This window comes from Seriola aureovittata, chromosome 6 (genome assembly GCF_021018895.1).
Source record: "Seriola aureovittata isolate HTS-2021-v1 ecotype China chromosome 6, ASM2101889v1, whole genome shotgun sequence".
NCBI classification, from domain to species: domain Eukaryota; kingdom Metazoa; phylum Chordata; class Actinopteri; order Carangiformes; family Carangidae; genus Seriola; species Seriola aureovittata.
The window spans coordinates 4,723,306-4,836,657 of NC_079369.1; the positions used below are offsets into that span (position 1 = coordinate 4,723,306).

The window sequence follows — 113,352 nt, forward strand, 5'->3', positions numbered from 1 at the left end:
TCAATTTACCAAAACAGTTAAGTTAGTGTGACGTAGTATACACCATAGACCAGCTTATTGGTGCCTGCTCTTTATTGGTCTAGTTTGAACCATTATGATGCAGATTATCTTGGCCTTCCAATGGCAAACCTTTTCCAACATAATTATTGAGTTTTTGTGTGTACAAATATATATTTATAAAAATACAAGTTTAATCTGGTGTAATTTGCAAAAAATAGAAATACAAGCAACAGATTCAGATATAAATAACCTGCCACCCTCAATACAACAAAGCAAATCTGTTTATCACTTAACCTCCCTATTAACACCAACCACACTAAAAGAGTTTAAAACGCGTTTATTGGAATTTCGAGTTTAGAAGCAGCAGTGAAGGCAACATTCAAGGGCATGGCACCTTCAGTTGAACTGCGCATGTGCCAAGCTTCAAGGCCGTGACGTCGTGGCCTCTCCTGCTCAAATTTTCAAACCGTGTCGTAGTGGGTGGTGAACAGCGTGCAGCAGTGATGTCAACAACATCGGTCAGTGGGTCAGCCTTCAGTAAATGAAGATAGTGTACTAATGCTTGTAACCGAGCCTCATATTGATGGACATTTATCGGCTGAAATGAATTTTTGCAGGTCTACGTGTCACCGGGCTTTCAGGGTTTAAGGTTCGGGAAGATAACGAACTACTAACGGTAGCTCCCGTTAGCTAGCGCTAGCATGCTAGCCGTGGGAAATGAGAGTGATAATCTTACAGCACAGACTGTGTCACCTGAGAAAGAGCAAATACATATGTCCGCATAGGTGTGCGTGTGTGTGTGAAAGAGGGAGAATGCGAGTGAGTGTCTTTTATTTCGGATAAAGGCTTCTTGAGAATAAATGAAACTTGTCGTCAAATGCAGACAAACTGGCGTTGCTACCGGGAGTGTTTTCTCCTGGAAGCGTAAGAAGGCTGGTCTTTAACTATTATTGAAGCTAATTTTGTTGTTTTACCCATACGGTTAATTCATTCTCTTGGTCACGTAACAGTTTCTGAATTTGTGTTGCTGTCGCGGTCATCTCTTCCCATTTCCATAGATTTTGTTCAAATGGGTAAAACAGCGCCTCTCTGGTTTGCAATAGTTCGTAAACGTAAGTCAGTTTGTGTGGATGGTGTTGCTCATTACAGCAGAGGTAATTGTAAAGTCACCGAGAGGAGCCGGGTTAAGTTAAAAGCATATCATTTAATAAAAAATATAAAAGTTGGGCATATGTGGCTTGTTGAAACCTTAATAGGGTAATTGATGGTAAAGCAAAACCAGCTGGTATATTTCTCACAATGTATGCAGGTTTTTAGATGACCTGTTTCATTTCGCTTCCTCAGCATGGTTCCACTACATGCCATTTGATGTTATCTCGTTGTCCTCTTCTAGAGGACTGTAACAGATTCACAGGCTGAAGTCTCTTTTTTGTCTCTACCTTAGAGAACATAGTGAACCATGATTACCACAGAGGCTGCAAGAGACTTCCAGGCCAAAGAGCGCAGATACAAAGAGCAGCTGAGGAGATGTTTATCATCTGCCTTGTCTGCAGACCTTAACAGGTAAGGCATGTGACAGTACGCTGCTGAACTGCAAAGGCATGTGACAAATGTCAGTTACAAAGACCCATGTCTTGGAAGTTTTCACGCTGCAGTCAAAGCAATACAGGACTGTGAAATGAAAAAAGAAAAAGACCCTTGCTGCTTCTGCAGTTTCTTTTAAAGACACTTAAATGGCCTGCCATCACCCAGTTAGTAGCCAGGTTTCCATGCAAATGAAGCGCAAAGTTTGACAGAATTTCCATAAAATCTGGAAAAGAAAATGTGAACTAATGTGTGTTTCCATTAACTGCTTAGACTGCTGGTGGTGCTAATTCTCCAGTCAGGTGCCATTAAACCACTGAAGAGGAAGAGCAGTGGAAAACATGATGGAAATGTGTTTTTTTTTAATTTTACATTTTTTTATTTGAATTCATGGATTAATAAGAATGTTACAGTTTCCTCATCGATCCACACAGATGTTATGTTTTCATCAGTTGCTATTTTTCATCTCTTCAGTTGAGCAGAGACTTCAGTCAATGTTTAGGTCACTAAGGTTCACTAAGTCAATTTTCATTGTACTTTGTCACATTTGGTACACCAACCTTCGACCTCAGCCAAGTGTTAAATCTTTGTGGTGAAAGTTCAGGTGTTTTTTAAAGATTTTTTTCATGTGCCAAATTGACAATGCGCTTAAATACATGTGGTTGGAAGCACAGTTATATATCTGAACTGTGGGTTCCCTTTTAAGCATTTAAAAGGTCATTCCTCCAATTGTACACATATTCCGTGTGTTTATCACAAGGAGTACTACTGTGAACATTTGTGAAAACAATTTTATAATGTCCCCTGTGTCTCTGAAGGGAGCTGACATTATGGGAAATATATATTTTGAGCTTTCTGCATATGAGGGACTAAAAGTCAAGGTATCTCAACTTCTAATACTTTGATTTTGACCATTCTCTTTCCTTGAGTCACCCAACTGTGTGGAAGTACAATACTAAAATCTTCAAACTGCGTCTCAAAGTCTTCCTCTTCCTTCCTCCTTTTAGTTTTAACTAACTTTAACCACTATTTACTACTTGTTATACTACCATTACTTTTATTAGCATTTTTATTACTTAAACTTAAGGTGGTTGAAGTCTCTCAACCTTCAGTTAATATGTTTTTGTCAAACTACTCTTTCCAAGGTCAGGAACGTACTTCCACTCAACGTTAACAGTTGTTTCTGTGCTAATGTGAAAAGAGTATATAGAGTATATAAAAGAGCTCCCCACACACGCTTAAACACAAAGTCAAAACTTATTTTGTTTTGTAGAATGTACAAACCTCTACAACTATAACTACAACTACATAATCATGTAGAACAGATTTACAGGAAGTTGTTACCTTTAGAAGAACGTACACATACTTTTAGCTATCAACAACCAGTATGGCCTGCCTGGCAGGTCTATTGATTACAGGTCTGATGTCACTCTGAGATTTCTTTTAGCACAGACACGAGTTAGTAGAATGGCTGAATCACTGACAATGACTTTACTGTCAGTGATGTCCTTTCTCTAGTTCACTATTATACAGAAAAGGTCCATTGTGAAAATGCAATATAGTCACATTTGACCAAAAGCAAAAAGGAAGAACAAAGTAAAATCCAGCTCTTAATCATAGATTTACTCCTAGAATTGACCAAACTTTACACATTTGTTTCATATAAAAGTATAACATTAGCCGAGGGCGAGGTTTTACCTCAGATAAAAGGATCATTGGATTTGTAAAATAAAACATAGGGCGAAGCTGCAATATATTCACTGGTGAGTGAACCTTGACAGTGAAGTAGCTCACGTGGATTTGAGCAGTTCATTGGGTTTGGGTCTCCTTGTTGCCTTCAGGCACTTCTCATCAGAGGGTTACAGAAATGGACACAGCACCAGGCAGCATTTGAACTTATACTGCCCAACTGGCCTTGGGCTTACTCATTTCTGGGTCACCCAGATCAGTCATTGAGGCAGGATGAGAGATAATGATGGGGAGGAATAAATGGACTGCCTCAGGACTGTACTTGTGTTATTGTGAAGTGGCGAAATAGGCCATAAAATTAATCTTGGAATCTTACAGGTTTGTTAAGACTGACTTTTTATATTTTCACTTTTCTATCTCGGCATTTAATATGAACATTTTGCAAACTTGGCTCCAATAAAGGTAACTGTGTATTGTATTTTCAGTAGTAATTTATTACACTGATGGTCTATATGTCCATTTCTTTCTATAATCCATTAGTAGAAAAGCATTTTTAGGGAATTGTGTCTGATAAATGATGTGTTTCCTCAGGTTGCTGCAGGAGGAGCTGGAAGCTGATGTGTCTCTGTGTGTTGCCTCAGGCTCACTGCGAGCACACAGAGCCGTACTGTTGGCCAGAGCTCCTCATGTCTTTCAGAGACAGATGCACAAAGATCCCGCCATCATCAATCTGCCTGGCTATGAGCTGTCCGGGCTGAAAGATTTCCTCAGGTAGGCAGTGGGTTCAAGTGATGATCACAGCATATATTTGCTCTTTTTATTTTTGGGATTAAACAACTTCTTTTTGCCCACTTAATAGTTTCACATGAAGCCTCTTTTATCCTTCTCTCTAAGTGTTACAGTTTCAGTGTTCCTCTGACAGGGGGCGCCAAGCGCACCATCTTGAATCTGCACTATGTTTCAAGGAGCATTGTAAATGCTGCATCCGTTGAATAATGAATAGCCCATCGCATTTTCGTTTGTTGTCAAGGCTTTACAGTTTGGTCTCTTGAAGTGCACAACTCTTTGATCCACTGATTTGTGTCTGTGTCTCATTAACAATTTATAATTAGGACTAGCAGTCAACCTATTTTTGTTACAGTGTCTGTTACACTTACAACAGTAAGTTAGAAAATGACACCACAGAGCATGAGTGACATCACAGGGAGGAGAATTTCATAAAGTTGCCAATATGTTTCCTGAGGTTTGCTACCTATACTAAAATTACTTTTTTTTCTATTACTTCATTTGTGGATTATGAACTTGACATCTTTCTTTTTTTTTAGCAGCGTGCCAAACTTCACACTGGCCTGACTTGAAGTGTCCAGAACTGTTTTGGTTCTGCTGTGATTTTTCAAGCTCGGCTTAAAGCAGTAACCAAGTGCCCATATTTACATTGAAAGCGTTTTTGCAGGTTCGTGTGGACATAAGTATGTGAACCTATCCTTTGAACCCTAGTCCACCAGGCTGCCAAATTTAATTTCAGCACAGGATTTTATAGACGCATTCTAGTTGTTATATGGTCGCCCTCTCCGGGCTGGCTCCCCTCAGAGCTGTTCTGAGCACAACTGTCTGGCAGGAGACCTAGGACTCACTGGATGGATTACATCACCCAGCTGGCCTGGCAGCATTTGGCATCTCTTGTTTCTGGAGGGAACTGCTGGGGAAAAGGGATGTCTGGGTGGCTCTGCTCAGGCTTTTGCCACTTTGACAATGATCGTGGCAACAATTCAAAAATAGGTGGATAGAAAGTGAACAACAATGCATCCTGGCAGAACGGGCCACGGTGCTGCAGCGTCTTTCAGAGGTAGTTAGGGTTTAACCAGATAACAGGCTGCCTCTGATGCAGAGTAATGTTATGAGTTTGACAGTCACTTTTTAAAATGCTTCACTGTAAAAACAGAAAATCCTGCATAGTTCAGGCTGTGGCTGGCTACTGTGTCACTGAAGTCACAGTGCATCAAGGGAGATTGTAATTTAAATAGGTGTGAAAGCCCTAGTTTTAATTAACCTTTAGAGTCTCTCCCCTGCAGGCGAGTGTACACAGCAGACCACAGCATGCGATCCGTGGAAATAATCCCAGACGTGGAGGGCTTCCTGCCAGAACCAACTCTGTCTGTCCCCGCCCCGGCGGATCTTCATAGTTCCACCGACTCAGGTAAACACATCGACATGCTTTTCTATGGAGGGTTTATTTTAGGTTATATGGCTGCCCGGCTGCCCTCCTTCTCACATTATGTTATCTCAGCCATAATCCACTTAAGAGCTAATCGGATTTGGATCCCAGTTGTTGTTACTGCTAATTGTAGCATGGGCATGCTATGGATAATTCAAAATTGAACTGCTTTAACAAACTTTTTTTCAGTATTTACAGCATTTTTAGTTACATAGTGTAGTTATAGCTGCCTCTGCTTTTTCACACACAAATACACTTATACAGTGGCAAGAAAAAGTATGGGAACCCTTTTAGAATGACCTGGTTTTCTGCATTAATTGCATTCACAAAAGATAATAACACTCGAACAATTAAAATCTTCCTTTTCTTCATTGAGCACACCCATTAAACATTAACAGTACTGGTGGAAAAAGAAGCGAACCGTTGGTCTTAAGAACTGGTCGAACCTGCTTTGGCAGCAGCAACCTCAACTAAACTCTTTCTGTCGCTGCTGATCAGATCTGTACAATGTTCAGGAAAAATTTTGTGCAGTTCTTCTGTATATATCTTCTTATAGAACTGCTTCAGTTCAGCCAAATTCTTGGGATGTCTGCTATGAGTGGCCGTCTTCAGGTCATTCCACAGCATCTCTACTGCGTTAAGGTCTGGCCTCTGATTGGGCCACTCCAGAAGGTGGATTGTGTTTGTTTGAAGTCATTCTGTGGTAGATTTACCACAGCTGTCTAACTGTGGACTGATGAATGTATAAAACTCTTTGATTACTTTGTTCAATATGGACGAGAACAATATTATGATTTGTGTGTTATTAGTTATAATAGAATGCGTTTGTTCACGATCCTAACGTAGATGAAGATCTGACTATATTTGAAGACAAATTAGTTTACTGTTTTCTTTGCCTCAGATGAATGTACACTTAAGGCTTTTGTCTTCATCACTTTCTCCCTCCTGACCTTCCTCTGGACCAGATGCTGTTGTTTTGGAGCCAGCCTCCGGCCTTGGAGCTGACTTGCTGGATCTGTACCAGAGGGGAGAGCAGTGTGACATCACCATCCAAGTAGCGGAGCAGGTCTTCTCCTGCCACAGGTAGAGCGATTTGGTGGTGGCGTCTCGGCCGTCTTTATCGATGCGTTTGGAATCCAAAAGCACAAAGCGTTTCTTTTTGGTTCTCTTAAGAGTGTCATCATAGGTGAAGACGTGGTGAGAGCGTGTTCACTTCACTGCATCACAGCCATATTTACCAGATGTAAAACACTACAGAGGTCGCACATCTGTTGTTGACTCATGGAAGTGTGGAGCAGTGGTGGGTGGTCAATCATTGATGCAGAGGTAGTAGTAGCAGCAGCTGGTTACCATGGAGACAGGTTTCTCCAAGCTCGTGCTCAGGGGAGCAGCCCGGCAGCGAAATCTCGTCGGAGAGAAGAAGCTGGGCTATTTTTCGGTTGCTCTGCAGCAGTGATCTGTATGACAGCTCAGTGTTAGCTGCTGCAGTTCTCACCCAGAGGCTGAACCAGGGCCTCTCCACCCCGACGCACCGCACCTCCACTTGACTGTGTTCATCTAGTTCAATCTCTGCAGATACATTATCTCTTTTTCAGAAGAGAACATGGCCATAAATCTCTGGTAGAAAGAATGTAGAGTAAAATGAATATTCACACACACACAAAAAAACCAAACAAACCCAAACAACATTTACATATAGAATATATAGCACAATAACACAGGACCTGACAAGAGGCATAAAGTAGAGACCTGCTCCATGTCAAGCATTCTTCATGAATTATGTTCTGAATATGGCGTGTGAATATGTTTCCAAATTGAGTTTGTCTCGTAAATTATTCCAGACATGACAGACGTGCTTTTTTTTTTTTTTTTTTTTTTTACAACGTTCAGACTCTGGTGACATTTAAAAAAAAAAAAAAAATCCATCTTGAGGATCCGTGGATTAGAGCTGAAATCTGTTAGAGAAAGCATTTCACAGAGGAAGTTTACAGAGAATGGCTTTAAAAGATTTGGACTTGTGAATTTTCATCTATATTTTCAGTGCGGTCTTTCCAGTTAATGCATATAAATTACAGTGATGGATCTGTGATCTGACACGGCCGATGCTACATAGAACGGTAGACAGGATCAAGCCTACGCAGGAGTGGAACTGATGCATACATGTACAGGAAGTCACCATAATCCAGGACAGATAAAAAAAACTGAACAAGATTTTCTTCTTGCTCCAAATGGAAGAATTTGCTGGTAGCAGGTTGTGGCTCACGACTGTGGCTAGTAGGCAATGAATTTAATATAATATTAATATTATGATATAAGATTTATTTATTTATTTATTTTTATTCAGTTAAAATAATATCAAGGCATATTTTTATTTTTAATGTTGTCTTTCTGAATTTGTGTGTTAGTGTTTTGAAGTGTTTTCAGTTTATTTGTTGGGAACTATTGTTAATCCACATTTGGATGTATACTACTCACATTTAGTGAATATTTGTGGCAGCAGGACAGTGTATGTGGGATTGGGTCAAAATAAACAGCAGTGGCGATGTTCATAGTAATGAAGGAACATGTCGTCCAGTGCAACAATGTGGGTCAGTGATATGCTTTTAATAGTTTTTTGAAAACAATGGGAGTCTGTGGCAAAGCAGAATAAGATAACAGGCTTTATACACAAACAATAGAATTGTTAATAGCATCATTTCACTGGTGGTTTTATTGACAATTAGAAAAAATAGATTATCACCCGACATTAATACAGCCTATTGAGTGCTCTGAACACCATAGTGGTATTGTATTTCCATATCAACGACAATACTATCAGGCCATGGAGAATAAAAACTCATTCTCCAGAGAGTAGAGAACATAAACATATATATTATTTTGTTCTCCCGCTTGTCACTTTAAAGCCACTTAAGTACACACTGGCTCGCCAGATGATGTGAAATATTAAAACGGTGCGTGGATCTGACATGCAACTGCCTGCTTTATTGGGTTTCTAGGGCAATCCTGTGTGCACGGTCTCAGTACTTCCGAGCCATGCTGAGTGGGAGTTGGATGGAGAGCTCCAGACAGTGCATCACTCTGCAAGGGTAAGACCAGTGCATCAGCATCACAGAGCAGCAGGTCACAGGGATCCGTAATACTCCTGGTCTAACAATTCTGCATTACAACAATACAGCAGTACAGCTGAATTACTGCATATACTGCATTAAATATTCATCGCTTGCAACAGAGGTGGCGCCGTACAGTATGAAGTTTCAGTCTCAGTACCACGCCACATACTCAGAGACACACACACACACACACACACACACACAGGCACACACTGCAAGTGGAATCCCAAAAGGTTTGCTCAGATTTCTACTAAACATAGAGGCACATAAATGTCTACTCATCCACTGCCTGCCGAAGAGCCTCCACCACCACCCCCCGCCCCCACTACCACCCGCAGTCTCCTTTCAGAGGCAAACCCTTTTTTTTCCTCCGGGGAGAGACGTGTCACTCGCCTCAGTTTTTCCTGATCTGAGGGTAACGGGGTAGACGAGGCTGTCAGAACGGAGAGCGGCTGCGTTGACGTGCGAAGGAAAATCTGTGAAGTGGCCCTCAGGCTGCAGTCACGTGGACTTAGTGCTGCGTAATATATGGATGATTTTTTCTTTTTTACAGCCATCTCAGTAGTGTTTCCAGCTCTTACATACAAATACACAATATAGATACATTCACCTGAACCGTTTGCCTGGACTCACATTTCGAATATTAAGTTGTGACTGGGAACAATTCTGTACATTAACCTGTCAAATGTGGGTTGTAAACAGATTGTATTAACCCTTTCAGGTTAGGGCCAGATGAGATGGAGATCTTGCTCCAGTACATGTATGGGGGCATTGTGGATCTGCCCGCCGGAGCCAGTGCCAGGTACTCTGTGTGTGTGTGTGTGTGTGTGTGTGTGAATAAACAGAGTGTCCAGAATTAGAAAACAGGCCCAGAAAACAAACTGACCTGCATTTGGTGTCTCGTGTCTTGCAGTCAGGTGGTGCTGGCAGCAGACATGTTGGGTTTGGAGGGGCTGAAAGATGTAGTGGAGATGGTTCTGACCCGCGACTACTGCCGCTTCTTCCCCAAGGTCAGTGCTACAGAAGTAAATCTAGTGAATACCTTAATGGATAGATATCATAGGCTTTTTAGCTTTCAATATGTACTGTACTGTGTGTGTGCCAGGAAGTTTCATGTGTGGCTTTTGTTTTGTTGTTTTTTTGGTGCACAAGTATTCAGTATTCACACTTAATCAATTGGAAATAGATACACAACATCTTTCACCCACAAATTGTACTTTATAAATGTAAAAACAAAACTCACTTTGAATGTACAAATAAAATGTGCCTGCTTAAATCTGAGCATAAATTAAATTAGACTTGGTCATGACGTTGTGCTGGAACTTGTGTTCTGTGTACTTGCAGCTGAGTTTGTGAAGTAGAAACTGGTTAATGTGTGCTTGAAACAAAGTCTGATGCATTTGTCAATAGGGAGTGCTTGATTCGATAAGCATGCAAAGATTCATGCAAATACAAGTACAAATACAAATGCAAACAAGAAAATGGCATTGTGCAAATGTGTTTCATTGAGTTTGCGGCCGTTCTCTGCATGTATTTAGCTCCTGATTTATTTGACAGTAGCTCATTACACAGTCAGACCCTGCACTGAATCTGAGCTTAGCCTCGCAGAGACGCATACTGGGTGCAGCCTGTAGTGACTGTAATGTTCACATTCAAGTTTGATGAATCAGCCTTCAACTATTGGTGTTATAGGAATTTCTAGTTATATACAAGGCTTTATCTATTGCATGATTTTTTTTCTCCGATTACAATCCTCCTCGTTTCTCATGTAAATCCCATTTTTATTATGTACTATGTTTAAGTCTGGTCTTCAAAGACAGAAACTTTTCCTCACAAAAGTCATCGTTGAAAATTGTGTGACCTTTGTAAATCCAGCGGAATACATAATCGCGATTCCACCCTTGAAAGCATATGCCATGTGAAACTCTGACTCCAGTCTTTTGTGTCTGTTTTACAAATCCGGTTCGTGTTTTGGACAGAAGCATCACATGCTCATGAAAAAACAGCACAAAAAAGTCTTTGTAAATCTTGCCCAAAGAGTCAATATTGCACCAGAAACCGACAAATCCCTGTGTTATTCCTTTTGCTTTACACTTGTTGATTTTGTACTTTGCCTGCATGCCCAGTGTCAATAATGCTGTTGTTTCATTCCTCTAAAACTTTACTTCTACATTACCATCTTACAGTACCATATGCCAGTTGGCATGTCACTTTTCAAATCACTGTGTGAATTTAAATGCATTGTTTTGCTTCCTCATTTTCCCCACATTTTCAGCCACTTGATGGAGTTCAGAAAACAGTTCTCGAGTGCCTGTCCCTCACGCACGCCTTAGGCCTTCAAAACCTCCACATGCTGTGTAAGAGGTGAGTGCCTGCAATTTGTATTTCAACATATGGCTGCCTTTCAAGGTTATGGAGCATAAAAACTCAGTCATTAAGTACATAGATATTTAGAAACCTCTCAACATTTCAATAAGTGGTCCTAGAATTTGAATTTTTGTTTAGCTTTACCTCAAAAAAAAAAAGAAGGTGCAACGTATTCCAACCTCGCCACTCTTGCCACTGCAAGTTACATCAGCATCTTGTTGCTAGGTAACCAGCATCTGGGTTCATACTTTCATGTGAAGTGGCCAATGGTTAGGGTTATAACGCAGATTGCTTTAATGTGATTCAGTATACTGTGTGATCAGTATTTGAAATTAAATACACTTCAGGAAGAGGAAAGAATTTACTGAAGGCAGGGTTAGGGTTATTCTTTTCAATGAAGATGTCATTCTTCAAGGTTAAGGTGTCTTCATAGATTGCTGTGTAGCAAAAGACAGATCATAGACGCTAGTATATTGCATAGCACTGAGAAGCTTGATTGTGCACTTGGATCATAATTAACTGGAAATCTAAATGCTGAGAACATGTCTTTATAGTTAAGTATGCTGCACACCTTTCATCACATTCCTTTTAATTAATTTGTTGGCACACACAATTTATCATGTTGAGTTCTCTCGTAGCCAATACTACTGCAAGCTCTCTGCTCTTGCTCACTGCAGTGAGCAGACAAGACGTGTGTGAATGTAGGTCAGGGGGATAGGATGTGGTGAGCAAGCCTGTGAGATGGTTCTGATTTCAGGTGGGGGGGGTGTATTTGGGGTGGGTGGGGGGGATGTTGCCATGTTGTCTCTGCTGAGTCTGATGAGTCACGCGATGGTGACGGTGAACTGAGCTCCGCTGCTTTGTGCAGCGGTGCATTACTGACCTTCTCATCCTCACTCGTTCTGTTGTCCCCTCAAGCAAAGCTCTGCTGACCGCTGCGTGGAGCCTCGGAGGCTGAGACTTCTCAAGGTTAAACTGCAGAGACATAGAAAAGGCTGCCAGGATTTTGTCTGACTCTGACTCGTAAAAATGGTCAAATTGACCAGAAACTGGACGGTCCTGTTACTGTTATGATGTGTGTTTTCAGGTGGGTTGCTGAACATTTTGTGAAGACTTGGTGTGAGAGAAACTTTTCTCTCTTGTCCCCTGAGCTCCACAGAGTCTGTCTAACTGCTGTAACACAAACCATGGTGAGTTCTTCCCCTTCTTCCCCAGTGTCGTCAGCCGCACTGTACTCTCGTAATTGCACAATTATCATCAACCCATTCTGCAGTGTTTTTCCACAGGAAGGAAATTCAAACATGATCTAATCAAAGATGACCTTTATTACATTCTCAGTTATTAAAGACGGGCTAATTTAGGAATATGATGTGCATGCAGACAGATGGGGAGTGATATAGGCTTGTAATTGATAATTGAGTCTTGAGTCTGTCTTTCATCGCTGCAAAAGAGGTGGCGATCATTCTGTGAGTGAAGCAAGACAAATGCACTATTGGTCTCTCTTGGCAAGCACTGAGGTCCAGAGCTGGCCAAGAACTATTACACAATTTGGGGAATCCCTCCACTGACCAACAGGTCCCAGGCAGGAATAACAGTGTGATTCATGAAGGATTGTGTTCATTTGACTTTATGTTGTGTTCTCACTTAGAAAGTTTCTTTAGCTGATAGATGTTTCCATTCAGACTGTGCAGAATGCAGTAACCATGCTCTGTGGCACTGAGCAGTTGCTTGGCAGTCTCCCAGAAGTCAAGTGGGCTCAACAGGTGAGGAGTCTCGCAACAGAGTTACAGGAGGAGAGCCTACGTGTCATTGTCCAGCACCTTCCCAGAGTCACCCTAACTCAGGCCTTCCACGACCTTCGCAGGGTAAGGCAGTTGCTGTAGCCGTTGCTAAAACATTCTCCTTCAGCTCAAGTTTCTCTGGTTTTCAAAGTGTCTGACTCGGTTACAGAGGGAAGAGTTTACCCGGGAGCCCACATTGTTGAAGAAGCTGTGTTCAGCCATCAGGGAAGGGGTGACTGTGGACAACTGCTGTGAGCTTTTTGCTGCTGTGAACTATCTGTGTGGAGATGACATGGAGGAGGACTCTATCCTGGAGCAGAGGAGAGAAAAACAAGAGGAGGTGAAATTAATTACTGGTTACTGACCATTACTGAACCTTTTGACTTTGGCCCTGTTCAGACCTGGCATTAACATGAATCTCAACTGATCTGTTCACATATGGACAGTTTTAAGCACGTGAGTTCCCACCTAACTTTAAAATGTGTCTCCAGTGACCACTTGTGATCGGATCTCAATTCCCTGCTCTATATACAAATAAACACACGTGTTGTTGTTTTTAGCAAATCCGACTGTGACAGACGGGTCCATTATCAACGTGTTTGAGAGAGAGAGAGGCGAGGAGGGGCTGAGCGAATCACTGCACTGCACACAGCTCTAAAATGAAATAAGGTTTTAACCATTTGAAAAAGTAAAATATTTTCGGTTCATGATGAGACTGTGGCAGAGGACATCAGTTGAGCCGGCGGTCCTTCAATGTGGCCCAGGATGCATTTGTGTTCACACTGCTAAAAGAATGTGGCCACATGTGGTCCAGGCCGCCTCCAGATGTGTTCTGAGTGATCGGATCTCAATGCGTCTCGGGTGCGTTCAAACCTGAACTTAGAGTTGTCCACTGGTGAAGGGATCACTTGAGATGGATGTTAATGCCAGGTCTGAACAGGGCCTTTGTCTCTACAGTAGACATCAAACTGTGACCATTAAGCTGTGTTCACATCTCATCTGTGTAGTGCTGTTAAAAGGAAGATTTCCCATTTAGGCTAGCAACAACAATGCATGTCATACTCAGGTACTGACCAAACAACGGCGCTAAGACTGCCTCAGTAGGTGGTTCTTGGTCTGCCTCCAAGAAAACTTTTTAAGCTTTCAACCGCATTTCAGAGTCTTCCTCAGCAGATGGAGTTTGGTGAGTTAGTTAGTCCAAATCATCAGCAGATGCGATTCTTAGAGAAACTAACTGCCAACCATCTAACTCTCATTTGCTGTAGTAGATCATGAGATGCGGTAGAACGCTTTGGAGAAAGGTAGAAAGTGGACATTGAGTTATGGTTGTTTATCTAACCTCCTGTTGTTATTTAAGACAGATGAAGTCTTGTTTTCAATGAATGCTCAAATGCAGGTTTTTATTTGGGAGTGTTAACAGTATTTTACAACCAATGGAAAACAGAAATAAAACTTCCAAGTACAGTGCTGTACAGCTGGACTAAACTGCAGGTGGGAATACAGCTTTAAACTTCTGCTTGAAATGTTTGCTGTCTGTCAGATGACCTCTTTGCCTGAACTAGTTACTGAGAAATCTTTACTTACAATCATTATGTGCTTTCATGTGCTTTGTCATCATGTGATTTACTTCATTCTGGATAAAGGGTGGCAGACAGCAAACTCCACAGTCACTTGGCTTGTTGACACAAAAAATGAAAACACATCAGTGAATCATGCCACTGCACTGAGTGACGTGTAACTTCATTATGATGAACATGGGCACTGTAATGTATTTTTAGTTTATCCTTGCTGTAAATACTCACTAGCACCAAAATCTGCATCAGAAAGAAGTCCCCAGTAAATGCACGATTAGCTCCTGTTTGAGTCATTTTTGAAAAAACATACAGTGCCCTGCAGTTTTTAAGAAATTATTTAGCCTTAAAAAATTGTTTTAAAGATGTTTTATCCTTGGTAGCAACAAATGGGAACATCTAGGCTGGGAAGATTACAAAGTATGGAGAAGCAGACAGGGACTGTTGGTTTTGGTGTTTTCATGAGATTTGTTGACAGTAACAAAACTGCAATACACTTGGTTTTAAGTCTAATCGGTCAGTATTTTGTAAAACAGTTGATATAATACAGACTAAAAAATCAAGGCATGTTAAGCCTGTGAGCTGCCTTCCAGGGGAGAGTGACCTGGCTGCACGCGTTAAAGCGCATAACCTCTGTAAATACTGTACAGTATGGCAGAATGGATTAGGCTGAGGGAGACTGTGACGTGTGCCAGCGGCCTTCACTAATCTGGCTGTATATCTGCTGTTGAGGGGTGTGTGCGGTTCGTGCGGTGGAGGAGGTAGATAGCTCCTCCCTACCTTCCAGCCCTGTTTTTATAATCAGGCGTGGAAACAGGAGTATGGGCATCAGTCGCTGACATCACTGATTTCGCTCAAGGGAGCTCAAGTGGATTCTGCAACAGCGGCAGAGGGGGAGGGAGGGGACAGTGAAAAGGAGGGGAGGGAGGGAGGGAGGAGGGAGGGGAATTTGTTGCCATGGTGAAAGGTCCTTCAAGCAGCTGCTGATTCGCCTGCGCTGTAGCGCACCCCTTTCCATTCTTCTCCTCTCCCTCTCTCTCCTCTGTGTTAGCACCAGCCGTTCAGACACGAGATTTGTATGCTACGTGGTCGGCTGTGGACCTTCCTGCTTCAGACCTTTTACGCGGTCCGCCACACGCAGGGATGGGAGACTCTGTCGTCCAAACACAGAGAGAGGATACTGGCAGGTAAGGAAGGATATTTATAAGCTCTTTCTTTCCAGTCACACTCAGGATATCCGCGCTGCAGTGTGTGTCTGTGTGTGGATGTATGAGTTTTTTTTTTTTTTTTTCTTCCCTAACCCAGCCTAGTGCTGAAGCCGTAGCTCTGCATCATTAGAGGTGAACCAAAGCCCAAGGAACATATGCCGTTGGCTGATTTAACACTTAATGGCTTCTCTCTAAACAGCTGGCCGGCCACTTCTAACCCATTTATTCCTTGGTCAGTGCTGTACTTACACATTTTTGCTTGATTGCTGAGCTACCTTTTTAACTGTCTTGGGCTAACATGGTAAATGCGCCATGCTTGTTTTAAATGGGTGGAAGTGAAAGGCTGGATTCATGTCTTTGTGGATCTGCACATGATCATAAACATCCATAAATACAAATAATATGCTGCTTCCTCACTGTTGGGCGAGTAATGTGTTGAAATGCACTGCATGAATAATTTATTCAGCTGGTATCAGTGTGTGCCTATTGCTGGTCCATTTCTTGCCAGTGTAATCGGATCCACACATGCAAACATTACAAATGCACTTTTTAAAACAGAGTAAATTTTACTGTTTGTTTTTGCTTAAATAAGACAAATCATTAGATTCTGAAATTGTTTATATATGAAGTATAGACATGGCTGTGCTTTGTTTGAAGTAGTGCTTACCAGACATGGCTGACTTATCAGTCTATTGATTTAATGTCTGTGTCCTTATGGTCAAAGAGTAAACACAGGGTGTGGAAACGGGAATTTGTGAATGAAATGAATGGCTCCTCTCGCTCTGATAATGAAGGCTAAGCAGCGCCTTGAAAAAAAATTGATGCGGCCCTTTTTTATCCGTGTTATGCTCAGATTTGAATAATCTGGTTTTTACAGGCATTGGTGATTTTATCTTGCTTTTATCCTGTTGTTACAGATGCTATTGATAAAGGGGACAATAGAAGACTTGGCAAAAGGCCGGTATTCACAAGCTCACAGGTAATATTAATCAACAATTTGGTCTTTTTTTCTTTCTTTTTTATTAAGTTTTGTTTTTGGACCAAAAACAAGAAACAATTTTCAGTTTTATTTGTTATTCAGAACTTTGACTTTTACATCAGCTGATGATGTGAACTTACAAATGTGTTTTAGCTCAGAGAAATCAATGTAAATTTGAGTAATCCCTGTCAGGGATTACAGGTCATGGCCAGCAGATGCCATATGTCATAAATGCCGCACCCTTGCAGCAGAGAGATACGGTATGAAATGAACAGCAGGGCCTCTCTAAACAGATGTATAGCTAAGATAAGCCTGTGCTGAGGTGATCCAGATAGGGATTGCCAACATGTGAGGCATGAGTGGCTGAGAGCAGTGGAGCTGCTACAGATCTCTCAGGAAGTGGTTTGATGGAATCAGAACAGGAGCTTTGCCTCTCTTGAGGCTTTTTTGTGCTGAATCTTTAAATCTGTGAAATAAATTCACAGGTATAATTGTTCCACTGACAGTAAAAGATAATCAGGAGTTTCAGATTTCTTTATTCAGTTTGCAAAAACTGATTAATCAAGTAGATTAATCAAGTTACGTGACTAATATGTGATATGTATACTAATATATTTTTTTCTTGCAGCAAAGGGCCGTAAAATGCCCTTCATCTGCACCTGAGAGTCCTCCTGTGCAAAGGACCCAGAGGGCGTCTGAATACACGACTTCTTCCTCCCGTAGTGCTACATCAGCCATGAAGTCTGATGGACTGGGGACAGCTAACAAACCCGGAGATGGTCACACATCAAAGGCAAAGAATGTAAAGAAGCCAGGAGATCGGAGTGTAGCAGCAAAAGGAAAGACGGCATCAGCTGCTACGCCAGTTGTCAATGGCACCGGAACTGCAGGGGCCAGACGCGATGTAGCCAGCGCCAATGGCCCCAGAAGCTCTCATGGGGCTAAAGAGCAAGAAAAGAAGCCGAACCCAGGTGCAAGGCCTAAAACCTCCCCCCCGAGCTGCACATCCACAAGACAAACAGCGGCAACGAAGGCTCAGAAGAGCTCGACGGGAAAGCCTGACAGCACTGCTGGCACCACCCAAACTCAGCCCATCGCTTCATCCACATCAGGCAGCACCTCGCCAGAGAATGGTGCCAGTAGCCCTCGCAAGGACACCCACTCCATTCCAGGTTTACACTCTTTATTGACTTCGTTACATTTCCTCACTGTGACTGACACCAATTACAGCGTAGTAGATCACTGCAGCCAAGATGATGTGTCTGTAGCTCCAGACATAATAGAGTAGCTGTAATATGAAAGGACCTGCAGACTAGATTCAAGATTCAAAACTTTATTGCCATATCGACATGACTGATTGGAGTTTGCGTTAGTGAGCGCACTTAAAACGACTCATTCTAATTAGTATGATGAATGTTGTGCTGTGGCCTAGAGGGATTTTTTTTTGAGGACGAGGGCAGTGTCAAGTATGAATGTTGATTCATCACGAAACAAAGCGCATGTGTCTGTCCTCGGCAGCCTGCTGGCATCAAACTAACAGCAGAGGTCAAAGCCCTGTACAGCTGTCACACAGGGGGGTTCGACTGATCACTTTGAACTTCAGTGGTAAGGCTGGTTTTGGGGAGGTGGAGTAATCCTATCTCATAGCAGTGTTCTCGGCTTAAGTGGGCCTCAGCTGTCTGTCCTGCTGGTACAAGCGCAGCATGCTTCCCTGTACCCCACCCTGAAAGTGACTTGCTAAACGTCTTTGATGTGAGCTCCTACACAATGCATTGTGGGTACCTGCTACACTAGGACTGGGTATCGAACTTTGATATTTTTATGAAGCGACCAAGATGGTTTGATGATATCGAAGATCGAAAAATGCCTTATCATTCGATACCAAATTTCAATAATGAAGGAGTAAATGAGTAAATCTCATCACTGTCAGGGAGCCAATAAGAATGCAGCATGCTTGGACCAAGCTCTAATGAAGCTGATGATTGGCTGTTTATTATTTACACAAGTGAGTAAAGAGACCGAGCTTAAAAATAATACTAAAATTTGTACCGTAATGTGTATTGCAATTTTTTGTTCTCTCAAAACTGTCTGCTCTGTATACATCAGCTGTACATGTGGTTCATGTTCTGTGTTTTAGGTGCAAAGCCCAAACACCAGGCGAAGGCAGTGACCAAATCCCCACTGACAAAACCTCAGAAATCAGATGCGGCAAAGACCAACAGGTGAGCTTTACGCCTTCCATCATAGCGCTTATCAGTATGATCTCCCATGCTTTTTTGTTTTGTTTTTTTGTGTTCATTGAAATGCTAGATGCAACATTTAAAGGCTGTAATCCATATGCTTTGGATGGATTCATCTTAAGTGCCCTTCTGCTGCTCAACGCCTGAGAAATTTGTAACTCAAGTTGAATTTTGGCCGATTGTCTTCACGGGTTCAGCGAGCATATCGACAATCCAGCGAGCAGTTTGGTTGTTAAGGGTTATGAGAGACCATCATATATCTGCAAATTAACAAAACTCAGAACATAATCAACCTGCTTGAGATATTTTTCATTCTGACACAAATGAATTCAATTTAGTTTACCACTCTGTCTGCCGTCTACGTCATGTGTCGACCCTACATAGCCACAAGTACCGGGGGGGCAGGTTGTGTTGAAGTGACAGGAGAAATCACAAAATGTGGCTGAGAAGAAATCATAGACAGGATAAAGGGCTTGGAATTTGAATCGCACTTTACAAAATAATGAAGATGTGTCATAAGGACAAAAATAATCGAGTAACCCAAAGAATGATCATGAGAAACCAAGTCCCAAAGAAGAGCTGATCGGTGTCTGTCATATCTGTCACAGTCAGCTACACTGAAAGAAGCAAATCAGTTAAACGTTGCAATAAGAATTGAACACCGAGATACGCAACACCATGAGATGGAGCTTTAAGTATTCAGGTTGTAGGAAACCAAGCAAACATACATAAGACGTGTGTGTTCTGTAATGTAATTCTAGGGAAAAGAAGAGGGATGTTGCTGCACACTGTCACCTGGTTGTGTTTTTTTAGGCCACATGTGGCTGACAGGAGGATAAAAGCAGCTGTGCAGCATTTTCTGACAAGCCTCTTATCTGTCCTTCAAAGATGTTAAAAATATCCATTTCACAATCAGCATCATCCAAACTCCATCTGCCCTGGGACCGCATTATTATTCATTATTTTTATTTTTACCAGACTCCCTGGAAAGCAATCATGTGAGTAAGCCAAAAAATAGCTGATAGCTTAATAAAACACATCTCGGTATCCAAATTTTATTTTTCTGGATTTGTGTGCTCCAGCCCGCTATAATCCAGACAAAAAATGTAGGACATTTTAGCATTGAACTCCTCGCTAACCTAGATTTAAGTGACGAGACGTATCATAACATAACATAATCTGTAATATTATCAATGATTGTGTCTAAGGTAGATAAATCTGTCGACCTTGAGCACTTAGCAAATCTCAAACTGTAAAAACGTGCTCTCTGTTTTTGTGTTCCTGAGGTCAGATTTAGTTAAAAACCAGGGAGGAATATCCTTCACAAGGACACAGGTGACAACTTGAAATTCTTTGCATTGATAATCAGATCATGTCTCAGAGCCTTGTCCTTGACAAAATGGGAGAAAAAACTTTGCTGCCCCCCGCTGGTGTTAAATATTAATTCATGATTTACTTTCCCCACAGCTCCTCTCATAAATATTTTTATGATGATGTGACCAAGAGGTATTAATTAATTGGGATGTTGTGGTAAAAACATTTGTGGTCACATTGTTGGTTTATGGCTCTGTCTGTTTCACCAATCACAGTCCTACCAATAAGTCAAGTGTGAGAGAAAGTGGTAAGGTCAAGACCGGTGTAGCTGAGAAAGCGACTACTGCAGTGACAGCAGCAAAAACAGACACCAAGGGAAGAGGCACACCAGACCATCATGGTGAGATGTTCAAATGTTTAGTCAAATATGTGTCAGTGTACTCTGGCAAAGTCTTACTGTTATGTTCTGTTCTGTCTTTGATTTAGTGTCCAAGCATGGATCCGCCATGAAAAAGCCAGCGTCACCAAGGAAAGAAGACGGAAAAGAAGGGTTAAAATCCTCAACGACACACAAAGCAGGCAGTGAAACTCCTAAAAAGATCACAAAACCTGTTTCAGGTACTGGAGCCTCAACTAAATCCAGTGCTAAACCAGCAAAAGCTGCCTCTTCGGCCCTCTCTAAACAATCTTCAGTTGTAGCTACCAAGTCTGGACCAAAGTCAAAAAGTACTGCTGAATTATCTGCGGAGAAGGCTTCACCAAAGTCTGGAGGAATGTCAAAAACCTCTGCTGCCACCAAGAAATCAGGAACTAAAGGAAAAGAGGCAGCCAATAGTAAAAATTCAGACTGTAAAACTGAGCTCGGTGAAACTGAAAACACTGCTCATGCTGCAGTGCATAAAGATAGTATAGAGCTAGCACCCTCTGACCAGCCTGCAGCACACATTACACAGTCAACAAGCCAGGGCGGGGGGGATACACTCAGCCTTCAACTAGACTCGAGCCCTAAGCAGAGTCTCCAGACGACTGAAACACAGTCCGGAAACATTAATGGTGGAGGAGAGGAGCCCAGTGTTACACCAGCAGCTAACAACGTCCCTAATGTTAAATCTGCTAATGCAAACACTTGCAAACAGACTGAGGGGAGTAAAGTGAAACAGTCTCCAAGCGGTGTCATCCCTGCTCACATCAGCACAGGGCAAGTTCACGAGGTCAGCTCGCCAAATTCCCAGAGAGACGCTGAACTCCCCATAGACACCCCCTGCAGCATGGGAAGCACTAACACACCACTAGAGGACTCCTGGAGCGGCATCCACCATCAGGTCAGCCCAGAATCTGAAACTGGCAGCACACACACCACTTCCTCCGATGACATCAAGCCCCGCTCAGAGGACTACGACGCAGGAGGCTCACAAGATGATGACTGCTCCAACGACCGGGGTGTTTCCAAGTGTGGCACCATGCGTTGTCATGACTTTTTGGGTCGCAGTAGTAGTGACACAAGCACCCCAGAAGAGTTGAAGATGTATGAAGGTGGGGCTGGATTGAGAGTGGAGGTGCGGCTGCGTGGGAAAGAGGCAGAGACTACCAGCGAGGAGGAGGGAGTAAGACGTCATCGTTCCTGGTTGCAAAGAGATGAGGTTCATGTAGAGGAGGATCACTCAGAGGTCGAGGCCACTGTGACTGTGAAAAGTGTCCCCGACCACCAGCTGTTCTCCTCTGAGGAGGAAGAGGAGGACGACAACGAAGAGGAGACGGAAGATGAGAGGTCGGAAGTTGAGGTGATACCAGGCCAGGCTCCAGTGCCACCGACTGAGCCTTCACCACACTTTCAGGGGATTGTCAACCTAGCGTTTGACGACGAAGGCGTGGACCAGGAAAATGACCAGCCTGACTACCAGCAGACATCTAATTTCCGTCGGTCAGTGTTACTCTCTGTTGACGAGTGTGAGGAGTTGGGCTCAGAAGAGGGCGGTGTCCAAACTCCACCTCAACATCCCGACGACACTGTGACTCCCTGTGATGTTTTCGAGTCCGACTCTGCAGCTCTTCAATCTAATTGTGCCCCTTCCAGTGACCAGCAGAACCACCTGCCGTGCCATCTTGAAAATGCAGGTATGAAGCACAAAAAACAAGACGAGGAACATGAAGAAAAATCCTCCGTATTCCTTACAGAGATCCAGGAGCCTGTGCAAGAGGAGAGTAATGACATTCAGGTGGATGGAATGAAGTCCAGCGTCCCTACCGTGGACACTGACACCAGAGACCTCCCTCCCCAGGAGCGCCCATGCCACCTGGATCTGCGGCACACCGAACAATACAACGGAGGGCCGCGCAAAAATCACACCAATGCCTCAGAAAGCAAGAAAGCTGATTTACATCTAGACTTAAATGAGCCTCAGTTGACAGGGGACTCTCCTGTACATGCTGCACAGTCTCCAGCAGGTAATGTATGATCTACGGATCCTTCCTAGACCCCAAATCCAAACCCATCTTATCTCCCCTAGTGAAGGTATAGTTTATCCCTGCAAGATTCATTCTACTCTGCTCTGATTCCTAGACCTTACCTATGCCCAACATATACCCATCCCCTCCTTCAGAAAAAGGATATTATTGAGTGTACTAGTTTAGTAACTAGTTATAAATACAAGTTCAAATTCAAATGAAATCGGTGGTCATCATATTTTCATAGCTAAAAGCTTGCTCTCATCTCCACCCATGGATTGTGTAGCTGTTGTAAATTTGAATTTGCAACGTCAATATCCTTTTCAAAGATGGAGATTGGCCTCATCAAAACAATTAATCTAAACTGTACATTTTAAACAACTGAACTACCTTTAGTTGGAGGCATTTAGGCCTTGGTAACTCAGTTTACGCAACAAAAAAAAGGGGGGGGGCAGTGTACATTTCACTAAGACTGATCATAGAATTGTATTTGTCCAAAAGAATCTGCCTTGTGACAAGGCATGTGACATAGTTACACCAATGCACTTTTATGTACATAAGAATAATAATATTTTCTGATTATTTTTGTCATTTTCTTTTATGCAGTCTGGCCTTTTTAAGCCATAGATAATTTGACATAGTTAAGGTACTATATATAACATTTCAACATCAACGTATCATTGCCAAATTAACAGTGATTTGTTGGTGTAATTACTATTACAGTTAGACCGTTGTTGAGAGAATCTTATGTCATGTCACTGATGTGACATGTGATTGAAGCTTGTGTTTCTTAAAATTTAGAATATATTTCCCCAGAAATCCTAGCGCTTTTCTCAGAGGATGCTTTGACAGTGTGTGTCTTTTTTCTTGCTCTTGTTACTTTTTTCTTTTGCTTTATTGTAAAAGATAAATGTGTTTGGCTTTTCATTCACTACACCTTTGCCATTTTTGAGAAACACAAACTTCTGGCTTCACAATCTCTTTTGTGCCATGAAGCACTAACAAATCTTGACCTTGTGGTTCACAACGTTAAATGCAGTGTATCATCACTGGATGCTGCTTGGCTTCTCAGTGATGGTCTTTTTGTTGACAGTAATTATATCAACATCTCACACTTCATTTTAAAAGATTTGTTTATATTAAAATGCTATATGTAGCACCTTTTTAAAAAATTGTGTTAAGGTAAATTTCAACCAAGTTACGATTTTTTTCAAATTTCTGGAAAGTGACTACCTGACACTAAGGTCAAATACAAAATGTTTGTATAAGGTAGACTACACTTAACTGCCACTGCTTCTCAAAAAAGTGTATTATACTTGGAAACTTTTCCCTTGCATCTCCTTGCTGTTTTTCTTTTTCTATTTGAGAATGTACCTGTTCCTGAGTTTTTTTTTTTTTGTTGTTGTTTGTTTTTGCACTGCACACATGCATGCTACTATGAAAGTTAATTTGTCATTCTGCTATGCCATCCATTATTTTTGTCTGTTTTTTTTTTTTTCCCCCCATCGTCCCATTACCCTTTGTCATACCCAGTAGACTTGTGTCTAGATACATAGATGTCCACTTTTTAAGAGAACTATGTTTTGTTGTCTATAAGCTTTTGTTCAGTAGGCTTTGTGTAGTGTCAGTAGCCTCCTATGTACAGTATGTGATGTGTCTCTAGAGCAGCTGTTACGGCTCTGCCATGTCTCTCTTTTTTCCCTATCATACTCAGAAAAAGAAATCCTGCTGCACCATTACTGAGGGTCTATCCCGATGCAAACATGTAAATCATTTTGTGTTCAGCACCACACAGCAATCAGTTACTTCATCCTTTGCCATTTTGAAAAATAGAAAACACAAAGAATGTCAAATAAAACTTGGTGGTGTGCCATCTTTTGTGCTACTAAGTAAAGCACTGTTGCTTGCATTTAGGTTTTTTGACAGTACTGTTCATTAGGTCCGCCCGTTCAAAGACCTGCACATAAATCTCAAAACATATCACTGTTACTTAACGACAAATGCAAAGTTCACTGGTGCCGGCAATGCATGGCTTACTTTGTTTGAACAGGTGGATAAAGAGATGCATTCAGAAAAGCATTCCTCTGTGCATTACCTTTAAGGCAACTGTCCAGCCTTGACATCCATATCTGAAGTGGTTGGTGAGTTACGAACTAATTAATTTAAAATTCATATTGGTAATGGTATGGCTATTTAGCTGACCATAATGTGACCACTGACCAATTCGCTGCTTTCCCACTGTGGCTGCCCTGACCTGACTTCACTATGGAATACATTTTAAAGGACACAGTTGCATTAAGGGTAAACTTTCAGTAATCACTGTTTTATTGTAGTAGGCAGTGACTAGTCTCTGAAATGAATTGATGAAAAAAGAACTGTGGAGGAGTGATCAGTTTGTCATTTTGCAGTATTGTCAATTGTTTTTAGGGGACAATGGTTGTGACAGATTGGATCAAACCTGCAAACATGACCGCCGACCATCCAAAGCCCTCTCTCCCATTTACGAGATGGATGTGGGAGAAGCCTTTGAGCACTGCTTGGACAAGGACAGGAATGTTAAACTGCAAGCAGAGGAAGAAAAGAAAAGAGGAGACGATGACAAAAGCCGTTACTTTGCAGAGCGGGACTGGAGCCTGCTCAGACAGCTCCTCTCAGACCACGAGTCCAGTCTGGGTGTCATAAATCCTGTGCCTGAAGAGCTCAACCTGGCCCAGTACCTTATCAAGCAGACACTGTCCCTATCGCGTGACTGCCTGGACTCCCAGGCTTTCCTGTCCCCTGAGAAGGAGACCTTCAAACGCTGGGCGGAGCTCATCTCACCCATGGAGGACTCCTCCACAAGCATCACTGTGACCAGCTTCTCCCCGGAAGACGCTGCATCTCCACAGGGGGAGTGGACCATTGTGGAACTGGAAACACATCACTGACTGCACAGAGGAGAGCCTGCTGGACAGTTGACACCCTCCTTTTTGAACTTTGAACATATTCACATAAACTTTGTCTTAATTTATTATAATTTATAATCATATTCTGTCTCTCTTTTCATGACGCGTCCTTTTTTCTAGACTCTGCAGAAGTCTGGATTTTGCAGCAGCTTATTGGCGTTCCTCATCATGCTCTCAGTGGACTGTTTCTTAACACGAACGGGCTGTTATGCATGCTGATATTTTTGTATGTTTGACTGTTTAATTGGTGTTGCTTCCAAAACCCTAGAAAAGAATGAGAGTAAAACAAAAGACCATGTCTTTCTCATGACAGTCTTCTGATAAAATGGTTGACTGAAGTTTCTTAAAGAAAAATAATATTGGCCTAATAGCTTGCATTTAGTGTCATATTGAAAATAAAGATTTGTGTTTCTGAAAAAAGAATTGTTCCTCTCTGTCCTCTAACAGATGGATTTTTTTTTTACTTTCGTTTACTCAGCAGGAAAAGCACAGGTGTAATTAATAAATCTTGATTGAAAATGTGTTCACTCATTTGAGTGGAGCCTTGATTAATGTTAATGCCAACATCTGTCCTGTTAAGTCAAAATGTCTGCCGTTTGTCTCATCAAAAAAACAAAAAAAACACCAACAGCTGCTGTTAATTAGCGATGACACACATCTGTGCAAAAATGTAAGTTGCATTTCAGACCTTTACCACTGATTTTGATATGTTTTTGTCAAAAAAAACAAAAAAACATTTAATGTTAGAAGAACCGCAGCGACCTCTCGTGGCTGTCTTGTAACATGACATAACTGTGGCTGGTGCTGTGCTGTGCTCAGGACACAGGGAGCGTCTGTCTCGTGGGAGTCTACCGCGAGGACATCAACGGTCAAACGAACCCCGTCGGTTCGGTTCGAACTGCGCCACATATTTATCTTTCATCGACCAGTCGGCAATGGCAACAAACAAGGAAACGACTCCTGCTTGGAAAACAACGGTTATAGTCAGCACATCTCTCCAGGTCAGTGTTTAACTCTTGAACTGTCAAACCTTTTTAACAGTTCGGTTCCACATGGTGAAATAAATAGCCTAAATAATATGGGTTAGCTATATTAGCTATGATATGGGTTAGCTAGTTGTCTAGCTAACGCGTTACAACCAAGACAATACGGCAGTAGCAGCAGATAACCGTGCTTTACTTTTAACCTAATTTACAAGCTAAGTTAATTTAATTACCTGTATTTATTTATGTATTTATTTGTTTTCACCAGAAACATGACATTAACAGGATGCTCAGCACGCAACAGCACCGACTCAGATTCTCAGACAGTGTTGAGTCCGGAGCCTTTATCTTTCCTCTGTCAGGTAAAACTGCTGTTTGATAACCACATAAACTGAAACACCACATCCCTAGTTTCCAGTACACATGTTTTACATTTGTTATACCAATTAACCTACCTCTCATTCCTACTCGCTTTGTTAAGCTGCTATTGGATCCTTACCTGATCCTGAAAACACAGACCACAAATATTCTGTAAATAAATAATGTCATTCTGTGTTTTGTTCAATATAAGGCATTTATAACTTACTTGCTTATTTACCAGGAACTGCATTTCTGTTGGTTGACCCTCAAGACCTCCCAGAGCGTTTTGAGGAATCAGGACTCATGGAGAGGATAAAGAAGTTTGTGCAAGTACACCGCAACAGCTTCCTACTTCTATATGCGCCATTTATTGGAAAAAGGGAATTGGAAATTTTGTCAGGGATTCAGTGCAGGTAGATATATTCTTTTACAAATTCAGGGGGCGTTGCCCAATTGATTTGCTTGACTGACACTAATGTAATAAGGATTCTGGTATCATCTGTCCAGTCGTATTTCAAATAACTGATGAAGTGTTTTTCTGTTTCAGGTTCTTGGGCAGCAATCTCAAGATTCTGCCTGTACGAAACAATTCTGAGATAGTCAAAGGAATGTTGACGATTGCCAAGGTAAATATAAAGGCAGTACACAAAAGTAATTTGGTAATACTAAATAATAATTTCAAATCGCAACTCAAAACACATCTGTTTAAAACTGCCTTTTCCATCTGATGCCAATTGCTCTGTCACTTTTGTATTGTTTTTATTTTTATGTTTCATTTTTATTGTTGCTTCTTCTTAATGTGTTTTTAATCTCAATTTGTGTAACTCTGTACGGTGTCCTTGAGTGCAAAGAAAGGCGCCTTTTAAATAAAATGTAGTATTATTATTATTATTATTATTATTATTTTAATAAATTAGACATGCTGTTGTTCCCTTGTGAAGTAAGCCAAGTCTCATTTGTCTGCAGGCCACCAGTAAACCCCATGCAGTCACTATTCACGACCGGATGTCTCTGGCTCAGGCTCACATCGTTGAAAGCAGTCCTGTGTGGGAGATGCTAAGAGACATACTATGAAGTTCAGCAGGTGATCCAGCATGTTCTCTCAATCCCTTGTGTAGTTTTATTTGATGCTAACCAGTACAAGTTTTATTTGGTAACCATATAAATACAAGGTACAAGTGTTTCAGCACAGTTTGTTCTGTTTTTACATTTCTTACAATAACTTTGGCATAGAAATGTTCACATTCAATTGAATGCATTTAAAAAAAAAAAAAAATGTTTTATCGATCATAAAATAAAATAGAGTTTAGAAAAATAACCCAGTGGTCGGAAGTGACACTTGAGCATGAGCGTTCTCGGTTAAGTTATTGGATCTTCAGCTTTTCCTCTGTGATCTCCTCGATCCGGACTATAAGACTCTCCATCAGGTCAAATGTCACCAAAGCACTCTGCAACACCTGAGACACATGAGAGCAGTCAGCTTGTCTGCAGACGCAAAAACCAAAATGATAACTGATAGGAAAGAGAGTTTCTATACCTGGTGCTGGACTTCTGGAGACATATCAGACACGTTTTCATGTTTCACTGTTAAGCTTTTGACTAATTTGGTGGATCTGGCAGCATCTCTGGCTTCTGGGGGAGGACAACAGAGATGGTTCATGGTATGAAAACTGTGATACTATTGTTCCATTAGATATTTGTGCAAGGGTATTTCATTGTCATTTTGTCAGTTTGATTAGCAGAAAAACCTTTTGCTTTTAGCTTTTGATCCTCCCTCAGCGCATTCAGTTCAGCGGAATAATACGGTCTTGATATGCTGATACACACACGCAGCATTTTTAGGTATTCGTCTTTCATCCTGCCCAGCTCTTCCCACACATCCGTCTGAGGGAAAGAGGAGTATATCGTCAGCTTTCTGCATTAACCAGGCTGGCTGGCGGAAGAGCAGTGAAAGTGTTAAATGAGACTGACTTACATTACTCCACGGTTCTTTGTCTCTGATAAGTAGATAGCGCACAAGATTCAGACTCTCCATTATCCTTGATAAACAAAGACAGGGCATTGCTTAATGGCTGAGTCTGGATAAAGTGTCCCAGTTCTCACATTTACAGACTTTGTCTTTGGATCTCTGCAGGAAAGCCACATTTTGAGAAAGTTGAGATTGGTTTGAGCAGAGGTCTGTGACTTAATTAGATCTGAACTTAATTATGTCACAGAAATTTTTTACATTTAAATGCAGCCTTGATTTTGATTGTAGCTACAGTTTTCCAGGTTGCATCTCATGTATATATGTGGTTTGTGATTTGTCCAAATACAAGCCCCTTTGTGTGGGATTTGAAAGATTTGTAACTTTTACGATAAACAGACCATCACTAAGGGATTTCTTCCACACTGCATCGCCTCCTCTCTAAAATTGTGGTGTGTATGTTTTGGAATGTAGAAGTTACTACAGTTAGTAGAAGTTACTGGATTATGCATAATGTAGGCTCATAAATTACAAAATGAGCAATGTCAGTATGTTAAACTCTTGTTTATGTCAGTCACCTGTCCATACTGTTGAGCAGATCTGTCTCAGCACCTTGAGGCAAACTCAGCACCAGTCTCAGCAATGAGAGAAAGTCCTCTCCCAGGAACCATTTATTGGCATTGCCAGGCTAGAGAAGATTAGATTAAACACCCTCAGATAACATCATCAGATTAAACAGTGATTAAGGCATCAACACTGAGGTTAAACACAAGGATCAGATCCTCTAATTTCTTATCAAAAATAGTAATGTGAATCTAGAAAGCCCACATCTCTCACCTTCATGGAAAATTCCACTTGATTCTTGATGTTCTTTACTATATAACTCTCCACTCCTGCATGGTTGCTGACTTTTAACATGCACCTACAAATGAAAACATTGTTGTTGATAAAGTTCAGAGTATTATTGGGAGGAATACAGTAGCAGTAGGTTAAAGCAGGAACAAATTCAGTATAAAGACTCACTGAGCACATTATTAGGAACACCACACTTATACTGAGTAGGGTCTCCCTTTGCTCTCAAAACGGCCTCAGTTCTTCGTGGCCTCTGAAGAACGCATGTTCATGAAACTAGTCTGACGACTTTTGCTTTGTGACATGGAACATTATCATGCTGGAAGTAGCCATTACAAGATGTGTAAGCTGTGGTCATAAAGGGAAGCACATGGTCAGTAACAATCAAATCATGATTGATTGGCATTAAGGGGTCAAGAAAACATTCCCCACACCATTAAACCACCACCACCAGCCTGGAGTGTTGACACAAGGCAGGTTTGGCCCATGGATTCATGCCGTTGATGCCAGATTCTGTCCCTACCATCTCTGTGCCGCGGCAGAAATCCAGATCCGTTGGATCAGGCTTTGTTTTTCCAGTCTTCAGCTGTCCAGTTTTGCTGAGCCTGTGTCCACTGCAGCCTCAGATTTCTGTTCTTGGTGACAGGAGGGCACGTGGTCTCCTGCTGTTGTAGCCTATCGGCCTCAAGCTTCAACATATTTTTCATTCTGAGAAGCTTTTCTGCTCACCACAGTTGTAAAGAGTGATTATCTGAGTTACCGTGGACTTTCTGTCTGCTCCCACCATTCTGGTCATTCTCCTCTGACCTCAGTCTGCATGATTTTATTAATTCCACTGCTGCTACGTGATTGGCTGATTGTAAAAGTGTTCTTGATAAAGTGCTCACGTGAGTTTAATAGGCGCTATAAATGATATGCAAAATGTGCATTGTATTTACATTAACTAGTCCACAGAAACCCTGAAACGTAACAAGTTCACGAAGGCGCGCTTGAATTTGAGTAATATTTTCTTTTTTCCTGTGATGTCATTTCTCACCTGAAAAACTTGTGCTTTGCCTCAGCATCTAATTTATTGATAAAGAGCTGGAAAACCTGCAGTCCTGATTCTCTCTGGGGAAGCAGTGATCACAAAAGAAAATTTCAATTCAACAAACGTATATGTTTTAACAGTATCACAGATGTAGAATACATTCCACTCATCAAGGATAAATTATATGCTCACCAAATGTTGCATTGGGCAGTCAGTCAGTACTTGCCGCAGTTTCTGTGAATGACAGGACAACGATCAGTCACTGATTGGTCAAAAGTATTCATATAATTCTCGTGACTGTTATGGTATGCAACAAACTGGTCACATTTTTTTATGTGACAGTCAAAGTCTTAATTCAGCTTTTAAATTTGTAAAAATGAGGCAGATGTCACGCTTGTCTCACCTGTGGTACACTATAAAAGCTCTTCAGCTCCAGTAGACTCACAGGAAGGCTGTTGTCCTGCACGCTCTCCAAGCTCTTTCCATACAGTGCCTGATTGGTAATACACAATTATTCCCAAGAAAAATGGCCTTAGTTTTCAACGATCAAGCTTGATCTAATCTCACCTTTTAGAAAGAAAAACTGTATATGAATGTGCCCTTACCAGTCCTTTCAGCAAGTGCGATTCCTTTTTGCTGTTAAAGAAGCAAGATGACAGATAATTATAAGAAACTGATCATTTTAAAACAAGAACCATATTCACTTCATGTTGTGCTAACAGCATACCTACTGAGAAGTTCATTGATGTATTCCATGTTGCACTGAAGAACAAATACAGGACTGGAACAGCAGGAAAAAGTGCAGTTTAAACCATTTGTACAGCACAGTTACAATCAAAACCATCACCTATGTATGTCTTCTCATCACACCTGAACACTGCTGGAAAGCTGTCGATGGTGATGAGCTGGACAAACAGCAGATAGGCCAGACACGCTCTGGATTCCTTTGACTGACTTTTGTCCATCACAGTGCTTTTCTTCAGAGAGCTGAAGAACAGCAGCTCCGACAGGGACACTTGGATTGCAGGTAGTGTGACCTGTACGATTGGATAGTGAAATTGATCTCTTAAAAAACAGAAAAAACTACTCCACTGTATTGCTGCTTCTTTAAAGATTTAAAAAAGAAGAAGAGAAGACCTTGCTCTTACCATTATCTCTGTTGCAAAGAGCCAAAGCGATGATTTCCTGTTTCGGTTTAGTTCAGCCTCTAGCAAAGGCTCCCTCAAGCTCCTCATGCAGCTGCAAGGAAAAAATTGATCATTTGTCATTAATGCTTCACCTACAATGCTAATATTGTAAACTAATACTAAGCTGGTTGTTAGTGTTGAATATATATTGTCATCAACTGAAAGATAAAAGTAGAATAGAAAAACCTTTTTTTTTAGCTAGAGACACAGAATTTTGAGATCCTAATTTTGAGGATGTATAAATAGTATAAAGTATAAATAAACTTAAAAATAATGTAGAATTATTCTAAAAATATATGTGTATATTCTACCAAAATGATACATCTTGAAAAGAAAAAATACAAAATAGATGAATAAAACGAAAAAATGAAAAAAACCTGTTGATCTCTCAAACACACAAACCGTTACCATTATCAACATCTGTTTAATCTGTCTTAAACCAAATAACCATATATATAAAACGTACAACTTGAGAAGCTCAGTCCTCAGCTCCTCATCTTCAGCAGTGGTAACAGAGTTTCCGTCTTTCCCCTTCACTTCCTCCACGAAAGACTTTGTGAATTCAGCCAGGGCGGTGCAGCAGCGACACAGACCGTACTCATCGGCCTCCTCCTGCTGCTTGGTGTAAGGAACAGGCAGCCGCAACAACTGCTTCTGCAGGGCAGTCAGAACCAAGCCCACACGAGCTGCCTTTCTACCCTCCATCCGAAGCAGCACTTCTCAACACACAAGGTGGTTGTTAGTTAACATTAATGTACAGCAGGGGGAGCCAAATACCATAACAACATAAATAGCATGCGTTATCGCCAGTAAAATGACCCTGACTAAAACCAAAAGTGCTACACATCTATAATTGTTTATAAAAATATTATTATTATTATTATTATTATTATGCATGTGTTATAATATGACATCATAATTCATCGCACAGAGAGCTGTGTCACCTGTTTTAAGATGTGGGACGAGGGCTATGACGGTCTCAGAAATGGCAGCCGGATCAATGTCCTCAATTAGTTCAAGCAAACTATGCAGGAGTTCGTCTGGCCTGCAAGTCTAAAAGCAAAAACACACATTTGATGTAATGTATAGGAAGCACGCCTCATTATATAAATGAATTGTTTGCACCTACGCTGGTCAGATGTGTGATGGCAGCCTGGCATGGATCGAGACTCATCCCTTTTTTAACTACTTCATTTACAAGAGGTGCCGTGAGAACACAACCCATAGACTTCACAATTCCCTAAGAGCAAGAGAAAGCAAACATACTTCATCAGTAACCAGAAAAACAGAGACCCTGTTGCCATAGATTCACTGCGCCCTTCCTTTACTTTGCATATGTAACTGCAGAAAAAGGTGCATGCAACAGCAACTCCAGTTTCACACTTGCTTTACATCCGATACATACCATTGTGGCGTAAAGTGTGATTTCATGGACTGACGTTAAAAAGCATGATTATGGTAGAAATTGGTAGAAAAAAATTCTCCAATGCCATATTGAACTCTAAAAGTTTGTCAAATTCTAAGTACATCATGGACATGACTGCCATGTTTATTGGCTTTTGCAATAATGTTAATTGCAGAAATATGTTTTTGCCTGTCACCCTTCTGATGCACAAATGGCTGCCATTCTTTATCTTTTCAACAGAATTTAATAAATTGTAGGAATGCAGCCCCATTACTGTCAGTACTGACTATATCTCCCTCCATGTCTAAGTTTACTCTCTACGTCCATGTTGAAAGCCAGGGATTTCTCATTTGATAATCAATCATCTTAAACCCCTCGGGACTGCCCCAGAAAGAGGAAGGAGTAAGATGCTTCTAAAAGTACACTACACAAAACTGCATGAAGCGTGGAGAGATAGGACAACCAAGGGCACTTAGAGGAATGCCGTATTGGAGAGGGTTAGCAGTGGAGCGAGAAATCTGACTGAATATCTGCTTGTTTCCTCCCCACACCTCCAGGTCAAGAGGCCAGCAGGCACAGAGTAGTGATGTGCATGTTAAATGTTTAGCATAGCTGGGTAGCTGCTGGTGCTCAGGAGGCTGCAGTGTGGCCTTGTATGTGCTGTTAGTCCTGTATGACAGATTAACACTGTCGATCTACTGTCACTTCATATCTGTGAGGTGTTTCTACTGCTGAGCAGATGTTCCTCTGTTGTTTTGGTGCAGGAGGAGAAATACCTGGTTTTTCTCATCCTGAACGAATTTCAGTAGTTGCGCGTTATCACCCCGAGTGAGACATGCAGATCCCAAATTCTTGAACTGCTGGTAGTCCTCTGGCTTCAGATCTTCTTCTGGAGTTTCTCTCTAAATACAAGATTGAGGGTTATCAAATTATGTTCATATTCTCTGTCTTATAAACACTGTAATTTAAAGACCCAGAAAGAGAAAATGTTATTGGAACATCTATCATTTTTATTACCAATCGGGAAGCAAGTGATTATTATTATGATTATGATTATTATTATTATTATTATTATTATTATTATTATTATTATTATTATTATTATTATTATTATTATTATTACCGGCAAAGCACCTGTTTATTATTGCCATATTTTCTTTTTTGTTTTGATAGGTCTCTGTAGTGAGAGAGGAGGAAGGCATGAGACACAGAGCAGGCCAGTTCTGGTTCACGTTAATGTCAGTCAGTCGAAGTAGGTATGTTATTTGAGTGATTTATTAAAAGCACCCGCCACACAGGGTCCTACCTCACTGAATCATCATGATAGAGGATCATGAGAATGATCAGCCTCAGCTAAATTGTATTACAGTGAAAGCAAATTGTTGACTTACCCATCTCCGGATTGTTTCATTCACCTGATCCTCCTTCATCATCAGTGTCTCCTCAGTCCTCCCAGGCAATCCTATTATCAATATGTCTTTATTTTCAACACAACACAACAGATGCTGTGGCAGGTCTAATAACCGGTGTCAGCACCAGTATGAAAAATGTGAAGCTCTGCTGGTGTCTCGAGGGAGAAACAGAAAGAGAGAGACTCGGTCTGTAAGGAACCCCAACGTAAACCTCTTATCTCCCTTTGTGCTTGACATGTAATAGGATTAAACCAGAGCACTTATGTGTGGTCACAGAAAATGTGGAACTGTCTGGAAGGATCCAGTCGTAATAACACTCCCAGTCCTGAACCCCTGTTGTAAATAGTGTTGTAGTCCATTGAATATGTCTCTGCTACCCACTCACACATCCGTTCACTGAAATACATGCCTAGTTTCCTGCACTGAAGGTGGTCATACAGTACTAAACAATGACTGTGACCAAAATACCAATTCATACATATTTTTATATTGAAAATAATATCATGTATTTAATTATTATTTTTTAATCGTCTATTGCAGCTGTATTTCTTTTCATTTTATTGAGGTATTTAAATCAAATTGTATAGATGTATGTGAGTTCATCACAGTGATCATCATGTCTGCTTTTGTTATCATCGTCAGTGTGTGGTAAGGCAGTTACAATGTGCAGACAGATTTAAGAAGGGCTCTATTTCTGTTCCACTCACAGGAATAATACGTTAACTTTTACCAAAATAAAAACAGACTTAATGTTTGCTGTGGACATTGTGCATCTAAAGCATCTTAAAGTCTCCAGTAGTTTATTTTTATACTCTGTAGGTATTAAGGGAAAGCAGCGACTGCCTGAAAGACATGAGGAACCTGTCAGCAGCAGGGACAGGGAGACTGGTCAGAATTGAAGGGAGGATGAAGGAAATACAGAGAGGTCCTTGAAGAAATGCTGCTCTGAGGTGCATAAGACCATAGAGGTGAATTTTTATTGCAAAGCTTTTGTTTTAGACTGCACAAGTGTACCCAATAGACTGGCCTTCTAAGTGTAAATGATGAATCAATTGTATGAAAAGGTCAAGTAGTTTAACTTATTTGTAGTTATTGCACTAAACAAGTAAGTGCTATGTTCATTTGACATGCGCAGCACTGCTCTTAGCCTCATTGTGTTTTGACAGTATGAGACAAATAAATCTACCTGTGACATGTGCTGGGTGCTCCAGACTTTTCTGTGTAATTAGATGGAAAAGCCTGTTGTACAGTGAGGCACAAGGATTAAGAATGCCTTTCTATGATTGCTGATTGACAACGTATCGCTCCTCTGTGTAAACACAAAGGCTTCTCCCCTGTCCCCAGTGTCCACATGCGTGTGTAATATAATAGAAAAACAATCACTGATTTCCTGCTGCAGCCACACAGCTTCAGTAAAGGAGCAGCTCAAGTCCTGATTTTAGATGAATAGGGAGACAAGCGTGTTTGAACGGTTGGATTTAGCCAACATCTGCCGCTCAGGTTTGCTCTCTGTATTGCCGTGTGATGAAAGCCCTAGACAAAAGCCGCAAAGCAAATACAGTAAACAGACTGCTGCTCACTCCATGTTTGTCCCTGATTTTGTCATTCTTAATTGCTAGCTGATGACGTTTAGTTTCGCCAGTTGTCCTGGGGAGCAACAGACACAAAAGCAAACTAGAGACCATCTTGTGATGAGATCACAGCAGCCTTCAACATGTTGACCCATGAGTACTTGGTAGTTATTACTACATAATTACACGGGTATGCAGAAGTTATTACTACTTTATAACATGAGCACACAGCAGTCATGGTTTGGACCACACTCATCGTCAAACTGCCTTCATTTTGATTGTCAGTTACACACCTTTGACGTTTCATGACTGTATGTTGTACAGTTGTGATGCTGTCATGGTGACAAAACATCTAACATATTAACACCTTTCAAAGTCCTCAAAACTGCCTCTGATGGCACACACACACACACACACACACACACACACACACACACACACACACACACACACACACACACACACAGAAACTTACAAGGTGAAAATAATACCACATGCTGTTGCTTCGTTTAGTCGTCTTTTACTTTCACTTGCCAGAGCCTACAGCAGACCGTCTAATACACCATAGAAAATGAATCTTTTGAGCAAACTCTGCAGCCTAAAATATTTTTTTTATTTTTTATTATTGGACTGCAATTGCTCCTGTTTTTATATTAATGGGTACAAAACAGTGAAAATGTATTTTGGTTGAAAATTGGTTCAGCTTTATACAAAAAAAAAAAAATCACTTGTCCATATTAGTAAAGGTGTAGAATCCAGATTTGCTTGATTTTTATTAATTTATAACAAAGAATACAAATGTCCACATGAGTGAGTAAAAGCAGTGATCACTTTCCAACTCAGGAGGGCACTGTTTCTCTGGAGAGCCATGTCCATTACTGTAGATTGGATTTGTCATTCAACACCTTATTGACACATATGGATGTAAAGGGGTTATTTATTTTAATTCATATTTTAATAATTATACAAGCACAAATGCCAAATGTATTTACTTCAAATCAAATATTTGTTTTTAACCTTGTTATAAATCAAAGTTAAGACGCATCTTATTATTGATTATTACTGTCAAAGATTCTTAATCTTCAACATCAGGACTGCGTGGCTGTGGTTTGATTGACAGAAACGATATAAAAGTATAGGCGTACATATGAAAAAATACCAAAATAAAAAACCCAAATGACACAACCACTGACATATAGTGTGGCCAATAATGTATATCGCTCCCTGTATCAGTGTGTCAGGAGATAAAATGTTCCAGTGTGAAATCTGACACACAGTCTGCAGCTTCACTTTACACCTGTAATTTATCTTAGATCAACAAGTACATTTATTTGGAAGCCTTGACTGAAGTATCTGTTTCCATGAATCTTCAGGTCAGGTGAAGATACTGTGTGACAGCCCGTGCTGTCTAGGCATGTGGGGAGCGGTCGGCAGTGTTCAGAGCCATATCTCAGGTCACCGATATCACATATCCATCTATATTTAATTTACCGGACTACTACAACACAACTGTGTAACAATGTGTGTAGAAGATGGACTTCTATCAGCTCCAGGACGCTGAAGGAAAGCAGATTAGGTTAGGATTGAGTTTTAGATTCATCAAGTTCCTTTGTGTTTCTGAGGATGTAGCTCAAGGTTTATGACATGTTGATATGTCCTGATGGAACACGATGTAAAGTAACATAAGTTTGCTCTTTAGTTGAAAGAAAAATCACGAGTTAAGCACAGTTGACTGTATCATTTCAGTCATAAAGCAGATGTTGCAGTATTTATGGAGCAGTCTAGTATACAAACAGGCAGCAATCCTATGAGAGCGAGATAAAGCCTCTCCACTTTCCCTTTCTATCCCATATTTCCTTTGTGACCTCTTAGAGAGCAAGAGGTTCTAAGTGAACTATTTATCCATTCGGCGTCCCCGGGAGGCCTCGGCAGACTGCTGCAAGCTCTCGTGTCTGCCCAGCACCTCCCCAGGCCCCGCTGTGCTTGTCAAGAAAAACTGCCATGTTTAGGGCCTCTCCCCTGGGTCCCGCTTCAGCTACACTGCTGCTTTCTGGGACGGGCGGATGAATTTGATTTTAAAATATTTTTTATACAGTCCAGATTTGCTTTTGTGATTGCTGCTTTACTATTTGATCCAAAGGATCTCAAGTGAAGTTAAATGTTTGATAGTTTAAATTTCACCCAGATCACACAAAAAGGAAGAAACGTAAACTACCTGTATATTTACCCTATATCTTTCTTTATATTCCAGTGTAGATACTTAAGACTATTGTCTGATCTGTTGATCAGAGCATAATTATGAGATTGATGATGGAAGGATCTCAAATATTTAATATTTTGTCTTCTGTGTGAAGAATTAAGACGATGTGTTGTTCTGTAAAAAATTGATGTGACACAATCCGCTGACCTGTGGGCGGAGTTAATCAGGACTGTTCCTTTGGTAGAACTAACGTCCAATGAAAATTGTCCTCACTTTTCCAGAGCAACCAGGGCTCTTTTTGTGGAAAGAGACTTTGTTGTTGAGTTTGATCAGAGTCGTTTACACTGCTGTAAAGGACAAGGTTGATGTTACTCTATATTTTCTTTGTCATACTTTCTGACTTCCATGTCTGTGGCACTCCAACATATTCATTCTTCACTGAAGAAGCACATGTTAAAAGTCTTTGTACGTTCAAAGAAGGCTTAGTAATTATCTATCAGTGATCAGTGATGTGGATTTCAGTAACATTACTCAAACATGTGTAAATAGTGCATGAGTCATGGAGTCTGTGTTTAACCACAGACTTTTGATACTTGTGTGCAAATGCATTTCGTAGAAAACAATCTCTGGTTAGATTATTAGGATTGTCATGGTAATGAAGTTCAACAATGTGGTTAATTGATGTTGTCTTTTTGGACAACACTGGAGCTCTGTGACACAGAAGAATATATCAGGCTCAATATCAGACTAAAATACTTGTTAGTAGGATCAATGGTTTGGTCTTTTTTCATGGGATTTGCTGACAATAAGAAACATAAAGCCAAATTCTTTAAAAGCTAGAAATGATGTTCTATTCTCCTCTTCCGTTTGGACGGCAGCTAAAATCTCAGAGACAGACATGTGAAAACCTCAGTAGATAAAACTTAATTTTTGTATGTGTAGATTCTATAGAGGAAAGTACAAGTATGTGACTTTTTGTCAACACACAACTAGGTCTGTGACCTTGCGCTGTAGAGGTGAGTTCACATGAGCTGTTCATTTCATTTTTCTTCTTCTCTCAGCAGTGGTGCCAGTGTAGAAGTGGAGTCTAGAAGTAGAATATATTCAGGGGGAAAGAGAGACCCCAGTGTACTGACAGCTAATGGAGATTGTGGTCTCACAAGGGAGAATCCTGACCTTGGCCCCTTTTTGTAAAAGCTTTGCCCCTGTAGCAAACAATCGCAGGGAGGGGCCGTGTGGGTGCAGTCTGAGTGTGTGTTTGGAGAACATCTGTTTGTGCTCTGGCAGAAGCTGTTGCGGTAATGTAGTCCAGTCTTTTTCACATCTTTCAACATGGCATAAAGCTGCTTTATCTACCAGTGTGCTGTGAGGTGAAAGCTCCCAAGGTGAGACAAAGGCCCAGGCCACACACCTCAGTCTGTCCTGAGCTGCAGCATCTGTCTGGTATCGAGTGCCGCTGGCAGGAACTGCATCAACAAATCCATACTGCCTGCACCATACAGACTCCACCACTGCCTGCTCAACCTTTTGTAAATCGGCATTTTGAAGACAATTCCCTGTGTCGAGTTGTTCCCAATCAATACACACAGAGCGGACGCCTTAATAGACACAGATAACTGCTGCTTGCCCGCTGTATCTCTGGGCTGTGGAGACTGACACCCTGTCTGACTCTGATCAATAAGTGGCGCGTGGCGCGGCGCACAAGCTCGGCCCTGCCCACTCTGCTATCACACACGGGGCTTGGTTTCCCCCGGCAGCGGGGTAAAACTGCCCAGCAACTCCCCAAGGTGGATGAATCGGAGATGTTACATGTGAACTGGCTGTCAAAACGATTCTGTCATCTCCCCTTCTCTCCGGTGTTTAAAGATGCTGACACACTGTGTTTGGGGTACCAATGTCTTGTTGGAAGTGATGGAGGCTTTTAGCCTTTTTTTTTTTTTTTTTTTTTTTCAAACTCCCTTTATCCGTTTAAGTGTTCACTCGAGTGTTAGAATTTCTATTTCACCTGCCACTGATGTCTCCTGGCACTTCCTGCCCACTCACTGCTTGCTTTCAGGTCATCTGATCTGGACCTGTCTTTGAATTTACAGACTTTACAACTTTGTTTAGAATCTTTTCTTTCACTACTAGTTATGAAGGTGAAAGTTTTTATACTGCGTAGTTATTTATTTGTTAGTTTTGTTATTTGTTTGTTTCAGGTGACATATATTTTCAGTTTGGGTTCTTTTATCCTGAGAAAGCCATTTTTGACACAAATAATCAATATTTTTTTAATATATTTATTTCAGAGGATGTTAAGTGGGCAGACAGCTCTGAGTAAAGACAAAACACTGAGTAAAGAAGGCCAGATCAGATTCAGCTTGGGGTCATTAATGTTTCAGTGGATGCCAGAGGGAGAATGGGAGAGTCACTGCACTGCCTGGATCAATTTCCTTTGACTGTGGCTTTGTCATTTGGGATCAATCCCACTGTGCGCACTCCTATTGTAAAGTGGCCCATCTCTAATAGAGTGATTGGCAACATACTGGCACATGACAAAAAAAAACAGAATTGGGTTAATGTTTTGGTTCAATGGTATGTAGACTAATTGTTCATTGTCACCTTTCATTTTAATTTATGGATGAAACAGGATAAAAAAAATCCTATTTAGAAATGCTGTTTCTCCTGCAGGAGACAGTATATTAATATAGAAATTATTCTCACTCGTTCCTGCTTCATTTTGCCCGGCCGTGGCCCGGTGTAGACCTCTGGGGCTGTGGAAGTACTTACCATCCTACTCCTCTATGCCGCGATCGCCACAATGGCATTACTCTGCTTTGATCCTGCTGCAGTCTGACACATGACCACACAGACCCCTGAATGGGCATTAGTGCAGGCTTCAGCGAACCCAACATCTGTGCCTCCCAGCACTACCACTGCTCAAATCATTCATTAAATCAGAACACAAAAAGTAACTTTACTTGAATGCCTCAGCATAAATATTTGATCATGGCTGAGAATAAATCTTTGTCATTTTGTGCTCCTTCCTTTAGCTGAGGACTCCTCTTATAGATCTTCCTCGCCTCGCTCTCTCCTTGCTATTTAGATACAGGCACATGCTTGGCTCGGTCATATGTGAAATGGATCTTATGAATTTTTTAGAAAGATTCATAGCTGCAATCAGGCCTGGTTAAGGGGATGACAGTATCACAAAGTAACATCTTGTGCTGCCTTCTCGTTCTCAAATCATCTGCTGTTTGCATAGATAATACAACCTGAAAGAGGTTTTGTGTGTTATTTTGACAGAGGCACTAAACCTTCCTGCATTGCAACACATCTTACCGCTTCATTACAATCTTTGGCTACACAACACTGGGTTGTACTGTACATGGTTTGTTTATTTATGCATTGAGTCCTTATAAAAGTCAAGTTTTCATGTTGATTTGTTTTGTTTTACAACATTGAATCAAAGCAGATTTACTGTGGCTCTCTGACACTGGTGAACAGAAACAGTGAAGTAAGTAATTACAAATACAAAATACATGTTTGAATACGTAACTAGTCACCCACTCAACATCAGTACTTCATAGAAGCAGCTTTGGCAGCACTGACTGGACACTGCAATGTTTTCCCCATTCTTCTTTGCAAATTACTCCAGATCAATCAGGTTGCATCAGGATTCTGAGTGAACAACCTGTTTTTTAATGGAGCCACAGATTGTAGATTGAACTGAGATCTGGACTCTGATTTTACTCCAGAACATTCATGTCGTTTTTAAGCCTTTTCTGTGTAGGTTTAGCAGATTTAGAGCTACTCTGTCCATTCCTTAATGATTGATTTAACTGGACTGGAGGGATGTTCAGTGACTTGGATATTTTTTTGTGTCTATCCTCTGACTTTAAGTCACCTTCTCTCAGAGTTGCTTGAAGGAGTTCCTTTGTCTTTGCGCTATAGGTTAGGTTTTGTGGTGATACCTACAAACCAAAAGCTGAACCTTCCAGGTGTATGTACTGTATATACTACAATCAATTGAAACTCCCCATGGCTACATGCAGGTATGTGGTTTCAAAAAACAAACTCTGCCCAGTGATACTGCAGTGTGACTATTAAAGGTGTTGAATACTCATGCAGACATATGTTTTGACTTTGTAGATCTTTGTTTTCACTTTTCTTTTCATCCGTGTCACAGAAAGTGACATGAAATCTATTTTGATTCAATGTTGTAAAACAGTAAAACGTGAGAACTTATTGGCACTGCAACTGCATTGTAATTTGTGATTTCTGGGTCTTCACCCATCTACCTCCACTCAATCATACAAGCTTATGCTCCTGCTTGGCAACTGTGTTCCATCTATCAGCTATCAGAGCCGAGACTCTCTGGCTTCAAGAATCTCTTGAAGACTGATCTTTTCCGAGAACATGTTCTCTCCCAACACCTCTAACACCCGCACATGTCCAACTCACGCTTACTCTGCGCTTTCGGTTACCTGCACTTTCGGTTACTTTACCAGATCTCTTCTTATTTGAATTTATTGAATAGATGTAGTTCGTATACTTAAACCAAGGTCTCCTTCTGCACTGAAGCTGCACAGTTTTTTTAATACTGTCACATACTGCTGTGGATCATTTCCATCAGCACAAAAAAGTACTAACAGCTCAGTGTTATTTATACTCAGATTAACTGTGTAGCATGCGAGGATTTGTGCATGAATCTCACAGCTTTACATTCTGCACATCGTCTCATCACAAATTCTCTGCGATGTAAAACCTTTTATGAGTGAACAAGAATATCAACCACCCACTAAAAGGCTGCAAAGCTCTCTTTCTTGTCACTTGATTTTCTTTTCATGTGTTGTCTTTCCCCTGAAGAGAGGAGAATCTTTCGTTATCAAGCCTTTTAACCAGAGTGGATCCTTTTAATGTCACCTTCAGGATTCATTTCTTATTAGACGTGACTTTAGAAACCAGGCCAACAACACCAGCAGCAGATGCCATAAAAGGATTGAACACAGGTTCATTTTGTCAGGTACAGAATATAAAATTTTACATGTAGAAGCGTCCAGAGAGCAGGGGACTGTGACACAGACATGAGTTCTTCCTGAGTGACGGCGGAGCAGCCTTTTGTTCCTGAGTGACAGCTCACATCCAAATTGTCTAGTGATATGTGATGCTAAATGAACCGGATAAACATGTCTTTAAATGAGTGGACAGCCTCACCAGCCCCCCTCTTTCATCAAAGTGAGTCCTCGTCCTAGCCGGCCCCCACACATCCACCACTACCCACCACCACCAGCAGCCCCCCACCCCCCCACCCCCCCACCCCCACCCACCCCCTGGGCTCATGCTGTTCAGGGCCCCAGACCTTCAGAGCAGAGCCTGGCTAATGGAAAGCTTTCAAGGCAGCTGGAAAGAAAAATGTCGGCTCTCATTTGGCCTCCACCATTTTCTGATGTCACTAGTGTGTGTGTGTGTGTGTGTGTGTGTGTGTGTGTGTGTGTGTGTGTGTGTGTGTGTGTGTGTGTGTGTGTGTGTGTGTGTGTGTGTGTGTGTGTGTGTGTGTGTGTGTGTGTGTGTGTGTGTGTGTGTGTGTGTGTGTGTTCGTGTTCGTAGCTTTTGAATCACACACAGAAGCACAAACACCTTGGGACATGCCATTATAAACAGGCCTGGAAACTGAAAACAACAACACTGTCCACCCACCACCCCTCCCCAAACACACAAACACACACACCTGCACTGGCCTGCATGAATGTGTCATATTATGTTGGGTTTAAAATTATTATTATGATTTATTATTATTATTAGACTTAATTTATCAAGCTTTTTTCTCAACAACAGTTAAAAGGTGCTTTACAGCATGAGGCCAAAGCAGACAACAACAACAACAACAACAACAACAACAATATAATATAAAATAAAACCAGACAATATAAGCTTAAAACCTGGTGGACAAAATCAATTGGATAAAATGGGTCAAATAAGAGGCCAAATTAACTAAAATCAGGCAAAATTAAAGGTAATTGAGGTGATCTAGCTCGTTGCCTGGACTTGTAATGCTCTAAAAGTTATCAATTCTAAATAGTCATTTTAAAATCATTTCTGAAATGAACAGCCAGGCAGCATAGAGCAGCTGAAACAGGTGAAACATGACCCCATCTTTCAGTTCTGGTTATCCTCTGTAGCCCGACTGCAGCTTTTTGATTACAGCAGGTGACAAAACAAAGGCTTCTATATGTGTGTGTTTTAGTATCTTCCAAACCAAGTTCAGGTTATACCTTTGCTTTGTGTCTAAGTGAATAAAAACAAAGTTACAAAGTTAGTAACGGTGATTAAATTTGAAGCTGGGATCAAATGTTACAGCGTTCCACAATTTTTATCTCCAGGCTTAAGAATCTTAGATTTGGTGATACCTGATCAGAAATATATCGAGGGCTAGTAATAAGAATATCTAATGTCTCGTCTGCATTTAGCTAAAGAAAATTGGTTATAATTCAGTTTCCACTTCAAAAAGACATTTCTGTAAAGAAAGTGGGCTTTATTGAAAGGAACAGAAATGCATCATCAACATAGAAATAAAATGAGACATGGAGCGAGGGAGCAAACAGAAAAAATGAAATAGAAAGAATTGATCCTTGTATGGTTCCTATTAATCACTCTCTAAACCACTAAACCGGTTCAGTTTCATGCTGGGCTGGAAACTTTCTCTGCATACAACGTGTGAAAGTCAGGGTGCACCCTACACCTTGATCTTTTTTTGAAACTTAAGAGATGACTTGCTTTTTCAGTCGTGGAAAAAATCTCTAAAACAAACACATGCATCCTCGTTTGATGCCGCCCTGTTACAGTCTAAAAGCGGGCGTCTGGGGGAAGTGCGTGTAGCTGCGGCTGGTGCTCCAGGAGGAAGCTTGTCAGCCTGAAGAGGCCCGGATCTCCCCACACGTGTGCAGCCTGTCAGCTGCCTCGCTGATGTCTCTTGTTATTATTTTCCCGTCATTCTGCTGCCTTTTCTTTGCAAAGTCATGAATAATTTGTGCCTACGCCTTGTTGCTTGATGACAGCTGTGCAGTTGGTTTGCAGTCTGTTTTTCAGATCAGGTGAATAATGAATAAGCCTCCGCAACAAAAGAGGCTGTGGCCTATATGAGCCGTGCCTCTCATCGTCTGTCCCGGCTTAGTTGGCGTGTCAACTGCAGGGGGAGGGGACAGGTGAGCAGGAAAAGTCTCTCTGATGCAGAAACTTTCCTAAATAAAATGTGTTAACAGATGGTATGAGAAGTTTTTGTTTCATACCTTTTCATGTTCCAAGAACTTCTTATCATCATTTCCTGTATCAACCATATGAATCAGTGCTTTTTCTCAGAAGATTGCAGCCAGAAATCCTGTATCTTTCTTTCTAACCCGTCAAACCTGTGTGAAATCTGCTGAACACAACGTGAGAGCAAATACCACATTATTATTACAATATACACAGCAGGTCTGCTTGCCCTCAGGGAAATGATCACATTTGTTCTGTCCTCATAGTGGCTCCCCCATTGCATGTATTTGCGTGTGATGTTTTAATCACATTCTTTCCTTTGGTGCGTCAAGCTGAATATCACAGTTGTAAATCAGGAGTCTGGTTTCAAAAACTATTGTTGCTTGGTGACCTGTGGTAACATCTTTCCTACAACTTTCGCATCTTTCTTCAAGAGTTTCATCTCTTAACAAGAGGAAATAAAGGCAATAAACTCTTCTTCTGTCATTATGATAATAAAACCAGTAATAGATGTTCTCTTTTAATTCCAGATTGGGAATTTGTGCAGTTTAAACATTAGAAGATGCAAAAAAAAATCTAAATCCAACGTGTAAGTGTGTCTCTAAAATCCCTCTTTTATAATTTATATTTAATCTGAGATTAATAATGAATCATTCAAAACCACGACACTGAACTTTCTAATTGCACAACTGTGTCTGTCAAGAAAAATTTATCCAGTAGTACACTTGTGTGTGCAGCATGTGTGGTTACTGTGCGTGTTGTTTCTGGAGCGTGTGCACTTATAGACCAAGATGCAGGCCTAGATTTGAGCCTCAGACTGCAGTGCTCTGATTATTCGCCCACTCCAATCGATCAAGCCGGATTCTATCCATATTTGATATGCCTCGGGGCAGTGGGGTAATGCTTTAAAAAAAAAAAAAAAAATCCACCCGTGCCCTTGGAGGAAATCTGGTCGGCCTAATGGCTCGTTTGAAGATTTTTGCTTGAAAAGCTTCTCTCTGAGATTGTGCTTGAAGAGCTTTTCTCAGAGGGAACAGTGTAATACCTTATGAGATAAAAAAAACAACAACAAAAAAAACCTCACTGTTTGCAAATTGTTTCAATTCTTTTTATTTTATAAAAAGTTCTGAGTGGAGTTTGTTGTGAAATGTTCAGTCCCAGTGTATGTGCTCTGCACCGCAAGGAGGTGTCACACCTGAAATCGCCCCCTTTGCCTTGTAGTTCAAAGTGTTGTGGTCACGCTGGCAGCTTGAGTTTGCCTCAGTGTTAAAGACGCTTAATGACAAACTCATTGCATCAGGAGGGAACTCCCCTGTGATGAGACTCAGCATCACCGAGACTGAGCCCTTTTCTGATGGCAGCATTTTCCTCTGTAATTTATCTACTTAGTGATTTCCTGTTAGACGAGCCATTCTGCAAAGATACCACTTCAACATGTATTCTTAAAATAATTTTACAGCATGGAATGTTGTTGCACCTGAAGTTTATTTTTACATAAATGACGTGACTCACTCTTGTGCCACATTAAACCACCGCGCACAGCTCTAGTAAGCCTGGCTTTAAATGAGCTTGCCTTTTCCTGTTCTAAAGCAGTCTGTTCGTCTTGGGGTTTAAAATATTCAGTATTTTTGCAGGCCTGGATGTTGTACGATCTGGGGGGAAGTGAGGCAGAGAAAATCCTTGTGAGTCAGTGATTTCAATCAATGTTGAGGGAAGACAACCAACTGATTGTTTCTCTTTTGTTTTGTTAGCGTTAGAAACAATGGCACAGGGAAAGAATGAAGTAATCAACAATACAGTCGTTTAGGTCACCTTACCAGCAGCTCAATCCATAGTATCAAAGTGATGGAGGTTATATGTAAATAATTGTATCTCTCTTATAGATTAATGGATTTGTTGTCATATTTATGGTTTATTATTTTTTGATAATGACTGGTCAGTCATACTTCCTACCTCCTGTATATATTGCACCTAATATATATATAGAGGTATATATATGTATATCTCTCTATATATAATGCCAGTATATTAAAACAATACAGTATACATATACTGTATTGCTGTAAATACTTGAACTACTGAACATTCTGATGTGTGGTGAATAGGAAAGTGTTTTTTCCTATTCTTATTTCCTACTTTTATATATATATATATATATATATATATATATACACACACACATACACAGTGGGATTTCTTTACATTCAGGTGTGCTGTGGTCCACCCAGACTAAACCAGTTTATGTTAAGAACACATTTGATTACAATCCATAACATTAAAGCCAAAGTAAAATAAACTCAAGCACCAATCCCTCTGAGGATCACAGCTGCGGCATGTGGTGCCTCCTCTGACTGCCAAAAGTCGTTTTTCTTAAAATAACAGCCATGAGGGTAAAAGGCGTTTGGTTAACGGTTAAATCTGCTCACACTGTTTTTGGTCCAAACACATGGCGACAGTGGTCAAAACAAACAGCAGCCTCTGGGCATTCACAATCACGGCAGCAAGGTGGTGAAACGGCCCGGCCTTCTGGTTTTTATCGGCCTTTGCTTTAATCATCTACATCAACACTTTGAGAAGAAAAACCAAAAACACCTTGTAGCTCCGAGTTTTGTTTTGTGGCTGGAAGATTAAAATAAATTGGTTTACTTTAATGATAGATAATTTACTGCTCTAGAAAAATGTTAAATAATTCATGATAATGACATGAAATTAGCCACTTCTACTACTACTTCTAATAATAATAATAATAATAATAATAATAATAATAATAATAATAATAATAATAATAAACAACGTGGTCATCGTATAATACAGTAGTGCATAATTAATTAAACTTGACTAAAATTGACTACGGAGACTGCAAGGTGCCAAAAAGAGAGTTCCTGGAGACTTTAGCTGTAGTTTTGGTGATGAAACCAGTAAATAGCTTTAAATGTGTCTCATTTCATTTCACTCACAGAGGAAGTCATATTTCACTTTATGGTTTTATTCCATATTCAATAAAAACCAAACAGAAAATCGAATAGGCTGCGTAATGTGTTTTGTTTTGTAAACGACAAAACGTTTATTTTGACAAGAAAATGTGCAAAATGGAAGAAGAAGAAAAAAAAAATCAAATATAACAGCTGACACGCGGGCATTGACCCTCCTTCTGTGTTAGGAGGCTGTTTTGTCAACATTAGTCCAACAAAATAAAAGCCTCTGGTCTTTGGAGAAGCGCTGATTTCATCTTTTCCTGGTGGTTTTTATTGAAGTGTGAGTACAAATATTTTGGGTTTAATGCCCACTGAAGCTGATTCGTATCAGTCAACGTACAAACATGATAAATGTGTTGTATCATGTTTCATCATATCATATCTCTGTTTTCTACAGTTCACAGCTTATCTCTGGTTCTCTGGGCCTTCAGTCAATCAGTGGGATGTAAAGGCCTGTTTAGTGTTGCTGATGTCTTCAACTGCAAAATCCTTGTTTGTTATAATCTAAGGTGGATTTTCACGTCTTTCCTGCATAGAATAAATTAAAAAAAAATCTGCCGTTGGTTAATATTATTATATATATTTTCATTCAGTTTTTACGGAGCTGATAGCGGATCATGATGAATCTTGATCCAACAAGATGTCCCGAAGCAGGCAGCGGAGCCACTGGGCGAAAAATGCCTTTTGTCTAAAAATGTCTTTGTCAGAGTTTCTCTTTGTCTTTGTAAGAACAAGGACGGACAGTCAGGTGACAGGACAGGTTGTGTTCGGTCACTTCAGTCCGTGCTGCGTCTCTTTGTGTCTCCTCAGATCCACCTTCCTCTGGAAGCCTTTGCCGCACAGGTCGCAGCCGAAAGGTTTGTAGCCGGTGTGTTTCCTGCTGTGTGTGATGAGGTTGGAGCTCTGGCTGAACGCTTTACCACACACCTGACATTTGTGCGGCTTCTCACCTGAAAAAACGATTAGAAAACATTTTTATTATTATTATTATTATTATTATTATTATTATTATTATTATTATTATTATTATTATATAAATTATAGGAAGAGCAACAATTTGACTCGTGCCGGATGAGGCTTCTGTGTTTCTGCTCCACTTGCCTGTGTGGATGAAAGTGTGTTTCTTCATGTCGGACTTCTGGTGGAACCTCTTCCCGCAGTACTGACACGGGTATGGCCGGGTGTCGGTGTGGATGAGAAGGTGCGTCGACAGCGTGGACGACCTTTTGAAACTTTTACCGCATATTTTGCAGTCGAAGCTTCTCTCCTGAAACGAGATGCAGAGGCGGGTTTTTAACCCATGACTTCAAGTCAGCGCACTCCTTCCTGACAGGAAGACAGGTTGACAACAAGATGCAGACGCAGAAAAAAGGTGTGAACTGCAGGAACTGAATGTGTGAGGTCACCTGAGAGTGCACAGCTTTGTGTTGCTCCAGGCTCACTGCGTGCCCGAAGGTTTTGCCGCAAATTTCACACGCAAATGGCCTGGTGCCGATATGCGATCTGCGGACGTGAACCTCCAAACCGTGCGGAGTAGAAAACACCTGAAGAGGGGGAAACGAGAAGTTGTAGAAGTTTTGGAAATATATATAGAAATAGAAATATTTTTTGTTCAATAAGGAGGTCTCAGCTCAGAGCGATTTAGTGTCTTGCTCAAGGGTTAGGGTTGGGGTTTTCTTGAAGTCACATAGGATCATGCATGCTGCAGATCTTGTGGTGTTTTGTATATATTAGATGATTCACAGACTGTGTAGCCGAGACTGTGCATGCAGCTCCATCCTCACCTTACTGCACTTGACGCACTTGTAAGCTCCGTTAAGGATGAGACTGGAGCACAGCAGCTCAGACTGCGCCTTCACACTGTGGTTCTTGCCGCGCAGGCCTCCCTCAGGAAACAGCAGAGCTGCAGCGTGCCTCCTGTAGTCACTGTAAGTCTCCTCTCCCAGAACCCGCTCTGAGTACAGGGCTGAGTGGGCACTCTGCTCCCCGTAAAAGGCCATTGCTGCCGGGCCCCGGTCCACCTCCATGCTCGGGTGTAGATTCTGCTGCAGCAGGGGCCTCAGCCCGGGCCCCGGGTAGCTGCTCCAGGCGTAGGGCCGGAAGGGGACAGTGAAGGGCTGGGTGTCGTCCACCAGAGGAGACAGGGATTTCTCAGAATCAGCTGGAGAAGGGAACAGAGAGACCAGATGAAAATTTGATGTAAAGGAGGCGTTTACAGGGCCCCACAGGAGCCGATGTAAGTCAGTCATGCAATGTTCTTTCAGAGAACATCTCCCTGATGATGGAAACCAGGAATATCAGATGATACAGAGGAGCGTGCTCTATAGCTAAAATAAATCAATGAGCTTTAGAAAATTGTGTTAAAGTTATTTCAAGGCCCAACACACTTATATAGGCCTACACTTTTATATGTAACACGTGAACTCCTGTCATATGTAGGCTAAATGATTAAGTAGGTAAATTACTAGAACAATACACAAAATATGTAAACTCACTATATCTACCACAAAGGCCCCATATGTTCTTGTTATGTAACTTAACTGAAGTGATCATCTTAACATTTTAGTGTTATGGCTCCAAAATAGTGCAGAAAATTTCATACACAATGAAAAATAAACAATTATTCCTACACAAGAATTCGACTTGTATTGTTACCTCACATGTCTGTGGTTTTTGTAGCCTCATCAAGCTTTTACTGTTTCCCCTCTTGGCCTTTTATGTGTTTCTATATAGTACAAGATCATAAGTTGTGTGTGTGTGTGTGTGTGTGCGTGTGCTCGTGTGTGTACCCGGTGATGCAGAGGGGGACGGAGGCCTCCAGAAGTCCTCGTAGTCCGGGGATCGAGTGCACAGACTGTCGGTGCAGCTGAGCGGAGACTTTGGGGAGAAATCAGCAGCGTCAGCCAGGTGGGAGTCCGGGGAGAGGCCATACGTGTCCACCGTCAGGTCGCTCTCATCTGGGAGCTTATCTGACTCTGAGGACACACACAGGACAATCAACATCATCAAGTAAGGTCATCCTAATTAACTGCACAGGCGACTATTATACTTCTATTATCTCCTATGACATAAATGGTGGCACTTGCAGTACATTAAAGCCAGTGTAGGTGAATTGTCAAGATTTATTAGATGTGCAAAATTAGCTAAAGTTAAGACCAATATCACCTTATTTCTAGTAGTAACCTTTAATTTAACATGAAAGAAAAACAATGTTGATACAACAAAAACAAAACTTGCGACACTCTAACGTTTAAATGTATCTATCGAGGTGATTTTTTCGTCATCATAACATCGCAGAACCAACTGTGTCAACATCAGTAATTCAACTTACATTTTGTTTAATAAAATTATTTAATTTTTAAAGGGAAATTTTTTTTTTCGGGAAAAAAAAACACGATTTGGAGCCAATATTAATAATCTGAACGACTCTTTCCAGACCTTCAAACTACAAATCAGTTGTACTTTTGTGCACAGTTTCACTTTAATTTGCTCTCCTCCTGTCAGCGGTCCACGCACTCAAAGATAGTTTTTATTTAAAAAAAACATCGGGCCATTAGCTTTCATCAGATGGGATGAGAAAATGATTAATTTATTTCGTCGTTTTGCACATACCTGAGCAGATTTGCGTCAGTATAGAATCCAGCCTGCTGAAATCATCCTCTAAAGTCCGGGGCTTGTGGTAACTGTGCGCCTTCTTACTCTTCACCAAGAAGGATCGAGGCATCTCTGACCTGAGAGCAGAAACCACCGATAGTGACAATAATAATCCAGCGGCAGTGGATTCCTTCTGTGCTCGGTGCTGCTCGCTCTGAACCCTGCAGACACTTGGTCTCCTCTGGAGGGGAGATTTGGGTCCCAAGTGCTTTAAATAAGAGAGTTCAACCTGACGACGGAGCATGCGCGGACTGAGTCCAGTCCCGTTCCGTCCGCCAGGTGTTCCATGGACAGGTGTCTGTGCTGCGGCTCCCCCGCTCACCCGCTGCAAGTAAATACACCCGCCTGCAGTGTTTTAGTCAGCGTGCAGCCCGGGGTGGTTACAGGTGATAGGAAAATAGTCTGCAGCGGGGGCGACTTCTTGTCATGTCTCCCCAAAGCAGCGTCACTCATCTCAGGACTTGACTTGATAATTAAGGCCTATATGACGCGGTGGTGCGCCTTTGCTCTACTTTCAAGAAACAGCCGGGGAATTATCAGCTCTTCATTTTATTTCTTTGTTTCAAAATAGAAATCAGACAATAAGTCTGAATCTAAGTAACTTTTTTTTTTTTTTTTTTTGCTGTGTTTATCCTACCGCCTGGAGCTGCCAGGCTGCAGTTCGTGTCACACGTCGGAGGAGATACACGGTTTATCAGCGCTTTACTCAATCTTTGGAGGGGGACAGAGGGAGAGGAAACGCAGGGGGGCACCCCAGGGTGTCTTGTTGAACCTGCATGTAGCACCTAGTGGTAAAATATAAGAGGTGGGGGAAACTCTGACCCAACTGTGTCCTCGCTTAATATTGAGTCACTTATAGACACAATTGCAACAACGCTATAATGTTGCCTAAAAGAATATGAGAGAAGGGCATTGGCAATAATTCAGTAGCCTATAAATCTAAACATAAAACGCATATGAAGGACACTTTGCTCCACGCAGGACAGAGTTTGGCGCAGCTTTGTTCCGGTCCGCTGGTCAGTTGATATCAAGGACTGTTATTATGTGACAGACACTCGCCGTACTCGCGCCTGCGGTGACAGTTTCACGTTACCCTGGGCATTATGCTGAAAAGGAAGAAGCCCTATAATAGAGACAGTTTGTTTTCTGTTCGCTCAGGACGCAGATTACAGCGGCTGTTGAGCGTCATTACGCACGGAACAATAGAGGAGAGGAGAGAGCTGCGCGTCCTGCGTGGTGCCTTTTATCCACCACAGGTGCGATACATTAAATTAATCCTGTAACTTTTATAGTGATGGAGTGGATGCACTTTGATGATCAATAATCAATATCAATAAAATTTATTAAATTGAATCATCTATTATTATATGTGGAGTTTTACCACATACAGAGCTGCGTTAAACTGACACACCCGGTGACTAACATTTTCTACTCATCAGTAAATCAGCTCAATTCAAATCCTGTACAAAGGTCTCCCGAAACACAAACTGAGAACTCCCATGGAATAATAGATTGTTTCAAACAGCTTTAGCATGAACACAATATTATATCCCACCTCTGTACTTCTACACTGGATGAATTAACGGCACAGGTTGGCCACAGGCGGAACAGCCTATCAGTGAATGAAGGACAGGAAATCAAAGCTCCACATGCCCCGGCTCGATTAGACTCATCACGGCCGCGGCATCCGGACACCGTGCTGGTGAAGATATGAGGCCAGAACCGATAAAAACAGAAAGATAGGCCGACAGAGGAGTTTCACAACGCCGCTCAACAACGGTGTCATCCTTCCATGATAGTAAATAGTTGAATACAACAGGCCTAATGTCCAAACAATAATAGGCTACTACTATAGCTTAATAATAATATTAAAAGTTTTCATCAGTACCCGTTTATTGCAGAAGCCAGTTTGTCTGAAGGCAGAAGATTTTAGTTCCCTCCGCTCGTTTTAACGCTGAATATATTAAATCAATTTCCTTATAACTTCCGCATAATTTAAATCCGACTCTGATGAAATTCAGATTTTAAGAAGGGCATCTATATGTGAAAACACTAAATGAGTCATCTCCTCCCACATGGCACCACAGTCTTTGATTTTAATGCCTCTTGTTATGGTAAACATGTCTGGACGCGCCTAAAAACATTTATAAATAAGTAAATTGTAGGCTATTTAATAAATTTGTTTATATTTAAAAAGCTGAAATTTAGCTCTTGTTAACTGTGAATCCAGACTTGCGATGCAAGATGGTTGAAACGATCTAAATCGTATTTTTGTGGCAACATAATCACGCGCAGGAAAAAGCACATGAACTGAAGTTTTACAACCAGCTTGTCAGAATTTGAATAAATTGTCACAGACTTTCACTGCGCCGTGAGCAGCACGTTCCAAACACCCGCGAGCATAATCAATCACTGCAATATAAAATATAACATCACACTGAGATCACTGGCCATCACAACCACACTCTCCTTAAAGATCAATAATTAAAACAAAAAAACACATTCATAATCATCTGGTAATTATACAAACCTTGTTAATCTTTGAGTGGCTGATGAGGACGCTTTTAAAATGTGGTTTTCTGCATGAAATGATTAGTAGTTGAGGCTCAGCTCTGAAAACCGCGAGAAATCACTTCCTGAAACAGTCAATCTAAGCAGAAATCTTCACAGAGGAAGGCAGAGCTAAGCCTGAAGTCTGTGAGAGGAGGTTAGAGATCTGCCACCATCAAGACACACACACCAGGCCAGGAGTTTATCAAACATTTTATTATGAACTCATCGCACGCACGCATGCGCGCGCACACACGCACACACACACACACACACACACACACACACATACAAATACAACAGTCTCTTTTAGTCTCCAGAGTGTGCTGACTGCTCCATAGTGTTGCCATGTGTGTTTTTACTGCACTGCAGACTTGAAAAGTGCCACGAAGTGTTCCTCTCCCGTCAAATGACACAGGGGTCTTGTTCATCAAAGGGACATAGTAATTACCAAGTCAAAGTCACAATCTTTTCTGTTTCCTGGAACTGACTGTCTTTCACTGAATACAGGAGTTAGTGTTCAGTATGGACATTCAGAAAAATTCACTCTTACACATCTAGGTCCTTGCACATGAAATGGAGTGGCTCTAGCCTGTGCATGAGCACCATACAGAACTTAGTGCTTACTTTGGTGCCACCCCCGATTCTTCTCCAGATGTTATAAAGTGTATAAACGTAATGCTGTCTTATCTCCCATCTCCAGCTCCCTAAGACTGTCAATTTGTGATGCACAAAAACATATGATAGACATTACTCATGTTTGACTCATCGGCCTATGTACTGCTCTGCACAGCTCATTGTGAAAGTGAAGTCTGGATGCTTTCAGAGAAGTCTGAGCAACAAATCTGTCCTCTTCTGTCTGCACTCATTATTCATGTTAGATGATGTCTTCTAAGGAGGAAAGATCTTTTTCTCTTAACAGGAATTCAACTCACTCATCTCAAAAACCAGATTTGTCATTTGTGTTACCATAATAAACTAAACTATATGTCCCTTTTTTCTGTATTGTACAATATATTCTAACCGTCAGATATGCAAGAGATACATATGTTCAAGTTCAAAAGGAGTTGAGAAAAAAACAAAACAAATAAGCAAACAAACTTAATACACATTTACATATCTACAAGTATTCAGATGTCACAACGAGCTTGTGATACACCAGCCCAGGTGAAAGGCATGCGGCATGTGCTAAGGCCTAAAGGTCATCATTACCTCAATCAACGCTGGCTGATACAAGTGGCTTTGATACCAGGCTCTGACCAAGCTCATCAACACCATACATATATATTTATATATACACACACAGCACTCATACAATTCTGCCTCTGCATGACGGACACTTAGTAGTAACGGCATCAATACGCTGTTGATGTTCATTTATAAAATGCTTTAAAAATATAAAAATACATTGGATGAAGTGTGTAGTAGAGCATAAAATGTTTTATTGCACAGTCTCTTTCTCTGTGGTGTACCGACAGGGGGGGCGGAGTGACAGACAGACTGCCCCTCCTCCCTCAACCCCTCCCCTCCTCTTTCTCCTCCTCCGGTCTCTGTGGTCCAGTAGAGTTTAATACGTTCCATATAATTTAACTCTTTGCTCAGGTCCAGACTGATGATTTGCCAGCTGTCAGGTGTTTGCTGCCCTCAAGAAGATAACAAAAACTACAAATAGGAGGTAAACGAAACAGGAAAAAAAACTAAATGTGTGATTCTCGTGATATGAAATGTTGATGTATATCCTCTCTGAAACTCAGAACTCCACATCCAGACTTCTCCTCTGAAATGGTTGCTGGAAACACCCCCTCTTCGTCAGTGAGTGTTGACAGCCTGTGTCCCGACTCTGGCAGGCAGCTCCTGCTTGTCACACAGTGGTGGACTTGCTCTGAGGGACAGAGAGCCGCAGGGCCTCCCCGTCGTCCTCCTCGCTTTCGCTGTCCCCGAGGTTGGGGTGCAGTCTGATACGGCTGCTGCTGCTGCTCTGCTGGGTGTCCTTGAGGCTGGGGTCCTTGACTCCATCTTCATCTGAAGACTGGTAAGACTCATCATCCCCCGCATAGTGATTGACGATGTGGATCCCATCAAAAGTGGGCTGGCTGGCCAAGCCCCTCTGCCCTTTTAAGCAGCAAATCTGTGAGAGGAAGCACGATGAGTATTAGGAGCAATGCAAAGACCGTTTGTTATCTTGCATGCAAAATGAGCAAAAGACAGATGTGTAACTTCTGAGGGAGAAAACAAAGACAGGAGCAAACTATTTAAAACTCTTTGGCAGTCAGTGATATTCTACTCATATCACCGGCACAAACAGAAACGGATGTCTTTAACAAATCTGACATGCAGGCAGCAATTCAACCAAACACCCCAAGGAAATAATGTGATAAAGTATGAACTGTGGCCCAACTCCATACTACACATCAGCAGGATACAGTATATACTATATTATCATATTTACAGTATAACAAAAACAATGCAAGTTAAAAACTAAATGGTTTTGCAAAGATTTAATGCTTTATATTTTGTTTGCTGAGATATTTCTGTTAGTTCAAATTAGTTTGAACTGTTTCGAACTGTACATCACACGGTGGGACGACAGAGTCAATGAACTGTTTCCTGTCCACACTGAGGTCTCTGGTGAGTGTCCTTTATTTTGTCACATTTCCAGTGAGAATGAACTGAAAACTTTCTCACAATTAGTATGTAGTATGGATTTGGGACAAAGCTGTTTTCTTTAAGGGTGTGGTCCTGAATGTGTCCCACAGCAAGGGGCTGTTGTCTGCTGTTCATCAGAGGTGGGAAGTTAACCTGACGCCAGATCAACCAGCTAGTCTTCATTCACTACGTCTTTTTTTTTTTTCTTGTAAAACCAAAACTCTTTGGATAGAGCATGAAGCTCATCTTTATGTGGCGTGTCCAGGTTTTCAAGTACATCGTCTACTTTGCATCTTTCTGGTGAAGTGAGCTGGACTTGTTTTCTGCCCTTTGTGACTGGTGGTGGAAAAGACATTTTGCATCTACAGTTGAGCTGCAGTTGTTTTCCTCCATTAGCCGCAAGGGGGGGAAATGAGATAATTCTAGCCACACTCAGAAACAAACTTTCATGCATGTCAGGTTATCTTCCCCACGTCTGATTTCTCTTCCCTTTTCTACGGGAGCATCCAGGACCACCTCCCTTGCTATGAATTAAGCAGACCCAGATGGGGGTTACAGTTGGGGCCACACAGCCAATGAGATGAAGGTCAACACAAGGTCAGGTTTCAACCACTGAAGGTTACAAGGCACATCTGTGCCAACTCACCTGGGACGGCCTGCCATTCAGCAGACAGACATGAAGGAAGAGACGCATTCAGAGGCCAGTTCAGAGAACAGTACACAATGCACAAAAAAATAAAAATAAGCCCTTGTTTACCTGCACCTGTCTATATATGGAAGTCTACCTTCCTGTTGTTGTCATGCAAAAAGGAAATTGTGATCTAATCAACATCTGACTGGCAACAGCAAAAAGTTCCAGCTATATGATGCAAGTTTTAATGCAGACTGTGATGGAGGATGATGGTGGGATGTGGTATTGAGCCATTTTCAGTTTTGCTCAGTGTAGCCACATGAGCTCGCGTGATTCATAGCAGGCCACTCTTAACCTAAGATGACCACCATGAAAAACCAAGTGAGAGAGGAAATGACTGTGTGACTGCACTGCCTTCATATAGAGACAGAAGAAGTTCATGCATGCAGCTAAATTTAACCACAGTTCACAGCCTGTTTTCAGTAAAGATATGCTATTGTTCCTGTGCATAACTGATCTGCAGGAAGTAAGCAAGAACCTACTAATAATATTAATATTTTCTCTTGAAACTAGTAGAGTAACTACTTATCTATTTGGTCACTGACAAGTAAGTAACGACCATTTCCACTACCTCTATACTTATTTATTCATTTATCCTTTTCAGATGTGGTCCCTGGCGGCAGTTGATTCAGGGAACTCTGGGTCTCCCTATTCCTCCTTCCAACCAAAACCACAACAGAATTCAACTGCCAAACCCATAATAAAGCGGCCCCCTCCTTAGGGTCTTAGGCAGTTTATGACAGGATGGATCAGCTCCCTTCTGTCATGGTTTGGAGTTGATCCAAATCTCGATAACAGTCCCAACAACCAAAAAAAAAAAAGACAAAAGACAGAACTGGAAATGTGTAGCATAAGGTATAAAAAAAAAAGTCATAGTATAGTAAGTCATAAAAACATATGTTATAGTGTACTAATAGGTAACAGTATAGTAAGTCATAAAAAGGTCATGGTATAGTAAGGCATACTATACTATGACTTTTTTATGATTTTTTTATGACTTACTATACTATGACTTTTCATTACTTTTTATGCCTAAGTAAGGCATAGAAAGTAATAAAAACGTTATAGTATACTATATAAGCTATATACATTATAGTGCTAATAGGTAATAGTATAGTAAGGTATAACAACATCATAGTATAGTAAGGCTTACTATACTATGACATATTTTTTAACGGAATAAAAAGCCATAAAAACATGCCTCCGCCGTGTCGCCCCATAAATAAATCACAGTATAGTCAAAAGAAAGTCATAGTATAGTAGCATTACTATATATTTCTATATACCAACATATATCGCTATATATATATATAAATTAATCACATCTTACTTAAAATCAAATTTTCAGTTATAATCTTTAAGCTTTAAATGTAGGTACACCTTATTATCTGTCTTGGCTTTACTCTGTGATGAGCTTGGTTTAAAAACATTTGTAGGGTATTCACACGAGGTGTGCTCCACACAGGAAATCTCTGGGTGTAGTTAACACTTCTAATTTGTTAGCTTCAAAGTAAAACCATATCTGAGGGAATGTTTTGAAACCTTTCAAAAGCTAGATGAAAAGAAACAGCGACAACTAAACTTGAGTCTTTACAAGGAAAAAAAAAAAAAAAAAAACGGTTGAAACATAAGCTAGCATGATTAGCATTGGACCTGATGCTCCTCACCTCATGTTTTAGTTCTGCTATCTGGTCTTTGAGGTCACGGATGTACTGGCTCGAGTCTGTGTGGTTCAGCTGGCCTTGGACCTTTCCTTCTTCTTTCTGTTAATAGAGGAGATGAGTTTATTTTTTAAAAGCTCCAGCACTGAGTGATGCAGGAGGCTTTCCTACAGAGGACATTGACAAAACATTCTAGCTTAGACTTGTGTGGTTAAACCCAGGACTAAATGGAAAATGCAGCATACATTTAAAATACCTAGAGTCTGGAAATTTCAATGACGTCTTAATGAATACCCACTGATATTCATTGTTGTGAGCTACTGCACATTCAGTAGAAAAAGCATCGGACGCTCGAGCCCCATTTCTAAAAAAGCAGCATGACGAAGTCCCCTGCATGTATGGTGGGCGAGTAAAGTGACAGATGTCAGAGGAAACACAAGACAGTGTCATTTGTGCTTGATTTCCTCCTGGGGCCCTGGGGATGAAAGCTGCTTGTTAGCTTTAACAGTTAAACAGCCCATGTGATGTTTACCTTTATCAGCGAAGACATCTGCATGCATTGGGGACAAACACAAACTCTCTTTCAAACCTCAATCACACCACCTGAACTCGCCAGTTATTACTGTGAGACCAGTGACGGGTGCACAGAGGAGTTCAAGCTACAGGCTGCAGCACAGAAACACCGAGACAAAAAAAGAAAGACGGTACACAGCAGGGCTTGGGTGTTGAGGTAGGGATGTGGACTGAGGCTTCACCTCAAAATACAGACAGGTTTTTTGATTCCTGTGGTGAGATGGAGTTGGGTTTGGTGGGTCCCACTAGGGCTTTTTTTTTTCACAAGGAGACACAAACAAGTGAGATTAATACAAGAATCTGTTGTTTTTGAGGTTTCCTCGCTCCAAAACACTGCAACGATAAGGGGCAGGCAGTTAATAAGACTTCCTCATGTTCAGCTGTGTGAATAACCAGGTGTCAGACTGTAGACAAATGTGAAACGTGTCTCTCTCTCTCTCTCTCTCTCTCTCTTACTCACTCACTCACACGTGCACACACACACACACGTTCATGCAGCCTCAAAGACTATGTATAATGACATGGTAGAAAAGTTACATTTGTTTAATGCATCGACAGCAGTGAACCAAGCGTTTCTTTGATGTCAACAAACATCATCACATCTTGAATGAGTGAGAAAAGGGAAGAAAAAAAAAAAAAAAAATCACAGCTCATAAAAGAAGTTTCCATGAACTGCACTAGAATTTCATTTGACAGTATCAGCACAGTGTTTTTACACTGTGTCTCCATTGTTGTGGCGATGATGTGTGCTTTATTCTGTATCTGCAAAGACCTTTGTAAAGGATGTGTGAAAATTCACAGCTGTAGTGTGAAATGATGATTTATGTTGTTATCTTTGTTGTATGATTAAACTTTCCTTTATCCTTTAGCTGCTTCTCAGTAAAGAGCAGATATGATTTCTAAAAAAAAAAAAAAAATCTAAAATTGTGTCATGTTAACATTTTAAGCTTTACCACAGATGTGTGTCACTAGAATTTCTTTTTTATTTTTACGTGTAAGACTGATGAAACATATTTCCCACAACAACATGACAAATACAGAGTAAACATGACAATGTCCCTTATAAGCTAAAACATTTAGTATAAATCTCTGAGTATGTAATAGAAACCTCAAAATAAACCATGCATGTCACCTTTGGTAGAGTCTCTGCTTCAAGATGTGAAACCACTTCCTATCAACCCAGAGACAGTGGCGCTGTGGCATTAAGCAGAGGCCAGGACTGTGGTAGTGAAAGAATCCTACATAAACCTTTCTAGACATCTCAGTTTCACTGACAACGTTTTCCATCATCATTCAGTGTTTGTTATCATCAATTTGTATCTGTTCACTGAACCTCTGAAACATTACCCGTGTAGTCATGAAGGATGATAAGATACATATGACTACCACTTCATCCATTATTCAGGTATTCAGGCTCAGACAAATCTTAATCTCGATTAATCTGTGTGATCTCTGTGACCTCTGACCTTTCGCCTTAAAACCGAGCTGCAAATCATCCAGCATCAATATGCGTCAACTTCCGAGGAGGAAGCAAAGAAACTGATTTTTTTTCTCCCTTTTTTGAAACTGAAGCAAAATGTTCACCCACAACGACAACTTATAGAGAAAGAATCGTGATTTTTGGTCAGACAGAGGTTTGATTTAATACCGTGCTCCTGACAAAATAGATAAACAATCATACCAAGTAAAGTGGAGTGCTTTTTAATGACACACCCAGCTGTGTTCATTACACAGATTCTAAAGAGTACGAGGGCGGTAGTGGTAAAGTTTTGGTGTTGCATGTTATTGCTCTATCACTTAGTAACAAAACCTCAGACCACACTGTGTGATTGTGTATGCCTGTGAAAGGGAAGAGGGGGAGGTTTTGTTGTAGGTGTCATACTTATAAATAGTCTGGGCCTTCATCTTAAACCATTTGAAACACCTTACACTCAGGATTGCATTTACAAAGGTGAGGGCCTGCTCCGCTGGGTCAAAGTCACAACTGTTTCCAACAAAGCGGTCTGCAGCTCAAAGCCACCCACGTGACCACGTTTCTGGTTTGACTGTCAAAGCAGCTGATATTTACGCTGAATCAGTGACACTTAACTTAAGGTTTGCCCCTGAGTTTAGCATTTAACATTCAGAGGTCACAGAGATCAGACATATATATATATATATATATGCTCCTATATATATAGCTCCCAATGCACTTGCTTGGTGAGCAGCTCCAACTAAAAACTGTTCAACTTCAGCCGATCAACTCTCTACATCAGCACAGCGTTTTCTCTGCCATCCAATCAGAGTGCATGGACGACGCTGAGGAGCTGAAACATTAGAATTTGCAGTACTCAACAAAACTGAGTACACAACTGTGCAATATCATTAAAATGTTAAATAATTCAAAACTATGATCTTGCACCGATTGTATTATTTTTAATTTGAAGTGTTGGGTATTTTATCTTATATATAATTAAAAATAAATATTCATAACAGACATGCATAGACTACATTAAAAGTAATTAAACCTGTGATTTTAAGCTTAATTGCATGAACAAAATGATAAAATAACGTGAACACAACAGCTTCCTCAGTCTTAGCCTGGGCTGTGTCTAATGCCCCATGGCTGCACATGGTGAGGACCTAGGAAGGAACTGGACTGTGAGACTTCATAAAGATGGGAGAGGGGACAAGAGCATCAGCAGTCTCCTGAACATGGGTTCAGTTGCAGCAGTTGTTAGGAGGTTTAGGAAGAGCCATACTACACTACCAATAACAGATAGCACAGTGGCTGTCCTTGATAAATTATCCCACGCATGATTCGAGCTATGAAAAAAGAAAAAAGTAAAAACTGTGACCTGGCCAAGTATGTCCCTGACTTGAACCCAAGAGAACATCTCTATACATTCATACATTCTTTTCCACTGGTCGGTGCTGATGATCAATAAGCTTAATGACTTTGCAACAATTTTGGAAACTTTGGAAAATTTCAAAGTATTAATAATTTATAAGAACATATGTGGGCTCAGTAGCAAGTCAGACCGGGGCAGAGAGTCATTTGTGATGAAACAAAAATGTCTCTTGACTCATCCAAAAACATGAATTTATCCCACTTGCTGAGAACTGCTCACAACACTGGAATAATTTCAAGAAAAGGTAACGACACTATTTCTGACAACATACAGTATTAATAGACCTGAAAACACAGCATTAAACATTAATATCTCACATCCAGCTTGTGTGAAGTCCCCAGTTTACAACCAACAAACCAATTACCAGGAACAGAGGCAACAGAGTCTTCGAAATACACAGGATGTACGTAAAAGCTAATCTCGATTTCAACATAGAAACAAGCAATTTTAAGTGTTAAAGATTCATATTTATCCACATTTATTTATTCACATTTATCCCCTGGCGCATTTAGTCATATGAAAAGTGTTGAGCCCTCAAACAACATTATTTTATCTGTTATCAATCATTACTGTTGAGTGTTGGTGCAGTAAGAACAGGCCTGTATTTGTTTTGGTCACCCTTGTTGTGTGTAACGTTACATTTGTTTGGGGATAAATACTGTTTTCTTCACTCTTGTTCGTCGAGACGCGTTCACACCGGGAGTGAGTTTATATGCGAGGTACTGTGACCGAAAGAGTCTTCATCTACACCGTTCCAAAACATTTTACCAAAAATACAAATGGACAAATTATTCACGGCTCTGAGATACGATGAACTAGATAACAAAAAATAAGACGCCCTCATTTCTTGCAGAGCAACTACAGAAAATTTGTGTATGTGATGCAACACGTCCTTTGTCGATCTGATTGAAAGGTTTGCAGTATGTGTGGGAAAAAAAATTCTGTTTTGAGGCAGATTTCTGCTTTTACTGTCATTTGTAAACGCGTATCTGCACTCTGTACCCTACACACAGTTTCAGTGTGTAAGTTTTCAATGTAAAGCATTTCTCTGTAACATAACATATTTGTGACTAACCAAACCACAGTTAGGTAGTCTGCTTCATGAGGACTGTGTGGGCGTGATTTGATCAGATTTGACACTGGTGTCTCCACGGAAACATGTTTAAACAAGACATCAACTACTATCAGATTCAGATGCTCGCACTTTCACAGTCTGTAAGAAGAGTAAGAATGAACTACATATACAGAAATCCATCATGTGAAATAACCACTATCAAACAAACTGACCAATCAAACCCTCTAAAATAATAATATACAGTAACTCAGTTTGGTCACTACACACATTCCTGTGCAGGATATTTCTCTGTCTGTCTGAAGGAAGTTCACATTGGCAAGAAAAAGTGTGTGAAACCTTTAGAATAACCTGGTTTGTGATGAAATGTAATCTGATCTTCATCTAAGTCTAATGCAGTGTTTCCTCTACATTCATTAAGCAGTGGCGGCCTGCCACTGTGAAATCATAGCCGCCACGCCTTCAAATTTCTTTTCTTTTTTTTTAATTCTCGCAAATGCACCACCGCCACATCTCTCCACCTTCACAGCACAGCCTGTGTGATGATGAGCGCAACAGCGGGGAGAGGGGAGGGAGGGAGTGGGGTGGTTGGGGGATCCTATTGGAGTTAATTACTCGCGAGAGCTCGGCCTTGAAAGTGACATCACATCAGGCACCAGGTCAGAGTCAGAGAAGTGTAAGGCAGCGAAAGGTAGACTTATTAGCCAACTCAGTGACGCTAACTTGGGTAAACTAATTGATAGCATTAAGCTAATATCTACATGTCATTATGTATTAACTGCTGACTGCATTTTCAGATGAGCTTGTTCAGATACTTCTCTAAGAAGAGAAAGACAACAGATGAAGAAGACGCTAGTCAGGTAGCATCATAAGCCTTTTACTGACTCGTAAATGATGATGGTTAGGTAAAAAATAGTATTTTAACGTTCACACTTGTAATCAGATGTGATGTGAGTGTAAACTATATAACACTGTTAGCGTTACGTTACTCACACTTTTAATGTAATCTTATTAGACACGTCACATTAGACAGGGAGGAGTTGTTAAACAAAGTGGAGGAGAGCAGAGCACAGCAGCGGGAGAGCTGGGTGAAGGTGCAGGAAGAAACACTGTAATGTCAACAAACACAGTGTTCCTGAGTTAATATCACACAGGCAATTATAATCTTTTGTGTCTTTATTGAGCACATTTATATTCTGTAGTATATTTACTTTGATGTTTAGGGTCATTGTTCTGCTACATCACCTAACTAAACATTTTCCCAGTAGTGCTGTGGAGAGTCAAGGAGCTCTTAGAGAGCAGGAAAGCCGCTGCTTAATTGGGTGACTCTGTAACCCTTTTAAGCTTTATGCAAATCAAAAAAAGTTGATTCTAAATCTTCTTCTGTGCTCTCTTTTGCAAGACCTGGTTCACATCAGCAGATGTTTCTTGTGAATAGCAAACATATACAAAGTGTTTTGTAATACGTCAAAGTGGCTCTAACCCACACCTCCAATCTCCAGGTTTGATAACTCCTGATTCAAATTAGCTTCTGTTGCTGCCATTCACATTCTGTCTCCAGGCTACACAGTGGATGTTTAATTGATGTTTTCAATGTGGACAAGAACAATAGATCTGTGTGTTGCTAATAATAATAATAATAATATAGAGTGTGTTTGTTCATAATTGTAACTTGGATGAAGATCTCACCACATTTCAAGAAGAATTTATGCAGAAATGGAGGTAAATTTAAAAGTGTTTTTTCTTTTTCCTTCCACTGTAAATGTTATGTTAAATGTAGGTTGGAGTCAAGGAAATCTAACAGTTGATGCAGAGGCAGGAGTGTGACAGATTGACAGATAGAGGTGTGTGTTGGGACTTTACCTCGATCTCAAGCTCTGAGATCTGTTGCTGGAGTTCCGCCATAGCAGCAATGTTGTCAGCTTCCCTCAGCCTCACTGCCATCACCTCTTCCTTACTCTGCAGAAAAACAAACCAGACAAAGCTCTCAGGCAACAGCAAAAGGAGCTGAAGACGACATTTCAACACCGGCCCGAGAGAAGCTGAATGGCCAGTGTAAAATCATGTATTGTAAAACATATGCGTATTTTGTATTTCTGGATGAGTGAATCTTACAGAGGGAAATTCCTGAGAGGTGGGGAGAGTTAAGGTGTTCAACAGAAATCTAACAGCATCAGCACTGAGGTATTATCACAAGTTGCTTCCTCCTTCTGGATCTGGAGGCCGACTCATTAGAAGACTACAGACCACATTTTGTCACATCAAATGTTTTTACATCTAAATATGAGTCAGAGGAGAAGACGTCTGACAATTTGGTCTTATTTTTCTAAATACATATGACTACGCCACAACAGAGCTGTAGTGGTTTGCCTCGGTGCTCATAATGTGTATTGTAGATTAGCAGCATGACGTGCACATGTACCTTGCATTCAATCTCAGCTTGTCTCCGCTTAATCTCTTGCAGTTGCACATGCAGATCTTTGTTTTGCACCGTCAGTGTTTGCACGCGCTGTTGGAGACTGCGACCCTCCTGCTCCGCCCGTCGCAGATGGTTGCCATGAATCTGACTCTGTGTGGGCAAAGACGTTACGTTTAAAAAAAAGACTGAACGATTTATATTTATTTATTTAACCTTGACATTTCCAAAAATGTTCACATATATTGAAGCACAAAAGTGATGATTGGTGACGGCAGCTTCACACGTTTCTTTCTGAACTGTTTGGCAGATGACTGCTGCCATCTGAAGGCCAGTGTGTGACAATACAGGTGGAGAAGTCACTCCTTTAGACATCCTGCACATCCACCTTAATTGATGTGTCCATACTCAATATACCTTTAATCTTCTATGACTGACTGCATTACGAGGGAGGGTCAAATGAGCTTGATCAGGTTAATGTGACCTCTGACCTGTGTCTCCAGCTCCAGAATCCGCTGCCGTGATTCTCTCAGCTCTGCCTGGGCCTCGGCCTCCCGCAGCCTCACAGTCATCAGCTCGTCCTGTAGCTCACTCAAGGCGTTCTTCTTGGGACTGTCCTTCCAGCGACCAGTGGTGCGTGCCAAGTGACGCTGAGGAGACGTGTTGGTCAATTCAAGTCAATTTTTTTAATTCTATAGCATCAAATCATAATTGAAGTCAACTCAGGTCACTTTTCATTTAGAGCAGGTCTAGACTGTACTCTCTATAATATTATTTACAGAGAATGAACAATTCCCACCATGAGGAAACCTTTCCATCACTCATTAAATGAACAGATTGCTCTAAAAACTTCCCTTTTTTCCTTTTGCATTCCACAAACTTTGTGAAAAAAAAAAAAAAAAAAAGTCGGACAAAGACTGGGTACTGAAACTGTGTTGTGCTCTGAAATGTTGGCGCTCACCTGCCAGTGCTCTTCCAGGTCTCTGACCTGCTGTCTCAGCTCTTTCAGGCCAGTCAGAGCTTCTGCTTCCCTTAGCTTCACCCCAATCAGCTCCTCTTGTAGTCGTGCCACATTGGTGTCATCTGGTAGCGACGTGTTCCTCTGAAGAAGGCGTGTTAAGAAAGGTGTGTTTTAAAACTCTACAGTGATGGAGCCATTTCACATTATGATACTGCGCACTGGCTGAGATTAAAGCAGAGCAGTGTCTAAGGCAACTCACCTTTTCCATATCAAGGATCTTGTCTTGCATCTCCTTGAGCGCACACTGGGACTCTGCCTCCTTCAGTCGGGCCTGCACAAGCTCTCTCTCCAGCTGCAGGACAGACTCCTCAGAGTAGCGAGGGGCTCCCTTCTATAATCAATGGGACAGGTGAGTGAGCAGAGACAACAAATATCGAAACCTGTGCAACCACAATGTTGGCATTTAATGAAAAACAAAAACTTCAACCTCGTCTAATATAAACCCAACGTCCCAAAATTATTACAGTCCATTAAACGTGTGTATGTATGTGGTAGAAAAAATACACAATACAACGCAATCACACACAAAGAATTCAGCTGGTATCAACCATTTTGTCTTTCACCTTCACATAAATAATTCATGACAGCTCAGTGTTAAGCAAGACAGCAAATTATGTAAAACATGGTAATGCCTGCACATTACCATCTGGAATCCAACCATCAATAATTAAGAATGCTAGGTCAAGAGATATGTGATGTGAACAGGATGCCAAGTGTGAAATCTACCAGCCTGTGAGACAACTGCTTACAAATTCATCCACGACTGTAAATGGCGGCTGAACTGCCTAGCTCTCCGTGTCCCAATTTGAATTCATGCATGCCAAAACATATCATTACCCAAAGCCGATGTGCTAAGTGAGAAAAGCTCTCGTCAGCCACTGCTTGGATTTTGTTGCTAAGCAATATGTGCCAGCACTGCAGGGGAGACAGATAAGCGTGACACATCCGAAACTCTGGTGAAAACATGTTCTTACTGGTCCGGCCGTCGGTGCCACCACATAATTGTAAAATGGTCAACCTGGGGTTTTATGGCACTGCACATCACAAACTGATCTGGGAAACATCCCAGTCTGAATGTCGCTGCTCTTGTCACAGACTAGGCAGGATCTGAGGATAAGCCTTGGCTGTTATCACCACTGCAACCTGCCAACTGGGGACTCTGTGGCCCTCCTTACCGCTTGTGGCTGCTGCTGCTGCTGCAGCTGCATGATGGTTTTCTTGGCTTGCTCCAGCTGAGCACTGGCCTCCTCGCTCTGCTGTTTGACTGTGGCCAGTTCCCGCTTGACCAGGTAGTTCTCCTCTGCCTCCTGAGCTCGAGTCACTTGTCCCTTGGGACATAACCAACCAAGGAGGGAGTGAAGTGAGCATGGAAAGAAGTGAAACGAGTGGGCGGAGTGGGTGGGCAAATCAGAGAAGATGAAGGATTGCATTTTGTAAGGACATGCTTGCTTTAAATCTAGTAGTGTGTGATTTGGATTCATTAGCTTTCTTCAGAATGATCTCTGAGTCTCTTACTTCGTCTGACATGCCACAATGTGGTATCACATGCACATATTCAAAGCTGTTATCAGCTAATTTAATCTGGTTTAGTTCTTAATTCAGATAATCATTAGAATTAATTCGATTTTTACTGTGTCCTTCATTGTGCTAACCATAAGCATGCAATGCTAAGAGAGGTAGAAAGAAGAGGGAAGGTGCAACAAAAGTAATAAAGGCAAAGAGAAAATGAGGAATATACCTGGATCAATCTATCTGCCAAGGAAGCACTTTCCTACAAAACAGAAATATCAACAAAAGACAGTAGAGAGAAAGAGACAATCCAGAGGACAGATTAAAGCACACAAAAGAACATTTGATTGTTTTAGAGAAGAAATGCAATGTTCATTTTCCCTCTTGAAATATTTGTTTACAGAGTGTAGAATGATGTTTACATTCAGGGGTAGAAAAGGAACATTGCATGCAGGTGTGGTGAAAAAGGTGCAAATGAGCTCGTGGCAAAGTGAAGAATGATGCGGTGCTGACAACACAGTGAAAGGTTTCAGACAGGAAACAGCACAGGACAGCTCTAGTTAAAGTTGAAAGTGAAGTCTGGTAAAACAGCAGCACATTAACAGTGTTAGGGAGCTACGTGCTTGTTTAACTGCACAGAAGCGCGGGGCTTTGATGTGGTTCATCCAAGCTTTTGAACGATTTCGGTTAGTGGAGAGTTAAAAGGGTCCTGGGAGTTAAGTGACAGAGTCACATCAGAGAGCAGCAGCCTCAAGCTGGTTTTAAATAATGGACTCGTTTAGACCACAGTGTTCCTCCCTGTAGACAAACGCAGTGCAGCAGACATCTTGCTATCCATGGCAGACCTCATGCATGGTGCCTTTACCTGGCAGCAGTAGGGCCCATTCAAAGAGACACAAAAGGTGCAGAATGATACAAACAGTGCAATTGGCATGCAGTGCTTTGTATCGACTTGAACAGCATCAAGCTGCCACTTTCACATTGCAGACAGGCTTGTTAACAGTCTTTGTTTCAGTTAGTGGTGTCTGGTGAATTTTAAATTTCTCTACATGAAGTTATTCAAGCCACCCAGAACGTCACCATGACACCAAGACAACTTCAAGTACAAATCCAGCTCCTGTTTCTGATAGTAACTTCGTCTACAATCAGAAAATTCACCGTACCAGTCAACAATGGTTTAACATGTAAACTTTCAGCTAACACAACCCAGTTAGTGAAAGACAAGAGTCCGTCATTAGGAGGAGATGCATGATGTATGAGCATACACAGCTGGATGAGTTAATGTAATGTTGATGAGCAGGGAGCGGTGTGACATTGGTTTGTCTGGTGACGGAGCACCTGTGACAAACACCGACGCACTCACTTTCTCTAGTGTGTCTATCCTCTGCTTCAGGAGCCTGTTCTCTGTCCGCAGCCTCTGCACAACAAGGAATTGCAAAATCATGTTAGCATAATACATCATGATAATAGGTCTGTGTCACAGTACACAAATAATCAGCGATCTCCATTCACCTTTATCTCCACCTGCTCTTCCATCTCTTTAGTTTTGATTGTAGTGTATTCTTTCTCTAACCTGAAAAAAAAAAAAAGAACAGAATCGTTGAAGACAACATCAGTGCCGCTCATCAAATCAGAAGACCCTAATAAAAGTTGTCTACTGTGGGCTGAGGTACTGAAAAAAACAACAGTAATAAAAACAGATTAGAAGTCTGTAAATTTGTTTTACACGCTTGCCGATAGTCAAGAGTTTTTAAAAGTGACTTAAACATAAAAACATAAGGAAACACTTGAACTTAAGTTATTTCAAAAACATTTCTTGGAAAGACCTCTATAACCATGTATAAATTGAATGGAAAATAAAAGCAGAGCTCAATTGATTAACTTCAAAATTGGAAAAAACATTTATTTTCCCAATTATCTTATAATAATTAGCACCAAATTCATAGTTCATTTTATTTGAAAAATTACAGATTACAGTGAGATGAGACATCAGAATGTGAAAAAATAAATGCATGAACAAAAAAAGGGAGAGTGATATGCGTTGATTAAGTGATGGCTGTGCTTACTTTTTCATCTTCTTGGCATTGTACTTGACTTGATAAGCAGCCTGGATGACCTTATCTGGTCCACTGTCAAACTGGTGTGGGATGACTTTCTGAAAGTGCTGGAGCACAGTAAAGAAAAGGAGGCAGGATAAGTTCCACACACCCATAACAAACACACACACACACACACGCACATACACACACCCAGCGACTTTAAAACAGCTGTGTGCACTCGAGGCAGGTGTTTCTCTGACCACAAAGCACTTTTTCAAATGTCAGCATGTGCGCAGGTATAACTTGGGAGGATACAAGTATCAATTAACTGGGTGTGGTGCAGGTTCCTCCCTCGAGGGCGCTGCACATTTTGCAGCAGAAATCTGAGCCGCTTGAAGGGCAAGTTATGTGAAGGTTATGCTGATATATACCTGTAACATTCCCTCCATGTCGAGCTGGATGAGTTCAGTCTGATTCATCTGAAGGATGGCAAGTCCCACACGGAAAACTATCTCCAGACCCTGAGGAGAGAGATCACCAGTAATCACTGAGGAGTCAGCTTTAGAAAGCGCTTCTGTGATGGTCAGTGTGTGTGAAATGGGTTTTTAAATGGACTGAGAATTAAAAATGTGTTACAACAGGTCTCTTTGGAGTGCTGAAACAACTCACAGTGACTATTAAACCTGAACTGAAGTGTTTCTGTTCTCTCCAGCAGGTGGCGCTAGTGGATAACCTATTCATGACAGTCAACTTCCATTTCAGTTGTACTTTATACTGTATGTAGTCATTCTTTAAGCTGTAGAATAAATGTTAACCTTACAGCTTTTCTCATTGAAAATCATTAATGTGGGAGTTCTTCCTTCCTCCTTTATAGACAGTTTCCTGAGGCTATTCGCCGCAGTGACATTCAGTAAATGTCACAGAAACAAGCAAAAGTAAAAAAAATTGTAAGAGCTAAATAGAGTCATTAAATGAGAGTGTTTCCTGTAGCGATCGAACACAGGAGTATGATGCAAACTAAATTAATAGAATGACAAATACACAAAAATATCTTTTTTGTTTTTATAGACTGTCACATGTAAGTAGAAACAGGGTATCATTCAAGGCAGGTGATTGCCCCTGAGAACAGCCACGGTTCCTTTTAACTGACCTCACACATGAAGATATCAAAGATTCTTGTGGCGACGGGCAGAGGGTAGGAGGTGAGGAAGATGGTGAGGAACCACGAAGAGGCATACATGGAGGTGTGAAAGCTCTGAGCCTGGAAATGCATGTGCAGCTCTGGCAGTTGCTCCTGTGAGGGAAAACCATTCACGCCATTACTACCGTACATGACAACTCTTAAAATACCTCCCAGCAACCTTTCACTACAGCGTGTGAGGTGTCTACCTGGATCATGTACTCAAACTGGTACATGCAGAGTCCCAGCTCAGCCATACTGGGTTTGAAGAGCTCTCGTAATCTGTAGTCTTGCATCAACTTGACAAACACACAGAAAGCCTCTTCCTCGGGCATCTGGAAAAAATAACAGCAACCTCAAAATCTGTCTTGTTGTTCAGTGACACATGTCCAAGTATTTGCTGGAAGCTGGTGAATCAGTGTGTTTTTGTACATGCGGTGAAGATGGATTATTACCTGCATGAGTAGCAGTCCTACAATGAATGCACTCCCTTGACAATAGCCGACCTCACGGTCCACCAGAGAATAAGCCTGAGGTAAGAAGAATTAGCTCCGGATAAGTCTCAGTGATGGTCACAGGAGCACAAGACTCCTCCACTTGCACTTTTTTTTACCAGTTACTGCTTTGATTATCAGTTTATCTGCATACAAGGAGGTTTCCTCTGGGCATACGGTTATCACGAGTTATCACGAATGGAGACTCACCTTCATGACATTGAAGAGCACTTCCTGGCCCAAGCTGTCCTTCTCCTTGAAGAACTCGTGTTCGGGATACGTGCGGGCGATGTCTCGGCGAATCAGCTTCTCGCAGGGCGACGTCATCTTCAGGAGTTCAGAGTACTGATCCTTGATGGGCATATTTTGGGCATTGCACAACAGCTGCCACACTATTGCCCGAAAGTGGTGGGGAATCCCTTTTCTGACAAGATCCTATGGTAAAAGAAAAAGATACTTTGTGAAAGTGATATTAATCTACCTGATCTTTGACGACATTGATGAGGGATTTAAACTGGGATTCGAGGGTGGTCTTCGTTCCTTTCTGAAAGTAAGACAATGTGGATAAGACAGTGTAAAAGTGTAAGAAAACAGATCAGCCTCATGTGGAGGCAAAGGGCAACACTTGTATTTCTTACAGGAGGACAGAGTCATGGGCATGCTTTGCCCTCTAGTACTTATTTTCTCATTTTAACACAGCGTGCATCTCATCATGATATGATTTCCACTGCCAAATACAACCTTGTCTGTGAGGCACTTGGTACTGTGATTTGTTTCCATATATTTCTGCTGATACAATTTGATTAAGCAACTTCCTGTGCTGACAGGGAACACTGGTCTTTCCTGCTGTGATGGGAGTGTGCTTAACTGCGTGTGAGTGAGTGAGTGAGTGAGTGTGAGAGAGAGAGAGAAACTGTGTGTGTGTGTGTGTGTGTGTGTGTGTGTGTGTGTGTGTGTGTGTGTGTGTGTGTGTGTGTGTGTGTGTGTGTGTGTGTGTGTGTGTGCATGCATCTGGTCAGTCCAGGGTGCATCTGGAGCAGAGGTCCACCCACACAGGCTTTCAGCAGGAGATCCCCCTCCCTCTCAGAGGTTAGACAAGACAAACCGAGCTTTGTGCTGGAACAATACACTGTCTCATATCTCGACCATTTGTGAAGGAAAGCTGCTTTCTTCCTTTTTTAAAAGTGTGTATTATAAATCTAATGTTTAATCAGACATTCACTAAACTAATTAGATTTCTCTTGAACAGTAGTAGGTCTTAATGAAATACGAAGTACTGAAAACATGAACACATCAGTGGTTTTGCTGACAAGCAAAGAAGGTTCCTTCCTTCATGCAACAGAAACCGGGTTTCTCTGTAAACCAATGGGAAGAAAACATCAAATCTGTGAAGGCCTCCGCGGTTATGATTAATATTCCAGGCTGGTTGCACCCATCTGTTATTTACTACTTCTGTTAAATTACATAGTAACACCCATGCATGTTCACTGGTCCTTCGCAACACTTCCCCATTTACACACGCAGGGACAAGGAACAGGTTCATGAGACAGCAATTCCATGTCCACACATGTTTTTGTATGTGCATGGATCACAAACAATGGGCTTAAAAGGAAGAGTAAGTGATTCTAATATAATACACTCTTTGTCAAATCCAGAGAGAATCCGCTTCCGTGCTGTATAATCTGGATTCCACCATTGGGTTGTTGCTTTGGCAAGGTGCGTCTGTGAATTTGGGGGCCAGAGCTTGTACAGGAGCACTGAAGGGAGGGGGGTAATTGTTTTGCTGTTGAGTTCAAATATCAACAATCTCTTGCATACGCTGCTTTTAAAGAGTGACAGACTATGAGAAAACATAATTACAGGTGCTCAGGATGCAGTTTTGAGTGTCACCATGACTGTAGAGCTGCTGGACTGCAATTTAAAAGCTAAAAAATGAATGGACCAAAAAGATGCTTCCTGTTTTTGTGCAGCCGTTTGAGGCAATCAGGGAGCATGGCGTTAATGAGCTAGCCAACCAAATCCTGGTATCAATCCCACTGAACATCTTTCCAATGAACTATAATGCAGCGGCAGTAGAAAGCTTTCAAACAAGCAGCTGAACATCAGGAAACTACAGGTTCCATGCTGAGTCACTGCCATGGCTGTTATCAGGTTGTCCAACACAGCACTGGACAGGGTTTTAAGGTTTTTCTGGGCACCGTGTTTACTCTAATTTCCACTGTGCATGTGCAGTTTAAATCAAACTACCACGGACAGTGACTGGGCATATTGTTATCACGAGACTTCTGGGAGTAACTGTAGAAACAAGGAACCTAAAATTAGCTTCAAATGTCAGGAACTAAAATAACAAGTCCGAGGACAACACTACAGGGTCACTTAGGACAAAGATAACCTCAGCAATTATTTCTGGACCAAGTAAACATTCAAACAGATATTGCCATTGTAGCATTCAAGCCAGAGCTTGAAACATGTGTGTCACAAGAAAGACAGATTGTATCTTTTACTATAAAGTTTCAAGCCATTTCACTGCAGAAACAGTATCATGGGAGCTCCTGTCTCTTTTCTTTGGAACCTGGAATAATGTCATTCTTATCAAATGGGCAACTATCAAAGACACAGACAAAAATAAATGTCTAAAATTATAGCTCCACTGTCTTAACCTCCTCTTCAGCAGCCGGGTCAAATGTGTCGCAGTAAGCTCTTAATGCAGTCGTGTTTCAGTAAGCTCTTAAGCGTGTCTGCACAGGACTTGGCTGTCACTTCACAGGTAGTCATGTGCACTGGTCTCACCTTGAGCTGCTTCTCCTTCTTCTTGCGCACCTCCTCCCACTCATTGACAATTCGTCCCCAGAGAATCCACGAGTCCTCCTCCAGGTGGGAGAGGTTGGAAGAGGCGGAGGAGCTGGACACCAGGGAGGAGCCGCTGTTCCGCCTGGAGCCATTCATGGAGCGCAGCGACTTGCTGTCCGTCTCCAACAGCCTGTGGTCAAGTTAAGTTGGATGTAATAAATAAATGAAATAATAATATTTTAATCCTTGACAAAAAAATCTTATAAAACTTATATGAATGTCTCGGTCAGTCATAACTTCAGTAATGTTTCTTTACTAGCTTTCGCTCGAGTAACACATGTCTGCTCCTGATACACAGTGTTAATTGTTTTTGATCTTTTACCAACTTCAACATACTGACTAAATATGTTGCAGTGCTATGGTCCGTGTTGGTGCTTTGAAATCAAATTATCAGCATAAATACAGGTCAAAATTCAACCAGTGCAAGAGCAGGCGGGCTACATATTCTGCAGATCAGAACGCGTGTGCAGCTGCAACACAAGGCCAACGCAACAAAAAGAGTCCTCATCGGAGCGTCATGGTGGCCTTGTGGTAAATACACAAAACTTATAACCAGAGATTTTTTGGCTGGTGATCATTGTTGCATTCTGCTGCATCTTGAATGCCGGACAAGCTATGATTTAGACAAACAGTGTTGAAATTCAACCCTACAGTTTTATGACTGTAAAATAACCTGCTGCACAACAGTGACTGGCTGTCAGAGCCTGAGAATTAGCAGTCAATTAGCAAATAATTCCCCTCACCAGAGAGTCTAAAAATTCACACCTGGTTCAATAATTGGCCTGAGACTGAATGAACAACACCAGAACAGCTGGCCCAGTTATCAAGTGTTTATCAGCAGCCATCAGCTGTTGTAGTGTGATCATAAGCTGCTACATTCTTAATTGATGCAAGCCCCCCAAAAATCCTCTTATTGAAATTGTCACAACAACTAGCAGGCTAATACCGACATTAAAAACAATACTGTTGTACTCAGACTGAAAGACTGTACAAAAGGGATATAAAAGCCTTTCTACTAAGAAAGAGAGTTGGCACTCATTTAAATTCTACTGGCAGCTGCTTTAAGTGGACAAAAAAAGCCTATCCAGTGGAGATCCAGTGGAGTTTAGTAAAATAGTTCCTCGCTCATTATGTCTATTTCACTGAGTGTTTTCATCTATGGTCAGCATAGGAAGCGGCTCGCTGGGGAAATGTGTTTTCCCAGCAGTTTAATCTTGCACTCTATCACCCTTATCAGTTTGTCCCTGGGGTTGCTGACAGAGTGACCTGATCAAGGATCACTGTGCAGAGAAAAGAAGCAGCGACTCCCAACCTGGGCTGCAAAGAGGGGCTCGTGACAAGACACACAAAGGCCCAGACACCTGATCTCGGAAAAAGGCAGAGGCCTCTGCACTGGAGCCTGTGACGTCACAGGGCATGCTCCTAGAATGGCTAGGGTTACAGCCAAATTTGGGTCGAGTGGGAGGGAGTAAGACAGAAAGACTAGTCAGCAAGAGACCTTCTTCACTTGTATTTAGCTCTGACACGGAGCTAAAACGTGAATAAAAGGTACATCTTTTAGCTAGAGTTTAGCTGGAATTGTTGGTTTTTCAAGAATTTTTGTCATCCTGTCACAACTGGTTATACACACTGCAATACCAGCCTGTGCTACACATGAACCTGAACATGCTTACAGATCTGCTAATAATTCACTAGCAGTCAAACACAAATCTGAGGCTTGAAGAACACAAAATACAAATAGACTGAAGTTAATTACTTTTGATCAAAGAACGTAATTAAAACGAAAGTGAGAGTAAACTTTGAGCTAAAAGACAAAAAGCCAAATAATAAGAAGCACATTCTCTTTAAAGAGTGTGGCAGTTAAAACGTCATCATGACTTCAATTTGCAGTTCATTACAGCAGCATAATAAGTCATGAAATACTCTAAACCTTACCAAGATAAACTCATGATGTACTCCTCATGTCTCTGGTTTCTACGAATTCTGGCGTGGTGGCATGTCTGATTTACAGATTGTAGCAGCGTTGGCCTTCCTCGTCTGTGTGACGCTACTCAATGCTTGTGCTTTTTATCTGCTCTGTAGGGTACAAAGGCCTCACCAAACACACAAACACCTGGCAAGCAAGCGCAGGATGCATCACAGTAACTGTAATACACACATGAATGCCATAGTTCCTCCCTTCTGTTGTTGCACCTGTCCTACAAACACCTTGATGACAAAACGATAAGATTTGTTTGGCGGCGATTAGTATGTTGCTACAGGGTGGTTTGAAAAGAAGAGACTGCATTGTCAGTCAGAAACAAAGAGTGGAAGCAGAGAAAAATGTCCAATGAAAGGGCCCAGCTGTGTATTTACGTGTTGGGGTGGAGACAGGGGTCAAAGGGCAGATTAACTATGAGTCCCTTGACACTGTGACTTCTGTTCACCAGATGGGCATCTGCTCAGACCTTCATAAAGGATATTAGGGGGAAAATTAAACATTTTTTGCTGGTTCATTTTGATCCTCCCTATTGAGGAAAAACATCACAGCAAGTGTCACTTGGCATACTGGTGCAATGGCTGTTGTGGGCGTACCAATGAATCATTGACCTCTGCATTCAACAGAGCTTTGTTGTCCTCTTCACTGACGTTACCTTTGACAATCACAAACTCTGAGCCGCATGCTTGGTTTCCATGCTGACAGAGAGTGCACCAGCCATGGGTGAGAGGCGCAACAGAGGAAGAATTCACAAAGTTGGCAAGAGAGCAGTGCTGTGTCATCCTCTAACAGTTCTTTAATCTGCACGTTGGGGCCAACACACCGTTTACTTCTCAATTTTTCCAACAAACTTTTAGTTGATCCAGTATACAGATAAACTCATCTACAACTAAGCTTGCTGCGATGTGAATCTTTGGTGCTAGTTTGGGGCCTGTAGCAAGAAGTAGGTTTACAAAGTTATCTGATCAACTTTGATGAGGAACCTCCAAAAAAAACAAAAAAACCTCCTATTGAAAATGCAGTACTTAGAGCCAGTTGTTGTTGTTGTTGTTTAACAGACATCGCCCATTATTGTTTAGCCAGAGGATGAGTCAGTCGCTACAGCCTTTAAATTAAAACTCAAAAACTTTGCATTTACGTGAGAAGAAAACAATGAAAAAAACTGGCCAAATCCTCAAAGAACAAAACCTCCTCTTCTTTGCCAAACAGCTCAACACTGAAATAACAAAATCTCCAGAACCCAACAAACGAGAGACGGTTAAATTTTTTTTATTATTTTACTTAATTAATTGGCACGTCACCATCTGTTGGACACCACTCGTGTCAGGGTGTGTGTGTGTGTGTGTGTGTGTGTGTGTGTGTAGATCAGGAGGGCGGTGACAGGGATGTCTGGGAGATGCAGTCAGAGTAGTGTAGGTATGTAGAGGACACAAGGCAAGATCATAAGATAAACAATACTTCAAATGCTAGCTTGAGAATTTGAATACAAATATAAACAAAAAATGATATTGGTGAAAAAATGTGTATTGTGCTAGCATGTTAGTAATTCTTTCAGTAGTAAGTACATAATATAATCAATAATCAAATCAACTAATAGCTCATGAGAATATCGCTGCAGCCTGCGCAACACTGCAGCAACTGTACTTCCTGAGGAAGTTTAACTTGTTTGTGGGGTGTAGGAAGCTAATGACACCCTGCGACTTTATCATATTTCTGAGCATGGCAAACTGTCAAGAGCTGACTAGAACAAGCTGCACAGCATGATGAGTGTCCAGCTATATCTTAGGTCCTAACATTTTTAAGCAGGAGGGTGAGTATTAATCCCTCCAATCCTCCTTATGTACAATCTGAGCTTCTTCCCTCTGAACCACTACAGGTCAAGTCAAACAGGGTCAACCTGTTTCTCATCTGCAAGAAGAGTTTCCCTTAAGGAGCAATTAAGTCAAGAGTTCATAAATATTGTTTTCTGACATTACGTTCATAAAAAAAAAAAAAAAAAAAAACATTTAGTCACAAGCAAGCTCGCACTATTGTTGGCTGAACCACAACAGCGGAGCCAGCCCTATAAACGTGAATGTCTGTCGCTGACTGAGTGACTGAGTGATGAAGTTACACCAGGGGTCAGTTGAATTTCTGATTCTGATTTCTGATTCTGAATGCAGTGTGACTTGAGTGCCGAGGTTACACCACTGGTTGGCCGGCCAAGTGGTGGGAGTTTCCCCATTGGCCGCTCTTTCAAAAATGAATATGTGTGAACAGTTTCTATTATGTCATTTGGGGTGGGGGGCCATTTTAGATATTTTCCATAGAAGAGAGTGGGCAGTTCCGCCCCGTGAACTCAAGGTCAGTCTTTCCCTCAGCAGGCACACTTTCTTTGCCTTTCATTCACTTGACTGCACAGCAGCTGACAAAGACGTGAATGAACTTCCAACTTTCCCTCCGAGTGATCATTTAACAATAAAGCCGAAATCACAACACGGCCGTTCTTTAAAGCCGGGGTAGCCACTCACTTTTTGGCATCAATGGGCAAAAAAAATCCATAATCACCTTTCAACTTATTGTGATTCAAATGGTTTGAGAGCAAGTTAGACATCTGCACCTCCTCTTGGCTGTGTGTTCCTATTGGACGTGCACACGCAAATGCAGATGCGTGTGCACGTCCATTCAGACGTGTCGATATCAGTGAAGCGTTTCAGAGATGGAGAGAGAACTTGCTGTACGGGACAGGAAACAGGCTGCTAACTTCATTTTCTCCATTTCTCATTTTTCCATTGAAAGTTGTTGCTTACAGCAGTTCCACAAGTTTTAAGCTACATCCTCAATTTCACACATTGACCATACACAGTCCAGCCATATGCGAAGTGCTGACTTAGTCTTGATGTTCAACGTGTCTGCTAACCAGGGCAGAATCAAATATTTCACAATATGGATCATCTATATTGTGAAATATTTGAGTCTGCCCTGGTTAGCGACCAGTAGAAATAATCTACACTCACATATATTATGGACTTACTGTACATTTGTAATGTTTCTATCATCCAAAAAACAGCTCTTTTAATGGTTTTCCAATCAGTCAGATGATATTCTCTATTCCAGTGCAACAGTACACATGATATCGAACCAGCCTTTGAAGAAAATCTGCCTATACTGCCCGTAAACATTGTTAAAGTTGATGGGCAGGAGAGGCTTTTGTCACAGACTGCTTACCTGTTCTGCTCCTCGAGCTTGGCAAGCAGTTCCACATCATCAGGACTGAGCGGCGAGGGCGGTGAGAGAGCAGGCGAGGACAGAGACGTAGAGGAAGAGGTAGCAGTGGTCTGCAGGGATGTGGGCGTGGCCACCTGGCTAGCCATCTGACTGACCGTGTGGGACACCGAGTTCTTCACCCATGAGAGAGTAGAACTCAGCTTACCAGCAACTTTGTCTGTCGCCACCTGCAGAGGATGGAGAATACCTCTTAATTCAGTAATAATACCCCAGTGATAAAACTTAGGCTTTGTGGTTGTATGCCTCTGCCAACCACTCAAGTTGCAGGAAATATGGTCACAATCTCCCCCTCTGTTCCTGGGTTAAAGCGTTGAACAATGGCCACAAGTGTTTTTGCAAAACGACGTGATGTCGCTGTGAAGTTGACCATTGATCGTTTGGATGTAAAATGTCATCACTTCATCATTTTATTTTATTAGATATTTGCATTAAATTGTGTCAAATTTAGTGTATGAATTCTTGAGTTATGGCCAATAACATGTTTTGTGAGGCCAGAAAATTGACCTCGACCTTTGACCCTCAAATCCTAATCAGTACACTCATGAGTGAACGGGTGTCGAATTTGAAGGGTTTCCCTCAAGACGGTACTAAGATATCAAGCTCATGAGAATGGGACGGACGGACTACCCGAAAAACATAATGTCTCCAGCCGCAGCTCTTGCCAGTGCGGAGGTGTAAAAAGTTCCACCATCTTTATCTATCAGCTACTGAACATCATTATATCCCAACACTGGAGCGACATTATCAGTTTTGATGATCTGCACCAGTCACACACTGCCAGCAGACAGTATCGACTGGAGTGATAAAACTGCTAACTCTTCAAACTTTGTTTGCGTCTGATTCTACGACCAATCCTTTAAATGATTTGGATCATTATCCAGTAAAGCATGCTGAGTAAGGACTGAATGACAATTATTAATTAATTCAATCCATTTAAAAAGTAAAATGCTCTGTGCAGGTATTTTTTAATGACATGAACGACACATTTCTTTAACCGCAACTTACAGCCCAGTGTTTTCTATCAAATCATATGTAAACTTTAAATTACATCTAGGGAGAACTTCTTGTGCACAACGTACCGCAACACCACAAAACATCACAAATGAACAGTGCATTGTGTTAATAACACTTAATTAGTTAATAATAACTTGCTAATGTTAACTGACACACACGGTCTGAAGAATGACTAACACATAGTGTTGTTGTGCTCAATAACAGCCAGTTTCATCATCATAATTAAATATCATATCACTAAATACCTGTCGCATAAAATAATGACGGATTTTTTGTTTCTAAATAAGAAAAACTATCAAAAACTATCCACCTACTACCAGCCTAAAAAGAGACCTGCAGGAAATCTTTTATACCTTCCTACCTGTTATTCCAAATAGTCCAAACTCTTTGGCTTTCAGATGCCAAAATAATCCATGAGGAAATCCGGTTTGTATTCATTAAGAGAACTGCTTTAAAAATCCATGAAGTTTAAATGTCAGTAAGACTTGACTGAAAGAAATCCACTCTTCTGAACCTTTGACCGATTTAATGACACACTGCTGTGTAGTCATATGCTGATCATACTGTCAGGAGCGGTCAAAGTGCTCCAACAAAAGATAGGCCTTCTTTAAGTCTCCTGCTGAGATCAGTATACAACAGGAAGCGTAGCTCTTTACTCAGCACAAAGAAATTCACTTCACACCTTAGAAAAAAAACACAATTAGTCTTGCCTTTGGTTCCAGCAGGAAGTCTGGATACTGCAACCAGGCAGGAAACCAATCATTTCATGCAACTTACTCCGTATAAAAATGATGACTCATTTTTCTGTATGCATCAGGTTTACAGACGGCCGAAGACATAAATGAAAAGGAGAGAAGAACAAAAGGAGGTGGAGGAAAAGACTGTGGTAAATGTGGTGACAGGAATGTGTTACGGTTCAGACTGAAAATATGCTAGCTAAGCTTTTCTTTTGCGCTCGTGTACACAGACAGACACACTGACAGTGCTTTCACACATGCACTGCAACGCTGAACTTATCTAGACATTATCCGGAGGAGCTGTATGTGGGAGCGCAAATATCTGAATCGGTGGGACAGGACATTAAACGGACTTTACACTGCTCCCTAGTAAAAAAAAGTCCATGTAATGTCCAATTGAGCTGTTGTGCAAGTCACTGTCCGGAGAATTCACAGAAAGTGTGCGTGTTGATGATGATGTGTCTATCACATCTCCCTACACGCTCTATACCCAGACACCACCCCTCGCCTAAACCAAGGGGAGTATGCTACATGTGTATTGTTACCACGAAACACAGAGATGGACTATAATTCAACTTTATAGTTAAGTTTCTTTAATAACATCATGCGTGTCATGCGTGTTGGACACCCATGATTAAAACCAAATGTTGCCTAAAATCTCAACCGGTAGACAGTTTTATTACAGCTTGTATTACAGACTGAGTTCACTGCAATGAATATAGGTTAACAAAGATAAATTATCCTGCGGTGACGGGGTCTGAACAATATATTCTTGTGATCACAAAGCAAAACTAAACAAATCTTCATCCTATAGATTCCCCGGGGTGACTGCATTAGATTAACGTGGCTGGACGATATCGTGACACCTAACCTAAAGAAGGCAACGTACACCTTACAGCAAAAACACAATAAGTGCACCAGCACAAATACATGTACATTTATGTAAAAATAAAAACCTCCTTTGCAAATGTATCAAATTTTAATGAGTCTCTCTTAATCAATAATTATATTGTTTAATGTACAAACAATTTATAATAAGAAAAGGCAGTGAAGGTTTGGCTGGGCGGAGCGCTAGTATTAGTTGTTAACTATAGGTTACTGTAAATGTCTTGTGGGATTTTATTGTGTATTCTTGCACAGCAAAGTAAAATTTCTCTCTATGTGATTTCTCACACGCACAGCTGAAGATTGCAGTTCCCGTTTGATTTCCCATTCCCATGCAGACCACTCTCATATGGGAAAATACTTTCATTTTTTCCAATAACCAAGTACATCACAACACTCACCCAAATTTGTAGATCTGAAAATGCAGGGTTACATGTACCCACTCAGACTGCCATTAACAGAAATAACAGCATCCCCACCAGTAATAGATATATCCTGCATAAACAACTATCTATCTATTGGCTGGGTGTGATGCAAACTCTTGCTCATTCAGATGTTTGTCAGCACATTTTTGCAGCCTAACATCCAGCAATGTAGATCTTACAGCCCAATTAACTAATCCATTCAATGAGTGTATATCACAAAGGCTTGACAAACAATGATATGTTCAGTGTTGAAACAATCAGCTATGTAACTAATATGTGAACATTTACAAAAACAGTTGATCCTGAAAAAGTGCACTCCCCAATTTAAATCTTACATGCCCCCATACTCTTTTTGCACCACTGACTCAGGCTAGCTTTGTGTATGTGCTCTTCCCCTTTGAAAGCAAAGAAGTGAATGTAAGGGCATGAGGTTTCTTCAGAAACTGACTCCCAATGCAGGATACCATGCAGAACTAACCGGGGAGAGTAAAGAGGTCCATGTGGACAGAACACTGTGGGTTGCCAAGTGTTTTAGGCCTGGACCTGGCCTTGTTTGTGATGAATAATTGTGAACCTTATTAGTTTATTTCCTTTATGTTAGAATATCAGCGTCATTGCATTTTTTTAAGCCTGACTTAAATACGATCTGGATATAAAATTCAGATAGCAAAATACGAACAGGCAAAAAATGTAATCAACTCAGTCAGGACAGGGGAAGGCCGTGCTAAAAAAGATGCCAATGTCCAGGTGGCCTTCGTAGACACTGCTTCTAGCCAGCCCAGCCAAGTGAAGCGAGACTTCCCTATAAATCCTGGATACAGATTGTTTCTGCTTTTGTTTGCCAACGGACTCAAAGGGGCCCCGAGATGCAGTGCGCATAGATAATGAAACTCACAGCGAGGCAAGAAGAAAGCCTCAGCGAAACAACTTCAGGATGATTGGGGAACTGAGAAAGACCACAGGCAGAACAGAGAGGCGTTTCCGTTCCCCTAATTCAAAATGCAAAAACACCCACAGTTCTGTGGAGCAGGCAAAGAGACTCTCACAAACTTTTATGCTACGTCAAATATAAAACTACAAGTTTCCATCAAAAAGATTTTTGCAGTCGCCATCCGAGTTGAAAATTAAGACAAATCTATCTCGACTTTTTCTATTTTACTTGTCTTTTATGTGTTATTTCCAGGCAGTGAATCAGAACAAACTTGTCTGGCCCAGCGGGAGAGAGCATGGCCATCTTGGGGGAAACACACTGGCCATGAGCTGTGTGAGGGTATTAAAACACAGCCCTGACTTACAATAACACACTCACACTGAGGTAGAATGGCCTTTCACTTCACACACACAGAGGGAAGCTCAGATTTTCCCAGTGTACAATCAGCATTTCAATGGTCTTGCTGAAGGCTATTCTTCATTATGCAGCCACATAATGAGAGCTACAAACACTGACTAATATTTTACATTTGGGCCACAAACCCTGCACTGCGAAAAGTAGATCTATAGACATGAGGTAAATTAAATGTAATGGTTTCAACTTAATATCAATTAATAATGACGACACTTAAATCTGAATACATTCTGTGGGCGTGACAGCTATAAGTACTGGGACAGTAGTCCTACTGAGCCTTCTGTGAAAGTGTGTGTAATCTCCATTAGGGCATTTGGTCTTCCACCATCCCTGGTACAGCAGTGATATGTTGACAAAATGACTACAAATTTAGATATTTTGATATGAGACTGCAGGAAAATTATTAATAATGGCTGCGTTTGATTTATTTTCCACAGCCCCAGAGGTCTGTTAATGTGTATGGTGGTTCACTGGCAATGCTTAGCCACTCCAATGGAACAGAGCCATTGTTAATGTTATTAATGACATCTGTTGAAATGTCTCTCGTGAAAAAGGCTTATAGCTCTGATTTGTGAATTGATTTGATTTGGATAATGCATTGATATTTTCAGTATGACTAATACACTTTCAGTATTAGGGATGGTTTATATGGTCACTGAAAAAGAAAAACATAGTCATTTGAATGTAATGGTGACACAAGATGTGACATTTTACCATCTATCTTAGTCATATAGAACATATAACTTCAGCAACATTAGAAAATTAATCGTATTCTGTGTGAATACAGAAATTTTGCCAAACTAAAGCTCACAAGGTTATGCCCATTTGTGGTACTATTGAAACTCACTCAGCTTAACGCCTGCCACAACAGCTCATTTTGGTACCTCAGCTGTTTCTTCTCACATATGGAATCATTTTAAAAGGAAGTCAGATAAATAACATAAAACACATTTGAATACTCTGCACCTCTAAATTCACAGAAGATTTATTGTAGCTCTTTCATGTATGTTCCTCAACGTCTCCAGGCCTATGCTGAGACACGGGGTCAGAGTAAAGCTTGTGAAGCTTTTAGTCATAACTTCAACAAGTACCAACAAGTGCATCCTCTGACACGATCACCCCCTAGACTCACAGATACAACTTACTGGCAAAAAAAGTGAAGAGCTGTTCAGTGTTAATTACAGAAGTAACAGGCCATTTTAAATTTAGAAGTAACAGTCATCTGTCACTTAACCAGCTAATTTAGGCACTGCGACTGACTGCACTAGCCACTTCTTAACAAAACGATGTATTTAAAACAGAACACTTTTAGTCAAATGATAGGTTAATACTTTTAGTAGCACTAGTAGTCTCCTTTAGCATTTCCATTTGCTGAAATTTACTTACAAGATGAAATTTTCTCCTCCACTGCTCTTATCTAAAAGCTCTAATGTAAACAGAGCACAATAAGATTTTACACTTATGTACTCATAAAATATAATACTTTATACGTTTTAGGTGAGCAATACAGCAATATAAAGACAATATAATATAAAGACATAAATACCCCACATGTAATTTCCCCAGGTTACAGAGTGAGAGTACAGTATCAAGGCATGATCAACAAAAACCTACTGACCTCCACAGCAACTCTGGGCCTTCATTTTCCTTCTCTCTCTTAAAAACCTTATCCTCACACACATTTTCCAGCCTGGTGTTGTCAACTGTGATAATTTCTGTCAGTGGAGTGAGCAGCACTTTTGTTATCTCGTTAAACTTTGCTTGGTTTATAGTCCACTTATATCTGTGCTCGCGGAGCTGTTGCCTTTTGCGCCTTTAAAGTCACTTCTCCTCAGTTTTGAGTTTAAAGATATCTTTAGCTTGAACACGGACAATGCCACCGCTGAGTTGTTTAAAATCATCTGCTCAGGCCAAACAGAAAGAGTTTAGTTTATATGCAATAAAACAGAGGACGGGATCGTTGAGACCACAGGAGAAGTTCCTATTCCTTTTATGGCTCGCTGGTGTCGTGAGCTTGAAATGGAGATCCAGCATCAAATGCAACAGCGTGCAGTGTTATTTATTCCAGAAAGCCCCAACGTCGACGAGCTCGACGAAGCTACCGTTGGCTTAAATAGCTAACGTTAAATAGACACGTTAAAACGACATCAGCGAGCAAGAAAAAAAGTCCAACCATCTATCAGCTTGTGTTTTTGTTCCAGGCAATAGCCGGAGCCCTTTGCAAACCAATTAAGGGCTCAACAGCAAGTATTTAACAAAAGTGATAACGCTGACGAACTGTAATGTTAGCTAATATTGCGATCAGCCATGTGTAGGGGTTCAGCAATAACACCCTTCTGCATTACTTAGATGTAATGTCACAACATGCACTTCGGAAGATACAGGGTGACAACTAGGGAGTCGTTTAATAAGTTAGTGTTCATTACAGTAATTAGACAGAGCCCAAAAAAAAAAAAAAAAACAAGAACCTCTTTTACCTTGAAGCGATTTTAGCCAGCCGCTGCAAACGTCGCCTGCTTCCCATGCACGAAAGTGTAGTCCTACTCTTATGAGAAAAAGACAGGTTTTCAAACACTTTACCCGAGTGCATTAGCTAAAGTGGCCAAGATAGCCTAGCTAGGTTTTCCAGTTGAACGCTAGCCAGCGTTAAGTTAGCCTGCTCCCATTGACTCCTCGGTCCAGCCCATGCAGCCGTATAATACGTGTACACAAATGTCTGCAGAGCTCAGACAGTCGGCGGTGGCCTACCAAGTGTTTACATCGCACGGAGCATGCGCAGTCCGCCCACAGCGCCAACCTGGCACAACACTACCACCAAGTGTTCACGGTGAGCAACTGCAGCCAAAGACCCTTTCATTCATTCAGAAAGAGGAAGATGTATTTCTAAATAAAGAAAGAAAAAGGTGTTTGTGATAAGGTCAACAGTGGGGGGAAATAATAAATATTATTAAAGATAATAAATCTTTGCATTTAGTGCATTTAGTTATTTCAAATATCACATACTGAGTATCACATACTTCTTAGGAGTTGAGTACCAGACAGCATCAAAAATCTACTCAGTGGAAGTAGATTTGTTGGTTTTGAATATATGCAAAAAACTAACACAAAATCTACTAAGTTGCTGTAACAAGAGTAATTTCCTCACCTGGAAGGGACAGTTTGGCATAAGTTATTGGGGTTATCAAGGGGGCATTTTGTCATGTCCCATCACTGACATTACTGCCACAGCACCTCCAGAAGACTCGAGAGTGTCAATCACCTATCAGTACTGATAGAATGGCTTGTAATGACCCTTCCAGCAGCCCATAAACCAAACTGTGTGACCTCTCTAACCCCTGAAATATATTGTTCATCCAATCATCAGTTCAACATAGATTGGATGACACTAATGAAATGGGTAGATGGATAAATTTACACTATGCCACGGGGATGGAGGTATAAAAAATATTACACAGTGACAACCTTACCTATTCAGACATAACATTATCTGAAACAAGACACATTCCTATTATCAAAGACTTCCCTGATATAGATTAAAAATTTTTAAATGTGAAAAGGTTTATTACCTCATTCCATTTATTCAATTATTCTACTCCATTTTGGCAGCACTCTCCAAAAAGGGGGTAGACCGTAGAGGAAATGGTGTTAAGGAAACAGGAGTCGATGAAAGGGAGCATCTTACACACAGCCAAAATAAACGTATAAATTCTTTCAATAAGTGTATGATGAGATATCACCTCACTTTGTGACACTTTATCAGAGATATTACCGAGTCAACTAACAAAATTACAGGCCCTATAGTATGGTCTCTTTGTGTTTCGGCCCAGCGCATTATTAGTGTTTTGTCAAAGAAAAGAGCCTCAAGCTTCCTGTAGTGTGTGGTGTCTGATCAATATCTGTACCAGTAAGAGATCCTCAGAATGTCTTACCTGAAGTTCATCGCTGAGAGGAAAAATACTTCTGTCGGTGTAGACTGGAGGTTCAAACCCTTTAGACTCAGAACTATCTGCAGCTTTTTCAGTTAAGGTGTGTTGTCGTCTTAAAGAAACTGAAGATACCATGAATCAGTTTATGAAAACTATATTCTTACGTTAGTTTTCACTAAACCAACCTATAAAATTAAATAAATGCTGTATATAACAAAAAATAAATTATTTGTAATTGACTAATCTAGCGTTCCCTGAGCGAGAGATGTCAACAGAAACTCACGATGAAGTGAAAATTTGACTAAGCAGACTGCCTTGATTCACATACCAAACAGTCATAAAACCTACTCTTCAGGTTTAACATGGGAACAGTGACGCACATCTTTTGTCGGTTGTTGGACACTCCTCTATTCATAGAAGTAGATGAAAGCAGCTGACGTTGAAGGCTAGACTTGGCAACAGCACGGTGACTGTAGGCCTCTCAGTCTGTCACAATAATCACATCTCAGTCATCAGACATAAATAATTAGAGAGCTATGAACACAGTCAAATACTTCTCAGTATAGTCCGTGAGGAAACAGTTGAATCACCCCTGTGCTAAATTAAAATGGAACGAAGAAGAAAAATATTACAACTATAAAATTTCAAACTAGCTTTTTATAAAATCATTCAATCTAATCATTATCATTCATTCATTAATCATCATTACTCAGGTAACTGCTGCTCTGCTGGTATTGTTTGCAGTCACACTCATATCCCCAGATCATCCTACTATATGCACCTTTTAACCCAAGCTGATTAATGGTTAACTACTCTAGTTTTGATTCATAACTACATAATTAACCTCTGTTTGATGTATGAAGACATCGTGGGTAAAATATATCTTTATGTGTTGAACAGCATTTCAAGCTCCTCTCATGTGGTTTGAAAGGGCTTCAAGGACCCAGAGGCAGTAGTTGTTTGTTTTCCAGAGGATAAATCACTTCACCTGATTTTAAAGGGTGGGTTCACCTTAATGGCAAATACACTTGCCCTCTATACTACCTAGCTATGCTGCTAGTTTTAATCTTATTTGCAAAGGTTTTACGATTGCATACTAAGACCTGCCACCACCTGATACAATGGAGGTGAATTTTATTTCTTTGTGGTGCTACCATCATTGAAATCAGTTTGTCTTCACAAGAAAATGACAGTGGATCATCCAGAGGAACAAGGATGTTGTTTCCAGTAAGGGACATAACATAGGGGTTTTTAACATGTTCTTTTTTAATGTTGTGAGTGCCACATATGAAATTTCAGTTCTCCTCCCTTGTATCGCAGTGACGTCAGAAAACATAGTGGCAGATGCTATCTTTAAACATCGCCAATGAAACTATCTGCCAGATACCGCTAGTAGCAGGTGGAAGAATTTGTTTGTTTTGAATCGCATGAACTGATCTTTTAAGGAATGAAAATCAACAAGTAGTTGTAGTTGCCTATAAGATTTTGATTTTAGCTTTCAATTGTTGTTGTAACAACAACTCACAACTTAAAAACTAACGCAACTAAAATGACTTAATCTGCAACTCAGTTAGGTATTGACTATAGCCTTAGGGGAGCAAATGGTTGTCCCTCAGTGGCATTGTACAATAAATTCTACCTTAAATTTGAATGAAGGGACTGATCTAAGTTATGTCTGGATACCAAACTCTGTGTACTTATTATGAATACCAGAAAGATAATTTCCTGCAGAAAGTGCAGGAGCTGAAATTCACTGTGTGAAAAAGCTGCAAAAGAAGGAGCAGCAGAAGGAAGGAAGAGGAGGAATGTTAAAAGATGTTTGGGGAAAAAAAGAAGCAAATGTAGAAGGAGGGGGGAAACAAATGAAGAAAACACTGAAATTTGACAATATATACTGTGAGATTACATACACTTGTCAATTGTCTGAGATTTTGACACACAAATTATACAATAAGTCTATAAACAGCTCTGTGTCGGCAATATTAGGCAGGGCAATATTGCAAATCAATGATTGTTTTATGGCAACATTTTATATATTTAATTTTTGTATCAGTGCCCAGTATTTAATTTGCTGGACTAATCAGATAACAGACATTTCTGTGTAGTTATTTTGTCAGGAAACAGTTTCTCCTGTGCTTTTCCTACTCTTACATCAAAGTGTCGTCCATGAACAAGCCCTACTGTTCATAACTCTTTTCATTCTTTTAATGTGAATGAAGGAGGCTTTTCTGAGTCTGCATATCAATAATGTTTACACAGTGGAGTAGAAGCAGGTTAAAAGTGCCTTCATTTTTTGTTTTTGCCAAAGACAGCACTATATGGAATTACAAATCTGGGCAGCGCTCCCTTTGCTCCCCTTGAGCTCCATAAATGATAAACCAAGCTCATTAACCCAGTAATAGGCAAAACATCAATGTGAAAATCTGAAAAAACTTGAAATTGTAATATACACTGTAAAACTATGTAAAGGTATTGAAAAAGCTGAAATAAATGCACTGAATAGTTTTAAGTGTTGTATTATGTTATGTAAATGATGTTTGAATGAGAGTTGTAAGTGATTGAGGAAGGGTTAACAACTGCTCACACATTTTGCCCTCATTATTTATGTATGGAAAAGTAAAGTTATGGGTAATATGAAGGGTATGAATTAGAAAGATTATTAAATGAGCTCAACATTTAGTCGTTATGAGGAAAAATACTGATGCAGATGGTTTGAAAATTGCAAGTATCTTAAACTGTGAGACTTATTTGGTCAGCTTTGAATCTCAAATAGACTCGTTCCTTCATTTTTATTTTATATAATTGTTTATTACGTTTTTTTCTTTAGTTTTCTTATTATTTATTTATTTATTTATCTATTTATTTATTTATTTATTCATTCATTTTCTTTCTATTCTTATTATTGCTTGCTCTGTTGTTCCTGTTGTTCCAGCAGTTTTCCCTGAACGTCGTTTGTGCCTTTTTGTCTGTTATAAAGATTGTTAATAAAGTTAGACTCGTTCCTGGTTAGAAGAAGAGAGTGGCGTTATTATGCTAACTGGCAGCCCCAGCTCGACAGGGGGCAGAGTGGTAAATCCTCTGCAGCATGGCGTCTCAGCCGCTCATCCTGTGACACGGTATTTACGGCGCATGCGCACGCCCGTTCTTCCTTTTTCCAGTGCAGCGGAGTCAAGCCCCAGTCTTTGGCTCCGGGCTCCTTCATAAGGAGACAAAAAGACTGCAAAATGGTTTGTAATTCGTCCCAATATGTACCTACGTGAATACCTAAGACATACATTTCGTGCCGTGTGGTGTCAGATGTTTAAAAACATGTTGCTGATGTTCAGATGAAGATAGATTCAGTCCAGCTAATGCTCACCCAGGGTCTGCTCAAACGTGGCCTAATGGCTACCTTCACAAACTCACTGCTTCCTGTTGTCTGTAGACTGCTTTAGTGTTATTGTTTTCATTAGCATGTGACCAGTGTGTCCCCAGGTTCACATCCCCCTGAATTTCCAATTTATACAGCTTTCCAACAGCCTGTCTTGCTTATCGTCAACCCTGTGTAGCAGTTGTGCTAACTCACGTCGTTCATTCCCTATGGCTCAAGCTTGCTGCTGTTAGCCTGGTCTAGCTTTACCATTTGACAGTGACAGCACAAACTACTTGCCACACAGCGAAAGGCAGTAAACTAACGTGGAGTTAGCTCTTGTTTCTCACTGTCAAGTCCCCGATGATGAGTGGATGCTTGTCTTGTTGCAGGGTTTTGTTAAAGTAGTGAAGAACAAGGCCTACTTCAAGAGGTACCAGGTCAAATTCAGGAGGAGGAGAGGTAAGACATCCCTGCAACTACATCCTACCTCCCCAAACTTCAGGTTACATGGAGTATTATTTGTAGGTAATTAATGTGTGTGTGTGTGTGTGTGTGTGTGTGTTCTCGTGCTCTCCCCAGAGGGAAAGACTGACTTCTTTGCTCGCAAGCGCCTGGTCGTTCAAGATAAGAACAAGTACAACACACCCAAGTACCGGATGATTGTCCGTTTCTCTAACAGGGACATCATCTGCCAGGTGAGCGCACGCTGAGATTTCTTTTGTCCTCACTTAATCAACATATGTGAATGCACAGGAATGTTTAACTGGAGAGCAGCTCTGTTAATCCCATAACATAAATCTGTGCAAAATAAGTTGTAGATAGTCTTGTCTAACAAACCTTAACTGTGCTAAAAATAAATACGGTCAAATCCAGATGTGAAGAATTCCATCTTTAGTTGGATTATATGCTACATAACATCAGTCTGAGCTGCTTGAACAATGTATGTAAGCATTAGAAATGCTGTCTTCTGTAGATCAATAACAGTAGTCAATATTCTTAGTCCACTGTCAACGTTCAGGGATATGAATGTGCTGTAAATTCATGATTGCTTGCCATTGCGTTGCAGATCGCCTATGCCAAGATTGAGGGTGACATGATCGTGTGTGCTGCCTACTCACACGAACTGCCAAAGTACGGGATCACCGTGGGCTTGACGAACTACGCAGCAGCCTACTGCACTGGTCTGCTGCTGGCCCGCAGAGTATGTATACCTCATACTGGTTCATACTGGTCCTCACACCTGATGTTGACGCTAGAGTAAAGTGACTTGGTGTGAAGAGATTCTGTTAATTTCTTAAAAAAAAAAACCCATTAAATTCTCTCTTGAAATTGTGTCATCGTGAAATAAAATAATTGCCCGCATTAAAAAAAAAAAAAAAAAAAATGTGGCTTGCATAGGTAAACCTGTGGAGACATGTTTTTAAAAAGTAGTTGGCTACTGAACCAGATATTGAACTTTGCATCTGAAATTTAAAAAAAAAAAAAAAAAAACTTTTGTCCTCAGCTCCTGAACAAATTTGGCCTGGATAAGGTGTACGACGGCCAGGTTGAGGTGACAGGTGATGAGTTCAATGTGGAGAGCATTGACGGTCAGCCAGGTGCTTTCACCTGCTACCTGGACGCGGGGCTTGCCAGAACCACCACGGGCAACAAGGTGTTCGGTGCTCTGAAGGGGGCTGTGGACGGAGGCCTGTCCATCCCACACAGGTAACCTTGTCCCACTTTTGCTTACAGACATGTTTAGATGGGAACTTCTTTGCTTGGCAACACAGGCTATGTGTGGGGGGGAAATATTTTCAAGTGACTTTGAAACTTGAACTTTGAAATGTCAGTAAGAAACTTAAGTGAATTAAACTCAGTAAAAGCTGCACATGAGAATGCGGAAACGGTTTACATCTTTATAGAAACTGTCGATGTGGCTTCTTGATGATTCATTCCTTCGTTTTTTTTTGTTTTTTTTTTTTCATGGAAAATATTTTGGCACGCCACAGTATGAAAACGCGGGTACAAATGATAAACGGCTGGTATCCATTTAGGACATCATTAATGTTATTAACACCTTGTAAATCCTAAAATGGCAACAGTTAGCTCTGAAAAGTCTATTCATGACCTTTTTTTTTTTTTTTTTTTTTAAATAACCTTCCTTTTTCTTTTTAGTTGGTTTTATTTCCACTTTAATCGGAGCGTAAACGATCTTTTAGTTGAAGTGCGCAGGCTTCCTGTCAAACCACTGAGTCAGTGAGGATTTCTGTAAGAATGATGCAATGAATTACATTTAGGAGCGGTTGCTTTTATATTCCGTTTTATCATTTGCGAAGTCGATGTGAATGTATGTCAAAGCTTGTGCCGAGGCTGCTCTTGTCAGATTCTGGAATTACAATAGGTTTCATCTCGTCTACCAGCAGCTTTTTGCTATTTGCAAACACTGATTTTTACTTGAAATATTTAAATAATGGCTTTAAAAAAAAAAAAGAAGAAGAAATCACATAAAATAGTAGTAGCTCATACCTCATTTAAAAAAAGCCATGCGGGTCACAACACCAGTCGTCCTATGAGGATGTGTCATCTGGATGTCTCGTCCAACCATCCTGAGCATTGTTGACCAGGGAATTCAAGTCAGTCGCTGCCTTGGGTGAACAGGCATCACCGTTAGGAATGTAAATAACTTTTATAAGAGGCTTTTATCTTCATAAGAAGTGGACTGAATAGAGAGGGAGTTGTATGAATGGACTCAACACAGGTTGAACTCTAGCTCAGTAACCTTTTGTGTCAAATGTGCATCTCCAAACATGAAAGATAATAAGTGAATAATCTGACTCATAAGACTTTAAGCAGCGGTTTTGACCTCAGACTGACAGTTTTACTTGTCACTTTGGCAAGTCACTAGCTACTTGTAAAAATGCTCATCAGGTTGTCACCATTCATTTTTCATTCATCAGCTCCTACATCCTGTCCGCGTCATCTATTGTCAGTTAGCGGAGGAGCTCAATCACATTAAAAAACATGCAAAGCCTATACGTTTGCCATGCGTACCATTGTTGCATATATGTGCACACACGGATTTAAATGAATTAATGTTGTGCTTCACAACACTCGGGTGGCATCCGATTTTGTTTACTGGAACAGTACTTTTCTCTTTACAGAGAAGACATTCAAAAATAAAATGGGTGTGTGTGTGGTCTAAAATCAGGAGGAAGAATACTTGATGATTTCAGTGTTGTATTGATGATGAACTGAATGTTTGTTGTTTGGTTACTAAAGATCCATTTAAGCAGTTTCCAGTTGATCTGCTTCTAAAATATGATGTGCACCAGGATGAAGAAATTGATGCGTTTCAGCGGCAGTGTAGTAGATTTGCCTGACAACATGTTAACTGTTTATATTTTGGTCCAAGCAGATTTAAATGATGTCTGTACAGCTTGTTTGTGTTCACGAGAAAGCGAGGTGGAAATAGCAGCTGAATGCTCGCCACCTCTACAATTTCCATATACTGACATCCAGTCACAGTTTGGACGGAATACAAATGAGACGGAAATAAATAATAAATACTAAGTGTAGATGCAAGAAGCACAATGTGGAGGTGCTACCTGGTAACTTATTTAGATGCAGATCGTTTTTAATGGCACATGGGAACAGGGCCCACGTGGAAACGAAAGTGCCGGCCGCTGAAACAGCAGCACGTCAGAGTAACTGTACAAGCTGTAATGCACTGCTGTGCTTAGGCTTTGAGTTAATGTCTTGAAACAATGTCTGGAGGTCGTGTTTTTTTGTTTGTTTTTAATTGTTTTTTTTTCATCTTCCAGCACAAAACGCTTCCCTGGATATGATACAGAGAGCAAGGAGTTCAACGCTGAGGTCCATCGCAAACACATCATGGGCGTCAACGTGTCGGAGTACATGAGCTACCTGATGGAGGAGGATGAGGACGCTTACAAGAAGCAATTCTCCCGCTTCATCAAGAATGGAGTCACCCCTGATTCGGCAAGTCTTTTTTTTTTTTTTAATTTAATTTAATTTTAATTTTTTTAAATTTAAAAATATTTTTTTTTATGAATTATTATACAATGTACAAAGACTTAACTGGTACTACTACTTATGACACTGCTTATCGATAAACAATACTCTAATTGGTTCTTTATCGTTCTAAGAGAAACAAAAACAAATTGAAAACCTAACGAACATTGGTTTATTTTTTATTGGATATACTGTATATTAATTAACATTCTTGAGCAGCAAACTGCAACAGCATTGTTTGAACAAACCACTAATGGCTACTTTTGCGTTCATATTATTTAGTTTACTCCGTGTGTGGGGCTCTGACAGATGAGAGCTCTTAGGACTGGAAAAGTGAGAATGCATCATAGACAAATGTCTGTAGTAAAGAGAGTAGAACAGAAAAAATCGGAACTTAATGATATTGAATAATTAAATACCGTGGCCCATTTAATACCTGGTTTTGACATACTTTCCATGTAGCAGCCACAATTCGTAGCATGATATAGTATCTTAATATTTGTCAGTGATGGCAGTCGATGCTGAAAAAGCATTTGATCGTCTTGAGTGAGTGGCCTTTTTGTTAAAGTCTTAGGAATATGTAATTTCCCAGCTGAGATGACACATTTTGTAAAAGGAAAAAAAAAAGAGAAAGAAAAATTATACAAAAATCCTAGAGGTAGGATTCATAGAAATGTCTCATGCTTGAGTCTTGCCCTTCAGTTAATTTCCTGGCCCATGAGCTCAGAGCTTTTGCCTATCAAATGAAAATTACACTCTCATTAGTGGCAAATTTCATTTGGCCCATTAGTGATTCCTCATTAGAAAAGCTGTGTGTCATGCTGTAGTGATCATGTCTTTTGAACCAGGAAAGTACCAGTCTGAATACACTCCAGTTAGCACTTGTGTAGATGGATTTTGTACAATTTCAAATAAATCATTGACATCAACTAGCTTTAATTCTGCCCCAGCTTGTGCACAATTGGGCACTAATTGATATTTCTGAACATTATAATCCCATTAATAGATGGAAGTCCTGTCAAAAGTTGCATTGAAATACTGATGCAGGACGTGGTTCCCTCTGTGCAGGCGTCTAGAGGAGCAGTACTGATCAATCCCTTGTACAGAGTCAGAATTGACTCATACACACAACATTGCATTTGTTAATTATGTTACCTAATTGTTGACAAGCTTGTGGATCTGTCTTTTCTGTCTGAAATTATTTGATACATACTTCCAGATCTGCAAAAACACCAATATTTAATACAGTATTTACCATTACAACTACTCTTAATTTAGGAATGAATTGTACCCAGGGATGATGTGAAGTAAATTTTTGGCTGGTTATCCATCTTTCAGATTGAGGAAATGTACAAAAAGGCTCATGCTTCCATTCGTGCGAACCCAGTCCATGAAAAGAAGCCTCCCAAAGAAATTAAGAAGAAGAGGTAAGAAATTTTAAATGCTCTAACAAATGAAAAACTTTGGCAAATATTTGAGGTTGTGGGTTATAGTCACATAATCTGTATTCAGAGGGAATGTAGTGACTTTAATACATATGGCTTTAGTATAAATACAATTGGGAATTTACATTAGACCTGTGGACACACCAGGAAGGTACAAAACACCACGTGTCTTTTTGAACTAGTTTTACGCAGCAGTTTGGATGTCATTGTATGAAATGGCAGATGCTAATTGTGCATATCTCTGACCTAGGTGGAACCGTGCCAAGCTGTCTCTGGCCCAGAGGAAAGACCGTGTCGCCCAGAAGAAGGCCAGCTTCCTCCGGGCTCAGGAACAGGAGGCCACAGACTGAAGCGTCAGTCTGCTGGGTTCCTAATGCAAAAGTTTGTCCTAATAAATCTTTCGAAAAAGAGTCGGAGATTTTGTGTACTTTGTCATATTGCACTTAATGTATCCTATCCCTGCCGTGCCGGGGTCCTTGTTTTTTTCTACAGGACTTACAAGTTGATTTTGTCATTTTGAGTCATGCAAAGAAAAGACTCATCATTTCTGCGAACACATATACCCTCTACACACAAGTCGTCGTCATCTGTCTCGAGTCAGATGGATGTAGACGGTGCGCTGCATTCACTATTCAGGAATATGGTTCAAATTTATTTTTTGTCATCGTTTCAAAAAAATTGCACTTTCTAATTTTGCTCCAGTACATTAACAAAGTTTACTTAATATTACATCATTTAATAAAGTGATATTTCATGACGGAACTAACTCCTTCAAAATAAAATACATCAGTTATACATGTAAAGTTGAATACAAGAGGATTCTTACTGTTTCCACAGTGAAAATGACCATTATTTAATTTAAAAACGTCATGGGGCAGGAGTCTGTCCACGTGCCTGTGTGCAGTGCTTGCTTACTAGGAGTCTTTAGTATGAGAGATTTTCTTCCACAGCAAAGTCTTGAGATTGTTCAGAATCAGTGAGTGCTCTATTTCCATCTGTTCCGATGAGCCTTTGAGTGCAATGCAGGCATACAGCTGCTTCTCAAGCTCCTCTCTCACGTCAGATGGTGCTCCCCTCAGAATATAGTCCTTGAGTGCTTCGCAGGCTTTGGCTAAGTTTGGCCTGGTCACCTCGGGTGTGCAGCGGTGCTTGGTGAGGTCGCAGGAAGTGAGGCAGTCGGCACCGTAGAGACAGTCCTCGTCCACATCGCAGCGCTGCTGCCTGATAACCTCTTGGAAGATTGCCTCAGGAACAATGTACCGTGCGTCCATCACCTTCAGGTCATGGCGGTCGTTGTAGCCAAAACTGGTGGCGCTTACATCGCACATGAGGAAGCTGCCAAAAGTGCCATGGAAAACGTCCTCGACCAGCTCCAGCAATCCGATGGAGATCTTGGACTTGTGTGGCCAGGAGGGGGTGAACCACTGGTCCATGCTGCGGCGCAGACCCGCAGGAATCCACACCTCGATAATCCAGGGTAGACTGATCCCATAAAGAGGAGAGTGTGGCACCTTCTCCATCACATAGAGGTCTCCACAGAAGCCCAGCAACTTGGGCGTGTGCTCTCTATCTTGTAGGACTAATGCCAACAGGAACTCGTTGAGCTGCAGCAGAGCCCACGTGGAGCGAGCCTCAGGCAGCGAGATGTGACCATCCTTATTGGCATCCGCAATAGACAACACTTGGGTTGCCAGGTCTGCGAGGTTGGCCTGATCCCCGACTTTAGCCTGTCGACAAATCAAAAAGTCACATGACAAACCAAGGTTTTTGATTCAGACTTGATGTTGGACTTAAGTCTCTAGTGTTTAATGAAGACTTTCTGACCTTTAGGTGGTTGAGGATCATCTCCCTGAACTTTTCCACTGAGGTGCCCTTGGTGGGCTTGTTGAAGGCCACAGCCTCCTTCCTGGGCTCCATCTCATTTCCCAAATCATAATGAGGAGCCTCCTCCATCTGGCACTTAATGACCCCCTCCAGGTCTCCCCAGCTCCCAGAGTAAACCTAGAATAAAGGTAGGCCAGAGGTGAAGGTGGATTACTAACAAACAGCCTGAAGAGGACTGTTTGATTTAATAAAAAAAACTAAAAAAAACAAAACAAAAACACTGACCTGGCTGTTGGGCTTGGCAGTGAAACACTTCCCCAGATAAAGAGTATCTTTCTCACACAGGCTGCTGCAGGCCGAGCCATCAATCACTCCTTTTCTGTATTTGTCACACTGGGGGAAAAAAAGAAATGGGCGGGAAAAAATGATCAACAGCACAAAAGGAACTGGGATATGAACTCGTGCTGCAGAGGGGTCAGGGTTGGGGTCAGGGTTAGGGTCACGCAAAAAAGACACTCACTATTGAATTTTTGCAGTCGTGCCCTCGACACAGCTCCGTGTAGGATGAGTACTCCACATACACTATCCAGCTCCCCACGAACACCGCCAGCCAGGAGAAGAACAGGTACTTCATATGTAGGTAGGAGAATCTGGCCTGTTGAAAAAATGTCAGAGATTTGAAACACCGTCGGAACAAATATCTACTTTAAGAGTGACTTTACAGATTTACTGTGATATGCTCAAGTACTTTCGGTTCAATGGTATTTGGATATTTACCGATCAAGCTGTTTGAAATGTACACGTGGGTGTGGATGTTTCAGTCCAATAAAAACAGATTTCTTTTTCATATAACAAACATTATAAGAGATTAATGAGAGGATGCGAGTCATGTCTGTTGCCTGAGGACCTGTTCATCAGTCCCGTCTTTCATGTGAGGAGCACACAGTCTGCCCTTACCCGGAAAAATCTTGTTTTTTGTTGTTTTTCAAGCAAAGCAGTGACCTTTGCATTAATCTGAATATTCTTAGTAGCAATGTTAAGTCTCAGGATAAATGCACAATACACAGCTGTGTAAGGAGATGGGTGTTCACCTGACAGGGAGGTCTAAAGAAAGACACTAATTATTTGCACCATAGGAAATGTAGGATCCAGCGTTTTCCCAGCGTGGCACAAATTAGGAAATAAAAGTGAGGACACCTCAGCTTGTGCTGCTGTGATTCAGTTCATTTCAAAAAGAATATTAATTTTTTTTTGTCTCTTGCAAGTGACAGATCCTCCTCTCCTGCCTGCCAGCCTCTCTCCCCCTTTTTTTCCCTCTCTCTCTCTCTCTGTGTGTGTGTGTGTGTGTGCACTTAATTACAGGAGGGGAGTCAGGTGCGCAGGAGTCCAGTCAGCAGCTGCCAGCCATCATCATCTTCCTGCTCTGACTCAAATAGCTGGTTCCTAACCTCATCTCTCCTCGACTGTCTGTCTCTCGCGGACTGTTTACTCCCGTCAGTCATATTTTCAGCCTCTCTAATATATTTCCCCCCTCCCCCCGGTTTCTAAATCCTCTTCTCCTCTGCCTGCAGTTCCCCGGCCCGATTTCTGCCCTCGCCTTCACTCTTTCTGTCTCCACACTTTACGAGCTGACTCTGTTCTGGATCCCGGCTCCCTGGACTGCACTTCCCCAGCTTCCTTTAACAGGATCCCCACCAAACCCTGGTCCAACTCTGGCTCCAACCCCAGCTAAGACCTATCCTCCACTCTGCTCTGGCCCAGTTTAACTGCCTCTCAGGCCCAGTCATTCCCCTACATCTGAGCAAGCTATCAAATTAAACGATTTACTTTATTGATCCTGCTTCAAGCCTCTGTGGTCTGCTCTTGGATCCACTAACAGACTTAACAATAACCGAATGGATGTGCAGTATTTATTTGCTTTAATAGGTTTTTTTTTTTGTGAAAACAAATTATTTGGTGGTTGAACTGATTAGATTTAATCTTTTAAAACACTATCTAATGGAAAGGCTGTATTCAGGCACATTTCTTTACAGACTAGCAGTATTAATTAACACTACTTCATTTGGGGTGGCTGTGGCTCTGGAGGCAGAGTGGGTTGTCCACTAGTCAGTTGGAGGTTTGGGTTTTTTTTGCCCCGCTCCTCCAGTCCACAAGTGTCTTTGTGCAAGACACTGAACCCCGAATATCTCCTGAAGGTAACCAACACGTTGCATGGTAGCTTACTTCCGAGTAAATGAATGGGTGAATGAGGCAAATTGTAAAACGCTTTGGATAAAAGCTCTAAATACATGCAGCCATTTACAAATATATTATTTCTGGCTCTTTGGGTCCAGCAGAACATTATCTCCTTTTTAAGTTAAAATTGTCATGTGCATGTTTTTTACACATCCAGCTCCTGAGGGAAATATCTCGCTCTTAAGAAGGTAAACGCTCTACTATGTTCATCAGGTAGTTGCTAACTTTGCCTGCCGCGTCCGTCATGTGTCTCTTTAAAAACCCTGAGCTAAAAGATGCTCAAAATCCTCCACAGGACTGAAAGGAGCTGTTCGGGTTAGGGTCGTCACCATAATATGAATTAAAGGCCAAGCTGAAAAAGAAAAGTATGAGAACATGATGCATCAGAAAATGCAAACTCTGTTATGGAGCTGAAGTAGCTGTGGATGTTGACCGTATTACCTGACATCATAATAAAAGCGTACCATCATAGGAGATACTACTGAACCATTTAATGAGATGAAGATGCAGTTTTACAGAAGTGACAGAAAAACACTTGGCTTCTTTTCTTATCTGTGGCTAACATCTTTGGACAGCTATTAATAAATTGGGGCATGTTATGTGCTCAGTGAGTGGTGTGTCAACCTTACAGAAAAACATTTTTAAGAGGTTATAATATGCTAAAAGTCAATATAGAAATCATTTAATTCATTTTTCATTTAGCCTATTAGTAAGAGAACAGGCCTGTGAGTGGAATACAAATTAGTTCCAAACTGAGTTGTATCAGGCTACATCATTAATGCAATTGCCTCTAAATAGGTGCTATGTAATTAACAGTAAATGCTGTTTGTGGTCTGGCACGGCAGCAGTGGAACATTTAGAGCGACTCCAGACTCATTACCTCGTCTTTTGATTTTCTTTCTAATTCCCCAGCTGATAAATACAGTCTGTGTAGATCCATAATGGTGTTCCTCCAATTGGAGAACATTAGTGAAAAAGAAGATACTTTTTTGCAGCCCCACTTTCCACTCTATTAATGATTCTTGCACTCAGTGCTTGATATTGATGGACTCCCTCTGCCTCCACCCTCTGCCCCTTTCAGTTCGAGTTTTCTTTATTGGCTTAAGTGTCTTTATCTGCCTCTGCTATTTGCATTTCTGTAACACTTTGTGCTTCATCTTCCTGTGAGATCTTTTTGACAACTTTTACACTAAAACAGAAAATAGCTTGATGGTGTGAGGAAAAGGCAAAATGTGAGTTTGAGTCATTTGTATTTGTCTTTAAATGGATTTTCCATCCATTTTCTTTCATTTATTTTGACATCACTGACAGTGCAGAACTGAAGCTCTCAGACAGCCTCTGTATGGCACACTCTAATCTAACTTTAATCTTTTATCTCATATAGTCTGTATTGTGGAAATGCCATGATCGGACGTCATTCAGCAGAGTTAGATGACTTTTTGATTTACTGGATGGATTTTTTTTCCCCAGTAAATTATGTAGGAGTACATATGTCACAGAAAATATATTTAAAGGTCCCAAATTGTATAAAAGTAGATTCATTCTTTGATTATACAGCAGGTCTCACACCGCCTGTATTCAGAAACTGAGCCTTAAAACAAGCTATCAGGACTTCTGTTACTTTGTGATGTCACAACAAAACAGTCACCGCTCTCAGCCATGACCCCAGCATGGCCCACTCACCATCCAGCCTGGCAGGATTTGGTTTCTCTGTTTACCTGAAATCTGGTAGATTTTTATTTGCTCACTTAGCCAATCGGAAGAGAAGCTCAAAGCATCCTCTCCTCTGATTGGCTCACTGCCCTGTTGTTAATAGAGCTCCAGAGAGAAGCCTGAGAGAGGAGATGAAAAACTACATTGAGATGCTTTTTGGTTCTTAAAACCACAAATACATCTTCTTATGGATCAAAACCTTAAAATAAATGTGAAGTGTACAATATGGCACTACAACTAATGTATAGAATGAGAATTAATATTACTAATCAGAGGCATTCGCAGGTATTTCATTGCGGCTGGACAGAAAAATCCGTCTGGCCTGTCTAGAATTTGACCCAAGTGTTTCTAAAATCTGATTGCCACTCGTATTTAATCATGATCTGTCCACAATTAATAACAAAGGCTAAACATATAAAATGTGTGTTATAGTCATCAATCAATAGATGTTTACATTACAGCATTTATGTACCATTCATCTTACAAACACCCCACATATCCTCATAATCCAATTATCCCCGGCAAGCTATTTGAATATGATTTCTGCCCCCTGATCAATTGATTGGTTTGCTTACAAATCTGACCATACAGACCCACAGCAAATTTAACAGAAGTGACCACACAAGTAAGCGCTCCGTCCACCTCGCATCGATTTTTCCCTAGGTGAAATGCATCAACAGCAAAAGCATTATGGAAATAACACTCTGCGGGGGAAACAAATGTATGGCTGGCCTTTCTCTGATCGATAGATTGCGGCTTTCATTTCAACTCTGGCCGATGCATTTCTATCTCTGGGATTACATATTGACCCTTTGTGAGGAGGAGAGAGTTACACAAACATGGCTAATGAGGTGATATTGATTGTGGCTGCTGTGACAGCTATTAATTAGAGACTGACTGGGAACTGTGGCCATATGCTGAGGTGGGTGGAAAGAAACGTCAGTCTTGATCTAGATGAACTCCTTCCTCTTCTACCCACCCACATCCCCGTTATCCAAACCATATTAAACCTTAAAGTTCTTTGAAGTGACACACCAGCATATGAGTACATGCTGTACAGTTACAGAGAGCCACCTGACGTTGAACTACAGAGGCAGAGAGGAGATTAAAGCTGATCAAGAACAGCACATTGCTGCTCTGACACTTGGTTTTTGCAGCCGGCACACCATTCATCCATTATGTATGATTATAAAGCTATCCCTCAGAGGCTGCCGGTTAATGGGCTGCTGAGAAAGACATGAAAACATGGAGAGAGCTGGAGGAGTGAAAAGCGAGATATATATATATGAATAGTTTGTTTGATGTCATTGACAAATATAAGCCATAACACCTGAGAGAGTTACGCTCCTACAGCAGTCCGTGTCTCGATGCCACAGTCTGCACATACACTACAAAGATCTGACTCATCAGAGTCCAGACAGCTCGCAACCCCCCACCACACACACACACATGCACACACACACACACACACACATGCCACCACCACCCCTCTACACACACATACAAAGCATGCATTTCCATGCTGACTCAACACTGCGACATTCACACATGTGAACATTACTTTATCAACGGTTGCTCTGTCTGTCATGACGCTCTAAATCTTAACAATCCAACAATCAAACACCATGTGCTCATGGTCCTCTCACAAACAATACACACAGTAAAATGCAAGCACAAGTTATTGCTGCAAGGACTGCGGCTTCCTGTTGGGGGAAACTCCCTCCCATATCTAAACTAACAACAGCTTTAGTGTGAAATAAAGTCCGTAGTATTATTTCTAATTGCTTATAATAGCTTATAGGTCATATTTTTAAAGCATTTTAAATCATCACTGAAATCAAATTGGATCTTCATTACTTTACTTTCACACAGCTGCAGCTACAGTGCTCTCTCTCTCTCTCTCTCTCTCTCTCTCTCGCTCTCTTCATTTCCACTCTTGCTGATGGAGCTGTATTCACAAAATGTCACGATTTAACATTTTCTATTCAATTCAGGTTAATCATTACATTACATTCCATCATTTTAAATGTAAATTAAAGAAAAGTAGAATATAAAATTATTCATTTATACAATACATCTGTGAAAAGAAAATCTACAACAGTGAGGCCAAATAGTAATGGGAATTCAAAAATAAAAACCGGTGAAACGATTAAAGCTCTTAATGCAAAGAAAATCAGTCTCAATAGACGTCACTGTTCAGCATCAGCTTGACTGACTGACACTAAAGTTTTCAACTGGCACTTCATGCTTTTACCTACTTCACCTTTAAACTGTGTGTTTGAAGCCTCTCTATGACACGAAGATATAAGCGACGACATGATCCATTAAGCGTGTGCAGGAAAACTGTGCTGGATCAAACATGTCTGTACCTGATTGTAAAATATGAACGGGCTATGATAGGCTAGAGCAGATCTGCATACGAACAAAACCATAATTTCTCGGCTTACAGGACTTGTCAGTTTCTGTATTTCAGTGGAAGTAGCTTCTCTCCAAGGATCACTGAATGACACTTCTTAAGTTGTCACTGGAAGGCTGAGGTGGCCTAGAAAACTGAACGATGCTGGTGGCTGTCTCTTGAGACTGGCTGTCTCTCCCTCTGTTCCCTTCATTTGACAGTTTTTGTCTCTAACATGCAGCGGCAGGGGCAGGAAGTGTGCAGCACCAGCTGAGGCCCAAGGATCCTAAATTTGGGTTCCTGACACCTACACATGTCCTTGAGGGGCTTCCCCAGCAGAGTTTAATTTAACTTGTGAAGAACGTCACTGTGGACTTCACCTAATTTCACTCACAGCAAACTGTTACATAATGTTCTTCAAATGCTTCCCAGATGAGGATGATCAGGGCAGCATCACATCAAATACATCTATGATTTAGTATTCATCCACGGGACGCGAAAAGTAATTCCACTGAATGATGGTAAAGCAGCCCAACAATTTAAAGCATGTAAAGCATTTCTTACCCCCCAAGAAAAAAAAAAAGTCACGTAAACAGCATCAGACTTATGTAATATAATGAAGGTTGGTAATAAAGTTTTACAGCCTCAGACACAGCAAGCCTCGCTTGAACGTATGACTGTACCAGCTGGATGCATCATGGAAGTGGTTGCTACAGCAACGGGGATCAGGAGGATGGTTGATTCCTGTCGAGCCGTCGAGCATCAAGTGAAACCTAGCAGCAATACCTACAAATTATCACCAAATCCATTTGCAATATATGAAGGTCAAATGATAAAACGGTTGAAGGCTGTGACAGTTATCAGTCGCTTGCTGTCTACTTTTAAGATTACCAAGTGTGTGTAACGGACTACAGCTACATAGATAGAGACGGGTAGATTCCCAATTGCACTTTTCACCGGAGTGAAGAGGGATTTCCCAGAAGCTTACCTGGATGTACAGAGGCTTTCTGAAGAACCCCCATGGAAACAGACCTCTTGCCATGGCAAATGCAGAACATCTCACAACAGCTGCTGAGGAAATAAATTCGGCGTGCACTCGGTATCAGACAACGCCTATTGGGTTAACCCTGGAGAATGTCCAAATATTAAGCATCAGTGATTCAGTCGGCGGCAGCGTGGATGTGCACTTAGATGCGGCGAGGCAGCGGACTGAGCTGCGCCGCCGACTGCAGCGAAGTCAGACTCATGTTGGCCATGAGCACTTCTGGGGCGTTTTGACCAGTTACAGGAGGATGGGCAACACTTCGTCACCATTTGTGCTTCATTTTCAATTTTGCACGTTTTTTGTTGTTGTTGTTGTTTCTCTTAACAAAAACCATGAGCTTTTTTTTTCTTCTTAACAGCCATTTAGCCTATTGCTATGAACAAACCACAAATTGGATAAAAAACGAAATTAATAAATAAAGTCAGATGTTGTTAGACAGTTTGGTTACTATTTGGCTCTATTTTGGGGGCTTACTATAAAATAGACGGTTTATTTCACATGCGAAGTGTCTGAAAACCAGGTGCTTATTTGTCTTTTTTATTGTGAGTAAACTTTAAAGCCACTATAATCAATATTTTTCCATTAACGCTGAAAGAGGTTGTTTGCAGTGATGAATCTGCAGAGAAGTGTCTACTGACTCTGCACGGCTCTACAGAGTGATATGCATGGACTGTAAATAAAGATGGTCGTAGCCTCTGTGATGTCAACCACAGGCTCAAGAGTGGGCTGTCACGCCGTTGCCACCTTGGCCGTGCCTGACTCCAGCGAACTCCCCGGCTAATCCAAAAATGGGCAAAGATATGCAGACGTGCCCCTATAGAGCTGAGACTTCAGTGCATGCCAGTATGTGGCGAGCATATGCTCACCTACCTGTCACTCAAAGCCGCATGCCCTCAATTATGCATAACTTCAAGCTTTGATAAAATTTAATGAGTGAGTTATGTTAAAATTCAGACCCCGTACAGTTGTCATGAAGGAGGAAATTAGCTGTAGAGACCAAAACTGGTATGCAGCCTGTTTGTTATCAAACAACAGACAGACAGTGTGAACAACTCTCTGGTGAACATCAGTGATGAGGGAAAAAAAAGTAGTTCAAACTACTTTATCAAATTGACAATGTACATGTGATGGAATTATAACAAAGTATAATACAAAAAAATAATGTCAGCAAATAATGCCACTCAGTTGAGTTTATTCCAAAAAAGTACCTACTTGTTCACAGGTCATAACATCAACCAAAAATAAAATACCCCACCATTCATGAGAAATCGCAAGGAATGTCAGTTCTGGTTGCGTAAACAATAACTGATTAAGTATGGCCATGGTGATTCTTCCTCGGGCTGAGAATCAGGAGGTTTATCCATGATGATGTTGTAGCTGTGAGACCACTGAGCAATGCCCTCAGCTTTTGCACATGCACTACACAAAGGTCAAGTGTGTGGTGTGGACTGCCTAACAAATGCATTGCCTGGACGTGTCTTCACAGCGGTCGGGGGCTGCTCAGAGGGCGTTCAATTACCGTAGAGAAGCAATGGTGATGTAAAAAGTCCTTTTGTGGCCTAAAATTGTTTGTAGTTTCAGTAGTTAACTACAACAAAAATGGCAAAAAAAAGGAGTAACTAGTTGAATCACTATGCTCATATGAATGTAGTTGAACTACCAGCAAGCTACTGCAAAATGTAGTTAAACTATTAATTTAATTACATGTAGTTCTCTGCTCCCAAAACACTGGTGAACATAGTGGGTATCCAGCTGCTGAAGAGCCAGATGTTTTTCTCGGGAGTTGGTCGGAATCAAAACAAGCTTGAAGGAGAGTGAATGCGGATTTACCTTTGTACATCAGTGGGAAAATGGGTGAATGCAGATTATTGGATGTTAATAAGCTTGACTACAGTTGTCTAAAGTCAAGTTTTTCTTTTTTTTCAAATGAGAAGACCTGTTCGATAAAGATAGAAATGTGATTTTGGAAGGATGTAAACTTGTAGGGGAACCCCTGTGAGGCAAAGATGGACAGAAAATTGTGAATTCTTATAATGTTGATTGAACCTAAGAGCTAGCTTACTAAAGCTGTAAGGGACCTTTAAATTCTTTCCTTGCTACATTTTGGAACAAATGACCTACACAATCAACCTCTGTTCCTAGAAAAATTGCCTTCAGGGGAGCGTTGCTGGTTTAAAACAACAACAACAACAAAAGGTCCTTCCAGGCAGACTTTCTCAGTCTTGTTGGAAACTGCGAGATCTGTCTCCGCGGAGGATGAGACAGATCTTAAGGGACAAGTCTCACAGCTCAGAGCGAAGCAGCTTGTGTCAGCGGGGGAGGAGGAGGAGGAGGAGGAAGAGGAAGAGGAGGAGGAGGAGGAGGAGGAGGAGGAGGAGGGTAGAGAATAAGAAGCTGTCAACTTCAGAACCAAAGTGTGGTCATGAATCACCACCATTTTTTGTCTTGATTTAAATTTCATAGGGTTTAGCCGTCATCCATGTTAAACGCACAATGTCGCTGGACACTTTCTAACAGTGGGGAAGCAGAGGTAGCAGGTAGCGCATCTTCTTCTTTATGTACTGTCTACAGTGTTTTGTACTTGACTCTTTGGGATGTGAGACGTCTTGCTGGCATCCAACCCAGAGATAAAAGACTGTAAGACTGCTTCTCAGGGGAGTGCACCAACAAAAAGGTAATGGGCACTCAGTTATTCAACACATTAGCATGGGCAGCACATGCATTATCATCCATCAAAACAAACAACAGCCTAACTTTTCTGTCACTGCATTTCAGGAAAAAATCTGTGCCAAGTGTGAAAACACAACAGAGCAATTTGTCTTTACAATTAGATATGACGGATTTAATTGCACAGGAATAAAGAATTCATGAAGCACAACAGAACTGCATCGCTAAATTCCTAATAGAGAGAAACACAGACTTGTAGGAGCCTCGAGGATGGTAACCGGATGCAGATAAGGTATTTCCTGCAATTATGTAATACTGATCACCTTGAGGCAGTTTGAGTGGGCAGATAAAAAAGAAAAGAAAGAAAATCATATTTCCACATAAGAACCATTCAACAACAGCCTTGCTGATGCAAAGATGAAGATAGCGGCACCACTTGAGTGCACAGTGGATATTACAGAGATATATGGGCTTTTGCAGTAAGATGGAGTCCTCTTTTGTTGTTAAGAATAGATAATTATGTACAATTTTCACAATGTATGCACAACATATTGAATGCCTCATCCACAAACATAACCTTTCAGGTTAATTAACACTAGAAAACATCTGCACTCATTTTGAATTTCCATGCCTAAATTAAATTTACCGTTCATCACATACAATAAACCTTGCTCTCCAGTCTTACAGCCCACACCTGCTCATTACCTTGTTGGTCCATTAACATCCATCAAAACCCAATAAGTGGCCTGCATGGGCAAGGAATGAAAGGAAGTGTCTGACACAAAGCACAACAGAAATAATTTACCATGTCAACATTTACTGATGTAAGCACAGTGTGTACCTGTGATGAAAATAAGGACAATGACCAGGAAGATGTTTGTAACAGTTATATTGAGGGTGACGACTAATTTCAAAGAGGGTGATGAAAATGAAAAAAAAAACAAAAGAGATTCACAACAGAGAAAAATACTTTATTAAACCTGCTTTGCAGGGAGAGAGCAAACAAAGATGTAAGAATAACTGTTGCTAGCCTTCCCCCTCATGGCGACACGCCTGTATTACAGTTACATCCAGCTTTCTTACAGTAAGTCACTTGGGATGCAAAAGAGAGGAATATTCAGAACATGTGGGAGTAAGTTCAGTCTGAAATATGACAGGAGCTAGAGAGGTGCAGGAGACATCACACCAAGAATGTGTTTTTTTTCCCTAATGCAGCAAATCTCATTGGATTGGACTTTTTTCAGACTGAGAAAGACTTTCAATACAAAGCAGGAGGAAAGTCTGTCAACAAATCCCAGTATGAGATCCAAACTTAGTATAGTGTGTGAATCCTATCTTATTCTTATCTTATTATGAAGAACACGTCACTGATTGTCACTGTTGCACTGGTTGATATGTTCTCTCATTACCATGGACACACACACGCAGTAGATTATTAGACTCAATACCACATACACGATATCTGACCGGTGTAGGATCATGTCACATATGTGTGAACCAAACAGGAAACCAGCCCCTGACAGATGCACTCTTTCCTCTTGTTTGCTGTATTAAACTGTATTTGACTGTATTAAATGTAGCTGTTTGATCAAGAAGGGCTTTCCAATGTTAAACCCATTTACACACGGTTACCCATTCGCACACAGATGGCAGTGAGCTACCATTGTGCAATTTTTGTGTTCAGCGTCTTTCCCGAGGCTTCTTGTTAACCTTCTTTTTTTTTCTGCTCACAACAGGCGCATTGTGTGAGAGTGCTGCATTGAATTTAGTTAGGACTGTGAAATCCTTGCTCTTACATTCTGTAAATTACACGGGGAAAGCACCTCCTTCATTTTCCACTGACATAATGGTTACAACCAGCAAAGATGTTAAACTCGCACATAAACCTGGATTATTCCAATTAAACCACCATCCACTGGCTTCTATGAAACCTCAGTCTTACCTCAGTAATATGGGCTTATGCTCATCATGCATTAAGTCATTTAACGCTCAGACCTCTCTCAAAATATGTTACACAACATATGCAAAGACAAATCTATTTATGGAGCAGGATTTTTCTGGAAATATGCGGCTCTCAAATGAAATTACATAACAGATGTGCATTGCTTTGAGAGTGTTCTTTGTAAATGTGATGACTAATGTTTTCACTGTGATGCTGTAGAATGAGACACTGAAATATTATGCACAGTGACCCTGCTATGTTCCACTGTAGCTCGCTCTGGTTGAAGATTTTTCCCTAATGGTTAATTTCGCTATCTGCTCCTGACTCAGATTTTTCTTATAAAGTTTTATAACCTTTGACAACAACAAGAAAATTTAGTTAAATCTTCACGTGCATTTATGGGAATTTCTGGAACACAATTAGCTCATTGTAGACAAGTGTATCAAATGTATTCACTCGCATTTTAACACAGCAGCCTTTTATAGGTCGCTCCTCACCCCGAAGGAAGACGTGTTTCTTCCTGAAATAGATCTCATATCATTCAAGAAATGTTTTTTTTTTTTCATCTTTTATGGTTTAAAATCCCATTTGATTCCTTGTTCAAATAAATAAAACACTCACTTTATTATTGACAAAATGGCCTGTAATCTAATATTGAGGCGCAGGGGAGCAGAGGTTCAACTGGTGTGTGTGAAGAAAGTGAGAGCATCAGGAAACAAGAAAGCTCAAACACCTGAATGCCAATCACTCTATATTCAGTCTCAAATATCAGGTTAGTCAGTGAAGGTAATCATGTTTTTTTGTGCCACATCCGATTTAAAATGTTATGCGGCTCGACTCAGTAAAGATGCTGTTGTTTGGCAAGCATGTCTAATTCTCGATTCTCCGCATGATGCGGCCTGTACATTATATCATCCGCTGTTTCATAAGGTTTGATTTAAAATTTTAAAAAATAAAAGTGATTTTTGTTTGTGTTTCTGCATGTGGCCAGCCTGAGGGAAGGAGGTGGAGTCACACTGCAGGAACAAGAAGAGAAAGCCACAGAAAGCCTAGAAGGTGAGTGACCCTCATGCAGGGACATGTGGCGGAGTAATAATAGCACAGAAAGTTGAAAACATAGAGCATGGCCTTCAGCGTGACCCGCTAACTAAGCTCGTTTGAACATGATTTATCAACAATTAGCCTGCATTTATGTCTAATCACTGCAGTCAATAGCTACTGATTAGCTCTGCTTGGCACCACAGAGATGTGCACAAGACAGAGGAGGAGTTGAA

The 113,352-nt window shown here is 41.0% G+C and overlaps 7 protein-coding genes across 19 annotated transcripts; 3 read left to right on the forward strand and 4 right to left on the reverse strand.

Moving 5' to 3' along the window:
* The first annotated feature begins 488 nt into the window (after positions 1-488).
* Positions 489-25,871, forward strand: btbd8 (BTB domain containing 8). Of its 3 annotated transcripts, none has more exons than XM_056379168.1 (19): positions 489-518; positions 1,445-1,563; positions 3,865-4,044; positions 5,346-5,470; positions 6,454-6,571; positions 8,485-8,574; positions 9,320-9,400; positions 9,512-9,608; positions 10,874-10,962; positions 12,053-12,155; positions 12,627-12,830; positions 12,916-13,086; positions 15,369-15,504; positions 16,443-16,504; positions 17,133-17,676; positions 18,642-18,726; positions 20,334-20,458; positions 20,545-22,503; positions 24,931-25,871. In XM_056379168.1, the coding sequence occupies exons 2-19, from the start codon at positions 1,460-1,462 to the stop codon at positions 25,428-25,430; spliced, it is 4,773 nt and encodes a 1,590-aa protein (XP_056235143.1). In that variant the 5' UTR covers positions 489-518; positions 1,445-1,459; the 3' UTR covers positions 25,431-25,871. The 3 variants fall into 3 exon arrangements, with proteins under 3 accessions (XP_056235143.1, XP_056235145.1, XP_056235144.1); XM_056379170.1 differs by having other exon boundaries at positions 12,648-12,830; XM_056379169.1 differs by lacking the exon at positions 489-518 and adding an exon at positions 528-649.
* A 135-nt stretch (positions 25,872-26,006) lies between these two features.
* Positions 26,007-51,552, forward strand: LOC130171256 (protein SPO16 homolog). Of its 5 annotated transcripts, none has more exons than XR_008828114.1 (8): positions 26,007-26,118; positions 26,268-26,449; positions 26,700-26,793; positions 27,033-27,204; positions 27,339-27,417; positions 27,758-27,875; positions 34,405-34,487; positions 35,463-36,192. XR_008828114.1 is itself a non-coding variant. In XM_056379182.1 (7 exons), exons 2-6 carry the CDS (start codon positions 26,384-26,386, stop codon positions 27,863-27,865), a joined length of 519 nt encoding a protein of 172 aa, XP_056235157.1. In that variant the 5' UTR covers positions 26,007-26,118; positions 26,268-26,383; the 3' UTR covers positions 27,866-27,875; positions 51,424-51,552. The 5 variants fall into 5 exon arrangements, 3 of the variants coding, with proteins under 3 accessions (XP_056235157.1, XP_056235156.1, XP_056235155.1); XR_008828115.1 differs by having other exon boundaries at positions 34,405-34,483; XM_056379182.1 differs by lacking the exons at positions 34,405-34,487; positions 35,463-36,192 and adding an exon at positions 51,424-51,552.
* Positions 28,156-33,132, reverse strand: LOC130171257 (glomulin-like). The gene is made up of 16 exons (XM_056379183.1): positions 32,956-33,132; positions 32,771-32,879; positions 32,293-32,542; positions 31,788-31,878; positions 31,510-31,676; positions 31,367-31,420; positions 31,245-31,275; positions 31,043-31,132; positions 30,832-30,873; positions 30,646-30,719; positions 29,595-29,679; positions 29,336-29,445; positions 28,767-28,830; positions 28,540-28,675; positions 28,329-28,423; positions 28,156-28,248 (listed from the first exon to the last, which is right to left on the reverse strand). Exons 1-16 carry the CDS (start codon positions 33,049-33,051, stop codon positions 28,156-28,158), a joined length of 1,587 nt encoding a protein of 528 aa, XP_056235158.1. The 5' UTR covers positions 33,052-33,132.
* gfi1ab (growth factor independent 1A transcription repressor b) lies at positions 47,845-54,938 on the reverse strand. 2 transcript variants are annotated; one of them, XM_056379179.1, is made up of 7 exons: positions 54,807-54,938; positions 52,235-52,353; positions 51,412-51,597; positions 50,407-50,783; positions 50,029-50,166; positions 49,724-49,889; positions 47,845-49,572 (listed from the first exon to the last, which is right to left on the reverse strand). In XM_056379179.1, exons 2-7 carry the CDS (start codon positions 52,344-52,346, stop codon positions 49,394-49,396), a joined length of 1,158 nt encoding a protein of 385 aa, XP_056235154.1. In that variant the 5' UTR covers positions 52,347-52,353; positions 54,807-54,938; the 3' UTR covers positions 47,845-49,393. The 2 variants fall into 2 exon arrangements, with proteins under 2 accessions (XP_056235154.1, XP_056235153.1); XM_056379178.1 differs by having other exon boundaries at positions 52,235-54,938.
* Positions 54,939-55,021: 83 nt separating this feature from the next.
* evi5b (ecotropic viral integration site 5b) lies at positions 55,022-89,727 on the reverse strand. Of its 6 annotated transcripts, none has more exons than XM_056379171.1 (20): positions 89,450-89,727; positions 81,055-81,281; positions 75,810-75,999; positions 73,230-73,454; positions 72,981-73,055; positions 72,735-72,860; positions 72,496-72,639; positions 71,777-71,866; positions 71,373-71,470; positions 70,819-70,879; positions 70,670-70,723; positions 69,536-69,568; positions 68,973-69,125; positions 67,997-68,128; positions 67,738-67,878; positions 67,268-67,426; positions 66,783-66,929; positions 66,224-66,319; positions 59,831-59,926; positions 55,022-56,954 (listed from the first exon to the last, which is right to left on the reverse strand). In XM_056379171.1, exons 1-20 carry the CDS (start codon positions 89,579-89,581, stop codon positions 56,688-56,690), a joined length of 2,646 nt encoding a protein of 881 aa, XP_056235146.1. In that variant the 5' UTR covers positions 89,582-89,727; the 3' UTR covers positions 55,022-56,687. The 6 variants fall into 6 exon arrangements, with proteins under 6 accessions (XP_056235146.1, XP_056235149.1, XP_056235150.1 ...); XM_056379174.1 differs by lacking the exon at positions 89,450-89,727 and adding an exon at positions 87,998-88,230; XM_056379175.1 differs by lacking the exon at positions 89,450-89,727 and adding an exon at positions 87,139-87,290.
* A 3,427-nt stretch (positions 89,728-93,154) lies between these two features.
* On the forward strand, positions 93,155-98,667 carry LOC130171270 (60S ribosomal protein L5). The gene is made up of 7 exons (XM_056379199.1): positions 93,155-93,257; positions 93,378-93,493; positions 93,865-93,999; positions 94,303-94,505; positions 96,602-96,779; positions 98,151-98,239; positions 98,508-98,667. The coding sequence occupies exons 1-7, from the start codon at positions 93,170-93,172 to the stop codon at positions 98,605-98,607; spliced, it is 909 nt and encodes a 302-aa protein (XP_056235174.1). The 5' UTR covers positions 93,155-93,169; the 3' UTR covers positions 98,608-98,667.
* A 229-nt stretch (positions 98,668-98,896) lies between these two features.
* LOC130171269 (divergent protein kinase domain 1A-like) lies at positions 98,897-107,839 on the reverse strand. Its single transcript, XM_056379198.1, has 5 exons — positions 107,413-107,839; positions 100,602-100,736; positions 100,367-100,474; positions 100,082-100,258; positions 98,897-99,984 (listed from the first exon to the last, which is right to left on the reverse strand). The coding sequence occupies exons 1-5, from the start codon at positions 107,464-107,466 to the stop codon at positions 99,172-99,174; spliced, it is 1,287 nt and encodes a 428-aa protein (XP_056235173.1). The 5' UTR covers positions 107,467-107,839; the 3' UTR covers positions 98,897-99,171.
* Positions 107,840-113,352: the final 5,513 nt, after the last annotated feature.

Excerpts from the sequence above, each read along its gene's own strand:
- gfi1ab (XM_056379178.1), bottom strand. The coding sequence starts at position 52,520 with ATGCTCCGTCGTCAGGTTGAACTCTCTTATTTAAAGCACTTGGGACCC. Across the intron at positions 50,784-51,411 it reads GTCCCCCTCTGCATCACCGG|CTGATTCTGAGAAATCCCTG; the intron begins GTACACACACGA and ends TCCCTTCTCCAG. Across the intron at positions 50,167-50,406 it reads AGTGCGTCAAGTGCAGTAAG|GTGTTTTCTACTCCGCACGG; the intron begins GTGAGGATGGAG and ends CCCCCTCTTCAG.
- LOC130171257 (XM_056379183.1), bottom strand. The coding sequence starts at position 33,051 with ATGGGTTGTGTTCTCACGGCACCTCTTGTAAATGAAGTAGTTAAAAAA. Across the intron at positions 31,677-31,787 it reads TCTTTGCAACAGAGATAATG|GTCACACTACCTGCAATCCA; the intron begins GTAAGAGCAAGG and ends CCAATCGTACAG. Across the intron at positions 28,676-28,766 it reads ACAAAGAACCGTGGAGTAAT|ACGGATGTGTGGGAAGAGCT; the intron begins GTAAGTCAGTCT and ends TCTTTCCCTCAG.
- LOC130171256 (XM_056379182.1), top strand. The coding sequence starts at position 26,384 with ATGGCAACAAACAAGGAAACGACTCCTGCTTGGAAAACAACGGTTATA. Across the intron at positions 26,794-27,032 it reads CTTTATCTTTCCTCTGTCAG|GAACTGCATTTCTGTTGGTT; the intron begins GTAAAACTGCTG and ends CTTATTTACCAG. Across the intron at positions 27,205-27,338 it reads TTGTCAGGGATTCAGTGCAG|GTTCTTGGGCAGCAATCTCA; the intron begins GTAGATATATTC and ends TTTCTGTTTCAG.
- btbd8 (XM_056379168.1), top strand. The coding sequence starts at position 1,460 with ATGATTACCACAGAGGCTGCAAGAGACTTCCAGGCCAAAGAGCGCAGA. Across the intron at positions 4,045-5,345 it reads GGGCTGAAAGATTTCCTCAG|GCGAGTGTACACAGCAGACC; the intron begins GTAGGCAGTGGG and ends TCTCCCCTGCAG. Across the intron at positions 20,459-20,544 it reads AGGCACACCAGACCATCATG|TGTCCAAGCATGGATCCGCC; the intron begins GTGAGATGTTCA and ends TCTTTGATTTAG.
- LOC130171270 (XM_056379199.1), top strand. The coding sequence starts at position 93,170 with ATGCTTGTCTTGTTGCAGGGTTTTGTTAAAGTAGTGAAGAACAAGGCC. Across the intron at positions 96,780-98,150 it reads ATGGAGTCACCCCTGATTCG|ATTGAGGAAATGTACAAAAA; the intron begins GCAAGTCTTTTT and ends TCCATCTTTCAG. Across the intron at positions 98,240-98,507 it reads AAAGAAATTAAGAAGAAGAG|GTGGAACCGTGCCAAGCTGT; the intron begins GTAAGAAATTTT and ends TCTCTGACCTAG.
- LOC130171269 (XM_056379198.1), bottom strand. The coding sequence starts at position 107,466 with ATGGCAAGAGGTCTGTTTCCATGGGGGTTCTTCAGAAAGCCTCTGTAC. Across the intron at positions 100,475-100,601 it reads ACGACTGCAAAAATTCAATA|TGTGACAAATACAGAAAAGG; the intron begins GTGAGTGTCTTT and ends TTTTTCCCCCAG. Across the intron at positions 99,985-100,081 it reads TGATCCTCAACCACCTAAAG|GCTAAAGTCGGGGATCAGGC; the intron begins GTCAGAAAGTCT and ends ATTTGTCGACAG.
- evi5b (XM_056379171.1), bottom strand. The coding sequence starts at position 89,581 with ATGGTATCTTCAGTTTCTTTAAGACGACAACACACCTTAACTGAAAAA. Across the intron at positions 68,129-68,972 it reads AGCAGCAGCAGCCACAAGCG|AAGGGAGCCCCTCGCTACTC; the intron begins GTAAGGAGGGCC and ends CATTGATTATAG. Across the intron at positions 67,879-67,996 it reads AGATCCTTGATATGGAAAAG|AGGAACACGTCGCTACCAGA; the intron begins GTGAGTTGCCTT and ends CGCCTTCTTCAG.